This window comes from Megascapheus bottae, chromosome 22 (genome assembly GCF_031878675.1).
Source record: "Megascapheus bottae isolate mThoBot1 chromosome 22, mThoBot2.hap1, whole genome shotgun sequence".
Lineage (NCBI taxonomy): Eukaryota > Metazoa > Chordata > Mammalia > Rodentia > Geomyidae > Megascapheus > Megascapheus bottae.
The window spans coordinates 12,970,500-13,100,054 of record NC_143530.1 but is presented as its reverse complement, the minus strand read 5'-3'; the positions used below and the strand labels follow the sequence as shown (position 1 = coordinate 13,100,054).

Here is a 129,555-nt window from a genome sequence, read left to right as displayed (position 1 = left end):
AGAGGCCTGGCTAGTGTGGGATCCTCCTGGCTCCCCCTCCCACTGCACTCCTCTCCAGTCCTGGTGTTCTGACGAATCTCAGAGAAGGGCACAGGGCTGGCATGCTGGCACCTCCTGCCTAGGCAGGATGAGGGTGGCATGCTAGGTGGGTGCAGGCACTTCTCAGCCCTGTGGTATCAGGGATGGCTTTGGAGAACAGCCTGGCTTGGGTGGCTGAGACAGGGAGGACCTCATGCAAGAACCAGTGTTGGGGAGGGGATAGGATGAGGGCAGAGGGTCCAGGCAGGCCTGGAGAGAGCCAGGCATCTCTGAAGGGCATGAGGGCTTGTGTGTGTGTGTGTGTGTGTGTGTGTGCGCGCGCGCGCGCGCGCGCGTGCGTGCGCATGTGTGCCTGTAGTGGGCTTGAACTCGGGGCCTTGGCACTGACCCTTTGCTTTTATGCTTAAGACTGACACTCTACTACTTGAGCCACACCTCTAGTTCTGGCTTTTTGCTGATTCATTGGAGGTAAGAGTCTCGGATTTTTCTGCCCTGGCTGATCCTCACATCCCAGCCTCCTGAGTAGCTCGGATGACAGGGGTGGGCCACCAGCACAGCTGGCTCTCTTAAGTGTGTACCCCAGACTCACTGTGGCCAGCCTGGAGGATTTGGGGCATCTGAGAGTTACCCTTCCTGTCAAGAGAGGGACAACAGGGATGGCTGAAAGGTCATAAAGCTGGGAAGCCTCCACTTGCCTCAGCTTACCCAGGAGGGGAGGGCAAAACCACCTGCTTCAATCTCCAGTGGGAGTGGGGGCGAAGGGAGGTCGAGGGAGAGCCGGGTGGAGTGGTACTGCCCCTCCCACAGGCTGGCACAAACTCTGGTGACTGCACACCCGCCCCACACCTCGACAAATCTGCCTTCACATCTGGGAAATGGGAGAGTCCCCGGCTTCTCCCATGGGTGGAATGGAGATGAAACAGACACCAGGAAACTTCTTTGGCTGCAAAGTACGGGGGCCTGCAAATATCCAGACAGTAACTATCAGAGGATGAAAGTTCAAAGCTAGCCCGGGCAGGCAGGAAAGTCTGTGAGATTCTTTGTTTCTTTCTTTGTCATGGGGCTTGAACTCTTCAGCTCAAGGATAGCACTCTACCACTTGAGTCACAGTACCACTTCCAATTTTCCCATGGTTAATTGGAGATAAGAGTTTCATGGACTTTCCTGTCCAGGCTGGCTTTGAACCACGATCCTCAGATCTCCAGCCTCCTGAGTAGCTAGGATTACAGGCATGAGCCATGGGTGCTGGCTCTGTGAGACTCTTATCTACAATGACCCAGCAAAAGCTGGAAGTGGAGCTATGGCTCAATGAGTACAGCAATAGCTGTGAGCAAGAAAGCTAAGCAACAGCACAAGGCCTTGAATTCAAGTTCTTGTACTGGCATGTGCACATGTGCTCTCTCCCTCTCCCCTTCTCCCGCTCCCTTTTACCTCTCTCCCTCCCTCCCCTCTTTCTGTCTCTTTCTCTCCTTCTCTCTCTCCCTCTCCCCTCTCTCTCTCTCTCTCTCTGCCTCCCTCCCTTTTTCTCTCCCCCCCCACATACACACACTCATACAGAGCAGGAGCAATGCTTGGCATTCCTGTTGTCATCTTTTATCTGTCTTTATTTCTCTGAGCTTTTGCCCCCACAGCCATCTTGGGCTTTCAGAAAGTCAGGCCAGGTGGGTGCCAGGTTTGGGAGGTTCAGTAGGGCCTTGCAGGCCAGCCTCTCCCCTGTCCCCTATCCCTGTGTCATAAGTCTGTGGAATCACCTCGATGAACTGACTGCTCTCCTTAAACAACAGAGTGACAACGACTTCTGAACAGATCAAGGGGAGCAGGCCACATTGGGATCCTGGTCTCTTAATTGTGTGATTCTCGCATCCTGGCCCTGGCTCTTCCTCCAAGGGAACCTAAGACTCCTCTTTACATCCCAAAGACTGGATGGCGCTTTCGCCTTTTCCCTCTGTGTATGGAATATACCTCTTTTCTCTGTCCCCTGCATATTGGGGTGCATACTGGAGCTAACATGCAGAAACCCTAGAGCTGGCCCTCTGGTCCAGAACTTAGGTTACAAAGAGCTGTTCAGGGGCTGGGAGTTTGGCCTAGTGGTAGAGTGCTTGCCTAACATGCATGAAGACCTGGGTTCCATTCCTCGGTACCACATACATAGAAAAAAAGCTGGAAGTGGTGCTGTGGCTCAAGTGGTAGAGCTCTAGCCTTGGGAAAAGTCCAAGGACAGTGCCCTGGCCCTGAGTTCAAGCCTCACGACTAGAAAAAAAAAGCCACTCAGACTACACTTCCTAGCTCTAAGGATGAGCTAAACAAAATGAAGCTGCTATGTCCATAGAACATTCTCAAAGCATCCATGGGGTAAATACTCATCAGGGATTGACTACATTCCGGTCTGGTTATCGGCACTGGGGCACAGCAGTGAACGAGACATTCAAAACCTTCAATTTGGGGAAGCTTTGGTTAATGTTATTGGAACAAATAACAAGCAGACAGTATGCCAGAGGGTGACGAGGGAGGAAGAGGAGGCTGGTAACGGCATGGGGCCCTCAGATGCCATTTTAGACAGTGATGGATGAGAAGGGCTCTCTGAGGAGCTTCTATGTAGGCAGGGATCGTAGGGGAGGAGAGCATGGGACTATCAGCTGATACAAATGTCCCGAGGCAGGAGCTGGGCTGGCTTGTGTTTCCAGACAGGAAGAGGTCTGCAAGGCTGGGAGGAAGTGGAGAAGGAATGGAGGAGGGGGAAAGGGGATTGAAATGAGGAAATGGACTTCACTGGTCAGGGAGTGTGTGTGTGTGTGTGTGTGTGTGTGTGTGTGTGTGTGTGTGTATGTGTGCAAACTACAGGAGTGAGGGAAGACCCCGAGCCAGGGCCTGTAGCAGTGGGGCAGGCTGGCATGGGGGGCATTCTCATCACCGATGTTGATAGACACTGCAGACTTGATGATGGCGTCCCCCACCCCTGAAGAGGCAGAGTGAGGGACCTGGGCGTGGAGTCCAGGAAGGGTTGGGCAAGGCCTGTGTGCAGTCAAGTTGTATGTGGGCTGGGGGGTCATGGACATTGACACCAGCAGCAGGGTAGGGCTGGTGACCTCAGAGAGGGCAGCCAGTGCCTGCCAGCCATGGCCCAGGGCTGCCAGGGCTTCAGGACCATTCGTACCTGCACCAGTGCACCTGCATAAGCATGCTCACCAGCTCATGTGGCTGCACTTGCAGCAGCTTACACACCTGCAGGAGTGTGCAGTGGGCACAAGCGTGTCAGCTGCTGGACTGTCAGGAGCTGGAGGCTTCTCAGTTGAGGACAGCAGACCAAGGAGATGGACAATGAACACCAGTAACAACATAGATTTGGGGAGTGCAGAGCAGGGACCCCTGAATTCCAGCAGGGAGGAATCGGGAGGGTGTCCAGGAGGAGGTGCCATGGGGAGGGGCGCCTGTGGGTAACAGCAAAGTGTGCATCTGTGGCCTGAGCCCATTTACATCTTCCTGACCAAGCCCGAGCCACTCTGGACTCCTGTCGTCCCGGGCTTCCTTGTTTAGTCCATGTATCCATTAGCTATCCACGCTGCTTCTCCATCCGCCCTGGCCTCGCTGTCTCTGGGGAGCCCAGAACTGCCCGTGGGCTTGCCAAGCTCCCCGCTGCTGTCTGCTGCCTAAGCTCCATCATGGATGCTGTGCTACAGAGCCTTCCGCACCCCGCTGCCCTCTTGGCGGCTCCCAGCCTAACGCCATCCACAGGGTCATTCTTCGTGATCCACAGCTCACAGCGTGGCCGCAGGTTCCACTACAGGGCTGGCCTGCTTAAGCCCAGGAAGGCTTGAAGGAGGAGGAGGGCCTCCAGGCCAGGGCAGGGATGTGGGCAGGGGCCGATTCCACAGGCTGCCAGTGCCCATCTAAGTGGCTGTGTGGCAGGGGCTGCAGAAGGCCATAGGTTCATGAGAGTGGAGAGGGGCAAGATGGAGGGGAGAGGGTGGGAAGGGCGGGACGGGAGCTGGGACAGACTGGAGGTGCTTCAGGTCGTAGTTGTGGGGGGACATAGCTCCAGAACACCCCTCAGACAGAGGCCAGGAGGCTGTTCGCCACGACCCGCCTCCCCCAACTCAGGCTTCCCTGGCCCAAACCTTGGTAATGCCGAGACCCAGATGCCAGTCAAGCGCCTCGTCATTCCAGCTGCGTCCTCACTTCTCTGACCTACACTGCTGCTTTTGTTTTGTTTTTGTTTTGTTTTGCCAGTCCTGGGGCTGGAACTCAGGGCCTGGGCGCTGCCCCTGAGCTTCTTTTGCTCATGGCTAACACTCTACCACTTGAGCCACAACGCCACTTCTGGCTTTTTCTGTGTCTATGGTACTGAGGAATCAAACCCAGGGCTTCATGCATGCTAGGGGAGCACTCTATCACCAAGCCACATTCCCAGCCCACTGGCCAAACTCCTTTAAAGGACCAACAAGCCCCTGGCAATTTGGCCCTTCCTGCATTTCTGAACCCATTTCCTCCTGTTCTCCTTCTTGTTCTATATTCTCTGGCACACTTACTTCACTGTGGCACTTCATGCTCACTCCTGCCTCTGGGGCTTTACACTTTTTATTCCCTCTCCCTATTCTCTTGGAATCCGTGTGGCCTATGACCTCACTGACATTCAGATCTCTGCTCAGCTGCCACTTTCTTGGGGGTTATTTCTTATCCTTTCTGGGGTGGGGAGACCAGGAACCTGTCCCCTTACTTTATGTTTTATTTAATTTTTTTGTGCTGGTCTTAGGACTTGAACTCAGGGCCTGGGTATTGTCCTTGAGAGTTTATGCTAAAGGCTAATGCTCTACCACTTGTGCCACAGCTCTACTTCCAGTTTTTGGTAGTTAATTGTACTTTCTTGCTGGGTCTGGCTTCAAATATCCATCCTCAAATCCCAGCCTAGGATTACAGGTGTGAACCAAGCAGCTTTGTTTTTTATACGTTGTTTTGCTCTGTTTTATGTCCTCAGATTGCTCTCATCATTAAACACATTGTGTGTTTGTTTATGGGTTGTCACCTGATTCTCTCAACTGGAACACGAGCTTCAAGGTGCAGGCGTTACTTGTTTGGTTTGCTGGCCTCTGAGCCTGGAGAGTCACTTGCACATCTGAGGCACTCCTGTTGCTTGAATGAGTGATGGATGGAGGAGATGAGGGGAGTCAGAGAGACAGGAGGGACATGTACAGATTTCTGGGTACTATCTGTAATTTTAGCTACTCTGGAGGTTGAGATCTGGAGGATGGTGGCATAGGCAGAGAAGTCCCTGAGACTCTATATTCAGTAGGGAGGGAGAAACAGAGAAAACGAGGCAAGGGGTGATACTAGCTACACAGGGAGCTGAGATCTGAGAATCGCAGTTCAAAGTCAGCTCAGGCAGGAAAGTCCATGAGGCTTTTACCTCCAATTATCCATCAGAAAAACAGAAGTGGCGCTGTGGCTCAAAGTGGTAGAGCACTAGCACTGAGTGAAAGAGCACAAGGACAGCATCCAAGCCCTGAGTTCAAGGTCCATAACTGACAAAAAAGAAAAAGAAAGGTACTTTTTAGCTGATTTATAGAAGCGTTACCTGTCTGTATACCACTTTTTGCTGTTGTTGTTGTTTTGGGCCTTGAACTCTGGGCCTGGGAGTTGTCCCTGAGCTGTTCAGCTCCAGGCTACTGCCCTACCCCTGGGCCTGGGGCTTGTCCTTGAGCTCTTTAGCTCAAGGCTACTGCCCTACACCTTGAGCCATAGCACCACTTCTGGTTTTCTAGTGGCTAATTGGAGATAAGAGTCTCTCAGACTTTACTGCCTGGGCTGGCTTTGAACCTCGATCCTCAGATCTCAGCTCCTGAGTAGCTGGGATGACAGATGTGAGCCACGGCACCCGGCTTGTACATCACTTTTATAATAACAATTTAAAAAGTCATGTCTGGAAAAAGAAAATCAAAATACTCAGCAAAAACCTGGGCTAGAAGGCATGGCTCAATTGGTAGAGTGCAAGCAAGGAAGTACAAGGCCTAGCAAGAATGAAAAAAGAAAGAAAGAGACGGAAAGAAAGAAGAAAAGAAAGTACATAGATGCAGAAAGGAAGGAGAGCCTAAGGGGTATATGAGAGGGACTGGGGTCCTGGTGTGGCCTGGGGCAGAGACTTGGCCATCTGCCCTCCCCAGGCCTTTGCGCCCTGGCCTGTTCCTGGGCCCCTGCAGGCCAAGCTCAGCTGTGTAATCCAGAGCCTGGGCATGGCCCTCCCAGCCAGGCAGATGGCCAGGCCTGGACAAAGCGTCCTTTTCCCCTCTGATAAGCTGCCTCCTTTTGGGCTGGAAGGGCAGGATGCATTTTGTTGCTCAGGAAGTGCCAAGGGCCAGCTGGGCTTCTGGGCTGGGTGTGGGGGCTGGGCATTTGCCACCGTGGCGGTGACCCTTCCTAGAGGCTCAGCAGAGGGCATGCGAGCCGGGCTCAGAGCAGACCCCTGCCTACCACCAGCTCTCAACTGTGAACACCAAGCCTCCCTGCCCCAGGGGCTAGTGGAGGGGCAAGAAAAATGGGGGAGGGGAAGGGGAGAGGTGTGGCTGGCTGACTTGGGCTATTCCAAGAAGAGGCTGTGCTGGTGGCTTAGAGCAGCAACAGTGATGCTGGGAACAGACCAGCCACTGGGAAGGGACAGATGAGGTGCCTTTTGGCTCAGGAGAAGGCTGAGAATATGGAGCCCCTGCCTCCTTCTATGTGACCACAGTACTATAAGGAAGTTTTCAGTGTTCCTAATGATTGGCTGCAGCTCAGCTTCTCCAGGGACCCGGCTGGAGTCTTTGCCCCACCCACCTTTGATCAGCCCCGCCTTCCAGAGTCCCTGCCCCACCCACCCTGCCCAGCCCCTCCTCCTTCCCCATGGCCTTCCTGCCCTCAGGCAGACTGGAGCAAGGCCAGGTGCCTGGCCAGGTGCCATCCCTGTATGCTCTGGTTCCCAGTCTTGGAATCTCCGTGGTCACTGGCCTGTGGTCTCTTGGTATGGTCAGGGGCAGCACCTCCACCCCAGTCCCAGTTATTTGGCCAAGACCAAGGTGTCTCTGGGTCTACCCGGAGCTGGCCAAGGGTGCCAGGAATCGGTCCCTTCTCCCGGAGTGTGGCGCTTCAGGAAGCCGAGGCTGACAGTGCAGAGTGTAGGGTGTGGTGGGGGAGACTGGGCAGGGGGATGGTGGAGAAGAAACTACCAGACTGGTAGAGGAAGACATTTCCCTGTCTGCTTTTTGTTCCTTTTGAACTGCCTGAGCATGACCCTCTGTCACTGGGAGACCTATTCCAAACACATGGCCGCCCCTCCGTGACGGCAGGGGTCTAGGGGTGGAGGATGCTGCCATGTCCTGCGGGGGCAACTCCTCTGTTCTTCTCCCCTCACCAAGGCTGCTGGTGTCTTTGGTCTGGCTGCAGGAGGGACACTGGTTGTGGCCTCTGGTTTTGGTGCTAGTGAAGAATGAAGCACTGAAGCAGATCAAGCAGAGGCCCCCTGGGCCAGGAGGCAAAAACAAGCCTCATGGCTGGCTGCCTCGAAGCTCAGCTCACTCCGGGAACTCGAGGCTGCTGTGCCCTGACTCCTGGAATCTCTCCTGGGGGACAGGGCTCTAAAAGCCTTCAGCTTAGACAAGATGTCTGGCTAGTGGCCCCTTTCTCTCCCTGTTCACATTCTGTGCTCTTCTGATGTTCGTGTCACCATCTCCATTGGTGACATATCCTCTGCCCTTGGTGTCATAATCTGCATCCAGAGGAACCCACACGGAGACAGAGAAGAGGAGATGGTTGTTGATAAACTTGGAATCAGGTGAGGTTCTGAGAATAACATGTAAGAATACATGTAATAAGCTGAATGTGCTGGGTGCCAGTAGCTCATAGCCACTCAGGAGACTGACATCTGAGGATAGTGGTTCAAAATCAGCTTGGGCAGCCAGGCACCAGTGACTCATGCCTGTAATCCCAGCTACACAGGAGGCTGAGATCTGAGGATTGTGGTTCAAAGCCAGCCCAGACACAAAAGTCTATGAGACTCTTGTCTCCAATTCACCACTAAAAAGCTGGAAGAGGAGCTGTGGCTCACGTGATAGAGCGCTAGCCTTGAGCTGAAAAGCTCCGGGACAGAGCCCGGGCCCAGAGTGTAAGACCAAGAACAACAACAAAAATTTCATAGGATTGTCTCAACCAGTGGCAACACGAGGAAGCACAAATAGGAGGATGACAGCCTGGGCCAATCCAGGTATAAAACAAGGCTCTGTTATAGAAATAACCAATGCAAAAGGGACCCAGGTGGTAGAGAACTTGCTTAGCAAGTGGGAGGCCCTGAGTGGAATCTTCAGTACAACCCCTTCCTGCTCCCCGACATACATATAGGAAAGCGAGGCACATTCCTGTAATCCCTAATCCCCAAACCAGTTTGCGCTACACAGAGAGACCTTGTTTCAAAAAGTAAAGACAAAGTATATACTAAATGAACAATGGTGATTTATTGCCATTTTTTTCTTTGGGCCCCTGTTCTGTGCCAGAACCACAATTCTCCACACTTGCTGCTTCATTTGACCTACAAGGAAGCTGAGCTTTAGGGAAGTTGCTTGTTGTACCCGTACACAGACTACAAGCTGTACAGCCATAACCAGCCCCCGTAGGTGACTGTGTCCAGCTCCCGCCTGTGGAATGGTCTGGATCTGTTAGTTGTTTGGCAGCCTGCAAGTCCTGGCCAGCTCTGTGAGCCTGAATGTCCTCATCTGTGAAATCAGGCTAGTGCCCAAACACTGCCACAGCGCCACCTAGGGGTCATGGGCCTGGGCTCTGCCTACTTAACCTCTCTTCTCAATCTCGCGCTCCCTGGCCTGGACAGCCACCTCTCTGCTTTGGAAGACACCTGACTCAAACTTGGCGAGTCACTCTTCCAGGATAGTGGGCCTCCAGTGTGATACTGTACTGTAGGACACGTGGCCATGCTGTGTTTGTGAAAACCCACGTGACCACACAGTGAGCAATAACACAAGCTTGGCTTGGGTCCAAATCATTGCGTTCATCAACAGTAGCAAGCAGAGCGCTCCTGCAAGAGGGGAATAATAAGGGAAACTGAGAGTGAGGGTTGGGGGTGGAAAGGTGACATTGTCTCTCTGCTCAGTTTTTCTGTCCACCTGAAACCGTTTTATGAAAGTGAAGTATATTATTGAATAAAAGAGCAGCTCAGGGCAGGGAATTTGGCCTTGTGGTAGAGTGCTTGCCTAGCATGCACCAAGACCTGGGCTCGATTTCTCCGTACCACATACATAGAAACAGCGCAGAATGGTGCTGTGGAGCTCTAGCTTGGAGAAAGTCCTTGGACTTAAGCACTGTCTTAAGTCCTGGCACTGGCAAAAGAAAAAAAAGGACCAGCCTAAGGCTGGAGAGCATGAAGTTGGAACTTGCTTTGGAATTGCTTCCCCAGCCTTCCCACCCTGCGATGAGGTCAGAGCTGAGAGGATGTCAGCCTGCCAGCCACACTCAGCTACGGCTGGACAAGGGACTCTGTCTTGGGCTCAGGATTCCAGAAGGAACCAGCAATGGGGACCCAGAGGAGCTTAAGATCTTCCTGAGAAGCCAGGTGGATGGCCAGACACAGAAGATCACCTTGGGGGTGGGAGGAGGGGGAGCAGGTGTGCCCCCCCACCCATGACACCCTGTCTGGTTCCTTGGGCTGCCATGTTATGACATAGCATTCTACAGTCCCCTAGACTGGGGTTCCTGAGGGCAGAAAAACCACCATTTTCCATAGATTGTAATCTCCAAGGACAGCATTCCTTGCTCTAGACTCTTCCCTCCCTCCCTCCCTCTCTCCCTCTCTCCCTCCCTCCCTCCCTCCCTTCCTGCCCTCTTCCTTCCTTCCTTCTTATTTTTTCTTTCTTTCTTTCCTTCCTTCCTTCCCTTTCTTCCTTCCTTCCTTCCTTTCTTTCTTTCCTTTCTTTCTTCCTTCCTTCCTTCCTTCCTTTCTTTCTTTTTTTCCTTCCTTTCTTTCTTTCTTTCTTTCTTTCTTTCTTTCTTTCTTTCTTTCTTTCTTTCTTTCTTTCTTTCTTTCTTTCTGTGAGTCATGGGGCTTCAACTCTGGGCCTGGGTGCTGTCTCTGAGCTCTTCAGCTGAAGGCTATCACCCTACCCTTGAGCCACAGCCCCACTTCCCGTTTTCTAGTGATTAATTGGAGACAAGAGTCTCGTGTTCTCTAATGCTTGGGCTGGCTTTGAACCTTGATCTTCAGATCTCAGCCTCTTGAGTAGCTAGGATTACAGGTGTGAGCCTCTGTGACCTTAAGCCCTGCCTGATGCCCCAGTCTTGTGACATTGCTTTCTTTCATCGTGCTCCTTCCTGCCACTGGGCCTTTGCACCTATGATTTCCTATGCCTGAATGGCAGTTAAACTATCGCTTTCTCAGGGAGGTCCTCCATTTCCCCTGCCCACTCCCCACTTTCCCATGCTCCCCGGTTGACCTCCAATCCTGTGTCCACATCCCCGCTCTTCCATAGCACAAGGTCAAGTTGGAATATACTTCAGGTAAGTGATTCACAGCCTGCATCTGAACTTGGATTCCAAGAGGGTAGGACTATATCTGGACATTTAGGTGGGGTCTGGATAGGCTCTTTATCCTACACTAGTTACAATGCCTCTGGGCATTAGCAATCTCAGTAGTCCTAGGGCCTGGCTGGGGTTGGGGTTGGGGGAGGGGGCTGTGCTTCCCCCAGACCTCAGCAAGTCTGCCTGTGTTCATCTCATGGGCCTGGGATTGGGTGGGGGCGTGGGAGGAAGAGGCTGACTGCTCATTCCAGACCAGCGGCTCTCCATCTGCTTGGCAGCCTCCCCCACTGCCCCAGGACAAGGGCTCCAGTGTCTGTTCAGCTCCTGGGCAAACAGCAGGTCTTTCTCTCCTTCCCTACTCAGAGCACTTTGGCTATGACCCCTTCCTGCCCCCTGGGAAGGGCACAACACCCCCCTCAAAGATGAACCCTTTCCTTCAAAATGCTCCCCAAGCAGGCTGCCCAGCCTGGCATGGGAGCAGGGCCTGCTTGGTGGGAGAACCCCTATAGTTTTCGTTTTTCTCAGTGCTGGCCAGACAGCGTGGGCAAGGCCTGGCTTGAAGGCCTCAGTCCTGCCAAGGTGGCTGGGGGCCAGGGCTCAGCCCAGGTGGACTTGATGTCTGTCACCTCCTGTCAGACAAGACCTGCTCCTGCCTGGCCCTGCCCGAAGCCATTTTCCTTGCTTTTGTCTTCCTCACCCCCTTAGTCTCAGGCTGATGCTCTTGCATGCGGAGGCACTGAGGCCTGGACACCCTCAACACAGGTTGAGCCACTGTCTTTTGTATGCATGGCCTCCCCAGCCTGGACACAGAGCGCATGGCTGGAAGTCTTCCTCTTCTACGACTTCTGCCTTGCAAGATGTTAGCATCACAGCTCAGTGCTGGTGGCTCATAACTGTTGTCCCAGCTACCCAGGGGCTGAGATCTTAGGATCACAGTTCAAAATCAGCCCGGGCGTGAGACGCGTATTTCAAAGTAAGCAAATCTAGAAGTGGAGCAGTGGCTGAATGCTAGCCTTGAGGAAAAAACTGCTCATGGCTAGCACCCATGCCCTGAGTTCAAGCCCCAGGACTGGCATGCACGCACGTGTGTGCACGTGTACACAGGAGCGCACACACATAGAGTCCCTTCTTTTTTCCTTTCCTTTCTCTTCCTTTCCTTCCTTCCTTCTTTCTTTCCTTCTTTTTTCTTGCCAGTCCTAGGCTTGGGCTCAGGGTCTGAGCACTGCCCTTGAGTTTTCTCAAGGCTAGAGCTCTACCACTTTAGCCACAGCACCACTTCCAGCTTTTTCTGCGTATGTGGTATGAACCCAGGGCTTCGTGCACACTAGGCAAGCAGTTTACCACTAGGCCCTGCTCCTGGCCACAATTCCTTCTTAAATCCTATTCCTACCAGGGTATAACAGGCCCTGGGTAACATGATTCAGTGGGGTGGGGTGTGGACACCTTGATAAAATCTTTTGCTTTGTATAGGCCCATGCCTCGGTTATCCATAGAAACCAAGATTCTGCCGTTAGATTGTCATTACTTAGATCTACAGGCACTTCCCCTTTTTATGAATCTCAGAACTAGGCAAATAATGATGATTACGGAGTGCAGTTATGAACAGGGCTAACTGCCTTGCAAAACAGTTATGCTAGATTTTAAAATTAGTTTATATTAGTTGTATAGTTTCATCATGATATTTCCATACATGGATAAAATATTAATCCTCTCTTACTTTTTCTGTGCTGTGTGAGCTAGTACTGGAGCCTGGGTGCTGTCCCTGATGAAGCACTATATTCAAGTATAGTGCTTTATCACTTGAGCCACAGCTCTACTTCCAGATTTTTTTTTTGCCAGCTCTGGGCTTGATCTCAGGGCCTGAGCACTGTCCTTGGGCTTTCCTCAAGGTTAGTACTCCACCCCTTGAGCCATAGCACCACTTCCAGCTTTTCTATGTATGTGATTCCCAGGAATCGAATCTGGGTCTTCGTGCATGCTAGACAAGCATTCATCACTAGGCCAAACTCCCGGCCCATACTTACAGATTTTTGGATGCTTAATTGAAGATAAGAGTCTTGTGAGCCGGGCACCAGTGGCTCACACCTGTAACCCTAACTACTCAGGAGGCTGAGATCTGAAAACTGGTTTGAAGCCACCCTGGTCATGAGAAAGTCCATGAGCCTCGTTTCTCCAGTTAACCACCTGGAAACCATATGTAGCCCTGTGGCCCTATGGCCACAAAATGGTTGAGTGCTAGTCTGACACAGTGCCCAGGCCCTGAGTTCAAGCTCCATGATCGAAAAAAAAAAAGAAAAGAATTTTTCCTAGGCTGGCTTCAAACTTTGATCCTGAAATCTCAGGATAGCTAGATTTACAGCAGGACCCATCATTTTCTGATTCTGCTTTTAAATTATTTAAACAAATTTCATAATTCCATTGTTCAACTTCCAAATATATACGTACTTATAAACACACACACACGAAATACCTCAGTCATATCCTGCTTCCTTTTCTTCTTTCACCTTCCTTCCCTCCTCCTGCTGGCCCTCACCCACAAACAATTCCCATTTGTGTCATTCTTTTTTTTTTTAATGTTTAGGTTCTTATTTATTTATTTATTTTTATTTTTTTTCCAGTTCTGGGGACTGAATTCAGGGCCTGAACACTGTCCTTGGGCTTTCCTCAAGGCCAATGCTCTACTGCTTGAGCCAAAGCACCACTTCCAGCTTTTTCTATGTATGTGGTACTGAGGAGTGGAACCCAGATCTTTGTGCATGCTAGGCAAGCACTCTACCACTAGGTCAAACTCCCAGCCCCTACGTTCTTTTTTTAAAATTTTGTTTTATTCTATTTTATTGTCTGGGTAATGTATAGGGAGAGGTTACAGTTACATTCATCAGGTAGTGGGTGCATTACTTCTCGAACATTGATACCCCTTCTCGTGTTTTTGTGCCTATTTCCCTCCCTGCAATATGTAGATTCTATATATGAGAGACAACATGTGACACTGGTGTCTCTCAGCCTGGCTTATTTTTCTTAGAATGATGATCTCCAATTCTATCTTTTTTTTTCTACAAATGGTGGAACTTAGTTCTTCTGTATGGCTGAATAACATTCCACTGCATGTACATACCGCTGTTCACCCATTCATGAATGGGCACCTAGACTGATTCCACAGTTTGGTTACCGTAAGTGGTGTTCAGGCTAGACATCCCTGTTCTTTCTCCAGACCCCCTGGGCACTCCTCTGCCCTCGTCTGGGCCCAGGAAGCTGACTCCTGTGTACTGTTACCCAGCTCCAGGCCCTTAGGTGGGCTGTTAGGCTGACTGAGTGCTGGAGGAGAGGTGGAGGCTGTTAGCTCCAGTACTCCCCACCCGTTCCATGCTCAACTTGACAGTGGATGGGCTTTGCTCTCTGGGGGCCCCACCCCTCCTTGGCATCCTTATGCCTGAGTGTGAACAGCTCCCAGTAGTTGCGAGCTCTAGGGCACCAAGCCACCCAGGGGAGCTGCTGAGTCCTGTCCACCACCCTGCGAGCCAGCCATCCCTCACCATTTCTAATCACTCACAAGGGCTGCCTTCCTGCTGGGACCTGCCTGGTATGGCTCTACATTCTTGTGTCTCACAAAGGGAAACTGAGGCCCAGAGAGGTGGCTGCCTCCTGTTCCCATCCTGTGAGTCATGTTCCTCCAGGACTTGCTTTTCATGGTGGAAGAAGTCACAGATCGTGGGCCTGCAGTACAGTCCTGTTGGTTTGGGGACTCTAGACCTGGGGGCTTTGCTCCAAGCAGGTCCAAATTAGAAGGGAGCGAGCACCAGGCTGTCTTCCATGACAACGTGAGTCCCAGAAGCAGAGTGTTTTTTTTTTGTTGTTGTTGTTGTTTTTAATCTCTGGCATTGCCAGACCTGGTACACTTGTCTGGCTACATTTCACCAAAGAGCTCCCCCTGCAAGCCTTGTAGTGATATGGTCAGGAAAAGTGAATAGCTATGGAATTGATGAGAGCTCTGGGCGAGGCTGAAGGAAACACATATTGTGCCTCTTTCCTGTTTCCCAAGAGGCAGAACATGGTCTCCAAGCTTGGGTAAAGGTATTGGCGAAGGCGTGTGTGTGTGGGGGGGGGTTGCTGTGCTCTGGGGTGCCCACCTAGGGCAGCTGATGACATGAGGAAGGAATTCCCTGCCATTCCAGCGGGACTGGGCTGGCACCCACTCACAGTGGTGACCCAGCTGGGTGGCTGCGGCACTGAGTCAGCCCTTCACTGGCCCCACCCCACCTCGTGGCCCTGCTGTCATCTCAGGAGAGGAAACCCTGGAGAATTCATGTCATCTGCCCCAAACCACAAGGCTGTAGCAGCTTAGAATGAGGGGGGGCATGCCTTCCCTTCTCAGTCTCTATCACAGAGGAACAGTGAAAGGCTGAAATGGAGCTATGGGTGAAAGCTGTGATCCCTGATTACCAGGCGGTCCCTGAGATCCAGAGGGCTCTGAGTCTTATGCAATGCTCCAGAGCAGAGCTTGGAGCAAGCAAGACTCGAGGAGGTGATGGCATGAGAGGGGACAGTGGTGGAGGAAGCCTCAGACTCAGAGATAGCTCTGCCCCATGTCCCCACACCCCAGTGTCCTTTTCTGAGTCCAGAGAAGGAGAAGTCTGAGCTCCACCATCCCTCCTTCCTTCCCTGGCCAACCTTGGGTCCGGGGACTGGGCAGCAGAGGAGCTGGTTTTCTTGAGAGCTTCTTGCTGGTTCTTGGAGCCAGAAGGTGATATTTAAATTAATTCCTTTCCTTTCCTTCCTTTCTCTCTTCAGCTCAAGGCTACCACAGTGCCACTTCTGGTTTTCTGGTGGTTAATTGGAGATAAGAGTCTTGCAGATGACTTTTTAGTGCTGGGGCTGGCTTTGAACTACTATCTTCAGATATCTACCTCCTGAGTAGCTAGGATTGCAGGCGTGAGCCACCATACTTGGCTTCTTTCTTTTCTTTTCTTGAAAAGAAAGGGCTTGAGCTCAGGGCCTGAGCACTGTCCTTAGACTTTCTCAAGGCTAGAGCTCTACCACTTGAGCCTCAGCACCACTTCCGGCTTTTTTCTATGTATGTGGTACCGAGGAATCGAACCCAGGTCTTCGTGCATGCTAGGCAAACACTCTAGCACTCTACCACTATGCTAAACTTCGGCCTTTCTTCCTTCCTTCCTTTCTTTCTTTCTTTCTTTCTTTCTTCCTTCCTTCCTTCCTTCCTTCCTTCCTTTCTTCCTTCCTTTCTTTCTTCCTTCCTTTCTTTCTTTCTTCTTCCTCAAGACTGGTGTACCACCACTTGAACCTCACTTCCACTTCTGGCTTTTTGCTGTTAAATGTACCTCAGAGTCTTACCAACTTTTCTGCCCAAGCTGGCTTTGAACCTTGATCCTTAGATCTCAGCCTCCTGAGTAACTAGAATTACAGATGTGAGCTACTAGTTCCTACCTTGAAACTTTTTTTTAAGTAATAAATTTTCTCTAAGCCAACTATTTCAGAACCTAGATATATAAAAAAGAGTTTATGGTGGACTTGAATTGGCAGGAGAAATTGTCTTGGACCCAGAAGGGTAGCTTCTATGGAAAAGGCTAGGCCTCGTGTTCCAGAAAAATTCCCAGAAGTGTGTGCATGCGTGTGTATGTGTGTGTATGTGTGCGTGTGCGTCCGCAGGCTGGCAGCAGCATTCTTCTCTGGACCTCTTCAGTTAAGTGGGGTGGAGAGGCAGGGGTCCTCTCTACCTCTGGTTCTTCTTGATTGGTAGAGACCCAAAGGCTCAGAGCACTCCAACTAAGTATGTGGTATGGAGGAATCGAACCTGGGTCTTCGTGTATGCTAGGCAAGCACTTTACCACTAGGCCAAACTCCCCATCCATGTACCATGAATCTTGATCAACGTCATTTCTTTCTTCATTCTTCCCCAACTGTCCCAACCCCAGCTAATTCCTTCAGTTATCTATGGAACCATCCATTTGAATCTCAGCATGGAGGACAAGGCTGGGGCCAGTGAGCTCGTGAGAGTGGCTACCTGAGAGATGCTTTCAGGTCATCTGTCTTAGTGTTCTTTGTTTGAGGAAGGAGAAAAGGTGATTAGGTCCAGGCTGATACAGCAAATGCTTATGGAATGAGCATTCTTTTCCTTTGTAACCCCGGGAAAGAGGGGAGGCAGGAGAAAGTGCTCCACCAGCGGGGCCTACCCAATGGGGCTACCATGACTAGGATGGACCGTGGTGCCCAGGCAGGTACTAGACAGTGGGGAGTGCTGGGCTAAGTCAGACGCTTGGCTTCTGCCTCCTGTCGCCAGGGACTTGCTGTGTGACCTCTGTGTTTGTGGTGTTCCTTTTCTGCTTCGGTCATCTCTTTCTGACAGAGTGGATTGGATAAAGTTGTTGACTCTTCAAGCTGGGGGTTGGTAGCTCACTCCTCTATCCTAGCTACACAGAGGGTGGAGATCTGAGGACCGAGTTTGAAGCCAGTCTGGGCAAGAAAGTCTGTGAGACTTATCTCCAATGAATCACCAAAACAAAGCCAGAACTGGAGCTGTGGCTCAAGTGATAGTGTTAGCCTTGAGCAAACAAATGCTGCAGGACTGCACCCAGGACCTGAGTTCAATCCCAGTCCCCTGTCCTCCCTCCCACTCCCCCCCCCACCAGCCAGAAGTGGAGGGGAGGCCCAGATGGCAGAACACCAGCCTTGAGTGGAAAAGGCCAAGTGAGAGTGCAAGCTTCTGTTCAAAACCCTTCTCCCCCCAAAAAGTTTTGAAACTTCAGTGTGAAACTCACAGAATACATTAAGAAAAAAAATTATAACGAGTAACAGAAACATGAAAACAACACAACTGAAATCGGGTAGGAAATAAGAGCACAGGGCAGGTCAGAGGGTGGGCATTGTCTGGGAAACAATTGATTCACATGCGTATAGGTGGAGGTGTGGACTGCTATAAAGCTTATTTGTGACGGTGGCTTCTGAACAACTGTTTAGCACTAGTTTCAGTGACTCTCTCTGTGTTCTAGGGGGTTTTGATTTTTTAAAATAAAAGCCAACAGGGGTCTTTCCCTTCTTGGTCAGCTGCTGTCTCCTAGCTCTCTGCTGTGTCCACCTCTTCAGGGTCTCTTCTTCCGGCTTCCGTCTCCCAGTCCCCCCTGGCAATCTCCCAGGGACCATGGCCTTCCACCCTCAGGAAGTGTGAGCGTGGGAGCCTGGGAGCGTGACTGAAGGGGGTGGCATGGCCACTCTCTCCCATGAGTTGAAATGAAAGCAGTAGGAGGAAAACACCCCAGCACCCTAGAACACAACAGAAAGCAGACAGGCCTGTGAGCCCGGGCCTGGCACGGGCCTCTGCGGTCCCTCCCAGAGGGCTGGCACCAGACTTGTCATTGTCGGCGCTTGGGCGCGCTGTTAACTAGTGGAGGTAACTTTCTCCTCCTCCTCACCCTACCTTTTTTAAAAAAAGGTTTTTAAGGAAAGACAGAGGCCAGGGGTTTGGGAGCCAGCTCCCGGAGAAGGAGCGGCTGAAGTGATTCGGAAGTTGGATTTCTTTGTACACAGGAATGCAGAGCGAAAAAAACAAAACCCACCCCATTGCTTCATTTCCCCTCCAAGCACTTTCATATTATGCAATGAAAAGTTTTGTTTTTCTTTTCCCCTTCAACTTTAGAGAAAAATGAATCCCGATCTGCGCTGCACAGGCACGGGCGCGCCTCCGGGAGCGGGATGGCTCTCAGCTGGGAGCGGAGACGGCGCGGTGGCCGCGGGGTGACCGTGGGTCGCGGCCGGGACGCTCCGCAGCGCGGCTTCCGTGCGCAGCCCGCGGCGGCTCCGGATCCCGCTCCGTGGGCCGCGGCGCTGGGTCTCCGTGACGCGGGGCAGGACGGCAGGCAGCCTGGGGATGTCCCGCGGCGAGATCTCCGGGGAGCGGCAGCTCGGGGCGGTGGGGGGCCAGGCTGGAGCCCCGGGCTCTTCCTCCCGGCCCCGCAGTGGCGCAGGGCGTTTTGGGGGGCCGGGGCGGGCAGGCGGGGCGTGGGGCGTCCGGGAGGCCGGGCCGGAGCGCGCGGGGCGGCGGGCGCGGGGAGGCGGGCCGGTGCACATGGGGCCGGCGGGGGCGCGCGGGGTGTGGCCTCCCCGCCTCCCGGGCGGGATTTGCATGTGAGAGCGGCGGCCCCACACTTCCTGCTCCTTCTCCGGGCAGGTACGCGCGGGCCGCGCCGGGCGGGCGGGCGGCAGGCGCGCCGAGACGCGGGCACCTCCTCACCCGGACCCCGGGCCGCGCCGCGCCTCCTCCCGCGATCGTGGCCGCCAGCCCGCCCCGGCCTCCCCGATCACCGGGTTCGGAGGTGGGAGGGCGCCCCTCCTTGATCCCGATCGCCACCGCCCTCGCCCCCCAGGCGGCCCGCACGCCCCTGGGGACCCCCCGCCGCCCCGGAGGGCCGAAGCCATGAACGAAATGTCCAGCTTTCTCCACATCGGGGACATCGTCTCCCTGTACGCCGAAGGCTCCGTCAATGGCTTCATCAGCACTTTGGGGTAAGTGGGCTGAACTCAAGGAGCAGGGGCGGGAGAGGGTCCCGGGGGGGGGGCCGGGTGCCAGCTGCGCCCGCCCTGCCCTCGCGGCCCGCCGCCCTCGACCGGGAACCTGGACGCCGCAGCCTCGCGGGGCGCGGGCAGGGCTCGCCTCCTGCCTTCGGAGAAAGGAAGTCAAACGTTTGCTCAGGTAGGAGCTGGGCTGTCTTGCGGGAGTTGCGGGGGGCGCCCGCCCGCGTCCCCTCGCCGCCCTGGGGCGCGCGCCCTTCTTCCGAGGGCGCAGCGGGGCTGAGACTTCCCCCGCAGGTGGTCGGGGGCAGCAGGTGGTGGGTGGCCGGGCCGAGTGGAAGGCCAGGCCTCGCTCGGTCTTGGCTGGGCGGCGCTGTGCGCGGGGGGCTGGCTCCGCGGGGCGCCCCGTGGCTCTCTGGAGGGGTCGCACCTTCTCGGCGCGGCCGTCCTGCTGAGCCGCCCGCCCCCTCCGGTAGGAGTGTCTTCTCCACCGCTCTCCTCTCCAGGCGTCCCGAGTCCTGGCAGGCTGCCCCCCTTTTTCTCCGCCTCTCCCCCGTCAATTTCCTGTGCTGCTCAGTCTGGCGCCCTTGGGTCCCTGGTCCCAGGTTCTCTAGAGCACTTTACAAACATTAATTAATTCTGGCTGCCACCCCCCAGGGTCTGGGCTGGTTAAACAGGGGAATCGATTCCTGTCTCTGGCAAGGAAGGACCGGGAGAGGTCCTGAGCGCAGGTCTCTCTAGAGCAGCCTCGGTGCCTGGGTGTTTTCAGTCTGGGGACCTGGGTTCGAGGTCCTGTCCTCCCAGCTGCCCACGCTGCCCTTTAGGGTCAGCCTGCTCTCCTTCATAGCCCAGAGAGGCTGGACACCTTTCAGCCTCGTGGTGCCTCCTCTGGTGGTGGTGGGGGGCATGTTGCAGGTCGGCAGCTGGCACTCTACTGGCCCCCATCTCCAGCCTTGGGGGGGGGGTCCGTCACCTGTTGGCTGCTCCCAGGCTTGTTGGGAGTTTGGAATTAGTTCTGCTGTAGAGTCAGTCAATCTCTGCCAGCAGGGAATTATGTCTGGGGATTCCAGCATATCCTGCTTCCTTATCTCCAGTGCTATCCTGTCACCTCCCGTCAGAAGTACAGACCCATTCTGCACTCTCCCTCTCCAAGTCTGAGTTCTCTGTTTTTCAGGGAGCTGAGCCACATCTGGTCAACATCTTATAGTACTCCCCAGAGAGCGATGGCCAAACCCCACACCTCAGATAATGCGGAGGGGAGGGAAATGAGTGGGGGCTGTGGGGAAAAATGGAGGGTAGAGGTGGAAGGCGTCCCCACAAAGCTCTGTTGCCTAGTGCCTGGCTCAGAGCTGAGCACACTCTGTGTGTGTGTGTGTGTGTGTGTGTGTGTGTGTGTGTGAGAGAGAGAGAGAGAGAGAGAGAGAGAGAGAGAGAGCGAGAGCCCGTCTGTCATCTGTCCATTTGTCCCTCCATTCGTCCATCCTGGGGCTTGAACTCAGGTATTGGATACTGTACCTGAGGGTTTTTTTTTTTTTTTTTTTTTTTGTGTAGTTTAGTGGAGACAAGAGCGTCACAGACTTTCCTGTTCAGGCTGGCTTCAAACTATCCTCAGATCTCAGCCTCTTGAGTAGGTGACATTACAGGCATGAGCCACCAGTGCTTGGCTCAGTGGATGTTTTCTTAGGCACTTGTGGCGTTTAACAGAGCCGAGAGGTAGCTTTATTTCCAGTTCCTCTTTCTTCAGGCAGCCTCATTCCTTCCCACAAGATTCCCTTTGTTGCCTCCTAATATAATGCCCCCTACCTTGACCCTTTCTGCCCCAGGTACTGCTTTCCAGTCCACCTTGGTCCCAAGGCAGGTTGGTGACCGCTGACAGCCCTTCTGGCCGGGGCGGCCCCTCCCTCTGCAAACACCGCCAGCATGGATGGCACCTGCGCTCCCAGCCCAGCATCCTAGCAGCGGCAACCCCAGCCTAATCTTCTGGGTTTACCTCACCTCCCTCTTTGCACACCTGAAATTCCAGGTGCAGTTCCTGGAACCTGTCCCCCACTCCATCTGTACCTTTGCTCCCGAGCTGCTCCTGCTCGCCAGAGTAAATCTGTCCCACCCTCTAAGACCTAGGGCACAGAGGCCTCTTTCAATAGATCACCTCCCCTCCTTCTCAGGGCATAGTTAACTCTTTCCTCTGGTCCACACTGCTTTGTGGCAGTCTTAATCAGATTTCCTCGGAGGCTTTTTCCCTGCAGACTCACCCACTGCCAGACACTTGGCCAGAATTAACTATGCCATTCAGATATTCAGCAGCAGTTGTGGAACACTCACCATGGTGGGGACAGTGAGGGAGTGGGGGGGGGGGCATGGTTCAAGGGTAGAATGCAAGGCCCACTTCAATCCAGGGTACCATCACCACCCCCTAAAATAAATAAATAAAAATAAAAGAGGAATTATCCTAAGCGTCACTTCCCTAAAATGTAGTCCTCAATCAAGTAGCTCCTGCAACACCTAGAAGCTTGATGAAAATACAGAATCTCAGACTCGGTACCAAGTCCTACCAAATAAAAATCTCTGCTTATTTATTTATTTATTTATTTAGTGGTGCTGGGGACAGAACCTAGGACCTCCAGTGGGCCAGGGGGTCTGTCCTAGGTGAGTTCAAGCTCTCTGCCACCGAGCTACTCCTGTAAATGTCAGTCTAAAAATTTAAAAAGACCCCAGGAGACTGGAGTGGTGGAGCCATGAGCGAGAGGCCTTGCTGAGCGACACTCTGCATCATACTCTTCAGAATCTGCTTCCAATCTTAGAGGGATCCTGCTGCTTTTTTTTGTGCAATGATACTGGGACTTGAACTTCTAGCCAAGGCATTTATCAAACTCAATGCTGGCACTCTACCACTTGAGCCCCGCCTCCACTTCCAACTTATTGCCGATTAGTTGAAGATAGGAAGTGGAGAGACTTTCTACCTGGGGTGGATTGAAACCTCTATCCTCATATCTCTGCCTTCTGATGAACTAGGATTACAGGTGTGAACCACCAGTGCCTGGCCCTGAAGCCTTTTTGGGGCTGTTGGTACCTTGGTATTGAATTTTAGAGGCTGATGTGTCTGAGACCTGGGGTTGTGCTCAGTATCTAGTTAGGGATGCTTCTTGGTGAGCAGAGAAGCTGGGTCAGCTGGGGAGATGTCAGGGGGCTGTGGTGGAGCAGGGAAGCTGGGACAGCCTTGGGCTTGGGCCAGAGCTGTTTGGGAGATGGCCAATTAGAGCCTCCTGGATAATTAGAGGTCTGGTGAAGATTGTATATTAACTTTGGGTTGGGAGGATGGGAGGGGTCAGGGGAGTGGATACTGGAGCTGGTTGGGACTGCCTGCTGGCAGGGGAAGCAGGCCCACACCTGTTCTTGGCAGGAAAGTGTGGTCAGGGCCCTGCCTTTGCCCCTCACCCAGGTAGAGGCAGTGGAGGCCAGAGCCAGAGTTGGCTAATCAGGGCCAGTAAGAGGTGGAAGATTTGATAAGGACCCTGGCCAGGGGCTAGGAAGAGCTGGCTTTGGGATTGCAGATGGACCTTTAGGATCTCAATGACCAGTCCCAGAAGGGTGAAACCCACAGGGGGAGGTTCAGGTGAACTGTGCCTTGAACTGAGCTCCCAGTAGTTGTCCAGGTACCTCTGCCAACCTACAGCTGGCCTAGACCCTCGGTGTGGGGGGGCTTCCTCAGGGTCTCTGGGCCTTGATCATCCATGTTGGGTGATCAGTAAGGGTCCTTGGGACAGGAGCATCAGGGGCACAGCTCTTGGGAGGGGTCTCATGCTTACTACTAGTTCCTAGATAGGTTTGGTGAGGTGGTGCCTTCTTAGATGGTGTTTCTGTCAGCCCCTGTCTTCTCTAAGGTGCTCTAGATGTACCTGAGATCTCATGGGGGAATTTTTAAAGATTTTCAGCTTTTGCTGGGTGCTGATGGCTCATGCTTGTAGTCCTAGTTACTCAGGGGGCTGAGATCTGAGGCTCATGGTTCAAAGCCAGCCTGGGCAGGAAAGCCTGTAAGACTCTTATCTCCATCCAGTTAACCACCAAAAAGTTGGAAATAGAGTTGTGGTTCAAGTGATAGAGTGCTAACTATTATCAATAAAGTTTAGGGATAACGCATAGGTCCTGAGTGCAAGGACTGGCACACACACATACACACAAATTTCCAGCTTCAAAGACCTGTGCCAGATTTGTAGTAGCATCTCTAAGGGTGGATACTGGATGTTGGATTCTTTGCAGGAATGTGTTCAGATCCCTGAACTTGTTCCTCTCCCCACTGTCTAGGTTGACTGTGAGGAAGCTTGCTCGCTGGATTTCTCTGCAATCTGGGCTCATTAGATCAACAAATATTGTATGTTTACTATGTGCCAAATGCTTGTTTTAGGCACTGGGGAATTTGTAATCAAGGCTGAGTTTCAGGTTCACCACAGTAGCACATGACTGTATTATCAGCTACAAGGAAGGCAAAGATCTTGGCCAGTTGAGTCAGAAGTATGAGATCGAGCCAGGAGCAGTGGATGAGCCTGTCATCCTAGCAGCTTGGGAGGCAGAGATCGCTGTTCAGAGCATTTGTCTGTTATCCCAAGTTATAAAGAAAACACAAATAGGAGGATTAAAGTTCAAACCCATCCTGGCATAAAGAGATCTCAAAAATAACACACAAAAAGGGTTGGCAGAGTGGCTCAAGTGGTAGTGCTTGCCTAGCAGATGAGATGCCTTGAGTTCAAATGATAGTATCACCCCCCCCCACACACACACAAAAAAAAATCATGAAAGAAAGTAATCAAAGAGAGAGCAAGGGAAGGGACGACATTACCCCAAAACAAATCTCCTCTTTATCTGACTTAGGTAACTGTAACTCCTCTGTATATCACCTTTATAATAACAATACATTAAAACAAAAAGTAACCAAAGCAAAAAGGGCTGGGGTGTGACTCAAGTGGTAGAACACCCACCTAGCAAGCATAATGGCCTAAGTTCAAACCTCAGAAACATCGGGGGGGGGGGGGGGGAGACTTCATTCTAGCTTGTTCTGGCCTGTGCAGTGGGGAACTATCGAGATGATCCCTAAGGCCCTTTGAGCCTTAAGTCTCTGAGATACATGTAATCCCTGAGTAGGGACGTTCCCTCTCAAGCTGACTAAAATCCCCAGACCTGCCTTGGCTGTCGTTTTAATTGTGATTTCATTGGAAGGAAATGTTAGACTTCTGTTCTGTAGCTCAAGGTAGGGGTGTCGGCCTCAGCTAGTCTGATCCATGGGATTCATTTTTGAAAACACCCATTTTTTTTTTTTTTTTTTCTGATTAAGACATAATTGTTAGCCTGGCGCCAGTGGCTCACGCCTGTTATCCTAGCTACTCAGGAGGCTGAGATCTTAGGATCAGGGCTCAAAGCCAGTCCAGGCAGGAAAGTCTGTGAGACTCTTCTCTTCAATTAAGCACCAGAAAACCTGAAGTGGCTCTGTGGCTCCAAGTGGTAGAATGCTAGCCTTGAGCACAAAACCTCAGGGTAACACTCAATCCCTGGGACTGGCACACACATACATACACACACAAAAAGGTCTGTAAACCAGAAGTCAGAGAGGTTGTAATCCTATCTACTTGGGAGGCAGAGATCAGGAGTGTCTTATATTAAAGTCAGCTGGGGGAGAGGGGGCGCATGTAAAGGTCGAGCATCTGCCGAGCATGTGCAAAACCCAGAGTTCAAATCCTTGGTTCTGCCTCCTTCCCTCTATCTGTAATAGTGCCTTGTACAGACACTCTCTAGGAATAAACATTTCTAGATGCATCACACTGCACTTAGGGTCTTGAATCCTGTCCTTCTTGGATATAGTAACCTGTCTTTTCAGTGCCAAGCCACCATGGTTTGGCCACATAGCATCGTAAGTTATGATGGATGCTCCCTAACTGATTTAAGTCATTCTTTTTTTTTTTTTTTTTTTTTTTTTTTTGCCAGTCCTGAGCTTGAGCTCTGTCCTTGGATTTTCTCAAGGCTAGAGCTCTACCACTTGAGCCTCAGCACCACTTCCGGCTTTTTTCTATGTATGTGGTTCGGAGGAATCGAACCCGGATCTTCATGCATGCTAGGCAAGCACTTTAACCACTAGGCCAAACTCCCGGCCCTTAAGTCATTCTTGTACTGGGCATCCTGGCTGTTGGTAAGACTTTGCTGGTACAAGCAGTTTATTCCACACATGCCTGGGCACTCCTCAGTTATCCTCTCAGGATAACGTCCTGGAGTGGAGATCAAAGACGAGGCACGCCTCTTGGCGATGCAGGCTCCCTAGGCGTGTTTTTCTGGTGGTGGAGGGGAGCGGAGGTGTGACTCTGAGCCGCAGAGGTCCTGACCCACTTCATGTCACGGTTGTGAGTGTTGCACTGGGAGTGAGAGTGAGAGCAGCCCCCGCCTTGACTGTGGGGTGTGGTGGAGATTCGGGCATGGCAGGGTGTGAGGAAGGGGGTAGAGAGCTGTGCTCTGGGGGTCTGCCTGGGGTAGAGCCAGCCTCACGCCTCCACTTTGTGATTCTAGGGTTTCCAGCTGCAGTCAGCAGCTTGGTCTTGAAGAATCCTGTGGTTGTTATGTGCCCACATTCTGCCCTGCCCTGCATTCCTGACCCCATGTCCCCTCCCTATCTTGGCCTGTGGGGCAGTGGCTTGGGCTGGGGGTGGGGAGATGTGCTGGATTGTAGGGTGGGGACACACCAGCTGTCTGCTCTCAGCTTGTGTGGGGGAGAAGTTTCTGGGTTTCTATGATCCTGCTTGTCTGCACTCCAGATTTTACCCCGTGGAGGCTCCCTGGGAACAGGGGTTTGGGGTGGGAGTGAGGAGGGCTGGAGTCCTAGAGGGAGGAAGGCAGAGCCAAGCCTCAGGTCTGTGAGTTAGTTCTGAGGCCCCCCTCAGCCTGACAGGCTGGTGGAACCTGGCATCAGTGATTTGCAGCATTGGTACCTGGGGTCACAATCCCTGCAGTCCTCTTGGCTTACATAGCAGGGGGAGTCCGAGGCAACGAGGTTGTAGGGCCTGGGGTAGAGAACAGAGGGAGAACTGGTAGGGATAAGATGAGGCTGGAGGTTCCCACAGTGAGCCCCAAGGGTGGGTGTGGGAGGTGGCATGGAGGGGGCTACATTTCAGACAGAGTGGGAGGGACTCTCTTACAGAGCCTTCAGCACCTGTGTGGATACAGAACAGTGTGTATTTTTGGCTGGCAGGTGGGCAGAGCCTGAAGAGGGAGGGGGGCAACAAACACAAATCTCAGCTCTAGGGCAGCTGCAGGTGCGGGAGGCAGACACCTGTGCATATTTGGTTAGCAAATTCCTTTCCTCATCTTTCGTTCAGCCAGCCTGCAGGACAGCCAGTCTCCAAATGTCCAGTAAGAGTCTAGACCTTGATGATAGGGGTGATGTGGTTTCGGGAAAGAATTAAGTCTGTCTCCCAGACAACGCCAATGATGGTGATGATGGTGATGGTGGTGATGGTGGTGTGCCGAGATGGCTGGGGCAGGGTTTTACAGATCATTTAGAGTGGTGGCTTTGCCATTCGTCTGTGCAGTCCCCGTGACCCCTCACCATTAGCCGAGGCCTCCCTCTATTTCAGGAAACAGACAGAGAACATTTAGCACACCCATCTGCTCACCACCTGGACTTAATAATTGTCCCAATTTCCACATATTTGTGACTTTCTTTTTAAAATTTTAGGTTTAAACTTGTGTTCTCTGTTGCTAGAACCAACTGGCCTTAGGTTCAGACCTTGAAGCTACGAAAGAATACCCGTAGCCTACCATACAAAATAAAAGAATAGTTTTGTTATTCACTGTGTCCGTAGTCACCTTATTATGTATCTATTGCTACAGAGTCAGTTAGTGACAACTAGTTTTTGCTAATGCATTTTTATGGTAAATTACATACCTGGATCCGTTCACCTCTAAATACTAAATTATATGTCCCCAGGAGAGACATGCTCCCTAGCCTGTGACTACAGCAACCAATGACTTGCTAATTGCATCCGATGCTTAAATCTGTCCCCGCTCTGAGTTTTCAAGTGGCAGGGTCAGGCCTGGGCTGTCTGGGTGTCTAGCTCTGTTTCCCAGATAGCTCTGTGAGGTCTGGAGAAGGTGGGCTGGGCTAATGGTTTGCCCTGCTGGCACTCCCCAGGCTTCAGTACTCTGTCAACTGGGGCAAGCTAGTGTCCGGTTTGGGGTGATGGAGCACAGGAGAGAAGTTCAGGCCGTAGGCAAGGGCGGTGGGATGGACTGTAGACCCTTCTTCCTTCTCTTCTCAGCTCCCTTTCTGCCTTCTGCTCCCTGCTTCTCTTCTCCGTGGCTCTGATGGGTATTTTCCCAGCACCTGTGGAGACTCTAAGGCTTGCCATAAATCCTGAACCAGAAACCCAGGCCTGTGGGCAGAGGACCTGCGCTGAAGGCTGGCACATTTACTGGGAAGCTTGCTTCCACTAGTTCAAGCTCAGCCTTCTTTGCTCACCTTCTGGGGAGTCTCTTAGTGTTCTGAACAAGGAGCTTCTGGGCTCTGAGCTCTCTGAAGACAAGAAGAGATTCCACAAGTTCTACCTGGTCTCTTTGTGGCCTCGGAGTGGCTCCTTGGTAGAGGTGTGTGTAGGTGAAGGAGGTTACTTTTGAAGGGCTGCAGGAAGAAAAACAGAAGAAATTAGTATCTCTGGGTTTGAAATAGATTGTCCCATTAATTTATGGGGCTGGGGCTGGTCGGATTCCCTTTTATGTACCAGTTTTTACAGCTGGATGGGGAGGATTCCCCCCCATACCTTGGGGATTCCCCCTTCCCTGGCTCTGTGGTTCCCCCTCCCCTGACTGCTGTAATGACAGCCAAGCTGGTAGGTGTAGGTTTGAGTCAGGCTTCCTGATAGACACCTGTCCCACTTGTCTTATGTAATCCTGCATGCAGCACCGATGCACCGATGCCTTTCCCATAACTTGCACCCCGGTCTCAAAGTCCACCCCAGATGGAATGGGCCACCTGGCTCCTGAGACGCAGGTTGTCTTCCTTCCCTTTCTCATACCCAGGTTTTGGGGTGTTGGCTTTGAGGAAGTTTCAGGGTCAGTATCCTCCACCTCATCCTTCTAGAACGTGTTATCAGTTGATTCCACTTTTAGGATTCAGGCTGGCCCTGCTCACAGGCCTTCTGCCGGGACCTCAGGGACCCCGTCTCACCCCTCCCCTACACTTTATTGGGAAGTACATCATGCTGACCGCAAATGGCTGGTGCTCCCCACTAGAGGAAGGCTTACAAGGACTGTCTCCAGGGCCATTGTCCCCAGTAGAGATAGGGTGATACACAGGTATGGTCACGTAGCTTCCGTCCCTGGGGCTTCCCAGGGAGGATCACACTCCCACACAATGGACTCCTTGCAGAAGGGCTTTGTGGGTGGGAAGGATTCTGGATGGTGTGTGAACCATCGTCAGCTGATGAGCTGGGTGGACCTGGCGGTTCTGTCCTCTTCCCGGTCTCCAGGCTGGACTGTCAGATAGAATGAGATCTTGGCTGTAAAGTGATTTATGAATTGTAGGGGGTCCTTGCATGAGAGCTTTAGTTTTTGGAAGTGGTCTGCCAGATGAGGGCTGGGCCTGGTAGATGTGGACAAGGACTCTGCAGGACTCAGTGTGGCCTTGAAGATGGCCTGACTCACTGGGGGGCCTCCAGGGGTGAGACAGGCTTTTCAGGGGACAGTGCTTAGGGAGGAATCACTCAGTAGAGCTCTGATCTGGTTACAGCACCAGGTGTTACCTGTGTCCGGGGTTATTTAATAAACACAGATGTCCCTTAAGAAGATAGTGGTGGGGCCGGGAGTGTGGATTAGTGGTAGATGGTAGAGTGTTTGCCTAGCATGCACAAAGACCCACGTTCAATTCCTCAGTACATAGAAAAAAGCCAGAAGTGGTGCTGTGGCTTAAGTGGTAGAGCTCTAGTCTTGAGAAAAGCCCAAGGCCAGTGCTCAGGCCCTGAGTTCAAGCCCTAGAACTGGCAAACAAACAAACAAACAAAAAGGAAGTGGTGGTGGAGTATGGGACTGGAGAGAAGGAAAGCATGGGTGCCAGCTTTCTAGCCATGGCACTGACAGTCTGAGGAGGCTGGGTGAGGCTCTGGTAGCTACACATAGGGTGGCAAGTTTCTCCCCAAAGCAGGCAAGTTAGGCCTGGTAAGCCGAGATGCTGGCCAGGATTGGTTGGTCCCAGGGTGCCAACAGGAGGACTGGGGGGAGAGGGCTTGAGTGGCAGCTGATGGCAAATCATGGCTTTGGCCTCTGGGAGTCCTCTTCTACCAGAACTCACCTGTCCTTTGTTCCTGGGGCCTCCTCGTAGCCCCAGATCTCCTGGTAGCAGCCCATCTGATAAGGGCTTTTTGCATATCTGATAAATGGCTTCAAGAGATACTTGTACCCCTTTCTGCCAGGTAGTACCCCGATACCTCAGTGCTAAAGCTTGCATATGGGAATGGTGACTGGGTTTGGAATCTTGTGAACATCTCTCAACTAGTCTTTGACAGGCAAGGGTCTTGCTAAGTACTGGGGGAATAAAGAGAAAAGAGCGGGTATGGAGGGGATACAGATGGAGGCGAGTGTGGCTGGCTAGTACTGGCCTTCCTCCCGCAGAGGCCTCTGAGAAAGGCCCTTCTGCCTCCCTGAGATCTCTGCACTCTACCCCAGTCCACATATCACTGCCCCTCTCCTCTTCCTCCAGGCTAGCTGCTTGCCTTTGGCCTCCTTCCCTCCCACAGCCATCCCTGCCTGCCCAGCGGCAGGTCAGGTTGCCTTCCTCACCATTGTGTGGGAATTTCTGCCGGAGGCTGGGCCGGTTCCCTCCCCATCCCTCCCTCCCCTCTGAATGGCTCCAGGTTCTCACCTAGCTTTGAAACCCACTGGGTATTGATGGTGGTGGTGGTGGGGGGGAGTGCTTCAGAATCTGTACAAACAGGGACAGGGACAGATGGACAGCTACTGAAGAACCAGGCCCAGCTAATTAGGAAAAGCACAGGCTATGCTCATTTGCATGTTTTTCACCTGTAGGAGTGACCCGGCAAAGGGGTTTCCAGGGGACTCAGGGAGGGGTCCTGGATGAGGATGGGTTTTCCTCACACTGGGAGTCTCTGAGAAGAGAATTCTGACCACTCTCCCCGCTCCCCAATACAAGGCCTAGACTCTCACACTATCCTGTGGCTCCAGCATCCCTGGTGCCCCCCTGTCCAGACGCAGGTCAATGCTTCTCTCTTCCTACCCAGAAGTAACAGTGTTCCCTCCCGGCTAGCTTTTCTAAGCGATGGTCACTTGTGTCTTACAAAAGATTCTATGCATTATTCAAGACCACCTTCCTCCACCTCCCCTCCCCCTCCCTCCAGAAGCTCTTGGCTTCTTTCTTCACACCTTGTCGGATTGGCCATGCTCTGACCTTTCCCATCCTTGAGTCCAGACAGAGCCCCCAGCAGTCCTGCCAGTTGACACCAATACATATTCCCTCTATCATTATTCTTCTGAGTATGTGACTTGTCTTCCCAATGAGATTTTAAACTCCCAGAGGCAAGGACCATATCTTTTGTTTCTCATGTATTTCCCTCCACAGCTAGTAAAACAAATTAGTTCATTCATTCAATCTGCTCCACACCAGGCAGTGGTCTGGGTGCTGGGGAGGCAGCAGGGAGTGAAGCACACATCCTTGTCTTGTGGAACATACAGCATGAGGAGGCAGCGAAGGACAGTGGCCAAAAAGGCCCATACGATGGAGCTGGCCAGATGGTGACAGATGCTATGGATAATTGAAGGCAGGGGACGCACAGGATCCTGGGAAGAAAGAATGCATCGTTTTTAGAAAGGATGGAAGTTGGGCTTTGGTGGTTCACGTCTTTAATCCCAGCTACTCAGGAGGCTGAGATCTGAGGATCACGGTTCAGACAGCTTGGGCAGAAAAGTTCTGGAGCTGTGGCTCGAAGTGGTAGAGTGCTACCCTTGAATGAAAAAGCCCAGGGACAGTGTCCAGACTCTGGCCCCGAGTACACACACACACACACACACACACACACACACACACACACACACACACACACAGATGGAGAGGGTGGAGAAGGAGGGTCTGTGAATTGGGTCAATGGAGAGGAGATCTGCAGGAAGTGAGTGTCTGGAGACAGAGGACTCTGCTGGAGGAAAGAGCCAGTGCCAAGACCCCCGGGAGGTTTGCAGAGTCTGGACAGAGCATGGGGAAGGAAGGTGGTAAGGATCAGGCTTACTCTAGAGAAGTGGAGGGGAGGGGAGAGTTCTAGGACTCTGATTTGGCTTGCCTTTTCTTTTTGTTTGTTTTTCTGGTGCTGGGAATGACACCCAGGCCCTCACAAGTACTTGACAAACATTCTACCACTGACTCAGTCTTGATTTGAACCACAGCACCGCTTCTGGATTTTTCTATGTATGTGATACTGAGGAATCGAACCCAGGTCTTTGTGTATGCTAGGCAAGCAATCTATCGCTAGGCCAAACTCCCAGCCTTGATTTACCTTTTATTTGTTCATTTATTTGCTGGGCCTGGGGCTTGAACTCAGGGCCTGGGCACTGTCCTTGAGCTTCTTTTGCTCAAGGCTAGCACTCTGTCACTTGCACCATGGCACCATTTCTTCCTTTTTGAATTTAGTTTATTATTATTTTAGTTTATTAGAGATAGGTGTCCCATGGACTTTTCTGCCTGGGCTGGCTTTGAATTGCCGTCCTTAGATCTCAGCCTCCTTAGTAGCTAGGAGCACCCACCTTTGACTTTCTCTCTTTCTCTCTCTTTCTTTTTTTTTTTTTTTGGCCAGTCCTGGGGTTTGAATTCAGGGCCTGAGCACTATCCTTGGGCTCTCATTTCTTAAGGCCAGCACTCTTTACCACTTGAGCCACAGTACCACTTTCAGCTTTTTCCGTGTATGTGGTGCTGAGGAATCGAATCCAGGGCTTCGTGCATGATAGGCAAGCAGTCTACCAGTAGGCCATGCTCCCTGCCTCTGACTTACCTTGTAAAAGGATCCCTGTGTTGCTCTAGGGACCAGGTGTGGGGGCAGGGGCAAAGGGAAGCAGTTACTGAAATCCAGGGGTGTGTGTGTGTGTGTGTGTGTGTGTGTGGCGTGTGGCGTGTGTGTTTAGGGACTGTGCTAGATTGGCAGTGGAAATGATGAGAAGAAGCCAGATTCTGAATATTTTTTTGTGCCAGTACTGGGGCTTGGACTCAGCCCCAGGCACTGTTCCTTAGCATTTTAGCTCAGGCTGGCGCTTTATCATTTGAGCCACAACTTCACTTCCTCCTTTTTGGTTGAGAATTAGAGATAAGAGTCTCATGGACTTCCTGCTGGGTGTGGGAATCACCAGTGAGCCCAGAATGAGCAGCAAAGAGCCTAGAAAGGGAAGTGTGCAGACCTAGAAGTACAGGAAGCCGGGGGCCCTTTCCCCCTCTTGTCACAAAGATGTCTGACACGACACCTACATGGCCTGGCTTCAAAGCCCAGTCCTGAGATCATTTAACAAAAATAGCTTTAACATTTAATCATTTAGCAAAAATAGACTTTGAGCATTAAATAGCAATATATGAAAACATTAGGCAACTCTCGGAGTCCCTTCAGATATTTGCTGGATATCTGTCCTACAATCTAGTTCAATTCTGACATTGCCTGGAGTTAAGGTCAGATCCTATAAGACTGCTCCCCATAGATGGGCCATTCACAAATCTAGGTCTCTGGTTCTTCAGACTGACCAGCTCTGAATATTTGGTAACAGGTTAGAATGGCTCAGGAAAATAGTTTACTCCATTACTGGTTTGTTATACAAGGTTACAACTAAGATTAGCCAGACGTCGAGCTTTATGCCTTCCTGGGCCACACCATCCCCCTACTTCCAGATGGTCACCGGCTGTGAAGCTCTCTGAGCCCTGTCCTGAGGGATTTTATGAAGCCTCAGTATTCAGGTGTGATCGATCACATCATTGGCCATTGGTGATGGTGCCAACCACCAATCAACCTCCAGCCCCTCCTCTCTCCATGGAGGGTGGGGCTGTGGTTTCTACCTCTCTAACCACACAGTTGTTCTCCAGGCAACCAATATCCTCCTGCCTCCCCATCCTCAGGCTGCTTTCCAAAAAGTCATCGCATTAGCATAAATTCTAGTGGGGTTGAAAGGAACTTGACAGGAATAAAATTCATACCATTTCCCCTTTATTGCTCTGGAGCTATTTCAGGGACTGGGAACAAAAATCCAGGTATTTTAATAACGGATGCTCTTATCACTTAGGAAGTTACAAAGGTTTTGGGGACTGAGGTGACCCATACATCTCTTTTATATGATGTCATTATATCACAGGAGGGCACAGTGCAGAGATTCCACATGGAAAAACCCTAAGGTCCCAGCCACAAGGAGCCTCGTGGTGTAAACACAGCAAGGGGCAGAAGTAGGAAGAGAGGTGGGCCCAGGTGCTGTGTGAAGGACTGAGGAAGCCTTTACTAAGTGGGGGCAGAGGAGCCTAATAGAGACACCCAGGGTAGAAGAATGCAGGTGTACGAGGCCTAGGACCATGGCGGGGTGTGTGGTGGGGGAGATGAGAGCTGCTTTGAGATCAACTGAAGATTTAGGACAATTGGATAGAGATCCAGAGCTTTACAGCTCTAGTGTGATGTCTCAGATCATGAAAGAGCTCAGCCAATCCAAGGAGGATGCTATCAGCTACCAGTGCAGTTACGTTAGGCAAGTCATTTAATACTCAGTTTCCTCTTCTTTTAAAGGATACTGGTGGCTACTCTCACGTAGGGAAGGAGGTGAGAATTCAGAGGTGGTAGGTCTGAGGTGCTGAGATGAGTTGGCCTTGGAAATGGTGGTTATTTTTATTTATTCTTAGGACTGAATGATGGCAGTAAGGAATTGAAAAGTAGCAGTGGGGTAGATGGATGAATAGTCAGGAGATAGGCAGATAAGTGACTGGCCAGATGGCTGGGTAGGTCCATGGGTACATGGACAGTGGTGCATGGTGGGTGATTGGGGCATGGGCGGGTGAATGGATGCATTAGATTAGATGGATAAACCCTAGCTATGGCTCTAAAAGGGGATTTTTATGCCCTAGAATAGGCCGGAGAGGAGACCATGGAATGGGGCCTGACTGAGCCTTGGGAAGGCTTTGAAGATTTATCGTTCTGTCAGCTTTAGTGTCATGTCTCAGAAGCTTCTTTTTCGTTGATTGCAGGGCTTGAAGTCAGGACCTGGGTGCTTGATCCAGAGCTATTTTTGCTCAAAACTAACGCTCTACCACTTTGAGCCACAGCACTACTTCTGGTATATGAGTTGTTAATTGGAGATAAGAATCTCCTGGGGACTTTTCTGCCCCAGCTGGCTTGGAACCACAGTGTTCTGATCTCAGCTTCCTGAGTAGCTAGGATTACAGATGCAATCTACCGGCATTGGATTCATAAGCTTCTCTCATCTGTTTGTTTCCAGTCTCCTTTCTGTTTCTTCATTTTTTATATTTGATTTTTTTTTTTGCCTCTCTCTTTCTTGCTCACCCCTCCCCCATCACCTTTTGCCTCTGTCTCTCCATTTCTTTTCCTCTGTCTATCCTTTCTGCCCTAGGAGTTACTTCTGCGTGTGTGATATAGCTCAGATGGAGACAGTAAGATCCCCCCCCACTCCCTGCCCCCAGCTCCATTGAGGCTGGGGCTGGTTGTGTCTCTAGTTTTAGGACAGCCCAGAGTTTGACCTAGTGATAAAGTGCTTGCTTAGGGGGGCCGGGAGTTTGGCCTAGTGGTAGAGTGCTTGCCTAGCATGCACGAAGACCTGGGTTCAATTCCTCAGTACCCCACATACATAGCAAAAAGCCAGAAGTGGTGCTGAGGCTCAAGTGGTAGAGCTCTAGCCTTGAGAAAGTCCAAGGACAGTGCTTAAAAAACCCTGAGCTCAAGCCCAGGACTGGCAAAAAAAAAAAAAAAAAAAAAAAAAGTGCTTGCTTAGCATGTACGAAGACTTGGGTTCGATTCCTTGGTACCACATACATAGAAAAAGCTGGAAGTGGTGCTGTGGCTCAAGTGGTAGAGCTCTAGCCTTGAGAAAGCCTAAGGACAGTGCTCAGGCCCTGAGTTCAAGCTCAGGACTGACAAAAAAAAAAAAAAGGACAATACAATGGTGGTGGTGGTGGTGGTGGTGGAAGGAGCTTTAGGGGCCTTACCAGGGCCCTTGTGTCCCCTGCACAAGAGCAGGGTGCTACGGAAAGATGATTCTCTTCTCTTCCACTGACTAAGCTACCTTGTCCCCCAGGTTGGTGGACGACCGCTGTGTGGTGGAGCCTGCAGCTGGGGACCTAGACAACCCCCCCAAGAAGTTCCGAGGTAAGACCTCCGTCCCTTCCCTCCTGCCAGCGCTCCTCCCAGTCTGAATCTAACCCATCCCACCGGGTCCAGACTGCCAGATTAGAGTGGGTGCCGCCCAGCAGCCTGCCCTCTGCTGTCAGTGAATCCCTTTTGACCTGCGCTGTGCCATCTTGGCAGGGCACATCAATCCCTTTTCTTCAGCCACGCCCCCTTCCCTTCCATAGCCACGCCCCCTCCCAGACACACCCACTTGAAGGGCAGGGAAGGGAGGAAGGGAGGGAGGGACTCTCCAGGCTGTGCCTAGCAGGCCACAGGGCTTTCTTTGTGTGAGGGAATCAAGATAGAAAGAATTAGCTCATGCCTTCTTTAGGTCCCTGGGGAGAGTTCCTTCCAGTCCCTCAGTTTCCCTGTTTGTGTGGTAAAGGGGTAAAGACATTCAGATCCTTGTCTCTGTGCTTGTAGGGAGGAGTTTTGTCAGAGGGGAGCCCAGAGTGCTGTGCCCTGTGTCCTGGCCCAGAGCCTTTCCCCTTAGCGCCTCTGTGTTGGTGTGTTTGGCCACTTAGCAGACTGAGGGCCTTCGAGGATGATGTGATGTCCTGGCTCTCCTCACATGAGGTGTTACCGCCGCCGCCGTGTCTCCCTGTGGGGCTGAGGCCCTAGACAGACAGATCCTAGGCGTGGTGGACAGGGTAGGAGCAGGCAGGAACATGCCAGCCTCGCTGCCACGGTGTCTGTGCCATGAGGTTGTTCCTCTGGGAAAGATTAGCTGGGATTGCCCTCACAAGGGTGCTGGGAGGGATCGGGGCCAAGATAGTCCAGCCACATCCTTCTCCGCTATGTGGCAGGTTGCTGGGGATCTTGTTTCTCTGTTGGGAAGTAAAGAAAGATGGAGGGCGCTCCTCCCCGCCTGCAGAGGGTCCCCTGAATGTACTTCTCTTCCTGTTTCTGTTGTGAGGGCGTCTAGTGGTGATGTCTGGGTTGGGGAAGGTGGAAGGCAAGGACGTGCCTGGACTTGGTCTCTGGGAATTGTCTGTGGCCCCAACATGCCTCCCCGTTTTAGCCCCCTCTGCACTCCATCTCTGGCTCCCAACTTCACCTCCTCCCCTACACCTGGCCTTCAGCACTTCCCAGCAGCCTTGCCAGCCTCCGTTCCATTCCCTAGTTGTGGGCCACACTCCTACCTCTGCACCTTGGCCCTGTGTCTAGAATGTTCTTACCCACATACCTGGGTGACTTGCAATCTCAGTGGCCCAGAGCTCACGGCCTCCCCAAGGCCTTCCCCGACCCTCCCCATAGGACTTCAAACTTGTACCCCTCCCCTGTCTCAACCCTCCATGCTTTGTTTTCTCAGTTCTTGAGTCTGATGAGCCAATGTATTTTACTCATTCTCAGATTGCTTTTTGTCTCCCTAGCGATTAGACAAGAATATCGACTCCATCAGGACAGATCTCAGCTGGCTTTTTTAAAATCCAGTTTTATCTGCTTTGTCTGCCTTGTTCTTTCTGAGGGTGATGTGGGGGGAGGGCTCTGAGGGTCCCCAGGGACTTCTTGTCTGGGCACAGGGGAGGGGACTAGAATGAAGGTGGTATGGGAGCTGAGGTTTGGAGTCAGCTCTGTGAGTAAGTGACAGGATGGCGACAGGGCGGCGGGTGTGGCAGGGGAAGATTTGCCCCAGGCTTCCAGGGGGATGGAGTTTGAGGCCAATTCCTGACAATAAAAAAGCCACTTAGAACAAATGCGCCTTTGACTTCTTGCTTTCCTCCACCATTGCTCCTTCCCACACTCATCTCTTCCTCTCCATGTTTCCCAAAGCCTGTGTGCAATCCCCTGGGCCATTTTGAAGTTGCTTCTGAAGTTTGCCAGCAAAATGGGATGGAAGAGAAGGGTCCTTGTCCGTTTTTCTCTCTCTTCCGTCTCCCTGGCTCTAGTGTCTTGGTGGGGTGTTCTTGCCTCGCAAGTACAAGGCCCTGAGTTCAAATGTTGATAGTGAACAAAGTAAAAACAAGTTGGGATGGAGACCTAGATTACAACATCCTCAATTTTGAGAACGAAGCTCAGAGCTAGAGCTTGGTGTTACCCTGGGAGATGCCATTTTCCTTGTTCCCACCTTTCCTGTAAATATGCTGGCTGTAGGGAGGACTGCCTCTCCTCTAGCTTAGCTCTCCACTCCCTGTGAGCCCTGGGGTTCTACAGGTTGGATGGACAAAGCCGGGTGAAGCTTCCATGGCTTCCTACTGGGATCCTTGTTTGTAGTTTCAGCTCCTTTCACCTTCTGAAGCCACCCCAAGCCCAAGCATGTTCCAGGAACTCTTTTTTAAATTGGCAAGGCCCTGGGAGGCCCAGGCTGCTGGGGTTTCAGTGTGTGTGGCCCCAGTGCTGGCCTGGTGTCTCTTTTTTTTTTTTTTTTTGCCAGTCCTGGGGCTTGAACTTAGATCTGAGCACCCTCCTTGGTCTTTCCCAAGGACAGAGTCTACCACTTGAGCCCAGCACCATTTCTGGCTTTTTCTATGTATGTGGTACCGAGGAATCGAACCTGGTCTTCATGCATGTTAGGCACTCCACCACTAGGCCACTCTCCTGGCCCTAGCCTGGTCTCTTGATCTGTGCTTTGCTATGGGTTTGGGATAAACCCTGAGCTGGCTAGGACTGGCATGTTCTTGTCATAGGCTCTGTGTCTCTGTTTTTTTTTTTTTGTAGTGTTGGGAATGGAACCCAGGATCTTTCACATGCAAAAGTGTAATCCTGGCTTGCCTTGAACTTAAGACATTCTCGCCTTTTATTTTACTTCCTTGATGGTTGGTGGGCGTTCCCATGCTGTCCTCATTCTCTTTCTCCTCACATGGGTGAGGGGAGATCTGGTATGGGGGGGGAAATCTCAGGGAAACTTTGAGCTCATACACCAGACACAGAGACCCCAGGACATATGTTGGGGTCACCTCCCCAGTCAGACTAGTTGTGGGGGGGGGGCGGGTGGCAGGGAGGAAGATAGTGACAGTCCTCTGTGCATGCTGCCATATCCCATCTTCCACGTTCGCTCTGCCAAAGTACCCTCCAAGCCCTGTTCCTGGCTGGTTTTATGATTATTAACGCATTTCAACTTTAACAAAAGAGAAGAATAGCACCCTATGGGCGAGCCGCTGAGCTTGGTTAAATCCTTTGGTTGTGTTTCAGATCTTTTCACTTTTCAAGAGGTGACTTAGCAGTAGTGAAGCCCTCTGAATCTTCCTCTCGCCCTTTTCCTCTTGTGTCCTCTCCAAAGGTTATAAACCGCTCAGAAGTTGGCATGCGCCATGCATGGGCCATTTTAATGTGTTTTAAGAATACATTCACAGACTATCCTGGGCGCTTTGACCTTGTGTATTAAAAGGCAGCTTTCTGTATAGGCTTCCTGTACATTTTTTTCTTCTGTCTTTTTTTTTTTTTTTTGAGTCGACACACGTGTCTCCAGGCCACTGTTTAATTGCTCTGCAGCATTCCGTTGGGTGAATAAACTTCAATGCATTTATTGGTGTTGATGGATAGATTCTGAGTTTATTTCCAGATTTTGGCAAGTGCCTGTGTTGTGCCTGTGCACATTCAGAAACTTGTGCAAGGGTTTCCAGCGTGGGTTTTTAAGGGGATTCTGCTGAGTGGCAGGAATGGATCTCCACCTCCTGAAAAATGACCCTGCAACTTTTACTAGGACTGTGGCTTTCACACCCTAAGTGTCACGCCCTTTACTCTCTGTCCCTGCCCCACTTGATTTTGTGTGTGTGTGTGTGTGCGTGTGTGCGTGTGTGTGTGTGTGTGTGTGTGTGTGCTGGTCCTGGGGCTTCTCAGGGCCCAGGCACTATTTGTGAGCTTTCTTTTTTTTTTTTTCTTTTGTTGTTCAAGGCTGTCACTACTTGGACTTTTTGTGGGTTAATTGGAGATAAGAATCTCATGAACTTTCCCTCTTCAAACCCTGATCCTCAGATCTCAGCCAGCCCATTTTCTGGGATTAAAGGTGTGAGCCACTGGCACCCAGGTTACTTCCAGCTTTTTGTTGGTTAATTGGAGATAAGAGTCTTCAAGAAAAGAAAATACTGCCTGTGTTCTTCTATCAAGTGCTCCCTGTTCTGAACTCATGCCTCTTGTTTCTCATTTTCCCCAATCCATCCTGCCTTAGTTCTAGGTAGAGCTTTCAGGCCAAGGAGAGTGGAAGTGGGAGGCAGTTCTGGCTTCCTCTTGCCTTGCACACAAGGTGATTCATGCAAACACAGGCTCTGACTTTTTAGTGGTGTGTAAATCCTTTTCCTGGGCCTCAGCCAGCCCTGAAAAAATGTATAGGATCAAGGAAAGGAAGAGGCTGTTAATGTTTTACTCATTCTTTCTTTAACTCCCACTCTCTATTGAATATGTCCAGTGCTTTTTTTCCCTCCTTTTCTTCCAGTTTCTTGTCTGCAGGGCTCTTCAAGCTTTTCTTTTATTGATCAGTGGGGAGGTGCATCTATTCTACAGGCTGTGTGAAGTCTCTGCACGTCTCTGGGGTCTCCCATGCCAGCTCGGTCCACCCTGGAATCTGCTTCTCAGGGCTCTCTGGGGCCTGTGTAGACTGGTCACTACATTTCAAATCTGTTATGAGGGTGGTGGATCAGGGTAAAGGGACCCTACTCAAGAGAGGCCTGCCTAGCCCATTGTCACACTGCAGGGGCTTGACCTGTCCAAGCTCACCTAAAGGCCAGTTTCATTCAGGGTTTCTGGAACCATCCAGGTGATTTCATTGGGTTCTAGTTCTATTTTCAGCCTTGCCTGAAAGTGTGGGATTAGACTCCAGCCTTTCTACCTAGAAGCTGTCCAAATTAAAGTGCCTCTTCTCTGGAACCAGCAAATACCTTCAGAGTACCCCCCCCCCATACTGAGGGTAGAACACTCCACAACTTGAGCCCTCCATTCCTCTTTGCTATAGTGTTTTTCAGATAGTCTTGTATTTTTGCCCTGGCTGACCTGGGATCATGATTCTTCTACTTCTGTTATCTGAGCAGCTTACATTATGGACGTGTACCACCTTGCCTGGTGTGATTTATTTTATTTTATTTTATTGTCTGAGACTGGGTCTCAAACTTGGTATCTGATACTTTTACTCCACCTGACCCATGCTTCCAAACCCTGTTTGATTCTGAGACAAGATCTCACTAACTTTTGCCCAGTCCACTTCAAATCATTCCCTCCCTCCTTCCCTGCCTCCTTTCCTTCCCTCTTTCTTTTTTCTTTCTTTCTTTCAGTTGTAGAGTTTGGACTCAAGGCCTAAATGCTCTCTCTGAGCTTTTTTGCTCAAAGTTAGTGCTCTACCACATTGAGTCATAGCTCCACTTCTGGTTTTCTTGTGGTGAATTGAAGATAAGAGTCTTATAGACTTCCCTTCAAGGGCTAGCTCTGAACCATGATCCTCAGATCTCAGCCTCCTATAGCTAGGATTATTGGTGTAGCTACCAGCACCTGGCATGTTCTTCCTATTTCTAACTCCATAAATTGCTGGGATTACAGGTATGTACCACTATGCCAGGCCTTTGTTTTTCTTTCAGTGTCTATTCTTCATTTTCCTGTCAGTTCTTATTAGTCTTAAAATAATACTTGTTTAGAAGAGGTCATAGTCTTGACTCTTGGTCCTATCAGACTTGGAGCAAACCTTTTTTTGGAAATGGGGTCCGTGTGTTGCTTTAGGACTGCTGATCGGCATTTTGTGTCTTAGTGGGTCAAGGTGGAAGAGCTTGCCACGCTGCTGTGGGACAACTGAGCCAGTGGTTATCTCTGATCCTGCCACACTCTGGATTAGGTGTGGTGAAGGGGGCAGTGGGATTAAGTCACTGAGAAGTGCTGGTTGAGATCTGCTGAGGTCATACAGGCAGTGTTTGTGGTTTTGAGTATCACTGGGGGCCCGGAGCTCTGCCCATAAGGTGGAGCCTACCAGCCTGGGTCAAAACATTCCCAGTCAGGCATCACCAGGGCAGTCTGTGGAGCAGGCATCCAGCAACCCTGCCTCTGACTGTGATTGGGATAATCAATCTCCTTCTCCTTCTACAACACCTCCCATCGTGGTCTAGTTTTCTACCACTCTGTTGGAAGCCATGTTTTGTAAGGAGACAGTGAGAACTGCTGGGTGATGGTGGGGGTGGGGCGGGGTTAGGGGATCTGGTGAGGAACTGCCTGGAGGAGCAGGATGTCAGCTCTGCCCTGGCCAGTGCACAGCCTGCAGTGACACATTCCCTCCATCCCACTTGAGTGCCCATTTCTAGACCAGGCTCATACTGTGGGGACAAGGAGGACTAGGTGGGGAGCCTTGGTGGCTCTGCCCACTCAAGGGTTGCCATTTCCTCTCCCTTCGTGGAAGCGGTGCCTTCCCTGACCTTCTGCTCTCAGTAGCACCTGGGGGCCTCTGTTACCTCTTGGCAGGAGGGAAGTTTAGTGGTGCACTGGTGTGGGGCCTCATGGCCGACTTTGGCCACAGGAGGGGCATAGCCTTCTTGGAAGAAACATTAAAGGTTCTCAAGGAGGGGTTCCTGCCTCTGTAACCCCTGAGGGCTCCTTCCAGTCTCCCAGCATGCCCCTCTTCCTTGTGTGCCACATGCCACTGGAATGCTGCAGTTGTCCATTTCTAGCAGCAGCAGGAGAGGAGGCTCAGGACCCCCGAGGCCAGCTCCATGGCCCAGCTATGCACCGCTGTGAGTTCTGTGATGAGGAACTCAGCCCTCACAGCCTAGGCAGGTCACACTGACCCGTGGCCTGTGCCAACATCACACCATCCTCTCCTCCTGCCACCTGGTAGACGAGGCTTTTCCAAATTGTGATTCCCTTTGAGGAGTCAAATATCAGCCACCTTCTGGCGTTTGGGCTTGTGAAAACGATAGCTATTTTTGTCTCCTTGCCGAAATGAAAATGCAATATTGAGTATGTTTCTGGAATTTCGATTTGCCCTGACTTGGTCACCAGCATGGGTGACTTAGTGTGGGAGAGGATCCGGAGACCGGGGTGAGGAAGGTTTTTAGCCTCTAATGTAGGGCAGGGGAAGAGCCTGGCTAGGGTGTGGGGTCAGGAGGAGGGGACAGCTTCCCACATGACTGAGGTCAGTGAACCAAAGAACAATGCAGATAGGTGCTGTTAGCCATAGAGGCCCGCAAAAGTTGGCACAAACAGGGTAGAGTGGAGGTTCCAGGGGCCAAAAGCTAGCATGTCCTTCCTGCTGCCATTAGGTGAGACGCCCTGCTCTCATATCTGCTTTTGGAACTTTCCGTTGCACTCGGCACAATCCCAGAAGCCCCATAATCAGTGGAATTTTAAGCCGAGAGCAGTGGCTCACACCTGTAATCCTAGCTACTCAGGAGGCTGAGATATGAGGATCGAGGTTCAAAGCCAGCCCAGGCACTAAAGTCCTTGGGACTCTTATCTCCAGTCAACCGCTATAAAACCTGAAGTGGTGCTGTGGCTCCAGTGGTAGGGTGGTAGCCTTGAGCTGAAGAGCTTGGGGACAGCGCCTGGGCCCAGAGTTCAAGCCCCACGACCGACAAAAAGCAAGCAAAACAAAACAAACCCCAAAATAAAAACCAAAACCAGTCAGTGGAATTCTTCCAGCCGCTTCCTCTCTAGCCCCAGTGGGCAGGAGGGGAGGAAGGGCTGCGAGAACAGGTTGCAGGGCCTGAGCCCTGGATGAGCCCTTGTTCCTCTTCCATCCACCACAGACTGCCTCTTCAAGGTGTGCCCCATGAACCGCTACTCAGCCCAGAAGCAGTACTGGAAGGCCAAGCAGACCAAGCAGGACAAGGAGAAGATTGCCGATGTGGTGCTGCTGCAGAAGCTGCAGGTGTGTGTGCATTTGTCTATGGGTGCCAGGAACCTGGGGGCACACAGGGGGAAAAAAACCAAAGCAAGGGACTAGTGTGAGTTGCTAGGAATGAGATCCTCAGCTCTCTGTCCTCTGAGGGCTAGAATTATAGGTGTGAGACCACGATGTAGCTGGGACCTGTTCTAGAAGAGGTGCTCCTTATGAGAGGCAGATCAAATCCTGGAGGCCGCGAGGTGCAGCAGTGGAGGTGAAGATCAGTGAGCCATGGGCCAGGTGTTCGTGCAGATCTGGGCAGGAGGTTTCGTAGGCGTGTGGTGGAGAGCGGAGCAGGAAGTGGCACCAGCCTTGTCCTGTCTGGGGCAGAGGCCTCGTGCAGGGCGTCAGGTTGAGCGCATGCGTGCACATGCCTGTGGTGGGGTGGGGGGAATGTCTCCCTTCAGAAGCAGCTTCTGAGCCTCCTTCTTTCTCTGTGCATATGCAGCATGCTGCCCAGATGGAGCAGAAACAGAACGACACGGAGAACAAGAAGGTGCACGGGGACGTGGTGAAGTACGGCAGTGTGATTCAGGTGTGACCGGCCGGCCTCTCCCTCCCTGCTCCCTTCCCAGCGGGCTGGGCAGGTGTGGGGAGACCGCTGCCAGCAGGCATCGCTCTTAGCTGTGTGTGGCCTCGTGGGTGGCTTTGGACTGTTTCTGTGCCTGTGCATCTGGCACTGTGTGTGGCCCAAGCCTTGCCCAGGGCTGTGTTCATTCATGGTGGCTCGCAGCAGATCTGGAGCCTTTAGCGGTGTGTTTTCAGATCCACCACTCCTTCCATGGTGTGATCTCGGGCAAGTTACTTCTCTTCCTTGTGCCTTGATTTTCCCAATTTGTAAAAGCAGGCTAATGACAGTGTGTTCTCAAGATTATTGTAACATTTTATGTGCTAATACATGCCAACCATTTTTTGTATGTGTGCCAGTCCTGAAGTGCTCAGGGACTGAGCACTGCCCTTTAGCTTCTTGGTTCAAGGTTGGTGCTCCTCTACTTGACCTATATCTCCATTTCTAGCTTTTGACTGACTAATTGGAGATTAGAGTCTCATGGATTTTTCTGCTTGAGCTGGCTTTGAACTGTGATCCTCAGATGTCATCCTCTTAAGTAGCCAGAATTATAGGTGTGAGCCACAGGTGCCTGGCCCAAGTTTTTATTTATTTATTGTAATGCTAGGATTGGCACTCAGGGCCTGTATGCTCGGCAAATTTGCTACCCTGGGGCCACAGCTGCTCCCCCGCTGTCCCAGCATGCACAGCTTTCACAGCAGCTGTTTTCCCATGATTTCTTGGCTGTCAGCAGGGCCTGGTTCACATTTGTGTGTGATTGTGTTTGTGGTTCAGTGTATTCGTCTGTTCATTGTGTGACAGTATAGCTGACACCGCTATATATTAAGGTTATGGTGTGTCCCTCTCCTGAGGGGCTGGCCTCCTGGGAATGGTGGACTCATGCTTGTCACACCTATCTCCCAGCTTCTGCATATGAAGAGTAACAAATACCTGACAGTGAACAAACGGCTGCCAGCCCTGTTGGAGAAAAATGCCATGCGGGTGACCTTGGATGCCACAGGCAACGAGGGCTCCTGGCTTTTCATCCAGCCCTTCTGGAAGCTGCGGAGCAATGGGGACAATGTGAGCACAGGGCTGGGTGGGAGGAGCCTGGGGGGGTGTCACACTCCAGGGGGATTTCTGGAGCATCTTCAGTGTGGGGACCAGATGAGGTCATGCCCCTTTCTTCCTCCTCCTCTTCCTTCTCCTCCTTCTTTTTCTCCTCTTCCTCCTCTTCTCTTTCCCCTCCTCCCCCTCCTCCTCCCTTCTCCTCCCTCCCCCTTTTCCTCCCTCCTCTCTCTTCCTTCTTTTTTTGTGCTTGTCTTAAGCTTGAACTCAGGGCCTGGGCACTATCCCTGAGATTTTTTTTGCTCAAGGCTAGCACTCTACTATTTGAGCCACAGCTCCATTCCCAGCTTTTTTTCTTTTTTAACCCCCATCTTAAAAGAAAGATTGAGGTGTACAGAGGCCTAGCCAGCTGTGGGATGTGCCCCTGCCCTTTCTGCCCTCACTCTGCTCGTCCCCCAAAGGTGGTCGTGGGGGACAAGGTGATCCTGAATCCTGTCAACGCTGGCCAGCCTCTGCATGCCAGCAATTATGAGCTCAGTGACAATGCGGGCTGCAAGGAGGTGAGTGGGCTGGACTGGGTGAGTGGATGGGCACCCCTTCTCAGCATCGTCTTTGTCTCCAGCCTTGCCTGGCGCACTGGTTGCTCTGGGTCTTGCTGCTTCCTGCTCTGTCTCCTAATGCTCAGCCCCATATTCCATCCACACCGTGGAGCCAGGCTGGGTGTGGACCCTGGCTGGGAACAGTGCCCTGCTGCCGAGGGGACTGGGTCCACGTCCCCTCCTCTTCTTCCTTGGCCCTCAGCATGGCCACTCCTGGCATGTACATGTGCCCATTTTCCATTGCACAGGTCAATTCTGTGAACTGCAATACCAGCTGGAAGATCAACCTGTTCATGCAGTTCCGGGACCACCTGGAGGAGGTGTTGAAGGGGGTAAGATGGGGCGCCCCAGTGCCTGCCCAGTGGCTGCTTAGCCCTTCCTTGTGGGTCCCTCCTCTTCCTATCTCCTCTCACACCAGCCTCTACCTGTCCCTTCCCCCCAGGCTTACGCCCAACTGACTGCTCTTTCCTGCCTTTTGGCTATACACCTGTCTAGCTAATCTCTCCTGGGCCGGCCTCAGTTTTTCTCTTTCTGAGAGTGTCCCATTTGCCAGTAGGAATGTGACTTTTGGCATGACACCTACCTTCTCTGCCCAAGTTTGCCCATCCATTAAGGGTTAGTGCACCAGCAGGTGAGAGACCTCGTAAAGGGTTCACCCAGCAAGTGGCATGTGCAAAGAGTGTAGTATTACCTCATTAAACACAACAAATCCAAGCGTGCCCCTTTTATGCAAGAGCCAACTGAGATGTTATGTATGTCTCTGAGTTTCATGCAGTTCATAGAAGCAGGGCCAGGATCCAAACTTGGTCTTCAGGTTCAGAGTCATGGAAATGAACAGGCCTCAGCTCCTGCTCTCTAACCTTTCCAGGGAGTAAAGAAATGAGCTTAACTCCAGCTAGCCAGGCAGGAAGGGCCAGGGAGAGCCAGGAGCGGAGATCCCTCTGCCTTTGTGGAGGTGACTGTAGTTAGTCCGTTAGCGGTACAAGGAGAAGAGGGAAGTAAGTGGTCAAGGGCAGGTTTGAACGTGAAGGTCATGGTGGTGGCTATAGCTGCGCCTCTGGTCTGGGTTGCTCTCTTTAATTTCGGCCCTAGAAAGAGCAAGAGGGACCCAGCGGAGGGGTTTGGGGTGGCTTGGGGGAACTGGACCATGCTGAGCGTTCACCCCGCTGCAGGGCGACGTGGTGCGACTGTTCCATGCCGAGCAGGAGAAGTTCCTGACATGTGACGAGTACAAGGGCCGGCTGCAGGTGTTCCTGCGTACCACGCTGCGCCAGTCCGCCACCTCGGCCACCAGCTCCAACGCCCTGTGGGAGGTGGAGGTCAGCTGAGCACCTGGACTCGCCTGCGGCCCCCCAGGATTCCCCTAGGACTGGCTTCCAGCTCCTCAGACCCCCCACCTTCCCAGGGAGCTCCAGATCACCCAGGGGGAGGGGCCTGGGCTCCCTCTTCTCCCCCCCCTCAACCTGCCTCACCCCTGCACACCCCCAGGTGGTCCACCATGACCCCTGCCGAGGAGGAGCCGGCCACTGGAATGGCCTGTATCGCTTCAAGCATCTGGCCACAGGCAACTACCTGGCTGCCGAGGTGAGGGGGCAGGCAGAGGTGGGCTGGGGGCTCACTTGCACCTGTGCCTCTGTGGGTTAAATAGTAGTAAACAATTGCTGTGAGCGGATGCACACCTGCTGTGGGCCAGGTGTCTCTAGGGGCTATGGCTGGGCAGGAGGCAGGCGTGCAGGTGTGCGCACGTCTGTGCCTGTGGAGAGGGAGATGAAGGGCTCCCGCAGGCATGACATGGGGCTGGGGTTGGGATGAGGTTTTCTTCTCGGGTAGGCCTTCTGGGGCTGGCGCCTCTTGAGGAAGGCTCCGCTGGGTGAAGCTAGATGTTCAGCAGCCTTTTCCCCCCACCTTATATCTTTGTCCAGGAAAACCCCAGCTACAAAGGCGACGTCTCAGATCCCAAGGCAGCAGGAATAGTGAGGCCCAGAGCTCCCAGGCCTGGGGGAGGGGTGACTGTGGCTCTCCCTGGGGGCTGGATGGGGACCCGTGGATGGAGGCCATTAAGCCTGGGAGGTGGGCTGGAGGGAGACAGCCCTTTCAGTGGGTTCTCCAGGTGTTCCGGGGACCTGAAAGGGAGGAAGGGCCCCTGACTGGCTGGGGCCCCATCCCTAGGGCCGTACAGGGCGCAGAAATGCCGGTGAGAAGATTAAGTACCGCCTCGTGGCTGTGCCGCATGGCAACGACATCGCCTCTCTCTTTGAGCTGGACCCCACCACACTGCAGAAAACCGACTCCTTCGTGCCCCGGTGGGTGTGGGACACATGCCTGCGGGCTGGCCGAGGCAGTCCTGTGTCAGAGCCCCTCTGAACCCCACACTTTTCTGTCCTGAGGTCCATTGGCCTTTGGGTATTGCACATCCGCTCCCTTGCAAGATTCAGTCCTCCGTCTTGTCAGTAGTTGAACTGTGTGCCCCGCTCTACGTGCTGCGTGCGTGGCTGTGGTCCTGGCCTTACTATGACATCAATGCTTTTTCATGGTGCTTGGCAGCTGCCTCCCCAGCTGAGCTGGGTGACCACACATGGTCCAGGGCTCAGGAGTCTGGGGAGGTGCCCTGGCCTGCAAGATCCTGCCAACTCTGAGACTAAAGAAACTCAGTGTCAATCAACCAGGCCTTAAACTTTATTAACATCTGTCTTCTCATCTGTAGAGAATCTGCAGTCCCCCTATCACTAGCGCTGTTGAAAGAATGAGTAGTCACCGAATGGGATGCCCCTCCCCCCGTCCCTTACAATCGAGGTCAGCTGTACTCTGAGAGTCAGATTATTTTTCATTTCACAATCAAACACAGGATTTCTGTGGATTGCATGCTTCTTGACATTAACTGGGGCGCACTGTTTATTGAATTGTGGCCTTGTGTTTACCGACAGATGATGGCTTGCGGGTGCAGTGATAGGCAGAACTTAGTCATTCTGCCCTGGTCCCAGACTGTCCCCACACTGTGGAGGTGGACGGTTGTGTAAGGCTGACCAGAGATGGGCCAGGTCTGGAGCTTTACTCCCCGCCTCCTCCCTCCCTGCAGGAACTCGTATGTGCGGCTGCGCCATCTCTGCACCAATACGTGGATCCAGAGCACGAATGTGCCCATCGACATCGAGGAGGAGCGGCCCATCCGGCTCATGGTGTGGCCCGTGTGGGGGCGGGGCGGTGGGGGAGGGGCCCTATCCCCAGGGGCCCTGCTCACCTGTGTCTTTGCAGCTGGGCACCTGCCCCACCAAGGAGGACAAGGAGGCCTTTGCCATCGTGTCAGTGCCCGTGTCTGAGATTCGTGATCTGGACTTTGCCAATGATGCCAGCTCTATGCTGGCCAGTGCAGTGGAGAAACTCAACGAGGGCTTCATCAGCCAGAATGACCGCAGGTGGGCTTTGGGGGGGCACTTGGAGCTGCAGGGTCTGGAGGTACAGGCTTTTTGAAGAATTTTTAAAAATATTGTCAGCCTGCCCCTGCCACCATCCCGGGAACCCTGAGCCCCTCTCACCTGACCCAAAGCCCCCCATGTCGTTCACCCTGAGCTGACTCTCAGGGCTTGAGCACTGTCCCTGAGCAACGTGCTCTACCACAGAACCACTTCCAGTTTTCTAGCGGTTAATTCCTGCCCGGGCTGGCTTTGAACCACAGTTCTCAGCTCTCAGCCTCCTAAGCAGCTAGGATTACAGATGTGAGCTGAAATAACCTAGCAAGCTTAGCCATCAAAGTCTGCGTTTGTAAAAAAGTACTTAACCTGCTTAACCACCTGTGTGTGGTTTCATCCTTGTGGTTTTTGACCTAGGGCATCTTACGGTGCCGACCACCTATGTGAAGTCAGGAAGGTGGATAGTCGTTGTTGGGCAGCTATTAAAACGACGCCTGCTGCGATTCACTGAGTGTTGGTGACTTCAGTGCTGTGGGTTCAAGTCCCATCGGAGTGGCTAGGATACAACATGAGCCCTCAGTGCCTAGTTTCTGAAGGAGTTTGACTCTGGGCTCACCATCAAAGGAATCTCGAAGCAGAAACGAGGCAGCTGGGATGAGGGCTGGGAAACAGGCAGGATTCAGTCCCCAAGGAGCCTTGGCTGAACCTGGGCCCCTAAAATCCAGAATCTGCCTTATGGCTCACTAACCTCATGATGGAGCTACTGCTACCCCTGTGTGATCTGTAAGTGGGACTGCAGCTCAGGGGGGTTAAGACACTTGCCCAGAGGCACACAGTTAATCAGTGGCAGTCAGGATGTGAATGCCAGTCATACAAAACACTCTGCCCGGTGCCCTGCGCTTACCACTCCAGACTAGAGTGCTCTCAGATTCCTTATCTTGGGGGCAGTTAGGAATCTGGGGTGGGTAGGGAGTGGGATGTTTTGAGAGAAGTTTAGGATACAGGCAAGCAGAGTAAGTTAAGGGTCAGCCGGGCATGGTGGCTCACACCTGTAAGCCTAGCTACTCAGGAGGCTGAGATCTGAGGATCAAGGTTCAAAGCCAGCCCGGGCACTAAAAAAGTCCTGGATCTCTTGTCTCCAATTAACCAACAGAAAACCAGAAGTGGCACCGTGGTTCAAGGAGTAAGGTGGTAGCCTTGAGTTGAACTTTGCGGCAACACCAGGCCCAGAGTTCAAGTCCCATGACCAAAAACAACAACAAAAGGAAGTTAAGGATAATAAGGCACTTGGTGGTGAAGACAGCAGAGCTAGAGGGACTTCAGGAATACCATGCTTTGGGAAGGGCTGGGTATCAGAGAGGACCGTGTACTCGGTAAGCCCTGGGGTTGCTGCCAGGGCTCAGCAGGTCACACTTGTCATCCCTGGTCTCCGCTTGCCTAGGTTCGTTATCCAGCTACTGGAGGACCTGGTGTTTTTTGTCAGCGATGTCCCCAACAATGGACAGAATGTCCTGGACATCATGGTCACCAAGCCCAACCGGGAGCGGCAGAAGCTGATGAGGGAACAGAACATCCTCAAACAGGTGCCTGTGTGGCGACAGGAGGGGCCAGGACGCCTGCTGAGCTTCGTGCTTGCCTCCTCCTGCCCTCCTGTGGTTTCTTATCACCCCCTTTTACAAAATGAGTAAGGGGCTGCAGCTGACAGCGGTCCTGCCCTTGAGCCCTCACTAGCATGAACAGGGCTCTGGGTTCCATCCCCAGCACTGAAGACAAACAAAAAGCATCTGTGGGTCTGGGCCGGTGCCAGGTGCCTCCCTAGGTTCCCTACAGGACTGCTGTACTTGATGCTCCCCCTCCCAGGAGGGACAGTTTTTATTCTCTTTCCCTTTACTGGTGAGCAGACTGAAGTCCACAGAGGCCGGGGTGGGTGGCTGGGTCTCGGCTGGATCTCTGCCCGCCAGGGGCACAGTGTAGAGCTGGGGTAAGGGCTGGACCAATAATCGATTGGTTGACTTTTCTTCTTTGTCTTGGTGATTTTTTGAGGTAGGGTCTCTGTAGCCTGCACTGGCTTCCAAGTAGACATCTTCCTCACACTTCTGGTATGACAGGTGTGTGCCACTGCACATGGCATACTTTTTATTTTTGCTGGTTCTGAGGTTTGTCTCGAGTTTGCTCCATTTGCTTGTTTAACTGGTGCTCCGCCACTTGAGCCATACCACCAATCTAGCTTTTTTTTTGCTGGTTAATTTGGAGATGAAATCTCTTGTACTTTTCTTGGCTTGATTGGCTTCAAACTTCTATCCTCTGGCCTCTCGAGTAGCCAGGATCATAGGCCTGATCCACAGGCACCTGGCTTAACTATACTTTTATTTATTTGCTTACTTACAAAGAAAAGTTTGCCTTGAGAGAATTTCAAATGTTAAGGAATTGGGATCTACAGGTTTATCTCAGTAATATCATGCGTACATAGCACGCTAAGGATTGATTTGATTTACACACACATACACACAAGCCCCTTCAAAATCAATTGCTCTTCACCCAAACTCCTCCTCATCATGGCATCTAGCGAGAACTGTCCTGCCTGACCACAGTGCCATGGTCTCACTGAAGAAAATCAGTCCACAGTGGGGTTCTGACCCACAGCCGGAGAGTTAGGGTGAACTTAGGGGGTGATGGCCAGCAGTCAGCTCAAGGTTAATGTCATGGGGGGCTTCTGGTCAGCTGAGTGGGGCTCAGCGTTCCTGGGATGATGGCGGGGCAGACAGGGTAGACAGAGCCCCTTCTCACCCTCCGTGTCCTCCAGATCTTTGGCATTCTGAAGGCCCCGTTTCGAGACAAGGGGGGCGAGGGCCCGCTGGTGCGGCTGGAGGAGCTGTCAGATCAGAAGAATGCGCCCTATCAGCACATGTTCCGCCTCTGCTACCGAGTGCTGCGCCACTCGCAGGAGGACTACCGCAAGAACCAGGTGGGTGCCCGCCGCCCTCCTGTCCCTGCTCACTCCTGCCTTCTCAGGTGGGCAACAGGAGGGTCCCAGACAGGGACGGTTCAGGAGCAGTGCTCTGCTACTGCCATCTTGAAATTCCCCCTCTTCTCTTCTTTTGGATGGCACTGGTGTTTGAACCCACAGTGTCTGCTTGTCAAGCAGCTGCTGTAGCCCCTCTTTCGGCCATGCTTCCGGCCTTTTTTCCTCTGGTTATTTTTAAGAGAGGGTCTGGACCTTTGTTTGCACCAGCCTAGACCACTATCCTACTTATGCTTCCAACTACAGCTGGGATGACAAACTCCACGACAGCTTGCTTTTTCTGTTAAGATGGAGTGAGTGTGCGTATGCATGTGCCAGTCCAGGAGCTTGCACTCAGAGCCTGGGTATTGTCCCTGAGCTTTTTTTTTTCCTCTCTCAAGGCTAGCAGTGCTTCGTTACTTGAGGAATGGCTCCACTTTTGGCATTTTTGGTGGTTAATCAGACTTTCCCGCCCTGGCTGGCTTCAAACTCAGATCTCAGCCTCATGAATAGGCATGAGCCATTGGCACTGGCTGGTATAGTGGACTTTCATGCCCAATTTGGCTTAGAACTGTGATCTTACCCATCTTAGCCTCCCAAGTACTTAGAATTACAGATATGAGTCACTTGAGCCTGGTTTTGAAATTCTCAGGTTTCATTTATTATTATTTTTTTTTAATTTTGGGCTAGTCTTGGGGCTTGAAATCAGGAGCTAGGATAAGATTAGCTTTCTACCACTTGAGTCATAGCTCCAGTTCTGGCTTAACAAAAGAAAAAAAGTAGTCTGGGCGCAGTGGCTCACACCTGTAATCCTAGCTACTCTGGAGACTGAGACCTGAGGATCAGAGGCACCAAAGGACCTGAGACTCTTATCGCCAATTAACTTATAGAAAAAAAACGGGGTGTGGGGCTTGGCTCAAGGATAGGGTGGTAGCCTTGAGCTGAAGAGCTCAGGGATAGCACCCAGTTCAAGTTCAAGCCCCATGACCCACCAAAAAAAAAAAAAAAGGTGTAAGCCACTGATGCCTGGCTTGAAATTCTTAGTCTTTGCACACACAAAGAGTCTTCTGTTTCACTTTGCACTGGACCCCACACATGCTGTATCTGGTCTTGGTAGACAGACAAGCCCCTGCTCATAAAGGTGGCACTGTGGAGGGAGATAGCTTATGAGTTCACAGCTGTGGATTGCCTGCCCGCCCCTTCTCCATATCTGGCTTCCTCTTCCACTCTTGCTCCTTCCCAGCATGGAGTCTCTGTCTTGGGATCCAGAAGAAAGCTGGACCCTGCGCTTTGTCCATGGCTCCTGTGACCCCCTCTGTCTGTCCGCAGGAGCACATTGCCAAGCAGTTTGGAATGATGCAGTCCCAGATTGGCTATGACATCCTGGCTGAAGATACCATCACCGCCCTGCTGCATAACAACCGAAAACTGCTGGAGAAACACATCACCAAGACTGAGGTGGAGACCTTCGTCAGCCTCGTGCGGAAGAACCGGGAGCCCAGGTGGGCCTCCGCCACCCTGCCCGGTCCCCACCCTGCCCGGTGCCCGCCCTTCCCACTGCCGCCCTCTTGGCGGAAAGTTTGTCCCACCCAGATGGTGAGGCCTGGGGAGAGCAGGAGCCATCTTGTGGCTGGGGATGGGCTGGGAAGGAGGTAGTTCTCCTCGCTGCAGAGCAGCCTCCAAGCCCCTCCCGGCCTGCTCTTCCACCTCAGGTTCCTGGACTACCTCTCTGACCTGTGTGTGTCCAACCACGTGGCCATCCCTGTCACCCAGGAGCTCATCTGCAAGTGTGTGTTGGACCCCAAGAACAGCGACATTCTCATCCAGACTGAGTAAGTCCACCTCAGAACCTTTCCTTTAGGGCCCCCCGACCTGTTGTGGTTCAGTAGATAGGAGCCCAGTGCCTCCTGTGGGCAGCCTTGGGTCCAGCACTGAGCAGAGGGATGGGACCCAGAGGCAAAACAGCCACAGGCGTGCCTTGTAGATGCTCAGGGCCGCATTCCACATGGAGGACATGGCCGCCTGGGGTTTTGACAGGAGCCCAGCATGGCTGGGTGATTTGCGCTTTTGTCTGCAGGTTGCGGCCCCTGAAGGAGATGGCCCAGTCCCACGAGTACCTGAGCATCGAGTACTCCGAGGAGGAAGTGTGGCTCACCTGGACCGACAAGAACAATGAACACCACGAGAAGAGCGTGAGGCAGCTGGCTCAGGAAGCACGGGCTGGCAATGCCCATGACGAGAACGTGCTCAGCTACTACAGGTGCCTCTCCCCCACCGCAGCGGCCTCCACGGCGGGTTGATCCCTGTGTACACTGAGCCCCAGCAACTCCAGGGGCTCCCGCTCTGGCTGTGGCCATGTCGCTGTCCTGCACAAAACTGCCCTCAGGACAGCATCAGGACTCAAGCCTCATCTATCTCCAAAGACGTCTTACGATACCGATATCAGACAGGCATGGGCGGGTGGCTCAGGCCTGTAATCCTAGCTACTCAGGAGGCTGAGATCTGAGGCTTGTGGTTCAAAGCCAGCCCAGGCAGAAAAGTCCCCGTGAGACTCTTATCTCCAAGTAACCACTCAAAAACTGGAAGTGGTACTGTGGCTCAAAGTGGTAGAGTACTAGCCCTGAGCAAAAGAGCTCAGGGACAGCACCCAGGCCCTGAGTTTAAGCCCCACAACTGCCCCTCCCCCCTCCCCCCAATTACCACAGGGCCTTTACATTGCACATTGTATCATTGTATACCAGGCGCTCTTGTGAGCACCTCACTGCCGGTTCATTTATGCCTTACGAGAACCATAGGAATGCTGGGTTCTGGGGTGCATGCCTAGCTACCTAGCAGGCCGAGATCAAGGGTCACAGTTAGAAGCTAGCTCAGCCAGAAAAATCCGAGGCTCTAATCGCCAGTTAAGCACCAAAAAGCTGGAAATGGAAGTGTGGCTTGCATTAGGCTAAGTTCAAGGCCTCGTACTGGCCACACATACACGCACACCCGAGAAGCGGAAGCACAGAGAGGTGATGAAACTTTCCTGGAATAACACAGCCAGAGTTGTGAGCCATGGTTCACATTCAGACTGTTTTGGTTCCAGAGCTGGTAATGAGGTGGGAGGAGACAGAGGACAAGACATTACTCAGTGACGACACATTTGACTCTTGTGCTCTTTTTTTTTTTTTGCCAATTCTGGGCTTGAGCTCAGAGCCTGAGCACTGTCCTTGGACTTTCTCAAGGTTAGAGCTCTACCACTTGAGCCTCAACACCATTTCTGGCTTTCTTCTATGTATGTGGTACCGAGGAATCGAACCTGGGTCTTCGTGCATGCTAGGCAAGCACTCTACCACTAGGCCAAACTCCCGGTCTCTTGTGCTCCTTTTTATGTCTCATTCATATAAGTCATACACCTTTACCAGCCAGGGCTTTCTTCTTGATTCTTCCTCCCTGCCCTCTCCCAGCCTCCCCTCATCTCTTAGCTGCCTGCTTCCTTCCGGTAAGGATCGATCCTGTTGGGCCATAGGGTCTTCCCTCTCTCCCTTTTCCCCCTGCTTCTTCTTTCTTCTTTCTTCTTCTTCTTCTCCTCCTCCTCCTCCTTCTTCTTTCTTCCTTCTTCCTTCTTTCTTCTTCTGTCCTGGGGCTTGAACTCAGGGCCTGGGCATTGTCTCTGAGCTTCTTTTAATCAAGTCTAGTGCTCTACCGCTTGGGTCACAGCACCACTCTTGGCATTTTCTGTTCATGTGGTACTGAGGAATCGAACCCAGGGCTTCCTGTGTGCTAGGCAAGCACTCTCTCACTAAGCCACATTCCCCACATGTTTCCCCCACCATTCCTGAGGCTTAAACTCAGAGCCTCAGTGCTGTCCCTAAACTTTCTCAAGGATGGCACTTTATCACTTGAGCTACAGCTTCACTTCTGGCTTTTTGGTGGTTAATTGGAGATAAGCCTCACAGACTTCCCAGGCTGGTTTTGAACCTCAGTCCTCAGCCTCTTGAGTAGCTAGGAATACAGACGTGAACTACCCTTGTCCAGCAGGGCTTTTGCTTTTTCCAGACAGGAGAATGGCAAATACTCATCACAGACCCCCGGGGCTCTCCATCTTTAGATTGTGTCTCTTCCGCTAGTGTGGCTAATGCATGGATTTACCGGTGACCCTCTGCCATCTGTGGGGTCCTTACCCAGCCCGGACCAAACTAGCAGAACCCTGTGTTCTCACGGGCCTCCTTGCCGCCCAGGTACCAGCTGAAGCTCTTCGCCCGCATGTGCCTGGACCGCCAGTACCTGGCCATCGATGAGATCTCCCAGCAGCTGGGCGTGGACCTTATCTTCCTGTGCATGGCCGATGAGATGCTGCCCTTTGACCTGCGTGCCTCCTTCTGCCACCTGATGCTGCACGTGCACGTGGACCGCGACCCCCAGGAGCTGGTCACACCGGTCAAGTTTGCCCGGCTCTGGACTGAGATTCCCACTGCCATCACCATCAAGGAGTGAGAGGGAGGAAGGGAGGGCGAGTCGGGGGCAGAGCCGGGGCAGAGGCCGGGCTGGGTGGGTCACAGGGGTCCTCACCCATCCTGGCTTCTACCCCCAGCTACGACTCGAATCTCAACACTTCCCGAGATGACAAGAAGAACAAGTTTGCCAGCACCATGGAGTTCGTGGAGGACTACCTCAGCAACGTGGTGGGCGAGGCTGTGCCCTTTGCCAACGAGGAGAAGAACAAGCTCACCTATGAGGTGGGCAGAGGGGGGTGCGTGCTGGGGTTAGAGGGTCTGTGCATCTCTGGATCGCCACTAATGGGGTCTCAGTGTGCGCCTAGGGTGCCCTTGTGGGAACCATGACCCCTCTTTCCTCCAGCCTTCACCTGGGGACACAGAAGGCTGGAACCTGCCCAGAAATTCAATGCTTGGAGGAGGGCTGCTGGGCTCTTCCTCTCCACTCACCGCATCAGCCAGGGCCCCCCTCTCCCAGGGGTCCACTGTCCTGAGAACCCTGTACTCATTAGTTCCCTTCACGTTGATTTCTGGGTCCTGGCCCCACCCCTCAGGTGTTGGCCCCGCCCATCCTCACATCAGTCCCGCCCTTCCGCAGGTGGTCAGCCTGGCTCACAATCTCATCTACTTCGGCTTCTACAGCTTTAGCGAGCTTCTGCGGCTCACCCGCACGCTGCTGGGTATCATCGACTGCGTGCAGGGGCCGCCAGCCATGCTGCAGGTGTTCGAGGACCCAGGCGGTGAGGCTGGCCAACCCACTGCCCCCTGGTCCCTTCACCTCCTCCAGGCACCCAGAGCCCCCTGAGCATCCCTCTGGGTCACCTGCCTTCCTGGCTGTGCTGCAAGGTGGCCTCTTGGGTCCCCAATCTCTTCAACTGGGGATGGGGAAGAGGGCTCCATGGGCAGCTGTTGTGAAGACCCCAGGGGACTGTCTGGCTGCATTGCTGACTATCAGTGTTCAGTCTTGAGGGGAGACAGCCCAGCCATGCTGGAACCGACCAGTGAGAGTGGACCCAGCCCTGCCATCGGGGAGTGTGCTCAAGCTTCCTGCACTCAGGCACACTGGAGGCCACACCAGAGGCCAGAGATTCACCCGAGCAGAGCATGTTAGGGTCCATCGCCTGTCTGTACTCCTGGGGTAGTGTCCCCTCGGTCAGTTTCCTCCAGAGAGCTCATTTCCCCATGCAGTTTATCTTTGGCCTTCCCTTTTCCCAGACTTGGCCAAAAGCTGCCCTCCCCCAGGAAGTCTTCCTGGGTTAGTTGGGTTAGTCCCCACCCTTCTTCAACAAGGCTTTACCCCGAGCCCACACCCTGTCTCCAGCCCCCTGCCTGTCTCACTGGGGACCCGTGCTGTGCCCTCTGACCCACAGGCAAGAACGTGCGGCGGTCCATCCAGGGCGTGGGACACATGATGTCTACCATGATGCTGAGCCGCAAGCAGTCTGTGTTTGGTGCCCCCAGTCTGCCTTCGGGCGCCGGGCCTGCTGAGCCCCTGGACAGAAGCAAGTTCGAGGACAATGAAGACATTGTGGTGATGGAGACCAAGCTGAAGATCCTGGAGATCCTGCAGGTGGCTGGGCAGGACCGTGGTCCTCAGGGTGTGGACCTCAGACCCCGGGGGTCAGCACGCCTAGGACTTGGTAGAGATGCACGTTCTCCGCCCCACCCGGGCCTCCAGGCTCAGGAGGACACTTTTTATGGGGGGCACAGTCTGTCACGATGAGCCCTCAGGTGACCTAACGTGGTGAGGTCTCCCTCAGTTCCTCTCTTTTACAGGTAGGAAAGTGAGGGAGAAGGAAACTTCCCAAAGTCCCAGAGAGGTGTGAGAACCCTGTTCTGTGTCTCAGCCTCTCCAGCACCGCCTCCGGAAGGGGTGTGTGGGGTTGAGAGGAGGGATGAGACCCTGTGGTTCACCAGAGGGCTTGAGGATGTCTGAGCAGAGCATCAGAGGAGGGATTTCTGACCAGGTCTGGTGTGGGTTGAGGCGGGGCGGTGTTGGCCACAGGCTCTGACTTTCATGAAGATATAGGCCAGTCATGGGTCTGCAAACCCGGATTCTTTCAGCCTCATTTTTCCCTTCCCCTGAGAGCCTTAGGGCAGCTTCGCAGAGTAGGATAAGAACTTCTGCCGCCCTGGTGGAGCACAGTGTCTCCTGCCTCTTGATCGCAGACCTGTCTTCCCCACCCCTCTGTCTGTCTCCAGTTCATCCTCAACGTGCGGCTGGATTACCGCATCTCCTACCTCCTGTCTGTCTTCAAGAAGGAGTTTGTTGAGGTGTTCCCCATGCAGGACAGCGGGGCTGATGGCACGGCCCCCGCCTTCGACTCTACCAGTGAGCACCAGGACGCAGGGAGGGACAGCCCCCTGCCCTGCCCCTTTCAGTCTGCAAAGGCCCTTCCTCCTGTTGGAGGGCCACAGTGGGGAGAAGGGGCAGGGACCCTCCTCCAGCTCCTAAGTGGGGGAAACTGAGGGCCCCAGTAAGGACTTGTCCCAGATCACAGCCAATCCTAGGCTGACCTGCACCCATGTCTCCTGACTCACAGGCCCCTGCTTCTCCTTGCTCCATCCCAGAAGCTCTGCTCCTGTCCAGGAGAGCAATGCAACCTGGTGGTTTGGGATGAATTCTCTTGAATGTCTGTTTTCTCCTTTTCTACAGCAGCCAACATGAATCTGGACCGCATTGGAGAGCAGGCAGAGGCCATGTTTGGAGTCGGGTGAGGCCAGGGTTGAGGTGGGGTTGGGAGGTGATGCTGATACTGGCTTGTGACCTCTAATGGGGTGGCTGGGTTTTCCTGAGAATGGGGCCTGACTCTGGGCCCCCCACCGTCACTGGGCTGGATACTCGGAAGCTCCTTGCTGGCCAGCTTCAGTGATTTTGAGCCTTAGTCATCTTATTTGGGTCTTAGTCATCTTACTTCTCTGCTTGGGTCATGTGGCTAGCCAAATGTCCTCCTGTCCCATAGCAAGAAGGAAGTGTGGGGCTTGTAGCCTGGCACCCCCCCTTTGATAGACTGGGCAGGGGTGTAGCCCACAATTCCCACTGGCTGTTTCTGTTTTTTTTCCTTAGTGTTAAGCACAGCTGGTAGACCCCTTCTCCAAGTGATGCTTTAAATCCATAAAATAAATCCCATTAAATCACAAGGGAAACCCATGGCCTTGATGCAGTTATCAAAATATTGAAGAAAACAGATCAGAAGTGACAGTTCTATATGTGCTCTTTATTAGCACGTTAAATAGCCAGACACATGGGTGGGTGTAATTAGCAAGTAGTGAACGAAAACAGTGTTTCACAATTTCCATTAGCAGCTCAGAGGTGAGGTGAAAACCTCTGCGATTTTTCTTTTCTTTTTTTTTAAACTGGTGACGAACTCACAAGGTACAGTTAATGGTTCCTTGTTGAAGGAAATGCTTTCACTTCGGTTAGAGAGCAGTAAAATGAAAGATGTTAGTGGGTGCTGGATGGGTGCTGGTGGCTCTTGCCTGTAACCTTAGCTACTCAGGCTGAGATGTGAGGACTGTGGTTTGAAGCCAGCCGAGGCAGGAAAGTTGGTGAGACTTGGATCTCCCAATGAACCAAAATTAACTGGAGATGTGACTCAAGTGGTAGAGCACTAGCTTGAAGCAAAAAAGCTCAGGGACAGTGCCCAGACCCCAATACCAGCATAAACGTAAAACAATAAAAGAAGTCATGCGTTCTCATCCCCCTTGCTAGTGATGGGGCTGGCAGTCCCCTGTGGAGGGTCCCTGGAGGGACTCAGGATGGTGGCTGTTGACCCACTGGTGGGACAAGTCAGTATTTTGAACAGCTGTTGCACTGGTATTGCTTTGGGTGGCAGAGCGCCCAGCCCCCTGGCAGGTTGGCAGAGATGACTAGCCTGCTCATACCCGCACCCCTGCCCGCAGGAAGACCAGCAGCATGCTGGAGGTGGACGACGAGGGCGGCCGCATGTTTCTGCGAGTGCTCATCCATCTGACCATGCACGACTACGCGCCGCTCGTTTCAGGCGCCCTGCAGCTGCTCTTCAAGCATTTCAGCCAGCGCCAGGAGGCCATGCACACCTTTAAGCAGGTGATGGCGGCCGCCTGGCTTCCACCTGGGCCTTAGGCTTGTGCTGGACCCTGGGTGAAGGTGATGAAGTTGCTCACAGCTTGGGGGAGGGGGTAGTGGGCTCAGGGACTTCCAGCCTTGCTGAGCTCCTTAAAGGTGAGAATGGAATCATGGCTGCCTTGGGCTTCTCTCAGCTTGGCTCAAGGCTTGCTGTTTCTTACACTGTGGGCAGCACTTGAGAGCTTGCAAGTCTTATACACGCCTGTGCTAAGGGCTTCAACTCATGCCAGGCCCCCAGGCAGTCCTGTGTGTGTCACTGTGACGTCCTGTCCCCTCCACAGCTCCCTGTGAGCTGTCTGCTATCTAGGCTGGCATTTAGCAAGTACTTACCGTGTAGCAGGCACTGCACACTGGTTTGAATTCTCTCCTGGAATTGTCCCAGTAGCTCATTCCCATGAGAGAGGAAATTGAGGTTTAAGCTTTTCCTTTTTGCCATTTGGCCTAGACTGAGGAAGGTAGGTCCAGCTCACATCCTGAACTTAGGGTTTAGGACCCTCTTTCGGTCATGCTTAGTGACATCGATGTGTTTTTCCCTCTGGAGTATGAGGAAGCAAGTGACACTCCACAGTGGCATGTGACATGACTCAGATTAACTGAAGCCAGATGATGGCCACTCAGGGCAAGGGAGGAAAGGAGGTTTTTGGTCATCAAGGAAAACAACCTGGAGGTGGTGAACTTTGGGGCAAGGCCATAAACATTGAGAAATAGATGGAGATGTTTGGGGGGCACTGGGTGGCACAGGGAAGGGTGTCTGGGTGGCACAGGGAAGGTGCTAGAGTTCTTTTAAGGTACATAGCCCCACAAGTCAGATTGTGTTCCACCTTCAGGTACAACTGCTGATCTCAGCCCAAGACGTGGAGAACTACAAAGTGATCAAGTCAGAGCTGGACCGGCTGCGGACCATGGTGGAGAAGTCAGAGCTGTGGGTGGACAAGAAGGGCAGTGGCAAGGGTGAGGAGGGAGAGGCAGGCACCGCCAAGGACAAGAAGGAGGTGAGTTATAGAGGGCTGGATGGGGTCTCATGAGGGCTGGGCCTGGCTGACTCTATCCTGTCTGTGTCCCCAGAGGCCCACAGATGAGGAGAGCTTCCTGCCGCCGTCTGGGGAGAAGAGCAGCGAGAACTACCAGATCGTTAAGGGAGTGAGTGGTCCCTGCATCTCCAGGGTCAGGGCCCTGCAGCAGGCCCGGCTTCCTCTGCCTCCTCCCCTTTGCTCCAGATAGCTTCCGGCTTTCCTGGCATGTGAAAAACAGCCCTGCCAGGGTCCAGATGGAATTATTTTAAAGCTGAAGGAATGGAACCAAGTTCCATTTCACAGTCATATTGTTCTATTTACTTTTATGGGTGGAATTGGGTTTTTAGTGTTTCTCTGGCTCCAGGCCACGGTCTGGCTTCAGCAGCTCTGACCTCCTTCCTGCTTCCTGTCCCACTGTTGGTTAGTGGGCAGAGAGGGCCTGAAGAGTGGGGCACAGGCTCTGGGCTCATCCTTCCCTTTCCCCAGATCCTGGAGCGGCTGAACAAGATGTGCGGAGTCGGGGAGCAGATGAGGAAGAAGCAGCAGCGGCTGCTCAAGAACATGGATGCCCACAAGGTCATGCTAGACCTCCTACAGATCCCCTATGACAAGGTGACCTGACATTGACCTTGGACTCCCCTCTGCGGCTCCGCTCAAACCCCAACCCAGCCCACACTGTACAGTACTGCCTAAGGCACCCAACCCAGCTTCACCATGACCTTGTGCTCCAGCCCGCACCGAGCCATCAGGAGTTTAATCTCAAACATTAACCCGCTTCTCTTCCCTCAAATTCACCTTGACTTGGATTTGACTCGGCCGCATCCTACTTCTTAACTCTGCCCTTTCCTCCTCTAGTCTAAGCTCCGTCTCAGTCCCCTCCCTTGACCTGTTCTCATCCCAGCCTCTATTTGACTCATGCAATCAGCGCTGGCCTTGTCTCAGCCCCTGGCTTCGATTCCTTACCTAGATATCACTCCCAAACCTGTCCTCAGGTCTGCTTGGCTCTATTCAAATCTTAGCCTTGCTTTGACCCTCAGCCCTTCAGGGTCCTGAGCTGGTCTTTCTGTCTGTCTGTCTGTCTGTCTGTCTGTCTGTAAGTTCTCTGCCAACTGACTTGAGCAGAGAAAAATCTCTTTTTTAAAAGATTTTATATTAGCATATATTTGTATACCAGGGGGTTTCGGTGTCATTTTCATACATGTATACAATATACCCAGATAGAGCACACCCCTTTCATGTGTCTCCCCCCGATTCCCTTTCCACTTCTTAAGGAGTTTCAACAGACCTCAGTTTTCTATTTTCATACATGCATACAAAGTCTTTTGACAAGATTTACCCTCATTCACCCTTAGGGATTTTTTTCCCCTATTTTTTTCCCCCAGCTTTCAATTGGACCTTCATTTTCTCTTGGGTCCCCTCCATGCTGTGATGACCCCACGCTTGCCTAGTCTGGAGCTCAGACTCCTCTCTCTCCCCTTCTCCCCTTCTCCCCTTCACACACAGGGCGATGCCAAGATGCTGGAGATTCTGCGCTACACACACCAGTTCCTGCAGAAGTTCTGTGCAGGAAACCCCGGCAACCAGGCCCTGTTACACAAGCACCTGCACCTCTTCCTCACGCCAGGGGTGAGGGCCCCTGGGGCAGGTGGGCAGTGGTGGTGGTAGGGGTGGCTCTCGGACTTCTTCTCTGATCAACCTCTGGCCACTGGCAGCTCCTGGAGGCAGAGAGCATGCAGCACATCTTCCTCAACAACTACCAGCTGTGCTCTGAGATCAGCGAGCCCGTGCTGCAGCATTTCGTGCACCTGCTGGCCACACACGGGCGCCATGTGCAATACTTGGACTTCCTGCACACAGTCATCAAGGCGGAGGGCAAGTACGTCAAGAAGTGCCAGGACATGATCATGACCGAGGTGAGGGCAGGCAGGGACATGTGGGGAACTGGGCGGTGGGTGTGGCCAGCAGCCTTAGAGGAGTCCACGGGGGGACTTGTGGAGGGGCCCCAGAGGGAGACTTAGGCTGAGAGGACTCAAGCAGAGCCCAGGAGAATACATAGTACTGAATGCATACTAGCTAGCGCAAGGCGGGAAGGATGGAGGGCTGAGCTCAAATCTGGATATTTTCCACTGAGGGGCAATGAGCTGAGGACATCATAATGAGACAGGAGGGGCTAGAAGTGCTTTGCCATGTTAATTACTAATCTTTGTCATTACTTCTCTGTGCACGATGTAATTGCTGCCACCAGCCGTATCCTGGGCTCTGCAAGGGTTAAATTACACACTGTGGGAGCCCAGGGGAGAAGTGCTGAGGGCCCAGAGGGCCTCCTGGAGGAGGGGGCTACTTTCTGAGTCCAGGGATATTTGATGCCTGAGGGCCAGAGACATCAGTTAGGAGCCCCCCCTAAAACCCAGGCAAGGAAAGACCTTCCTATGTGCTAACACTCTCCGGTTAGGGCAGGAAGGGGACAGGAGTTGAGAGCTGGCTGGATTGAGGGGTCTGATGCTTCCCCCCCACCCCCCTGCAGCTGACCAACGCGGGTGAGGACGTGGTCGTGTTCTACAATGACAAGGCCTCGCTGGCTCACCTGCTGGACATGATGCAGGCCGCGCGAGACGGCGTGGAGGAACACAGCCCCCTCATGTATCACATCTCCCTGGTGGACCTGCTGGCCGCCTGCGCAGAGGGCAAGAACGTCTACACTGAGATCAAGTGCACGTCCCTGCTGCCGCTGGAGGACGTGGTGACGGTGGTGACACACGAGGACTGTATCACGGAGGCAAGGACTCTGGGGGCTGGAGGGGCCCGCAGGGTGGGTAGAAGACGGTGGCAGAGCTGGGTGGAGGAGGGAAGCAGGGACAGGCATCGGATGGGGAGTCACCGCCCGACCTCCCCCTCCGCTGCCCAGGTGAAGATGGCCTATGTGAACTTTGTGAACCACTGCTACGTGGACACGGAGGTGGAGATGAAGGAGATCTACACCAGCAACCACATCTGGACGCTCTTCGAGAACTTCACCTTGGACATGGCTCGGGTTTGTCCCTGGGGGTTCTGGAGAGGGGCTGGAGCTGGCGGTCTGGTGGGACGGAGGGTTCACGAGCCTCTCCTCTAGGTCTGCAACAAGCGCGAGAAGCGCCTGGCGGACCCCACCCTGGAGAAGTACGTCCTGACCGTGGTGCTCGACACCGTCAGCGCCTTCTTCAGCTCCCCGTTCTCGGAGAACAGCACCTCGCTGCAGGTGGGCTTTTGGCCGAGCCTGGGTCCTTGGCTGGCTGTGGGTGGGACTGGGAGAATAGGAATGGAGAGCCACGCTTGCCCTGGTTTAGTTTAGAAACAGATATTTACAGTCTCATGGTTCTGTGGGTCGAGAATTACCCACAGTGCTGGGAGTTTGGCCTAGTGGTAGAATGCTTGCCTAGCATGCGTGAAGACCTGGGTTCGATTCCTCGGTACCACATAGACAGATAAAGCTGGAAGTGGTACCGTGTCTCAAGTAGTAGAGCTCTAGCTTTGAGAAAGCCCACGGACAATGCTCAGACTCTGAGTTCAAGCCCCATGACTGGTACACACACACACACACACACACACACACACACAAAGAATTACCCACAGTGAGGACAGTACTGTCAAGCACCTTAGTTCTGGGGGGTATGGAGAGTGTTGAGAGGTGAGCCACACGAGCAGTGGTTGTCTTGCCTCTTGCAGACACACCAGACGATCGTGGTACAGCTGCTGCAGTCTACCACGCGGCTGCTGGAGTGCCCATGGCTGCAGCAGCAGCATAAGAGCTCTGTGGAGGCTTGTGTCCGAACCCTTGCCATGGTGGGTGAGTGCCAGGGCTGGCCAGGCTCTCCCCATCACCCCCTGGCCTCCAGGGACTCACAGAGACCACTTGGCCTAAAACCCCCACCATGCACCTGCTCCAGGTCACTCTCTGTAAGCCCTGGGTATCTACCTGGAATCAACAATCAAGAGAAGCTGCGCTCTCTCTTTTGAGCTGGCTTCCTGGAGGAGGCCATGAGCGACACTCCCCAACTAGTTTCCTCTTGGGTGCTTGGGCTTGCAGCTAATGGCAGCCTGTAGATTGAAAGGGGGCAAAGAGGGAGTAGAGGGGTGGGTGGGATCAGAGGCTCGCCACATAAATGGGAAGGGGGCTGCACCTCTGCCCTTGCCCCTGGCTCCCTGTCTTCTCACATGACATCCTTAAGCCTGGCCAAGCCTCCACCACCCACTCTGACCTCCAGCATCCCATCCCTCCAGCCAAGGGCCGGTCCATCTCGCTGCCCATGGATCTGGACGCCCATATCAGCGTGCTGCTCAGCAGTGGGTCCAGCAGTGCAGTGGCCGCCCAGCGCAATGCTGCCAGCTACAAGACGGCCACCCGGACTTTCCCTCGCCTCACCCCCACTGCCAACCAGTGGGACTACAAGAACATCATTGAGAAGCTGCAGGTGGGGGGGCTGCTGGCAGTAGCCAGAAAAGGGCAGGTTCTAGGAGATGAGTGCCTTCCTGTGTGGCCTGCATTTCCCAGAAGGGGCTGGTCAGCGTGTCCTCTCCTCTCGAGCTGCTGCGGAGGTGGGAGCTCCTGGAAGTGGCAAGGCCAGGCCTCCTCCAGGTGGCACATTCTGCTTTGGCCATTTGTTTTTGCCTGCTGTTATCCCCTCGCCACCCTTCCACAGTGGGAGACCGAGACTCAGAGAGGGCAAGGAATTTGCCCAGGGTCACACAGAGTTAGAGGAAGGACTTGGAGCAAAGCCAGATTTTGTTCAGGCCTTGTCTAGGTTCCCTTAGGCAGGTACTGTGCTGTCTGTGGAGCTGTTTGAGGATGGGGAAGGTGGCCTTAGACCTGGCGCTGACCCTGCTCTACCCCCGCCCCAGGACATCATCACAGCGCTGGAGGAGAGGCTGAAGCCCCTGGTGCAGGCTGAGCTGTCAGTGCTGGTGGATGTCCTGCACTGGCCCGAGCTGCTTTTCCTGGAGGGCAGTGAGGCCTACCAGCGCTGCGAGAGCGGGGGCTTCCTGTGCAAGTGAGCCGGTGCTGGCTGCTGTGGGGGAAGCTGGGCTGTTGCTGTGTGGATCAGGGGTGGGTCTGGTGGGGACACTCGACCCCCTGTGGGCTGTGTCTGGAGGACGGCAGTGTGGCTGCCCTGAGCTGCCACCCCCCACCCCCACCCAGGCTGATCCAGCACACCAAGGACCTCATGGAGTCGGAGGAGAAGCTGTGCATCAAGGTGCTGCGGACACTGCAGCAGATGCTGCTCAAGAAGACCAAGTATGGGGACCGGGTGAGTGCCGGGGTGGCAGGGGCGCTGTGGACTGAGCCAGGGGGCGCGGGGCGGGGGGGGGGTTGCTAAGAGCCCTACTCCCCGTCCTCCCCCAGGGCAACCAGCTGCGTAAGATGCTGCTACAAAACTACCTCCAGAACCGGAAGTCCAGCTCTCGGGGGGACCACCCCGACCCCATGGGCACCGGTCAGTGCCGTCTGTGGTTACCCACCTCCGGGTGGCCTGTCTCCTCCCCTACTCCCGCCCATGCCCCTGCTGCACTGCCCTCTCTCAAGTGGGTCCTCCCTGCAGGCCTGGACCAAGATTGGTCAGCAATTGCAGCCACGCAGTGCCGGCTTGACAAGGAGGGGGCCACCAAGCTGGTGTGCGACCTCATCACCAGCACCAAGAACGAGAAGATCTTCCATGAGAGCATTGGCTTGGCCATCCGCCTGCTGGATGGGGGCAACACTGAGATCCAGGTGTGGGGGGGGGCGGTGGGCCTTCTCCTGAGGGTGGCCCTTTTACCTGGGGGGGTGGAACAGGGAGCACAGGTGGCTGGAGTTGCAGGGCCTTGGCTGCAGGCCTGGGGGCTGGCAGCCTCTCAAGGTGGCCCCATATCCCACATCTGTACCTGCATCATGTGGCCACTTCATCCCTTCCCTATGTTGTCTCTTCCTCCTCCTCCCCCCCTCCTCCTCTTCCTCCTGCTCCCCCTCCTCCTCCTCCTCCTCCTCCTCCTCCTCCTCATCTTCTTCTTCCTGCTTCCATTCATGTCCATCCATTCTGGCCTCTCAGCTTCTGCTCAGCCCTCCTCCTCCCTCCCTTTCCCATCCCCTCCCCAGCCTTTGATGCCCAATGCTAGCAAAACCTCAACTGCTTTCATTCATTCAGCATTTGGCAAGTCAGCATTGAGTCCCATCGGTGTTCCTGGCAATGTTTTAGGCACTGAGGGTTCAGCAGTGAAAAGAGCCAAACCCATGTTTGTTGGTGCTTCAGTCCTAGAGGGGACTTGGGGTCAAATGTCAGTATAAGCAACTTGGAGAGCATGGTTTGGGCCAGGGACTCTGGAGTACAATGCACGGGATTCTGCCAAAGGGAATGACAGGGAAGACCCCAGAGGGGAGCAGAGATGGAGACTGAGCATCATAGGAAAAAGGCAGTGGAGGAGCAGGATTTAGATTTCCTGTGTGTGTGGAGCCACTATAGAAGGCACAGGAAGTCCCGGGAGCTGGGATGGGGGTTCTATGGACTCTAGGTATCACAGTTGTGGTAGTCTGGCCTTGAAGGTTACAACCTGTTTACTTCAGGTGGTCCTGGCCCCTCCCATCGCCTTAGCTGGAGAGCACGCAGGTCTTGGTCCCCCAGGCTCAGAGCACCCTTAGCCTTGGTGATAAGGCTCATGTATGTCTGTGTCCTCTATTTTCTGTCACCTATGGGTGTGTTAGGGGCTCCACTTTGTTCCTGTAGCCTATTAGGGTGAGATTTTTGAGCCTTGGTCCAGGGCCAGTCAGAGGCCCAGCGCTGAAGTTGCTCCCACCCCTCCCTGCCCACCTCCAGAAGTCCTTCTACAACCTGATGACAAGTGACAAAAAGTCAGAGCGATTCTTCAAGGTGCTGCATGACCGCATGAAGCGGGCCCAGCAGGAGACCAAGTCCACGGTGGCTGTCAACATGAATGACCTGGGCAGCCAGCCTCACGAGGATCGAGAGCCCGCAGACCCCACCACCAAAGGTCAGAGGTGGCAAGGCTTGGAGAACAGTATGTGTGAGGCAGGGGACTGGGGAGGAGACCCAGGAAAGGGTGAGGGGCTGGGCAGCTCCCTCCCAGCAGCTCCAGCCTCACGGGGTGTCGTCTTGCAGGCCGAGTGGCCTCTTTCTCCCTACCTGGCTCCTCATCCCGCTACTCGCTGGGCCCCAGCCTGCACCGGGGGCACGAGGTGGGCGAGCGCGTGCAGAGCAATGAGATGGGCATGTCTGTGCTCATCATGCAGCCCATCCTGCGCTTCCTGCAGCTGCTGTGTGAGAACCACAACCGTGACCTCCAGGTGAACACCTCGCCTGTCCCTTCTCGTCCATCTCTCCCCTGGCACTGCGGCCATTGTGGCTGCGTCTGGCTAGCCTGGGGTGATGGCCATAGGATTGGGGGGGTCCCCAGGCTGCCTCCCCCTCTTGTGTGGCACCCCGCCATGCCCACCCGTCTGTGCTCGGCAGAACTTCTTGCGCTGTCAGAACAACAAGACCAACTACAACCTGGTGTGTGAGACGCTGCAGTTCCTGGACATTATGTGCGGGAGCACCACGGGGGGCCTGGGGCTGCTGGGGCTCTACATCAACGAGGACAACGTGGGCCTCGTCATCCAGACCCTGGAGACCCTCACCGAGTACTGCCAGGGCCCCTGCCATGAGAACCAGGTGAGGGACAGCGGCTGTGCAGGTGGGTGGAGCGAGGTGGGGCAGGGAGAGAGGCTGAGGCCTTTCGTTAACTCAGAGGGGTCTGGGCTCCGTGTCCTCCCCCCCACCATCGCCCCTGCCAGACTTGCATTGTGACACACGAGTCCAATGGCATCGACATCATCACCGCGCTGATCCTCAATGACATCAGCCCCCTGTGCAAGTACCGCATGGACCTGGTGCTGCAGCTGAAGGTGGGGGCCTGGCCCGCGCGTGACGTGTGTGCATGCGCACGTGACCTGCTGTCCAGGGTGCAGGACGGTGTGTGTGACGCGCGGAGTGTGTGAGATGTGGGCGTCTTGTGTATGTGCCGGTCTGCGTGCAGGGTGCTGTGGATAATATATGCATAGTTAGGTTACATAAGGGTGCATATGCGAGCAGACGCGCTGGCATCTATTTATTCTAGAGCAAGGCTGTTGTCTGGGGGGTTTGCCTTTGCTGCAGGGAGGAGTGAGGCAGGCCTATGGCTGTGTTATACTGGGTCCTTCTCAGCAAGCTGGGGGCTGGGGCTTGGGACGGTCGTGGCACATCTTGGGGGCTGGGAGTGGTTGAGGAAGTTATAAGGGCTATGGTGGGGCCCCTCAGATTTGGCCCTGCTTCTTTGCGTCCCTTCCCTCCAGGACAATGCCTCTAAGCTGCTCCTGGCTCTGATGGAGAGCCGGCATGACAGTGAAAATGCAGAGCGAATTCTCATCAGCCTGAGGCCCCAGGAGCTGGTGAGGCGGGGCTACAGAGCCAGTGGGAAGGTGGAGCTGAGTCCAGCGGGTAAGGGTGGGCATTAGAGTCAGGAAGAGGGCATTCGAGCAGGCCCTGCCCCCTCCAGGTGGATGTCATCAAGAAGGCCTACCTGCAGGAGGAGGAGCGAGAGAACTCCGAGGTGAGCCCACGTGAAGTGGGCCATAATATCTACATCCTGGCACTGCAGGTACCAGGCTCACTGGTGGTCCCACCCCCAATGGCCACACCCCATGCCCATACTTATAATGCCCTGTGCTCTTCCTCAGCTTTCCAGGCACAATAAACAGCTGCAGCATCTGCTGAAGCCTGTGAAGCGTATCCAAGAGGAGGAGGCTGAGGGCATCTCTTCCATGGTGGGTGCCAGGGAGGGTAGGAGCTGGGTAAGTTTGGGAATGAAACCAGGACTGATGGAAATTCAATGGGTCAGGAATTAGGGGTGGGACTGTGACCTGAGGGTGGAAAGGCTGAGCCCTGAATGGCCAATGGGAACCTGGGATGGAAGGGAACGTGGGGGAGGAGCTGCCACCTAAGGCTGGCCTGGAACTGAGTGAGAACTTGGATCTAAAGGCAAGTTAGAGGGTGAGGCTTGGGGCAGGAGCTGGACAGGACAGGGGTGAAACCTGGACTGACCGGTGGAAGCAAGACCTGGGTGGATCTCGGCACGTCTGGAAGCTTCCAGCAGGATGATCGACCCCTGGGATTGTCTGGCCACGGCTATCCCACTCTCCTCCCCCTGGCCCCATTCTCTCCTGTCTGGGGTATAGTTGGGGCAGGGCTCTGGCCTGGCTGCGGACATCTGGGCCTGACCAGGCGCCCTCCCTGTCTTCAGCTCAGCCTCAACAACAAGCAGCTCTCACAGATGCTCAAATCCTCGGTGCCCGCCCAGGAGGAGGAGGAAGACCCCCTGGCTTACTATGAGAATCACACGTCACAGATTGAGGTGGGGCCTGAGGGTGTGGGGTCGGGGTGCGGGAGGACCTCTTGTCCGGGAGTGACCGTGCACCCCTGCTCGCAGATCGTACGGCAGGACCGCAGCATGGAGCAGATTGTGTTCCCGGTGCCTGGCATCTGCCAGTTCTTGACGGAGGAGACAAAGCACCGGCTCTTCACCACCACGGAACAGGACGAACAGGGCAGCAAAGTGAGCGACTTCTTCGACCAGTCCTCCTTCCTGCACAACGAAATGGAGTGGCAGCGCAAGCTCCGCAGTAAGGACCTGGGGTGGAGGAGGACGGGGTTCCATGCCCCTCACTGATACCCCTTGGGTCTTCCTGGCCTGCAAGTGAGTGCCCAAGTGGGGGGCTTTTCTAGTTGCATCTTACTCAGGACCGTGGCTGAGCCTGGGCAGGCAGTGGCCCTGCATGGGTCAGGCGTGGGGGTCAGTCAGTGAGGTTACACCTGGCCCATTGTGGCTGCCTCCCCCTCCCCCAGGCATGCCACTCATTTACTGGTTCTCCCGTCGTATGACGCTGTGGGGCAGCATCTCCTTCAACCTGGCGGTGTTTATCAACATCATCATCGCCTTCTTCTACCCTTATGTGGAGGGTGCATCCACAGGTGAGGGCATGGGGCTGGAGGTTGGGGCCTGGGAACCCCACCTGCTCTTATCTGGGTGAGGGCAGAGCTTTGGGGACAGATGTGGGGAAGGGAGAAGCCCCCTCCACTGGACCCTGTGGGCATGGGGGGAGGACAGGTCTGGCCAAGGACAGCAGGATCTTTGGCCTCATGGGAGATAATGTGTGTGTGTGTGCATGCGCGCATGCATGAGTAATGGTATCCAGGTGATCAGGAGCAATGGAGGAAGGTACATCCAGTCACTGGGAACTGAAGTAGGGAAGACTTGTCAGGAAGGCCGGTGGTCCTGGGGTCCTCTGCCTCAGAGTTGTAGTGGCCTGAGTGCTCCCCGTTTACCACTGTTTGCTGGCCCCCAGGTGTGCTGGGCTCCCCACTCATCTCGCTGCTCTTCTGGATTCTCATCTGCTTCTCCATCGCGGCCTTGTTCACCAAGCGCTACAGCATCCGCCCCCTCATCGTGGCACTCATCTTGCGCTCCATCTACTATCTGGGCATCGGGCCCACTCTCAACATCCTGGGAGCCCTCAATGTGAGTGTCGGAGGCAGCCCCTCCTTAGGCCACCCCTGCTGGTCCTGCGCCTGGCCCTGGGGCTAGCCTGCCGTTGCTAGCCACTGCTCTGCCCTGTCACCTTTCTCTCTGATTGGAGTCCGAAGCTTGTTATAGACCGGTGGTCTGGACTGCCATGTGCCCCATTCTTTCTCGTCGACTGAGAGCACCTCGCTCTTAGAGACAGATAGATTGGGGCCATTGGGGCAGCAGCCTTGTTACTTGTTTACTTGTAGGTTGTACAAAGTGTTTGCATGAAGTTTTTATATATTAGACCATCTCATGATGGAAAGAGAGTTTTTCAAGCAAGGAAGTGCCTTTCCTTCTATCCCAGTCACTGTGAAGACCAGGCGAGGTCTTCTCTTGGACTCCACTTTCCTTTGCCTGAGCCCCAGTGTTTTTCCTAGAGCCAGTGGACCCCAGGGGTTTCTCTGCTCTGAGTCTCTGGCTGGAACAATTTCATTCATGCCATGCCTCCAATGCTGAACTGAACCAGCTCTGATTCATCCCTACTGGGGCCCTGGCCTCTGCGATGGCCACAGAGTGGGCCTGGCGGTGAAGGGAAGAGTCAGGGTGAGTGGTGAGGTGCTGATCCCATGTCCTGCTCTTGTGCCCAGCTGACCAACAAGATCGTGTTCGTGGTGAGCTTCGTGGGCAACCGTGGCACGTTCATCCGGGGTTATAAGGCCATGGTGATGGATGTGGAATTCCTCTACCATGTGGGCTACATTCTGACCAGTGTTCTGGGCCTGTTTGCTCATGAGCTCTTCTACAGCATCCTGGTGAGCCACTTGCTGAGTGGGCTGGACTGGGGAGGGGTGGGGCAGACAGCTGGGGCTTCCTATAAGCTGCTCTGGGTTCCCGGGCCAGGCCCTCTGTCAGCCCATTTGCTGCTGGGCTGGAGAGGAGAGGATTTTCTGAATCCCTTACCTGAGCAGTCAGGGCTCTGCTTGTCCCTCATGGACCCATCATCTCCATCTCCTTGGTTTGGACAGGGGGCAAGACTGGACTCTGAGCCAGACCATGGGTTTGCACCCCAGCTTGGCTACTCCTCCTATCTGTGTTCTGGACAAGTTTTCTAACTTCCTGATGCCTTGGCATAGCCTCTACTTTCTAGAATAGTTATGGGAATGAAATGAGCTAATGTTATGGTGTTTTTTTTTTTTTTTTTTTTTTTTTTTTTTTTTCCACTGAGAAGCCAGGCGCCTGTAGCTCACACCTGTAATCCCAGCTACTTGGGAGGCTAAGATCTGAGGATCATGGTTCAAAAGCAGCCCAAGCAGGAAAGTCCATGAGACTCATTTCTCCCGTTAACCACAAAAAAAGCCATAGTGGAGCTGTGGCTGAAGTGGTCGAGTGCGCCAGCCTTTGAGCAAAAAAGCTCAGTGACAGCGCCCAGGCCCTGAGTTCAAGCCCTAGTACACGCACAAACGGGCATTGCCATCCTCCCTGGGTACCTGCTGTCCTCCCACTTCCACTAGGCCACCCTGTGTCTGTGGCATGAGGACTGCAGCTCCTCTGGGAAGCTTCCATTATCAGGTCCATGGGCTTCCCTTGCTTGAGGGAATTTTCCCCAACAGGGACCTTCTGGGGCTCAGGCAGGGTCCCCAGGAGGAATGGCGGGCCCGGCCCTTCAAGGCCCCATCTCTGTCTTGCAGCTCTTTGACCTAATCTACCGTGAGGAGACACTGTTCAACGTCATCAAGAGCGTGACCCGCAATGGCCGCTCCATCCTGCTGACAGCCCTGCTGGCCCTCATCCTCGTCTACCTCTTCTCCATTGTGGGCTTCCTCTTCCTCAAGGATGACTTCATTCTCGAAGTGGACCGGCTGCCTGGCAACCACTCCAGAGGTCTTGGGAACTTCTTCTCTGGGGCTAGCGGGGGTGGGATGGGGCGACGCTGGGCCTGCACAGATGACTTGTGTCAGGGTCAGACATGGCATGCTTCTCTGGCCAGGCTCCTTGTCTGGATCTGCTGTTGGATGCTGGGAAAGTCTAACTCGTTGCAGTCTGCATCAAAGGATCTAGTTCATTGCCATCTGGCTGGCAAAGGCTGGGGGGGGGGGGCGGGTAGCAGGCGGGATCCTGGGAGATCTCCTGGGGATTCGATGCTGGAAGCAGATCCAGGAGGTTGGAGCCAGAAATGTCCAACTGATAACCTTGTCCCTGTCCCTTCCAGCCAGCCCCCTAGGGATGCCACACGGAGCCGCCACGTTTGTGGGCACGTGTAGTGGGGACAAGATGGATTGTATTGCGGGGGTCGCCGTGCCCGAGGTCCTGGAAGGTGAAGCTGGGGTGTCTGGGAAGGCAGCAGTGGGCGGGGCGGGGAGATGGAAGTAGGTGGCCCGTGTCTGACCTGTCTCCGCTCACAGAGGACGAGGAGATGGACAGCACAGAGCGGGCCTGTGACACCCTGCTGATGTGCATCGTCACTGTCATGAACCATGGGCTGCGAAATGGTGGCGGCGTGGGGGACATTCTCCGCAAGCCCTCCAAAGACGTGAGCACCCTCCTCCCCTCCCCTCCCCTCCCCCATTCACCCAGCCCCATCCAGATCAGTAGATGGATGGAGTCCTGACCTCTGGTCACAGCTGGCCAGCAGCCTGGCTCCTTGCGGTGCTCCAGTGATGACCACCCCTGCTCATCTGGGTGCCTGGATTCCCACCTCCAGCCAGCGTCCAGCGCCACCTTCTCTCTTCCCTCCCCCCCCCTCCCCTGCACACCCTCCAAGTCCAGGAAAGAAAGTTTACACTCACACCATGCCCTTGGGCTGGGGAAGGTGTGAGTCAGGCAGCGGAGGGATGCAGGGCAGGGCTGGGCAGGGCCGGGCAGGGCCGGAAGCTGAGTCTGCTGCCTGCGGAAGGAGCCTCCAGCATCCCCAGTGTCGTCCACCCCCAGTAGCTTGTGAGTGAGTGGGAAGCCTCCTCCTTAGCCAGACAGAAGTTTCTGGAAAGTGTGAGGCTAAGCGTCCTGAGGGCGGGGCAGAGAACTCAGAGCTGGCTCTTTCTCTAAATAATAGTCAGGGGCAGAAGCAAACCCTGACTTGCAAGCCCCAGCTGCTCATTCCTTCCAGGTACCTTGTCTGAGTTCGCCCTTTCTCAATGTCCGCTCAGGGCCTTTGATTGCAGTTCTTGCTCCATGAGATCAGGCTCATGGTCCCAGAAGCCCAGGCCTTCATTTCCTTCTGCTGGGGCCTGCACCCAGTGACCATAACCCGGACCCCTGCTTGAGTCCTGTCCTGTGTGCTTAGCCCAGCTTCACGGTCTCCCGCTGCAGGAATCCCTCTTCCCCGCCCGGGTGGTGTACGACCTCCTGTTCTTCTTCATTGTCATCATCATTGTGCTGAACCTCATCTTTGGGGTGATCATTGACACCTTTGCTGACCTGCGCAGTGAGAAGCAGAAGAAGGAGGAGATTCTCAAGACGACCTGCTTCATCTGTGGTAAGGCCCTCACAGCTGAGCATCTCCTGAGGCCAGCAACAGCCCCACCCTAGCGGCCTTCTCCCACCCTACCAGAGGAGAGCTTGACCTTGCGTGCCCTTGGAGAGACAGAAGGGAGGGGCAGCCCTCACAAACTCATGCTTAAAACCCACTTGGGTTACAAATGAGGAAGCTGTGGTGGTTTGTGGCCTGGAGCTCCTGTCCAGTGTTCTTCCCATCCAATAGCGTCCCCACCAGCCACCCGAGGCCGCGGGGCGGGAGTCACCTGTAGGACACAACTCTTGTCTAGCTCATCCTGCTTTCCTGGGCTTGGGTATTCTGGCATTTGATCTCAGAGTCCCTGGCTGCAGCAGGCAGGGCAGGAGTTACCTGGTTTGAGTGGCTGGTGCTTTAAATAGAGTGACCTATATAGCCCGGAGTGGGCTGTCACCATGAGAACAGATGTCCCCTCCACCAGTGGAGGCCATCGCTTCTTTCTTGTCCTCACCCCTTAGGCCTAGAGAGGGACAAGTTTGACAACAAGACGGTGTCCTTTGAAGAGCACATCAAGCTGGAGCATAACATGTGGAACTACCTGTACTTCATCGTGCTGGTGCGTGTGAAGAACAAGACAGACTACACAGGGCCCGAGAGCTACGTGGCCCAGATGATCAAGGTGAGGGCCAAGCGAGGGCCTGGAGTCCAACCATACACCCTCTTAGTCACAGCGTCCCATGTCCCCTTGGGTCTGGAGTGGCCACATCTGCCTGCACCTTCCTGGAAAGCCAGGGGATACAGTTCCAGACACTTATAGGAAAGCCAGCAAGGGTGAGAGGAGAGGCTGGTGCCAGCCTTTGGCTGCACAGAGCCTTGCCACCTGTCCACTGCCTCTGAGTGGTGTTAGGAACAGAGGGAGTCCATGGCATTCCCATCAGCCCTAAAGGACAAGTTAATCTAGACCCAAGACACAGCTGTGGGAGCTGTGGAACGAGGAGGCCTTGTCCCTGCTCGGGGCTGCTGCTCTGGTTACTCTGAGAGGAATCCTATCTCAAACCCTCTTCAAAGCACAAAGACTAAGCATGAGGCTGGAGTGATAAAATACCTGGTCCTGAGTGAAGCCCCAGCACTTTAAAATAAAATCAGACTTGGAGGAATCACATATAATTTATCCAACTGGAATAGTTACAAAGGCAGTAGGGAAAGTTTTGTCCTTTACACCTTTATTTTGAGCTGCTCTTTGAAGAGGTTTATCTACTGGTCTGCGAATTCACAGCTTGGACTAAAGAAGCAGAAAATTGCTTGGTAATGTCCCTCTCCCTCACTCCACCTGTCTCGAGGAATGTGCTTCCGCCCCTGACACAGGACACATGCCAGTCCTCCTCACTACGGCTGCCCGCTCCCTTAGGTTGCCACCTCTGACTCCACCTCTTCCTGAGGCGTGGAGTGTGGGGTACGTGTGTCAGGGAGGGAGGTAGAGGCCTTCTCCACACCCAGCGATGTCAAAATAAACAGATGACGCCGATGGCAGGACTCAAGCCCAGTGGACCAGACCAGGAAAGGGAAGGCAGCCTGTCATGATGGCAGAGGGTCACTGCTGGCTGGGTCCTCCCAAGGCCAATGCAGACTTTCCTATGACACACTCTAGCGAGTCATCTGGTCAAGGGTGTGGCCGAGGCCTCCTTAGTTTCCTAAGCACCAGCCCCACATGCCTGCTCGCTCCACTGCCGGTCTCTTTCAGAACAAGAACCTGGACTGGTTCCCTCGGATGCGGGCCATGTCGCTGGTAAGCAACGAGGGCGAGGGTGAGCAGAATGAGATCCGGATCCTCCAGGACAAGCTGAGCTCCACCATGAAGCTGGTGTCTCACCTCACTGCCCAGCTCAATGAGCTCAAAGAGCAGGTGTGTCTCCCGACCTGGCCCAGTCCCAACTTGGGTCCCACAGGCCGACTCAGCTGCCACATGGGTAGAAGGGAGATTCGAGGGCCTCAGGTCAAACACACTTCCCTCTGGACAGCTAAGCAGAGTGGGCAGGCCCTGCCACTGATGAGTCCCCTTTCTTTGTAACTCAAAGTCAGGCCCTCCAAGGGCTCACTTAAGGGGGACACAGAGGCATCCTGTGCTCCTCTTGCTAGAGCACCCTCCTCTACATCTGGCAGTGATTGAATGACGGGGAAGCCTGTCTTGGAGTTGTGGCCTCCACTGCACTGAGTTAGAGATTTGAAGCTGGTCTGTGCAGCACCCTGAGGCTCTCGCTGTCATCAGGGCTGAAGCACAGCTGGGCCCCTAAGGGGAGGGGGCAGCTTTACCATAGTATTGGGGAGGGGTGCTAGGTGACCTAACCGGTCCATTTCATTTAGATGACGGAACAGCGGAAACGCAGGCAACGACTGGGCTTTGTGGATGTCCAAAACTGCATGAGCCGCTGAGGGGAGTCACCGAAGCCCCAATAGGGGTTGTCACTGAAGACTGCAACAAAGCTGCCCACTTCCTCAGGCCAGTGGCCTAGCCAGCTCACCAGCCTCTCCAGGCCAGGTGCCCACCAGCTTTCCTCTTCCCAGCCCAGGCTTTGCCCGGGAGGAGGTGCCTCAGAGCAGACAGTCCTGCTTGGAGTCCTACAGGAGAGACTCCACTAGGACTCAGTTTACCGTAGTGCCTTAGAGGATGGTAGGTCCTCGAGACCTTTGTTCCTCTACCAATAACTGACATTCCTCTGTAGCAAGGTAGTTAGGGGTGAGGCCACCTCTTTATGTCCCAAGCACTACATTTTGGTTGCTGCCTGCCCCTGGGGGAAATAGCAATAATGCTGTTACTAGCAGTTAGGGCTTTAACTTATTCCAAGGGTGATGTTCAGCCCTGTGGTGGCGACATAGCTCCCTTTGTGCCTCTGCCTGCTGAAGACAGTGTGCAGTCCTCATTGCTCTGTCCAAGAGGCCTACTGACTCAAGGGTGGACAGCCCTGCTCCCTGGACTGCCTCTTCCCCTGGACTCCTGGAGCAGAGCCCTCTGCCCAGGGAACAGGGACTGAGCCAGGAGTGATGGATTTTTTTTTTTTTGGACTGCTTGTTTTTCTCCTTGTGGTGTAATGTTTTACAAATCGTGTGTCCCCCAAACTAATGTTAATTGCCTTAAATAAATTAATAGAAATCTAGTCTATTAAGCAGGCCTGTGTCTGCTGTACTCCCTGGGGGCTGTCATTACCCGGCAGAGGACAAAACACGAGTGTTTCCCCCAGCTGAGCTCTTCTGAGCTCTCAAGAGAGGATGAGTGACACCTGTCCTGCTATGAGTCTTAACTGGGCTCCCAGCATAGAGCTGTTGCCACGTAGTGGGGTGCCATTGTGATCTCTTGTGTTTCATTCCCTTTTCAAAACATCCTGAGGCCCTAGAACTCAACTCTGCTGCTGTATCAAGAGTGCAGTTGGTTCTGCCCTGCCCCTTCCCAGCGGGAGCTGGGATGCTCCGTGTGGAATGTGAGGAATGTGGATACCAGCCAGCAGGGTTACTGTCCTGCGGCCTTTCATAGAATCCACTGAGTGCCACCTGAGACCCCTCTTGCTCCAGGATGGGCTGGAGCTCAAACCAACAGGACACACAGGGTTTGACTCAGCTGGGGAAGAGGTTTGAGCTCTGCCCTGAGTCGGGGTCAAAGGAAAACAGGAGTTTTATGCCCTTGGACCTCTCCACCTCCTGCTGCATGTGGCAACAGGATGCCCTCCTAGACACTCAGTTCTGCTCCCTGCTTCCTCCCACAGCTCCGGGAACAGGGAGCCCAGGAATCTCACAGGGCTTCCTGACACCATGCAGGAAGTACTTTGAGCAAGTGGGGCCCTGGTCCAGAGGTAACCCCCAATTTCTTCTGTGGGAGATTCCCCAGTTGGTCTGCTGGTCTTGGTGGATGCTCAGGCATCCCTGCTCAAGCCAAGCTCTGTAGAGCAGCCAAGTTTCCTCTTGGGAGGACAAAAGAGTGCATCTTAGACTGTGGGTGGGGAGAGCCAGTGGTTTTATTGATGAAAGCAACCTACAAGAGTCCACTCAGGTATGTGGACGAGACAAAACCCGAGCCCAGGCTTTATGCTTCTCCTCAGGCCCCTTGGGGGCAAGCTTCTCCTGCAGCTTCTTCCACGTGCCTTTATTCATGTCCTTTATCTCTGCCAAGGTGTCTGCACAGGGAAACAGAAACACAAGCTGAGGTCTAACACATGATTGGACTTTAGTGGCCCGTAAGGCTTTTCCAACACAAACATGCCTTGCTTTTTATACTGTGCCCAGAAACCCCCAGAGCTGGGAGCTGAGCCCGGCAGTATAGGCTCACTGTGGGTGTATGGCTGGGCAAGCACTGGAGAGGTGGACTAGGCCTGTTATCTACCCAACATTCCTCCCAGGACCCTTCAAGCAAATCATAACCACCGAGCCATGGGTTCCTCATCTGGACAATGAGCACAAAAAACACCAGCCTCCACAGCTGTGGGGAAACATGCATGGCCCTCCGTGCCAGGCAGCCATGGTCACCGCTGTGGAGGTGGAGGGCTGTGGGGGTGGGAGAGGCGGCTGTCTGAGAATACCCACCAGCTACCAGATACTCATAAGCTAAATCGGGGCTTCTCGGTTCACGTCGCTGACATCTGGAGCCAGGTACTTTTTCTGTCCTGTCTCTGGAGGCTTGCAGCTGTACATGTCAGAAGCACCTCGGCCCTACCAGTTGTGATGGCTAAACCTGTGTCCAGACATGGACACGACAGCCTTGGGGGGCAGAATGCTCCCCAACAACAACAAAAAAAACACTTGCCTCAAATTTCCAGGAATAAAGTTCTGTGGTCTCTGGTATTGGGATTTGAAGTTGGCCTTGCACTTGCTTGGCTTTGCTTGTTAGGCTGGTGTTCTAATACTGAGCCATACTTCCAGTTTGGTGTTTTTGCTGATTATTTTGGGGATGGAGCCAGATTTTTCTGCCTGGTCTGGCTTTGAAACTTCTGTCTTCCAGAATAGCTAGGATGACAGAAATGAGCCACCAACATCTGGCTAAATCTATTTTCTTTGGATGGGGCCCAGAGGGTTGTGCATTCGAGGCCAAGTACTCTAGCAGGGAGCTACATCCCCAGCCTGTGGTTTTCGTCGTCGTCGTCTTTTTTTTTTTGTAGCTCGTAGGGCTTCAACTCTGCACCTGGCGCTGTTCCTGAGCTCTTTCAGCTCAAGGCTAGTGCTCTACCCCATGAGTCACAGTGCCACTTCTGGTTTTCTGGTGGGTAAGTGAATATGAGAGTCTCATGGACTTTGAACTGCGATCCTCACATCTTGAGTAGCTAGGATTATAGGAATGAGGCAGTGGCACCCAGCTTTTTTTTTTTTTTTTGAGGCAGGGTCTGTTATGTAGTTCAGTCTGGCCTTAACCTCATAATTCTCCTGCCTTCACCTCCCAAGTGCAGGGATTATAGATATGCCCGTTACACCTGGCTCCAAGATGTCTAATTTTACCTGTATTTTAAATTTAGATAGTCTCATAATAATGTTTAGCTTTCAAAGCCTGAATTTCCATCTGTTAACAAAACTTCTGGAGAAAAAGAATAGCTTTTTTGAAGAAATGAGGTAATTGTTTATGGTCAGGGAGCTCTTGACTAGATTGGGACACACACGACTTCAGACATACGCAGAGGCTCAGGGTCTCCCAATGGGGAACGAAATGTGCTGCTGCTGATCCCTGCCCACGTCCATGCCACTCACTGTCCTTTAGCATTCCCAGGACTCCAGGCCAGGGTGGATCCTCATGAGGCAGACCACGGCTACCCCCAAGTTCCTGACCCTCGGCCCTCTCAATACATGGTGCTCTGGGTCTTTTCCTCCCTTCAGAGGTAACACCTGGTCAGCTTACTTACTCCTAACAATTCCAACAAAAATATGAGACCTGCTGTGAAAACAAGTTACCAGTCAGCTTTCTGGGGCAGAACTGCCAGCTACAGCAGGGCCACGGGCTGGGAACAGCCCTCTAGGCTTCCTTGCTGCCTGCTGCCCTGGCTTACAGGGGCTTTAACCACAGGGGCAGAGACAGCGCCTACGAACTCATTTGAATTCTCATCCCAAGCTTAAACTTTGCTCAGACTCTTTGGGCCCCTCACTATGCATCAATGCTGGTAATCACAAGACCCACTGACACTGGAATAAATTTATACATTAGCAGGGAACGGCCGCAGAGTATTTCTGCCTAACCAGAGTATCTTTAACCCTATTTCCTGAAAACAGTGGGGGACACCACACACTGTAATCTGCTCAGAAGGGCAAGAGTTTCCTACAAGGTCAAACCCCCAAAATGATGTTGCTGAAGGCTGCCAGAAGGAGAGCAAAAAAACTTCTAGAGAACCAGATGGCAAATACGTCAAGGCCATGCCCTCCTAGAAAAGGTTGGCCTATTTTTGTATACAATATCCTTGGCAATAAAAATAGTAATTTTCCAATATCTGCCTACTTGGACCCTGGCTCCCCTGCCTCCCTGTACTTGCAGTGACAATGGAGATGGGGAAGTAGGGAGGGGTTGGCTGGGCAGGGGTTTTTCCTCTTCTGTTAACTAAGGTCTAGCCATGACTCCAAAACATACCTAGGTAGACCCCTATCTCATCCACAGGCCATGTCCCCTGGGTCAGATAACTCATAGGCGGATATCCCCATACTTGTTTACTGAATAGTTTTTTGTTTTAATGAAAACCTTTATTGTTTATAAAGCCCCCTTGGGACCATAAAAATAAAATTATTTTCCTTCTATCCTCATTTCAATGACTTCCATTTGGCAAATCTGTATTCCCTGGTTCCCTGTTGCCCAGTCCTGAATTTAAATGGATTGTTCTTTTGTAAATAATGCCTTTGACCTTCTCTGCACTCTTTGGCCCCAAAGCATAAACCCTGCAGCTTCAGAATTTCCTCTGGGCTACTGCACAAGGCTTCCCATCATTCAGAACTGTCTTATTAGATAATTCTCCCTGGCCTTTCAAACTCAACTCATTATTTGCAAGCCAAGCACACAGGGCAGCTATGTTTTCCAATACCTGAAGAGAGGATCAGCTTGTACTCTTCCACGGACAGGCCACTGAAGCTGGTTTCTCTGGGGCGAGGGTACTGGCACAGGGACAGGGGAGAAGGTAGAGCACATTAGTTCTATAGCACACCAGCCTTGTTATCCTGCCTAAACTCATCTGGGCCCTGGGCATCCCTAAGCCAGGAGAACTAACAAGATAGCGCCACCTGGAGGTCACGATGACACCCTACAAGACCCAGGACAATTGAACAGGCAGCTCCAATTATTTTTAAGGCACAAAGACACGGGGAAATAATGGCTGATTCAAAAGTGGGCCCTGACTCTGCACTGATAACCAGCAACCAAGTTTTTCCCACACTGATGCTGAGGGACCACACTTTGAATATAAGGCCTTTAGAAGAAATCTCTTTTTACGTGTAGGATTTTGTATTTGGCCACATCTATTTTTCAAGTCTGGGCAAAGCAACACTACATGGAATTTGACAGCAGTCATGCCAGGGATGAGGAAAAGCACAGCTTGTGTGGCAGCACTTCCCATCACCCTGTCCTCATTCCAGTGTGATTTTTTTAGTTCCATTAGAATAGATGGGAAAATAGGCAGAAGACCCAGGACTGTCAGATACTCTCAGGATCACATGCTAGCACATAAAATACATGGCTTTTATTCATAATTTGAAATAGCTTTTATTTAGATGAACTCCAAGCCTCTGCCAGCCACCAACGTTGCCTTGGTTGAAATTGCTAGTTACATTTGAAAAGTAGCAAAGCCATAATTCTTTACAAAACACTGCATAATTAGATCTTCAGCCATTCTTATTGGCCCCCTATTAGAAGCTGGGATTCAAGACTGCGGCCCACTCACCTTGTGTTTGTAGTAGTTTGCATGGAGTCGTGCTAAGCTCTCATACATTTGATCACAGGCCTCAGGCTCTGCAACCTGAAAGACAAAGCATCCCCAGAGTAGTGAGCAGGGGGATTCAGTCCCACTGCTTCTGTACCTTGAGGAGGGGTGAGCGGAATGTAATAAAGCACTCACAGGGAGCACTGGTGTCTTTGCTCTGCAGGAATCAAACCTGACCTGCTGCTCCTGCTTTGAGAAGGCCCCCCCCTTTTTTTTTGGTAAGAAAAAAAACCTCATGCCAGGCACAGATGGCTCATGCCTGCAATCCTAGCTACTCAGGAGGCTGAGATATGAGGATTATGGTTCAAAGCCAGCCTGGGTAGGAAAGTCCTCATGTGACTCCTATCTCCAATTAGTCAAAAATTGGAAGCGGCACTGTGGTTCAAGTGGTAGAGTGCTAGCCTTGAGCACAAGGAGCTCAGAGACAGTGTCCAGACCCTGTGTTCAAGCCCCACAACGCAACAAAACAAAACAATATTCCAATATCCCAACCTACAGAAAACTCTTATCAACCAGAATCCAGTTACCATTTGAGAAAGGCTATCACAGATTTTGACCCTGCTGTCTTTGAACTGAGAGCATCCCATTTTTAGCTCCCCAAGTAGCTAGGATTTGGGGTATGAACCACTGGCATTCGACTCATACCTCTTTTCAATCTTCCCTTTCTTCTGCCCTTGCCATTATTTATCTTTGTAGTTCTTTACATTTTTTTTTCTGTCAAGATTCTAGAAGCTACCCAGAACCAGACTTTCTCTTATACATTTTCCCAGAATTCAAATGATGGGTTTTTCTAACTTACATCTTTTCTTGAAGGCCAAACATATAAATAAATCAGGAGTTAAGTGTTTTAATAAGGCAGCCCTGCTTCTACCTTTGTGTGTCAGTCAAATGAGGTCTCTACTTTCAGCAAACAGCCCAGAATTTCATTTTGTTGGGTCCACTGTGGGTTCAGGCTGTTGAGAATGACCAGAGTACAGGAAGGATTTCAGGTTGATGAATGGCTGGAGTATACTGAGAAGTGATACAAGGCACCATCGAGTGTACAGAACAGCGAAGCGTGAGGCTAGCGTCTCCCTGGGTCTCCCCAGGAAGGGCCAGCGGGACAGAGGTCAGCAGCCATGCCTTGGAGTACATGTGACATATTGCTTCTCCAGGAGGCACATGCAACCAAGGGATACAACCAGGAGCCACTACTGAAGTCAGAATCACACAAGCACATGCCACAAGAGAAGAGAAAATAACACAGGCACAAAGGCTTAAAAAAATGTGGATCATCAAAAGATAAGGGCACACTCTTTATCTTTCACTTGGTCTCTTTCTACCTGTGCAGAATATTTACTGCAAACTCCACACTCATGAAGTATGTGTGGCCTAAATGTGAGTAGGGGTTGCTCAGATGATGCCTTTGGTTACCAACAGACACTAGCCCCTTCTCAGCTACCTCCTCTTGGTTGAGGAAAGTGGAGGGCAACTGCCTGTGGGGGATTCTGGCCTAAAGGCTCAGCAGCTATGGATGTCAGCATCACCTGACCTCCCATACTTAAATCTTCACATTCCTTTCACCATCCCCTACAGCATTACTTTTCTTCTGATTCTTTTGAGTGGAAGAGAATAAAGGTCTCTCACCCCACAATTCAGTGTATGTTTCTGAGGACAAGGATATTCTCTTGTGACCACAGTGAAACTGATGGCATTCAGAACATCTAACACTGATGTAACACTCTTATCTAATCCACAGTTCACACTCCAGTTGTGGCCATCGGCTCAGTACGGCCCTGACAGAACAGAGGACCGCCTGCTGCATTCCCCTGTTGTGCACCTTGGTCTCCTTTAATCCACAATAGTCCCTTGGCCTGTCTTTGTCTTTCTGTATTGCCAAATTTAAGGCATATGACCAACTTAGCCTTTCTTTGGAAAGAAAGATAATAATAGCCCCTAGGTCTGAGGGTGATGTGAGGATTAGTGAGGTAATGCCTGAACTGTTTTGAATTTTGCCTGGAACACTGATAAATTGAATCAGAGCTTGTTTTGAGTCTTAGCAAGTAAGTAGCCACAGTGACAAACTAAAAGGAAAGACGGAGAGTTCAGGACAACCCTTGGAACTGCGGTGCAAAGGGGCATGCACAGGATACCACAGGACCGTGGAAGGGGTCTGTGGGGAAGCCAAGAATGAGTGCTGGACAAAAACCAGCTGAGCTCCAGGCAGGGACCAACTGAAGCACGAGCTTGTGAAACTCAACCAACCAAAAGCTGGGCACTGTGGCTTATGACTGTCATTGCAGCTATTCAGAAAGCGTAAATATGAGGATCCTAGACAAAAATCATGATTTTTATCTAGGGAATAAGCAAAGTGAAAAAGGCTAGAGGGATGGCTCAAATGAAAGAGCACTTTCCCAGCCCTAAGTTCAAACCCCAGTATTGATCTCAAATAGTCATGTTTACTATTTAGAAGGATATCAACAGAGATATGTCAAATTCTGGAGCCTCAACACACACCTACATCTTACACTTATTTAGACTTCAGGATATTCCTGAATTTAAAAACATGTATAGTTTTTCTGGGGCTGGGAGTTTGGCCTTGTAGTAGAGTGCTTACCTAGCATGCACGAAGACCCAGGTATCACTCCTTGGCACCACATACATAGAAAAAGCCAGAAGTGGTGCTGTAGCTCAAGTGGTAGAGCTCTAGCCTTGAGAAAGCCCAAGGATGTGCTCAGGCCCCGAGTTCAAACCCTGGGACTGACAAAAAAAAAAATAGTTTTTCTGAAAAAACTATTGTACATTTTTAGGAAGAGTCTTACATGAGAGCTTTAAATTACCTGATTTCACATTCACACCTAATGAGATTACAGACATTTTGGGACTAATAGCAGTGCTGGGTCTGAATGAGAAAGCAGTAGGGACATTATGAAAAATTCAGCACTGCTCCCTAAATGTGAATAAAATAGATGTTCAACTGACAAAGTGTCCTTTATAGCTCTATTTTTGCTCCTTTTGCATTTCCCCTGCTCAGTCGTCAGTAAATTTCTCTTTACCATATTAAACTTTTATACATACAAATCTACATCAGTGCCGCAGGCACTGATTTCGATTTTCAAAATTGAATTTTGGGTGGTGACAGCAATTGGTACAGGGCCTCGATGTGAACCACATAAAGGGATGTATAAGCACTTTGAGGAGAGGGTGCTGCAAACTGCTTTGCTAATTAAGGTAGAGCTGGATCCGGTCCAGGAAGATCTGTAACAAAGGTCTTCATGACTTGGTAATGAACTTCTGAAATGATTTCATTCTATTATGAAGCATTCTCCTTTCGAGCCAACTGCTTATTTCTTGAGCACCTACTATGGAGAGTGCTCTGATAGGGGATTGGACATAAAGGAAATCTAGTCTGGCTCTAGAGACGCTGGCAGTCAAGTGGAGAAGTTGCACATGAAATGAAAAATAGCCCTGTCTCAGACTGAGAGGCATAGTAGCTAGTGCTGTAGAGGTAGGGTGGGTATTGTTGCCAGGCTGGGCAGAAGTGGCAGGAAGGATGGCACTTACTGCAGTGAAGGTGCACAGGCACAAAGGAGCCACTGCCTGTAAGCCTGGACCAGAGCATGGGACTCAGGGAATTAACTGGCATGTGAAGGCTTAGGAAAAGATGACGTACCATAGTCTTGACATGGGCTCTCAGTGCGTATGGTGCCTCTGGTGTTTCAAAGGTTAAGAACCACTTGGGCTGGTCTGGAGGCAATGAGGCCACTTGCTGAGGTTGTGCTGGTTAGTGAGAATGAAGACTGGAAACATAGGCTGGGTCTTGGACTTGAAGCCTAGTAAACTACTGACCCCTGGACAGTAACTGACCTCATGAGAAGCAGCACCTACACCTAAAATATGCCCAGATCAATGTGGCTCCTGAACTACTTTCTCTCTCAAAACTGTAATTAGAATACCACAGTCTAGTCAAACTTCAAGGTCCAAGTACAGGGATCACAAAACTTGAGATGGCCACAAGGAGGTCAATGTGCCAGGCAGGTCCCTGACTACAGCAAGGAGCCAGAGCTCGGCCTTGACTGGATGGCTCTAGACCTCTGAATTCTCCTCTGAGAAGGTGGCAGTACACTTACATTGCTAGGAACCCAAGACGAAGTAGACTTAATTCAAAGTAGGCCAATTAGTTAACCCTGGATATCCCTGTAACCTGGCAGGTGGGCGGGCAGGCCCAACCTGGGGAGCATTTCCAGGTCCTTCTTAGAATTGGCTCATGCTGGATAAACGGAGCTGGTGTACAGGGAACGCTGCTTGAGAAGCTGCTTATGCACCTAATGAGCTCATTAGAAGAATCTGCTCCTTCCCTGTAGTGAAGTCAACAATCACAGTTGTTTTTGCCACCTTCCCCCATGTTGTGACTCTTTTATGACGCTCCCAATGCTGCAGGGAACATGTGTTCTTTTAAGGAGACATTCAAAGAAGGCCGAGACCCACGAACAGAAACTTTCAAAACTGCACAATAGGACAGAGGGTGGAAGCGGTGTTACTTGTGTTCCCATTTTCCACAACTGCCCTGCTGGGGGTTACGGGGTGGGGACATGAGACTCCCCAAAGGGCAAGCTGAGGTGGGACAAATGGAAGCAGTAGGTTTTGTGCCCTGGTTTAGAGTGTGAATTATTAATTTGCCTTTTAGTGAGCCTGGCTTTTCTTCACTTGTGTCCACTGAGGACTATTTTTCTTCCCATCTACAATGGGAGGCAGTGGCTGGGGCAGAGAGAAACAGGTAAGCAAACAGAGGGAAATGTTTCATTTTTGTCCCAAACACCCGGGGTCTAAAAAGGTTTGAGAACAAGGGGAGTGGACGCTGCTTATGGAACAAGAGATCAGTAAGAAACAATCCAGGGGCGCGCTGGCCCACGCCTGTAATCCTAGCTACTCAGAGGGCTGAGATCTGAGGATTGAGGTTCAAAACCAGCCTGGGCACTAAAGTCCCTGGAGACTCTTATCTCCAATTAACCACCAGAAAACCTGAAGTGACACTATGGCTCATGTGGTAGAGCGTTAGCTGAAGACCCGAAGAGCTCAGGGACATTGCTCAGCCCAGAGTTTAAGCCCCACCACCAACTCCCCCTCCCCCCCCCCCCAAAAAGGAGGAATGGTAGCTGAAGAAAAGCCAGCATGTAGGAGACAAAATCAGACCTGGGCCAGGATGGCTGGGTCTGTTTTCTTTCTGTCTCTTACTGCCAGGGGAACCAGAGCAAGTTGTTTTACTCTTCTTGTTTGTTTTCCCCCCCTGAGAAATGGGATGGCTACTCCCTTGACTACACTGAGCATAAAATGAAATGAGATCATTCACCAAGTGTGCTATGTACCCTAGCCTTGTCCTTTCAAGGATAAAGAAGGCACAGAGGAGGCCTATCTGTCTGCCACTCTTCAACAAGATGGATTCATCAGACCTGCTTCCCTTTGCAACCTGCTCTGGTAAGTGGCATACCAAAGGGGATGGAGTGGGTGATACTAATCGGCCTACTGAGTCTCACCCCCCACCTCCTGCTGCCAGTTTAATGGAGTCTACCACTACTAGAACCCACCTTTCTTCCCCAAAGTCTTTATAAATGACTCAGGGGTGTCAGTGGGAATGAGTCACAGTGCTGTTTTCCATTCCAGCAATGGGGCTTCTCCCTCCAAAAGCTATCACCAAGATTTACTAAGCCCAGGCTCAATTTCAGGTGACATCAGGATAAGGTACTGTGACAGTGGTCCTGAGTAATGTGCTTGTTGCTATCCTGATGTACCAGTTCACTCTCCCCAGAACACATCCATCAGCTGTGACAGAACCATCGGCGGTGCCATGACTTGTCCCTGCAGCTATGACTCAAGCCTGTGTAGGCCCTTGGCTGACCAAGAACTCTCTAGATGATGACAAAAGATGCAAACACCCAAAGGGAAAGTGCTATCCTTCATGCTGGCTATCAAACACTAACGACAGAGAAGGTGAGTACATTTGGCCCTTCTTGGGGGTGAGGACTAGGCTGTGTTACTGCAGTTCTGCAAACACAGAAGACTCCATATCACTTCTCACCATGTAGGACACAAGAATAGTCCCTTCTCACTCTTCATTTCATTTCTCCATCTAGATATGCTACATCAGCAACTGTACTCAAATGACCTGACTCATGAGCCATAAATACAATCACTTACTTATATACTCATTCAACATTTGCATTTTTTTTCCTTCCATGTGGCAAGTGATACATTAGATGTTGAGTGGAGGGGTTTTATCCCTATTCTCAGGAAGCATCTATTAAAAATAAAGAGGGAGGGGCCGGGAGTTTGGCCTAGTGGTTAAAGTGCTTGCCTAGCATGCATGAAGACCCGGGTTCGATTCTTTGGTACCACATACATAGACAAAAGCCGGAAATGGTGCTGAGGCTCAAGCGGTAGAGTGCTAGCCTTGAGAAAGTCCAAGGACAGGGCTCAGGCCCTGAGCTCAAGCCCAGGACTGGCAAATAAATAAATAAATAAATAAAAATAAAAATAAAGAGGGAGCATAGCTCTAGGGTTGATGGGGTTGGAAGAGTTAGGACTAGTTACAATTCTTGTCTCAAGATCTTTATACTGTGGTCCCATGAAGATCACATGAAGATCATATGAGTACGGAGTGATTTCCTCTCATTTCCAGAAATCCTGGGCCAGAATTTCCACTAATACCACCATCCAATTAGCAAGCTGGTCACAAGAATGTTACTGGAGCAGGGCCAGAAACATAGTGGTAGAGTGCTCTCCTAGCATGCATGAAGCCCTGGGTTTGATTCCTCAGTACCAAATACTCAGAAAAAGCTGGAAGTGGCAATGTGGCTCACGTGGCAGAACGCTAGTGCTCAGGCCCTGGGTTCAGGCCCCGGGAAGGAAAAAATAAAAAATAAAAAGTCACTGGAGCATGCTTTTGCTCTGTTAGGTGGACTGATCTGGCTCTGGTTTTGAGCTACGCTGAAAATAAACAAAAACCAAAACAAAAAGAACACCCAAAATGAAATTTTAAAACATCAGAGAGAAATAAAAATCATGTTCTTGCTACGCATGCTACATATCACTTCATACCTCTGACCTCTTGCCTAAACCCCAGGCTCGAATAACCAACGGTCTACTTGACATTTCCACTTGGAATTCTATCAGTCCTCTTGGCAACTCAAGTTTCAAGTGTCAAACACCAAACTTAGGATGTTTGTCCTAAGTTCCTATCTAGTCTTGCCTCTCTCAGTATATGGCACCTAATTTCTCAGGCCAAAAATAACCATCTAGTGCAAATCTGGGTTCCATTCTTTCCTTTACTCCACGTCCAATATTTCCACATCCTGTTAACTTGATTTGCAGTATTACAACCTGAATCCAGTTGCTGCCATCCCAGGTGCTGCCAACCTCACCTATACCACCAACAATCTCCTGCCTAAACTATGACATCGGTCTTCTCCTCAGCCTCCTTGTTTGTTCTTGCCTTTATAGTCCATTGCCACACATAAGCAGAGTGACGAGTGACCTTTTAAAACTAGGTCACACCAGTCTCCAGACTACAATGTCCCCAGGGAGTTCTCATTGACCTTACAGGAAGTTCAGATTCCTAATCAGAGCTACTAAGACTCTGGTTCCTGCCCTTCTTGGGCCTCAAATCTCAGCAAACTCCACCTCACTTACTACCCTGCCATTACTCCGGCTTTCTGGCCTCTACTGACAGTTTAACTTCCTCTGCAGTATCTTGTCCCCTCAAGTGCCCTCACCTATAATTATGCCTCAGAAAAGCCTATGTTAAGTGAACTGCAGTACTTACTTGGGCCGCTTTACAATGTCCTCAACCAGGATGTAAAGGCACACGGGCAGGCTGTCTATAGGGATAGTCTATGTTAGTTGCTGACACATAAGAGATGCTCAGTAGGTACATGCATAGGGTTTTGGGGGGGGGGGATGGGAAGAATGCAAAGGCTTAGAGGCTTAGCTGGGGGGCTCTGAAGAGGTTCTTGGGGATCAATTCGGTCGACACACGCTACATGACGAGGCACTAGCACCAAGTTAGGCACCATGCCCCCGGCTGAACCTACCTGTGACCTCCGGAAGTGCCCTGGACCGCCTGGACCGCCAGGCAGGAGAGCAGAGGTCTCACCCCAGCCATCCTGGTTTACTAAAAGCATTTGCAGGGTTTTGTTTGGTTTTTTTTCAAGCTCCTTTGGCAAATTCCAAGGAACAACCACGTGAGAACGGCGGGAAGGGGGCGTCGCACGCGCCCGGCTCTGGGGCGGCCGGGGATACGGCGCGCACGTGAAGGACCGGCCGCGCATGCGCAGCCCCCCTCCCCCTCCCCCGCCGGCCCGCTCTTTGGCCCGGCCCCTGCGTCGTCCTTTCCTACCCTCACCCCGACCGTGTCCCCTCCAGTCACCTGCGTGTTCTCTCCCTCCCGAAAGGCCTGTGCTACCCGCTGACGCAGGTAAGTCCCCAAGTCCCGGCCCTGTTTGGTCTTGTCCACGGGCCATTCCTCACAGAGCTTAAGGAAGCGCCGGTACCGGCTGGCCGCCATTTTAGGCCCCGCTTGCCCCGCCCCCGGGAAGGAGAGGTAGCGACGCAGGCGAGTTGGCGCGTGCGCAGTGTGGCTCTCAACACCCCCAAAAGAACACCCCTCCCGCTCCAGCTGGGCATGCGCAGTTCCCGGCGCGCCCGCGGTGCTCCGAGCAGTGGCGCTGCTCGCCTGTGTTCGCAGGCCCCGGCAGCTCAGTCTGCTGGCGTCTGGAACCCGCCCAGCCTCCAGGGGCAGGGCCGAGGTCGAGTGCTCCAGGGACGGCTTTGCTTAGCTTTTCTCAAAGTCTGCACAAAGGAAAACAAACAAGGAAAAGGAATCAAAGAAAAAAGGAATGCCCCCGCCCCCAGACCTCTCCTGTTTTGCATGTAAATAGAGGTGGCTGTCGGATAAAGACGCGTTTGAACCGAATCTCTGGGAGACTACAGGGCGTTCCCTACCCCCTGCTCCCCATTGCCCCCCTGTATCTGTCACAGTTCTTGCTTTGGCCTCCTCAGCTCTTGTCCTCTCTCCAGCCTCTGAGGTACAGCTTCTTTCCCTTTCGTGTCCCCCCCGCCCCACCCCGCAATGCACAGGTTTCTTAACTGAGCAAGGTTGATAGCTGGGTGGCTTCAGCCTGGAAACACTTTTTCAAAAATAGTTTTTTCCATTGTGGTAAAATTCATCACATGAAATGTACCGTCTTTTAAAATTAAAAAAAGAAAGTTGTTACTATAAAGGTGATATACAGAGGGGTTACAGTTACTTAAGTCAGGTAATGAGTAATGAGTACATATTTTTTTTTAGAAAATTTACCATCTAAGTAATATATATATATATATTTATATATATATATATTTATTTTCTGTTGAGACCAGGTCTCACTTATGTAGTTCAAGCTGGGCTCTATGGCCTCTCCTTGTGATCCTCCTCTTTCAGTTTCCCAAGTGCTGGGATTACAAACATGGGTCACTATACATGGTTTATTTTAAGCACTGGAAATGTGCGGTTCAAAGGTATTAAATACATTCATAATGTATGACTATCCTGTAAAATTGAAACTGTATCTATTAAACACAGCCCTGTGTTCTTTATATGAACGAAGTCATACAGTATTTCTCTTTTTGTGATTGGATTATTTCATTTGGCATAATGTCCTCAAGATTTATCTGTGCAGTAATATATGTCAGAATTTCCTTTTCTTTTATTTCAATATGGAGTTTGAAGTTAGGGCACTGCACTCGCTAGGCAGATATTCTGCTACTTGAGCCATGACACCCTTTTTGCTCTAGTTATATTTTTAGGTAGGGTCTCGCTTTTTGCCTGGGATGCCCTGGACTGTGGTTCTCTTGTGTATGCTTTTCAGTAGTTTTTGATATGACAAGTGTGAGCCATCACACACCCTTTTATTGGGGAGAAAATATTTTTGTCTAGCTTGGCTTACAACTGAGATTTCTACAATTACAGACATGAGCCACTGTCTTGCTTCTTTCTTTTTAAGGCTGAATCATGTACCATTGTATATATGTATATATCACATATTGTGCATCCATCATTTGTTTATAGATACCTGGCTTGCTTCTATATTTTAGCTATTGTGAATAATGCTGCTATGAAGATAGATGCCCTACTTTCATTTCTTTCATCCTTGTCAGTTCCCCACAAAGGAGATTGAAGTCAGACTCTTGACGTGGTAGCCAAGAGAGCTACCACAACTTACACTCCAGCCTCTGCTTCTTTTGAAGTATACACACAAAATGAATTACCAGATCATATGGTAATTCTACTTTTAATGTTTTGGGGAGTCTCAGTACTGTGCTCTGTAGCCAGTGCAGAGAATTCCAGTTTCTCTGTGTCCTTTTGTTGTCTATTGTAGTGGTTGTGCAAATCACTGTGAGGTGGTATCTCATGTGGTTTTGATTCTCATTTCTCTAATGATTTGTGAGGTTGATCATGATTTCAGGTGCTTATTGACCATTTGTAAATATTTCTTGGAGAAATGTCTATTCAAGTTTTTGAATTGGGTTGGTTGTTCTTGAATTTTAGAAGTTCTCTTGTTGGAAAAGTGACTTTCTAAGCCGGCACAGTGGCCTCACGCCTGTAATCCTAGCTACTCAGGAGGCCAAGATCTGAGGATCTTGGTTCAAAGCCAGCCAATCACTAAAGTCTGGGAGACTCCTATCTCCAATTAATCACTAGAAAATCAGAAGTAGTGGGTGGGGAGTTTGGCCTAGTGGTAGAGTGCTTCCTAGCATGCACCCAGAATGGGGTTCAATTCCTCAGTACCATATACATAGAAAAAGCAGGAAGTGGTGCTGTGGTTCAAGTGGTAGAGCTCTAGCCTTGAGAAAGCCCAAGGATAGCACTCAGGCCCTGAATTCAAGCCTTAAGACTGGCCAAAAAAAAAAAAAAAAGGAAAGAAAAAAGAAAATCAGAAATAGGGCTGTGGCTCAAGGGGTTAGGACAGTAGCCTTGAGCTGAAGAGCTGAGGGACAACATTCAGGCCCAGGGGTAGAGCAGTAGCCTTGAGCCGAATTGCTCAGGGACAATACCCAGGCCCACAGTCTAAGCCCTATGACCAACCAAAAATAATGATTTTCTAGTATTTTTCTCCCATTAAGATTTGTTTTTCAATTGTTCTCGTCCACATACCTGGCAATATCATTAATGTGGACTGATTTTCATTTTCAAATGATTGCTCCACTGTCCATATTTTCCTTAGAAAGCCTGTACTCACTCTCCACATTCACAGTCTTGTGCTGAGCCTCAGCCATGGGTACAGTAATTGTTTTCCCTAAACTTCTTCTTATTTTGGCCCCACTGACTTTGTATGGTAAATCCAGGAAGCTCCCACCTTCCAGGTTTTGAGTCTGGGAGTGTACATACAACCAAAACAAAATTAATCAGGTGGGGCCGGGAGTTTGGCCTAGTGGTTAAGGTGCTTGCCCAGCATGCATGAAGACCTGGGTTCGATTCCTTGGTACCACATACATAGAAAAAAGCCGGAAGTGGTTTTCAGTCTCAAGAGCTCTAGCCTTGAGAAAGTCCAAAGACAGTGCTCAGGCCCTCAGCTCAAGCCCAGGACTGGCAAAAAGAAAGAAAGAAAGAAAGAAAGAAAGAAAGAAAGAAAGAAAGAAAGAAAGAAAGAAAGAAAGAAAGAAAGAAAGCCAACGCCAGAAGTGATACTGTGGTTCAGGTAGTAGAGCTCTAACTTTGAGAAAGCCCAAGGACAGTGCTCAGAACCTGTGTTGAAGCCCCAGGACTGGCAAAAAAAAGAAAAAAAATAACTAGGACATGGCCTTGAAGTACAGTCAGTCTATACAGTATTTTATACACATATAAAAGGGTGGGCTCATGAGATTATATCGTTCATTGATGTGTGGGCACCCTAGTTTGTATAAGTCCTTTGTGATAGTGACAAGGTAAAATCTCCTAATGGTATACTTCATACATATGAGTGTATTAGACAGCACTGTAGAATTCAAAGAAAGAAATATTACTCTAGCTGTTCAGGGAAAAGAAAGGAAGAAGATCTTGGCGGCTGCAAGAGGCAGGCCTGGGGCCAGAGAAGATGAGGGAAGAATTTAATTTGGAAGGATTTTTAATAGGGAATAGCTTCTCCAAAGATGCTTAGAATGAATCTCTGGACCCGGGGTGAATGATGAATGGGGCCCATCTGAGGTGGGGTGGGTTCTTGGAGTAGAAAAGCTTTTCTTGTCACCCACCATGTTTCCAGCCCAGCTTATATCCGATGTACGTATAACCCCAAAGGTTTTTGTTAAGTTATTTTGTTGGTGCTACTGGGTACTGGACTTTGAGCTCATAGGGCCTTATACTTGCTAGGTTTGTGCTCTACTGCTGAACCTCACCTCCAGTCCTGGGTTTTTGTTTTTGTTTTTTTTTTTTTTGCCAGTCCTGGGCTAGAGCTCAGGGCCTGAGCACTGTCCTTGGACTTTTCTCAAGGCTAGAGCTCTACCACTTGAGCCTCAGCACCACTTCCGGCTTTTTTCTATGTATGTGGTACCGAGGAATCGAACCCGGGTCTTCGTGCATGCTAGGCAAGCACTTTAACCACTAAGCCAAACTCCCGGCTAAGTTTTTGGGTTTTTTTTTTAAATAGAGACTGGCTACATGCCCAAGCCATGGTCTGCCTATGCCAGACTCCCTGCCCTTACTAGGAACTGAGGCACACACCACTATAACCACCTTCCCTTGGTGGAGATGGAGTTTTTAGGTTTTTCTGCCATATTGGCTTGGTATCCTGATCCTACCAATCTCAGCCTCCTAAGTAGCTAGGATTATAGGTTGGAGCCACCAGTACCTCGACTGAAGCCTCAAAGTTATGATGGCTGCCCTGATTCTCAAAGAACAAGGATTTATCTATTTAGCTTCAGGCACCTAGGGTTCTGCTAGAGACCCAAGCCATAGAACTCTGCCTAAAGCCTCATCACAGCTGTGGCTGGAGCCGTGGCTGGAAAGAGCACCTGGCTAGCCCACAGCTGTCTTGGGATGTAGGGATTGAGGTCTCTCTGTTTTAGGCACCAGGAAGAGTAACATGAGATGGTAGCAGATGGTTTTCCCTCCACTTAGGGTCTAAGTGAGAGGAGAGGTTGAGAAGAATGACTGGATGCCAGGGGAAGCCCAGGGAAAAATCTCCTTCTCATGAACTGGCCCCTGGCTGCGGTCATTTTGTCCTTGCTTATGACTGCCCTGTCCACTTCTCATCCTCCATCAGAAGGCTTGTTTGGCACCGAGTCACTAGTGAGGCTAAGGAGTCTGACAGACCTGGGATAGAATGAAGGCTCATTTATTCATTTAGTCAGTCATCTGGTACTGTCGATATAATTTCTCGGACTCCAGTGCAAAATGAAAATATGAAGTCTCTTATTCAAAATGAAGAAGCTGGGTTCTGGTGCCTCATGCCTCTGATTCTAGCTACTCAGGAGGCCCACGCAAAGGAAAGTCTATGGGACTGTTCTGTTGTTGTCAATTAACCACCAAGCGTGCACATACACACACACACACACACACACGTAGAGAGAGAAAAAGGGGGGGAGAGAGAGAGAGGAGGAGGAGGAGGAAGAAGAAGAAGAAGAAGAAGAGGAGGAGGAGGAGGAGGAGGAGGAGGAGGAGGAGGAGGAAACAGCAGCAGCAGAAGCAGCAGCCAGAAGCAAAATTGTGGCTCAAGTAATAGATTGCTAGCCTTGAGCAAAAAAGCTCAGGGAGAGCACCTAGGCCTTGAGTTCAATCTCTAGGACACACACACACACACTGAAGAATTTGAAGACATTGCCAGACATGGTGGCTCACACATGTAATCTTCGATGCTGAGGTGGCTGAGATCTGGGAATCTTGGTTCAAAGCCAGCCCAGGCACTAAAGACTGAGAGACTTTTATCTCCAATTAACCACTAGAAAACTGGAAGTGGCACTATGGCTCAAGGGTTAGGATGGTAGCCTTGAACTGAAGAGCTCAGGGACAGCTCCCAGGCCCAGAGTTCAAGCCCCATGAAGAAGGAGGAGGAGGAGGAGGAGGAAGAAGAGGAGGAGGAGGAGGAGGAGGGGAGTTTGAAGACAGTGACGGGAGAGCATTAAGTCAAGTGTGACCCAGTGCTGGTGACTTTACATTATTGTGGGACAGACAGGAAGATGCAGGCTTCTCGTGTGGATTTTACATGGATGTATTAAGGAGACAGACAACCATCAAAAAACATACAATATGATGGGGCCGGGAGTTTGGCCTTGTGGTTAAAGTGCTTGCCTAGCATGCACGAAGACCCGAGTTCGATTCCTCGGTACCACATACATAGAAAAAAGCCAGAAGTGGTGCTGAGGCTCAAGTGGTAGAGCTCTAGCCTTGAGAAAGTCCAAGGACAGTGCTCAGGCCCTGAGTTCAAGCCCAGGACTGGCAAAAAAACAAAAAAACAAAAAAAACAAAAAAACCCCCCATACAATATGAATAACAGTGCTGTGTGTATTAACTTGTTTACTAAATGAACGAGGTAATTTCAGATGTGATAAGGTCTAGAGAGAGATCATGACAGGGTGTAGGTCTATATAGATGTGGCCAGGTGGTGCCTGAGGAGCTTGAGATTGACAGGGACTTGAGTCACTAAGGTCCCTACCACATGAAGGTGGGCAAGGAAGAAGACTTCCAGGCAGAGGGAACACAAAGGCTCTCACAGAAGCTGACCTCAGTGGTGTTTTAGTTCCTCTGAGCTCTGGTTTCTTCATTTCAAAATAGGAATTATATTAGCCGGAAGTTTGGTGTAGTGGTTAAAGTGCTTGCCTAGCATGCACAAAGACCCGGGTTCGATTCTTCGGTACCACATACATAGAAAAAAGCCGGAAGTGGTGCTGAGGCTCAAGTAGTAGAGCTCTAGCCATGAGAAAGTCCAAGGACAGGGTTCATGCCCTGAGCTCAAGCCCAGGACTGGCAAAAAAAAAAAACAAAAAAACAAAATAGGAATTATAGTCGGGTGCTGATGGTTTGTGCTTGTAATCTTAGCTACTCAGAAGGCAGAGATCTGAGGAAGCTGTCCTGGCCAGAAAACTCCCTCAAAAACTGGAAGTGGCACTATAGCTCAAGTGGTAGAGTGCTAGCTGTCAGCACAAAGAGGCTCAGAGACAGTGCCCAGGCCCTGAGTTCAAGCCCCACAACTGACAAAATGAAATAAAATAAAATGGGAATTATAATAACAAATGAAAACATTGTTTACCTCATGCCAGTCACTGTTCTAAATGCCTTATTCACATGAACTCGTTTAGTTTCCTGATGACTCAAGTACCACTGAAGTCTCCTTTTGAACAAGAGTGGGAACAGAGACATAGAGAAGATGGGTCACTAGGTGGCAGGGTGGGAGGAGGGGGAGGGGAGATTTGGGATTTGAGGCCCTTGGTTCCTTGTGATATCCTGGCAGTAAACCACTCATGATGCTTCTATATCCACATTATAATAAGATTTACCATGTGGAGGCAGAATGGGCCAACAAACAGTAACAGCTCTTACTTATCGTTTTTCAAGGGGCCCTAGGTCCTCTTGTTCTTGTTTTACCTAGGCCCCTTTCCACTCCCAGCATGGGAGAGAAGTCTGGGCTCACTAGCTTGTCAATCACCCAGTGCCATTCTGGGCACATTAACGGGCGCTGCCTGGAAGGCAGCTCAGTGGTGCCAGCCCCTCTGGGAGTTGATGACCATTTCAACACCCACCTGCTACCTGTCACTCACTCCACACTCAATGCAACCTCCTTTGGCTAAGTGAAAACCCCCACTGGGGCTGCCCCTCCCCAGCCATTTGGAACGGGTATTTGGGCTTTGTGGAGCCTTGGTAGCTCTTTATAGAAACCAGGCATTAGCAGGGGAGGAGAAAGAAGGAAGGGAGCTCTGCTTCAGTTTTTAAGTTATAATGATCCCAGTAATCTAGACACCAAATTGCACATTTAAATGGCTTGAAAGTAAAAATATCATTTTGTAATGCTGATGTTAATAATGTAAACATTAAAAAGGAATTAAATACTTAGTTTCATTGTGGGACACAATTGCCTGATTTTTCTTCTTTTAACTTATTCAGCTGGAGGAAAGAATTGGCTACAATACCTAGATATGTTACAGAAAAAAAATGGGGGACTGTACTTGCATCAGAATGGCCATTTAATGCCCTAAGGGTCAAGGTAATTGCAAGGGTCTCATTGGCCATGGACTGCCACCTTATTCTGAAGGTGAGGTTTTATTTTATTTATTTATTTATTTATTTATTTATTTATTTATTTATTTTGCCAGTTCTGGGCTTGAGCTCAGGGCTTGAGCACTGCCCTTGGACTTTCTCAGGGTTAGCACTCTACCACTTGAGCCTCAGCACCACTTCCGGCTTTTTGCTATGTATGTGGGATACCGAGGAATCGAACCCAGGTTTTCGTGCATGCTAGGCAAGCACTCTACCACTAGGCTAAACTCCCAGCCCCTTTTATTTATTTATTTATTTATTTTTTGCCAGTGCTGGGCTTGAGCTCAGGGCCTGAGCACTGTCCTTGGACTTTCTCAAGGCTAGAGCTCTACCACTTGAGCCTCAGCACCACTTCCGGCTTTTTGCTATGTATGTGGTACCCAGGAATCAAACCCGGATCTTTGTGCATGCTAGGCAAGCACTCTACCACTAGGCTAAACTCCCGGCCCCTGAAGGTGAGTTTTTTATAAAAGACACATCAGTGCTCAAGTGAGCAGAATAGGCCTCTGTGGGGCTCAGGACAACAGCCTGGTGTGCCCAAAGCCCTCAGCTCTGCCAAGGCATCCTGTCATTTGCCTCCTCTGGGACCTGCCACCCTTCCTGCTGTGCTGTCCCAGCAGCAGCCTGCCAGGCATGGGTGGCACATACCTGTTATTGCAGAACCCAGGAGGCTGAGGCAGAAAGATCCATGAGTTGGAGGCTAGCCTGGTCTAAAGGAGACCCTGTTAGAATAACTGACTGACTGACTGACTGACTGAAGCCATTCCATCCCTTGACTCCTTTGGATTAAAGCATTAGTCAATATCAGACAGCAGCAACTTGCACACTGAAGTCTCACTAAATGTTTGTTGAATAAATGAATCTAAAGAGAAAGACATTAGACTATAAATCCAGATCTTCTTAATCCCCTCCTCCCCAATTCCCTTCCTGATCCGTTTGTCTGGGAGGGCTGAGGGAGAAAGTCCAAGACAAATCAGGACCAGGTAGCTTTTGGAGTTTGTTCTTGGATGAGCTCTCTGTGTGGCCTAGAGACAGTGCGGGAGGAAAGGGCTGGGAAATTCAGGATAAGTGGGATGAGACTGGAAACCAGGCTGGAAGTTAGCCTGGTTGGCCAGTGCCGGGCTCGCACCAAGACTGCTCCTCCCCTTCTTCCCTCCCCTCTACTTCTTGGCACCAACACTTTCATTTCAGCTCTCTCCTTTATCGTCTGGTTTATGTTTTTGGCCACAGAGGATGCAGATTTAAATCAAAAGTCAGAAGTTTAGATCATTTTGAAGAGCTGCTGATGCGCGGTCTCGCCTTGCCATTTGTTTTATTAGACTGTTGCCTGTTTCCTGCTTGGTCTAGAAGCTCTGTGCGGCTGGGAAAGAGTGATGGGACTGCCAGGGTGCTGCCCAGAGGCCCAGGGCTTGCTGATGACATTGCATTATTGAAAAGCTGTAATAACATTCCACTCTTTAGCCTCATCTTTAATCACCCAGAGGACACCAGAGGGCCTGGCTAGGGGATGATTGGTCTCCCAGGCTGGCTGTGGTAGAGAGAGAAGAGCTTGCTGCTCCCCTGGGATGATGAGAGTCCAAGTTTGCTCTTTCGTGCCACCTGTCTGTGAGGATCAAGGTGGCATTCCCATGGGATGATGAGGAGACTGAAGAAAGAGGTGCTAAGCAAATCTCCTAGCATTTCTCAGCAAAATAAGGGTAGAGGACATGCCTAAAGAAGGATGTGCAGAACCTGAAGCCATGGCATGGCTAGACCCCTGCCATTCCTCATATACTCATATACCTGCTTGCGCTCTCCCTCTCCCCCCCCCGTCAGATATCAGATTGTCATGAGGAACATGAAGAGACATTGTGATAGAGATTGGCTAGGGTGCCATCAAACTTACATCCTCTTTCCAGACTCAGCATTCAGCTCAAATTCAATGCCTTGGCTTCTGGGGAGGGCCACATGACTAATTCTTGCCTACCGGGTATGACTGCGTCTTCTCTGTGCTATCTAATTTTCCCCTGCCAACAGCAGCTGTCTGGACTGTGTGGAAGACAGTGGTTTCTCAGGCTGGAAGGAGCCTGGATCTTGGATGACAGTGTGGAGTAGAGGCACTCTGCTGACCACAATAGATTACAATGCTGCATTACTGATTCTTGGAAACTGTTTATTACAGCAGTTAGCCTATGCTGATTTATGTGTGTGTATTAGATAGAAGAAAGCCACTCTGTATGGGTAAGGGAGGCCAAGGGACTCATGCACCTCCTAGGCAAGACGTAGAAGACTTAGAGGGCCTTTCTAGTTCCCTTGTTCATCTTAGTCTCTCTCCATGTCTCTGTATGTCAATTCTCTGTGGCCAACACAGCTCACAGGGAGCTTGATACCCTGTCCCAGCTACAGGCAAGTCTCACAACACCCAGAACTGAGAATGAGTAGAGAAAAGAGAAGCTAAGTGATTGAGCTTTAAACTTTGTTAATGTGGTACCAGGTTCTCAAGAGATGCCCAGAAGAGCTGCTGCTCTATCTGATCACTGATGAGTATTCAATTACAGACTTCCTCCTTTCTGCCACTCACTATACTTCAGCAGTACTCTTTTGTCATGATCAATGACATTATTACCTTGGTTAGATATAATGTAGGATGTTAACCTGCTTTTTTCTTTTTCTCTTTTGTCGGTCCTGGGGCTTGAACTCAGGTGCTGATGCTGTCCCTGAACTTTTTTTTATTGCCCAAGGCTAGCACTCTATCGCTTGAGCCACCGCTCTACTTCTGGATTTTTCTGAGTAGTTCTTTCAGTTCATAAAGATAAGAGTCTCTTGGACTTTCTTACCCAGGCTGACTTTGAACTGTGATACTTAGATCCCAGCTTCCTGAGTAGCTAGAATTTGAGATGTGAGCCACAGCTCCCAGCTTGCTTCTAAATCCAGTTCATGTATTCCTAAATTAAACAATATACATGTATATATACATATGTGTGTGTGTGTGTGTGTGTGTGTGTATGTGTGTTTGTAGGGTTTTTTTTTACCATCAAGACCATTTTTTCCTCGTATTGATCTGAATGTTAGAAAATTAATGACAAAAATCCATTAGAATGCACCAAAAACTTAATTTTCCATTGTATGAGGTTCACATGAAAAGATCCCTTCTCTGACCTGGTACCTGCCTTGCAGAGAAATGCAAATATTTCATTAGCCATCACTTCTATCCAGGCTCCCTGAAGAGTTGCAGGAATTCTGCAAACTATTCTTGCTTTATACTCTAGTCACTCATAAGTTGGAACTTCCATGCAGTGTGACAATCAGAATAAACAAACAGGAAGGGTAATAAGGCACACCAATAATCACTGGTGACCTCAGCAATTTTATTAACAAATTTATTTCCTTAATTGGGAACCATATCTCAGTGCTGGACTCAAGGGCATTGTAATAGGTTTCCACACTGCAAAGGAAGGAATTAATTAGAACTGTTTGCCCTCATTTTGTATTTACACTTGTCCACCAACCTTGTAAACATTGTCCCTGATTTCTTGGGTCTTTGCTTTCAACCCCCCAAGTCCCCTCCCCAGTAAATAAGTAGAAAGCAGAGAATATGGCTTAACACCAGTGCTCCTTCCTGGTGTGTACCCCACTCCCACTGGAATCTGCATTTCATAGTCAGAATCATTTTATGGTCAAAATGTGGTAGAGTCATTAGTTCTAATAGGCCCTGAGGAATCTGTAAAGAGACGCTCTTGTCCACAGGCAAATATGGAGAATCAGGTTGTTGTTTTGGTTTATTAGTGTTCATGCCTTGGCCTGTCCATAACCCATTTTATTTGTTTATTATTTTTATTTTTATTTTTATTTTTTGCAGGTCCTGGGCTTGAGCTCAGGGCCTGAGCACTGTCCTTGGGCTTTCTCAAGGCTAGAGCTCTAACGCTTGAGCCACAGCGCCACTTCTGGCTTTTTCTATGTATGTGGTACCAAGGAATTGAACCCAGGTCTTTGTGTATGTTGGGCAAGCACTTTACCACTAGGCCAAACTCCCAGCCCCTGGTTGTTATTATTATTATTATTTTGGAATATTGCAATAATAATAATAATACACATATATGGCACATTCTCTGCCGGTGAGCTACTTGCCCAGCCCATATCCTTGTCCCTTAGAACCTGGATACAAAGCATATGAGGTGGGCAAATATGATCCACCTCCTCCTGTACCTCCTACAGTTTCTTGTAGGAAGAGAAGAGGCAGTCACTAGTGCTGTCTGTCTGTGGAGCAGGCAACCCACACAAGCAGAAAGTCCATGAACTTGGGAACTCATTCTTCAAGGTTTCTTCCAGGAGAGGTTTTTGCTTTGTGACTTGTGAGGACCGCAGCATGATAAGAATGCATTTGTATGCCAGAAGTGCTGTGGTGCTGGCTTCTGACATGCTGTGTCTCTCCTGTATCCCACAATGATGCCACTTTATATGGACTGTCCATCCTCTGACAGACAGCATTACAGAGATGCCATGATACATAAGATTGCCTCCAGAGTGGACTTTCTGATTATTACAAAGGCACCTAAAGAGAATCTCAACAACCACAACTTCTAATGGGTCCCTTTTCAAACTCTATAGCCTAGAAAATTCCAGATAGTCCTAACAAATTTCAGTCTCCTTCTTGGATATCCTGCAGGATCCCAATAAGGTTTTCTAGGCCAAAAATATAGCCAGGATCTGGTCCATCGTAGGTGGTTTGCTCTTTCCAGGAGCCCTTGTAGGTCGTGTGAGCAAAGTCGATCATCCGGATATCAACTTTGGCCAAACCTTCAGAAGCCCTTCTATGGGCCAACTGCAGGGCTTCCTGGGGATGCATGTGGCCTGGGGTTCTTTCTGCTGGTTCCTGGCCATCATAGATGAGGAGGAGGGAGCTAGAGTAGAAGCGGTAGGAGCTCTGGCTCCGGATGACTGAGAGCAGTGCGTGGAGCCGGCACAGGAGGGGCTCCAGGAGCTCTATCCGAAGGCGGGTCCCGTCATGCAGGAACTGATGGAGAGCTTGTCTGAACCCATCCACTGAGAGCTTCCTCCCATAGTACTTGTCTTTGCAGAGAAAGTGCTTCTTATCAGTTTGATAAACCTTACGTGGAAAAAGGAGAAAGAGAAAGTGTGAAGAATTGTCACCGTTACAATTGCAACATCACATCATAATGTATGAGTCGATTTCTAGGAGATGCAGGGTAAGAGCAGCTGGAACAAGCCGAGGGTGATCGTCCATCATGCCCCAGTGTGGCTGTACATTGTAAAGCATACTCTGTGTGGATCTTTAAAAGTAATCCAAGGTCCAAAGACTCTTTGCTTTATAAAAGTAAACCTCTGCTCTGCAGAGGTGACCTGCAATCCTAAGGCAGAGATTCGAATCTCCTCTCTTACGGATCCCCAGTGTCAACTCCCAAGATCACAATTTAAGTTCCAGTTTCTGGCCCTTTTCAATTCAGATATTAGCAAACTCAAGCTAGAAGGCATTCATAGGATTCTGAACCTACAACCAAAGGCTTTAGATAACGAGCTAGATTTACCTTTTTTTTCCCAATAAAGTTTATAAAGTCCTTTCTTGGCAGATTTGAGGGCAGCAGCAGTGGTCTTGGGGTGGAGGGTGTGTGTGAATTGTTTGGAGTTAAGAAGTCTGGCAGGATGAGATGTGGATAGTGTTTGTAGGTAGCCAGTGCAGTTGTGGGGAGTGGTGGTGGGAGGGAGGTCCTCAGCTTCTCTGAAGGAAGGAAGGTGGCTCCTCTCCTTGGCAATGTCTCTCTTCCCCACCCCTGTCATGTCTTGGCCACCAGAAGGGAACAGATGGAAGAGAGATCCTGATGGGGGGGTGGGGAGGGCATAGCAGCTGTCTCATGCCTTTAAGTTGGCAGAAACAGAGTTTGAACTAAGGCCGTTGGCTGGCGTGGCCTAGGGGAAGGTGAATTAACTGGACAGGGCCACACACCTGGCCAGTACTTTCTCTGCTCTTTCATTACCTTTACATTACATGCTATGTTTATTGAAAAGCAGAGTTCAAAAAAATCAGAAAGTTATGATAGGTTTAGTGTTGCCTTTGCAGGGTTGGAGATCGGCTGCTGAATTAGCCATCATGAATATATGACAGGCATCACTCTCTAAATAAATCAGATCAATTTCCAAAGAGTTGAGGTCCAGAGAGAGATTCCATTTACACCACAAATCATCACACTCCATTCTCTTGAGGACTGCATTCCAACCCTTCCCAGAGACATCTGTGCGATGAATTTATAGACTCAACTTCCAGCTTCAAGGGGTGGCAGTTTCAATTAAGGAAAGCTATAACGCTTACCATCAAAGCAGACAGACGGTAAGAGGGAAGGAGTGGAGGAAGTGCGCTCCCCCTCCGTTCCCCTGCAGCCCTGCCATAGCCTCCTAAGTACAGCAGTAAAGAAGCATGGAAGCTGGGTGCTGGTGGCTCATGCCTATAATCTTAGTTACTCGGGAGGCTGAGATCTGAGGACTGTGGTTTGAAGTCAGCCTAGGCAGTAAAGTCTGTGAGACATTTATCTCCAATAAACTACTTAGAAAAAGCTGGAGGTGGCATTGTGGCTCAAGTGGTAGGGCACTAGCCTTGAACACAGAGAGGTTTGGGGACAGCACCCAGGCCCTGAGTTTAAGCCCCAGAACTAGCAAAAGCAAAACAAAACAAAACATGGGATCTGAGGCAGTAAGGAAATGAACTCCCTTTGCCTAGATTCAGCAAAGAGCAGTGAAAAACCAGGCCCTGGTGGCTCACACCTGTAATCCTAGCTACCTAGTGACCTGAGGACCATAGTTCAAAGCCAGCAAGAGTAGGGAAGTCCGTGAGATTCTAATCACCAGTTAACCACTAAAAAGCCAGAAGCAGAGATGTGGCTCAAATAGTAGAATGCTAACCTTGAGCAATAAAAGCTAAGGGAACCTGAGTTCAAGCCCCAGTATTGGCATCAAAAGGGAAAAATAAGAAGTAGCAGAAAAGCTGAATGAAGAGGAAAGTGCTCATAGGAATTCAAGGAGTTGGCTGATATATAGCATCTGAGAACAGCTTCATCATACAAGACACAGAACTAGGAGGGCATGGAGTGTACCTTCTCTTAGTTCTTTCTCCAGCCCCTGCCCACATACTGTCTTCAAAGGTCTCTTGCAACATGGGCAGGAAAGTTTCTGCTGCCAAAGACCGTGAGGCTGAGTTAAAAAAAAAAAAGGCACGGGGGGGGGGGGTTTGACACCATTATCCTGAAGCAAGCACTTAAAAATAAAAACAACAACCCAGCATGTAGACTATAGTAGCTCAGTGGTGGAACACTTGCCTAGCATACACAAGACTCTGGGTTCTGTTCCCAGCACTGCAGAAACAAAAACAAAAAGCAAAACTTCCAGTGTGTGAAAAATGGAAAGATGCAGTTCATTGTTTAAAAAGTCAGGAGGCTGAGATCTGAGGATCGTTGCTCAATGCTAGCCTGAGCAGGAAAATCCATGAGGCTCTTCTATTCAATTAACCATTAAAAAGCTGGAAATAGAGGGAAATACAGCTGTAGCTCAAGTGGTAGAGCACTAGCCTAGAGGGACAGTGCCCAAGGCCAAGACTTTAGTCCCTAGGACTGGTACACACACACACACACACACACACACACACACACACACAGTTATCTTGCTGCCTCTGCTGATCTCTGCAGAGAAGGAGGGGTTGGGAGACCTGCTTGCCCCACACAGGATGTGCCAGGACCTTTATCCCTGCCGTGGGCCCCTTGCACCTACCTGCATACCACAGATGCGCACGCCCAGGCAGGCTGAGGTGCTCTGTGCACACTTCCTCATGTGGCGAGCCTTCTTCTCCTCTGACACATCATCCCCGTGCTGCCGGGTCCCCATCTTCAGGTCCAGAATGCAGGGATGTGTGTACTGTGACACCACATTTTCCAGTAGCAAGAACCCTTGTCACACCAAGTTAAGGAAGGCTCTGAGGACAGCAGGGCCGTTACCCCTCGGGAGGGAGTTAGCAGCCTCCAGGACTGCCCAGAGGCTCCCAGCCAGGGCTTCTTCCTTCCCTCTCCTTCCTTACAGATGCGCCCTGGTTATTAAGAATACAAGATAGTAGCTTGCAGACTGCTTTGATAAGTCCATTTATTTAGGGGGAGTTTATGAGTCTGAGCTTTTCTGCCTTTCCCATTTTGCTCTGAGGTTGAAATTTAAATGCAGGCGTGAAATCCCTGGCAGGCCATGCTCAATTTACATTTTATGACAAAAAATCAGAAGGCTAAAATCTCCAGTCACTGAATGGGCAATACCTTTTGGGAGAAGCAGGTTGATGTTCGCTTTGGAAATGAATTGCAGGAATATTAATTTCAGCAGAGTAATTATCTTGCAAAAGCTTCTTAGGGATTAGGGTTGTACATGTATCTCAGTCAGTACTGTGGCGCCAGCCTCCACTTTGTAGAAAGGAGCCTGGCAGTGGCAACGGGGGTATTACAAACTTGAATTTTGCTCACTGAGGACAAGATGATCTCTATGTGTGTGTGCGTGTGTGCGTGCGTGCGCGCGCGCGTGTGTGTGTGTGTGTGTGTCTGTCTGTCTGTCTCCTTTCCCATCCTTTCCCTGTCTGATCTGACTGTCTCTGCCCCACACTGCTCCTGCTAGGCAGCCTTCCTGCCCTTCAGTATGTGGCGGGGAAGACAAGGATACGGTGCCACTCATCCTCTGGGTGCTCAGAGCGTAGGCGAGTCAGGTGGGCCTTGTGGCAGTGCAGCCCCCATGGGTTAAAGCTCCTCTTCTCAACCTGGTTATCATTAGAGTCTTCCACCATGGAGGAGACTTGGGTGTTGGAGTGGAACTCGGACTTCAGGAGCATGTTGGTCGGGCTGTGGGCAAAGGAAGTGCAGGTGGCAGTCAGCGAAGGACTTGTGTGCTGCCGGCCCCTGCTCTCTGGACCACTTTCTGAGAAGGCTGTCCCAGAGGCTATGCCGGCAGCTCTTACCAGGCCACACGAGACACTGCAGGGGCCCACATGCCCCCCTGCCTTTACAGCAGCCCTCTCTGGGGGGCTCTCCAAGACCCAGATAACTCCTTAGGCATGCCACCCCGCAGAGGAGTGGAGCGATATAAGTCCACTTGTGAACGTTCTGGGTTGTTAACAATCCTGCTATTGTGGTGATGAAATAGAAAGAGGGGGGTACCTGGAATCTGTCATTATGTCCAGAGCTTTTGAAATGCCCCATCCTTGACTTGCCCTCATTTTCCTCCCCTTTCTGCATCTTTCACCCCCCCCCCCAAATACAGATGGAAGCAGGGTGCTACTGTTGAATGCTGAGCCAAGAACTTAATTAGGCTTGTGTTCCTTAGGGAAGGGTGATATTGTCGTCTTAGCTCTTTTTGGTTTCCTATAAATGCTTTAAAAGTCCCCAGAGATCTCTTCCTTTGAGAAAGATCAGCTACCATTCTAGTGGGCTATGGAGACTTCTCCAAGGACCTTAGGCATCCAAGGTCTCCTGTGTCTCCAGGGACCCACCAAATGTCACATGGGCATCTCTCCTTGTCCCTCTGTACCACTAAGCAAGAGCTGACTTCCAAGAGAAATTAGCCGTACTTCCTTTCTAAAAAACCGATTCTAGGTACATTATCCCCCAGAGACACTACCTGGTTTCAGTGAAACAGGTATTTAATTAAACAAATAAGTACCAAATACCTGTTCTGTATAGCACTTGGTATCTGCATCAGCTTTTGAGATAAATACATAGTAATCCCTGCCTAGAAGCCTGTGAGAGAAAAGTGTTCCTTTCCTTGGCCACATCAGTTATTTTAGGCTGTGCCTTTGTCTGAGTTTCTCATTTTCTCCACGCCATTGCTGATGTGGACCCATTGACCTTGGGTACAGGTGGGGACAGCATTAATCCCTGCTGAGGGCCTGTGCCCAGCTTCCTGTCCCCCTCAAAGTGGTCCTCACCTCTCCTTGAGGGACTGTGCTAGCTGGGCCAGGGGGCGGGCACTGCTACTGCTGGTGGTCTGCTGAAGTGTCTGCCAGATGGCCACTGCTGCAGACTCTGGGGAAACCTTGAAGGACTCCTCGGTGACCTTGAAGCACTCCTGGGTCTCCTTCAGAGGGGGGGCCACCAGGCTGAGGTGGCCCCTGCTGTCTCTCCGGAGATGGACTGTGATGGTACCTGCAGGACACACAGGGAGGGCAGGAGAAAGCACATGAGTGTCTTCTCAGTGGACATGGGCCAGAGATGACCTTCCTTTTTCCCAGAGTCCTCCCTCAAGGTAGAGCTGGGGGACCAGCCCAGTATTATCTGAACCCCCTTCTATTCCTAAATGTGCCCTGAGCCATGGAGCCTGCAGAAAAGAGCCTGAGGATGGCCTTAACCCATTCTTGTGGCTGTTCCCATTTTTCTGCTTTTTCCGACTTTAAACAAAGTAATTCTGAGCCTTTAGTCCTCTCTAAGCAGACACCCAACTCGCCACAGCTGGTTCTCTGTAAAGGCACCTCCCCACCTCCAGGGGTCAGTGAATTCGGGGAGTTTCCTGCCCCCCACCCCCACCTTTCGTCCTCTACTTGCTCACCTGAGGCCTTCCTCCAGGACTGTCTGTCCCCCTCCATCTGCTCTCCCTGTCTTTGCCTTTCACACTGGTGCCTGTCTTTGGTTAGACACATAGGCATATGAAGCTTTTTGGTGGTCATGATTCTTTGAGGAAAATAAGATTTGGGGTGTGTCCTCAATTTGTGGTTCCCTCATACCACCGCCATTGATAGTCAAGTCAGAGGAGCTTTGGCCATGTGGGTGAAGAGCGCGGGAAACAGATTTAACCTGTGTGCTGCCTGGTGTTCTCTTGGCTGTGGCAGTACATTGGTGCTGTGGCAGCACATTTGTACTGTGCCATTCCCCGACCCCCTCAAGTGGAGCCTTCTCTTGGAGGAGCTCTAAAGGGAGAACCTGCGGCTGTTCTGTAGGGAGGGAAGAACTCTGCCTGCCCCCTGCACCACCATCCCTGCCTGCGTTATGTGGCAGGGCTGACTCTAGGCCATGCAGCTTTCCCAGTGGCTGGTTTGCCCTGTAAGGGTGGGAGGGGAAGAGGAAGGCTGGGTACTTATTCCACAGTTCCTCCCTAGGTCATCATGGTGGGCCTGTGTCATGCACCTAGGGCATTCTCTCATATTAGGCTCATGACCCTGTTCCCTCCCTCTGGCCCTCTGGGCCCAGTTTCTAATGCTGTCCTCCTTGCATGTGTTGTTCCTGGCCCCAGCCTATAGACACTTCTGCAAATAGATTGTTGGAGAAATTCTCTTGAATGAACTGTTCATTAATGCTGGGACTCTGGCTGGGGTAAGGGGTGCTCCGTGCTCTTCATTTCCTCCCCTGGCCACTTGGCTTCCTGCCCAGCCTGAGTGGTGCTTTGTGCCGAGCAGGCAGGAAAGGCTGTTGATTGCCCTGCCTGGTTGCCGAGCTGCTTCATGCAGACCCTCATTTCCAGGGCTGCTCTGCAATTCAGCATGATGCTTAATCCAGAGCGGTCTCCCCTGTCCAGTCCTGTCCTCTCTGATTCCCTAATTTTGCAGCCTGGGAGGTACAGTCAGTTCACTCTGTTTTTCCTCAACTCATCCCATGCTCCTGTGTCCTGTGAAGTAACTGTGACAGGAGCATGAATTGTCTCCTGGCTTTGGAGCAGAATTGTGCAGCAGACATGACAATGGTCTTCATCCTGGGCCAAGCCTACCTTGGTGTTCTGTATATGAGAACAAGAGGCTGCCGGCAGGCTGGGACATCACCACAACAGCCATCACATCCAGGCACACCTGAAATCCTAGATACTCAGGAGGCTGAGTTCTAAGGATCTCAGAAGTCAGCCCAGGTGGAAAAATGTCACAAGACTCATCACCAGGTAACCTAGCAAACAAGCTGGAAGTGGTAAAACACTAGCCTGGAGCAAAACAGCTAAAGGACAATGCTCAGGCCCTAGTACCAGCACAAAAACAAAAGCAAACCAGTGAGCACAATGATCACCATGCCTTCCCACCCACCATGTGTGACCCTGTGCAGGCCACATGCTGGTATGGCATGGTACACTTGAGTCCCCGGGAGACTGAAGAGCCAAGGTTGAACACCAGATAAAGGATGCACGTCCACGGGGTCCACACCAAATGCAGGCATGGAACCGGGAACAAGCTGTTGTTACACAGAGCTGAGGACTGGGTCAGTATTGACCCATCTATGCATGAAGACCATTCCTGCAGTGTTCCCAGTCATATTGGTTGTGGTCATTCTGTTCCATAGAAGGTGTAAGGAAGTCAGCATTCTACCCTCTTTTCCCCCAGGAGAGGGCTGTCAGGTGCTGTCTCTGTGAGTAGAAAGGTCATTGTGCTTATTCTCAGGAAAACTGACCTTCTTGAAGCCAACACTAGATGCCCAGAGCCCCTCCCTCCCTGTGTGACAGGGCCTAGAAGCCCCGTGTCCTTAAGGGAGGTTGGGGCCTTCCAACTGCCTGGGAGGATGTGTGGGGCAGAAAGGTGAACCAGTCAAGAGCCGAGTCCTTGGGGGTCTTATAAAGTTCATGCTACCATCTAGCACCCCCTGGCCTTTTCCATTTGAGGGGTTATGGTGACAGGCCTGCCAGAATATGGTCCTGGGGAGTTCAGGACCCAGGAGGCCTCCTAAGAGGGACAAGAAATGTGACCTTCACCAGTTCCTGCAGGCCCCAGCTCCTGTCTGATCACATCAGTTCTGAGTGCCTGCATACATGGAGATGAGCAGAGGTGCAAACAACTCAAACCAATAAAATTCAAAAGTCATTTTCACTGATCATATTGTCAGAGCCACACTGCTAGCTCTGTGTCACAACATCTCCTCTCTCCATGTTTCTGCATACTTCCATCTCCTAGCTGTCTCTCTCTCTCCATCTTCCCTTACCTCCTCTGTCTCACCCCTCTGGCCTCTGGGGCTCAGCTCAGTCCTCTCCAAATCCACTCCACTGGATGGGATCACAGCAGAAATTCCCCTTGCAAACAGTCCTGAGCTGCCTGCCCTTGAGAGAATGGCACACCTGAAGATCCCAGACTCATTGTTGCTTGGGTAGGCCTGCCTGCCTACCCAGCCTCAGCTCACCCTGTGTCAGTGGAGATTAAGCCTTCGAGACCCACAGGTCTCAGGACCAGCCAGAGCCCCCTGTCTGACTGCTTACCAGCTCTCTCCATACACCTCTGCTTGAGTCCATGCCAGCTGGGCAGACAAGAATGCTTACTGCCACCATTGGCATGCCCACAGCATCTCAGCAATTTTGGTTTGGCTGAGGCTTGGTGAATATTCTATCATGTGTTTATTTTTAAGCTTATGAGAACATTTACTAGCCACTGCCTGTAATATTAATCTGGCCGAACCATCGGCCAACTGGACCTGAGTATATGTCCTCACTCACCCAAGGTCCCCAGCAGCTCGGGAGATGAAAGATGTGGCCCTAACACAGCGAAGCCTGAGTGTCTATACAGGAGGCCACCCTTTGGGACACCTACCTGCCAAGGCTTTCCCCAATCACTGCTGTGGTATCCAACTGTGAGAAGTGAGAGAATGTGCCCTGTGGCAGGCCATAGCCACCTCAGAAAACAGCCTTCCCTCTGAGGGGCGTTACTATCAAGAAGGAAAAGAATGATTCCTGTAACAGCCACATGTTCAAGTTCCCCAACAGAAGGTTCATTGGCTGAGTGACCCTGGACAAGTCATGTCCCCTTTCTCATGCTGGAGGATTCCCCCTGAACCCACACTTGGGCTCCACTCTGTTAGGAACAGTAGCTAGGTGGAGTGGGCCTCTGTGGTCAAGAGCCCACTCTTGAGAGCCAGACCTTGGGGCTTCAAATCCTAGTTCTGCCTCTCAGTGCTGTATGTCCCCAGGCGAGCCAGGCAACCTCTCTGGTGCCTTGGGTTATCACCTAGGAGGGATAATAAACCTGCTTGCCAGGTTTGTGAGGGTGTTGTGAGAAGGGTGTGGGAGCCATTGAGCCTGGGAGCCCTGAGACCCTTCTCATCCTCATCCTGTCCTTAGCTCCCAGCCCTCTCGACTCCAGACACTGGAGAACCAACACAAGGGTCCTTCTTGGTTCTAGGTGGTTTTTTCTAGCATTTCCTTACAAATGTATATGTTGTTAGTTGCTGCCTGGACCCTGTGGCTGCATGGGTGATGTCCCAGTTAGTGAGGGGACCAGCGTTTCTGCTTCATCAAGCCCCATGTCTGAGCGTTGCCTAGCACAGTGGGAAGTCAGTCCTCGGTCTCCTCCCTTGGCCTGGCCCCTCCTCCATGTGTTTAGAAACCACCTGCATCCCTTTGGCTCTGACTCTAGACTCAAGGTACAGGCAGTCCTTGACAGAGGCTGGGTGGACTTGTGATTTCTCCCCATCATGGGAAAGCAGTAAGCACACAGCAGAAGATGTCCTTTGATTTTTCCATTTTGACCTTTTCTGGGGCCAGTGCTATGCGCTTTGTCCCCTCTTGGGATGCTGGGTATAAACAACCCAGATGCTACAGTGCATTGCTTTCCTAGGCTAGGATGCTTGCTGGGCCAGAGATGTTTAGTGCATCTGACTGAACAATTCTTGAAGTTGGAGAATTCTAAAGGTATTGAATTAGCAGAGCCCCAGAGGTATTTTTCCAGAATGGCTGATCTAAAGAGGGACACCAGAGAGAGACAGGTGATGATTGATCAGTGCCCAGGGTGTCCTGTCATCCCACCAGAGGATTGGTTTGGGGCACAGGTGAGATCTTCTGCACACCTCTGTGGCCTCTCTCCCTTCCCTGCTTTGCCTGTGGCAGTTTTGGGGGTCTTTCTTAGCTCTGGAGCTGTGCCAGAGAAGCGTGAAATGCTTCTAGCAGTGATCCTCCCCCATGCCAGGTCTGCCACCCCTTTGCTGCATTGAGTTTGGTTATGACAGGACAGACATTAATTCAAGTAAGTGCTCTGAGCAAATGAGCACTGACCTGAAACCAGTCGGGCCTCACTGGCCTGAGGCCTTGACACACCGAGAAGGCCAGGCCAGGCGAGAGGAGCCTGTGCAGGTGGCGGTGGACTGTCCTGTGGGAAATGGTACTTGGAAGTGATTCTGGGCCTCAAGGTCCTAGTCACCCCCGAGCTTTGCTTCTCAGTCGGGACACCTGAGCCCCAGTCCTGAGATACTTCTGGACCTTGATTAGCGTGTCTGGAATGGGCCTGGGAACCTGAAAGCTGGTTCACCCCAGATTGGAGAGATGCTAATGTGCATGCGTGCTGCCACACTCGGCTTGTTGGTTGAAAATGGAGTTCTTGCTAACTTTTCTCCTAACCTGGCCTCACGCCCCATCCTCCAGATCTCCACCTCTGGGATTGCAGGTCGGAGGCCCCTCTTGTGACTTCCCAGTTAGTAATCTTCCCAGTTGTCACTGGAATGCAAGTAGGCGCGTAAGTGTGTGTCATTATTGCCTCTTGACCTCTTCCCCTTAGACAGCAATGCAGTAGCAGCCCACATTCATGAAACCAAAGACCCTGTAAGGAGGCCTTTTCTGAGCATGAGCCCAGCTGGGCTGGCTGCCCAGCCATCAGCTCTGTGACCACAGGCTCCATGTGGACAAGACAGAGCCCTGTCCTGGGGTACAGCTCGGCCCTCTTTCTCCCCAGACCCAGCTCATGTTCAGCTCCAGGATGTACTCTACCTGTGCCAAGTTTTCCAGCTACATACTAGGCAGTGACAGCCAGCCCCTGGGCATGCAAATAAGTCACGTCCAGCTTCTTGGTGCCCTGTTCTAGCCCAAGCCTCCATCACTACCTGGGCCTCTAGAGAGGGGGTTTGGAGGCCTCAATCTGGCCTATTTTTAATCACAGTCCCACAACCAGCCGTGACACCACCCAAGGTCCAGACCAGAATGGCCTAAGTCAAGACCAAGTGCCACTGAGTGTCATTTTGTGTGTGTGTGTGTGTTTGCCAGTCCTAGGGCTTGAACTCAGGGCCTGAGCGCAGTCCTTGGGTTTTCTCAAGGCTAGAGAGCTCTACCACTTGAGCCACAGCACCATTTCTGGCTTTTCTCTATGTATGTGGTACCAAAGAATTGAAGGTCTTCATGCATGCTAGGCAAGCACTCTACCACTAGGCTAAACTCCCAGCCCGCTGAGTGTCATTTTTTTTGCTGTTTTTATTTTTATTTTTTTCATATATTTTTATTGTAATTAATAGAAGGGTTACATGATATTTGCCAGATAGATGGTGCATTAATTCCCATACATTGATACCCTTTTACATGTCTTGGTCCCCATTTCCCTCCCCCCACCCCCACCCCTCCGAGTGTCATTTTTATCCCTTCTCAATTCTGGGAAGCCTGGTGGCTTGAGCTAATGGGAAGGGAAGCAGATAGAGTAGCCCTGCAGACTTGGGTAGGGCCTTGTGTCCTAAGCAACCCTCTTGCTTCCTTAGGAGGGGAGGAGGTAGGGCCAGCAGCCCTATAGCTGCACTTACCCTTGTACTGTGGGGTGAAGCGCTTCATGGCCAGTGGAAGGGATTCGTAGAACCTCTGCTCCCGGGAGATGAGGGGCTTGCACACTGTGTGCTCATCATACTTCATCAAACTCACGTGCCCCCCAACCTGGTGCAGGAAGGGCTCCAGTTGCACGCCCACCCTGGCATCCCTAGCATCCATGTTGTCCTGTAAGACCATGGTGCTTCAGAGCGCTCGAGTGGAAGGAGGGGGCTGGAAGTGGTGGCAGCCAGACAGTCCTAGCTGGCTGGGATCCTCCGTCTTCTCTTTCTTGGCCTTCTCTATTGTCCCAGCACAAGTGTCTCTCGGTGGCTGGCTTTCTAGAGAGTGGGGGAAAAAATGACGTGAGGAAGAAAGGCTACTATGCAGGCATGGTGGTGCATACCTGCAATCCCAGCTACATGGGAGGTAGAAATGGGAGGATCTCAGTTCCGGGGCAACTGAGGCAAAAAATCAAGTCCATTTTCTCCTTGAAAATAGACTACAAGCAAAAACTAGCAAGTGTGAAGCTCCAAGTTATAACTCCAGTAGTGCCCCAAACTTTTTTTTTTTTAAGAAAGAATAAGGAGCGGGTGCTATGGAGACTTTGTTCTCAAGGATCCACTTAGTCCCCAGCTCCAACTGAAGCTAAAATAGGACCATAAATATGCATCAGTCTCTTCTGGAATTATTAGTCATGAGAAACTGGCCACAGTATTTGTCTCCATGAAGCAGGAGTGAGAAGAATTTAAAGATTTTTTTTATCTTTGGATTTAAATATTGAAATATTTTCAATATATACACACATAACCGCATGTGTCTAGAGTTCGGAGCCTGTGTCCTAACTCCTTTCTTCTTGGCACATCAATCCCAGATTCGGACAAGAAGCCAGCAGAACCTCTGCTGCTGGGGACACTCATTTTCTTACAGGATCTTACACTTATATGTCACGACTGTACCATCTTGTTCCCATCCTTGCTGTGTGACCTTGAGCAAGTCATTAACTCTCTCTGGATCTTGGTTTCCCCTTCTGTAGAACAGGATAATAATGATGCCCATCTCATGGAGTTAGGGACAGGACTGAGATAAGGCCATAGTGCCAGGAGCAAAGCCCTGGTAAATATTACTCCATTGTCCAGTGTTGCACACTTCCTCTACAGCTCTGGTTTGTGAGAAAGGCAGGTTTTATTGCTGGAACTTGCAAAGTGGTCCTGTCGCCACTCTGCTGCTCCTTTACCCCCCAAAGGTGAGCTTGCCTTATCTTAGCTGAATGCTGGAACACTGGGTAGGGGCAGGGTGAAGCCTTAAGGTTGTTCTGTCTTGGTCTCAAGGAGGACCAAGGGGACACCGCAGGGAAGCTCTTGCCTCCAGGTTTGTCCTGAGAGGACATTCCCACAGTGGTGCCATCACTGCCAAGTTATTAATACCCTCTCCCTCCACTGGACTCCTGACCACACTGCACCGCCGGGCTGGGCAGCGCTCGGCATGATTAACCCTCTAATTGACCCTTAGTCCTTCCCTGGGCATGGTTGGCTGGCTCCATCTATTTGCACAGGCCCCCGACTTGGAGCTGCTCAGCCAGCTGCTTGGCTTTGAAAGCTTCAGCCTAGCCTGTTCAGTCTCTCATACGGGGCTTCTTATCAGCTCCTGTCTTGCAGGCCACAGAGTGCCCTATGAGTTGTGAGGGTCTGCCTGGTGCCTGTGCACCTCCTCTCAAGGTACAGAGTAGGATTTCAAAAGCCTGCATGGAGCAGATGGGTATGGCTGAAGGGAGGATGGAGGAAAGGGGAGGCCTGAGGCTGAGGAGGTGAGTTGAGCTTCAGAGGCTTTTCCATAGTTCTGCCCCAAGGAGTCCCAAAGCTAGTTCCAGGGGCTGTTTCAGAAGCTAAGAGAAGCTGAGAAGACTATAGACAGAGAGGAGAGGAGTCTTGAGGCAGTGGAGAAGGAGGGGAGGGGTTCTCACAGCCCTCAGCCAGCAGTGACTTCAGTCTGACCATCCTCCCATACAATTGCATGGCAAACCTGAGCCTACTTGCAAATTTAGAGAAAGCAGGAAAGAGAGAAGAGAAAAGCCAGGCACTGGTGGCTCACGCCTATAATCCCAGTTACTCAAGAAATTGAGATCTGAGGATTATGCTTCAAAGCCAGCCTTGGCAGGAAAGTCTATGAGAATCTTACCTTCAGTTAGCTGGTGAAAAGCCAGAAGTGGCGACATGATTCATGTGGTAGAGTGTCAGCCTTGAACAAAACACTAAGGGGCAGTGCCCAGTCTCCTCTGCAGTGTGGTGGAGGGTAGGGAAGAAAAGTTGAGGTCTGTGTCTCAGTGACTCTCTGGCATTGTTGACCTTTGCCAGATGACCTGTCCCCAGGCAGATGCCTTTGTGGTAACTAGAGGGACAGCCATAGCCAGTCAGAAATATCCATTTATAGCCACTTCTGGAAGGAGCCAAGGCTCCTGTCCCTCGGGCCTAGCCCTGCACAACCCTGGTCTGGCCTCAGATGCCAGGACGGGGGCCTGCCACTGCATTCCAGCCATGCCCCACAAAGGCCCTTAGGCCTCCGCACTGGGCAGACTACTGCTTCTCCCTCGGAGTTCATGGCTGTCATCTTGAGGTGGTGGCCCGGGGAGGAAATGGAAGCACTACAGGGTCATGCTCATGGGGCTTGCAGCCTGTCACACAGTCCTCATGGGCCTTAACCCACAGAAGGCTTTCCCACTATCCTACCAGCCCATTTTCCATGTGTGGAAACTGAGACAAAGTTTATATACTCAGCTAGTAGGGAAAGAGAGAATTTGAACCCAGGTTATTATTGGCCAACCAAGCACACTTATCAAACATATTGCACAGGGCAGAGGGTTGTGGTCTGTCTACTCTAAGTCAGAAAGCTGAGTCCTAAAGAGATCCCAATCAAAGCCACCAGCAAGGCACTGGCAGTTCTAGGACAGTTGTCTTGTCCCCTCAGCCTGGTCTTCACCCTACTTCATGCCATTAAGTGCATATCCTGGTAAGCAATAGGGTAGACAGGGGAAAGACATCACGGGGGCATGTTTTAGAACTTTCTGGCCAGGTTAGTTAGCCAGATTCAAGAAGGGCTAGCACTAGGGGCCGGGAGTTTGGCCTAGTGGTTAAAGTGCTTGCCTAGCATGCACCAAGACCCAGGTTCAATTCCTCGGTACCACATACATAGAAAAATGCCAGAAGTGGTGCTGAGGCTCAAGTGGTAGAGCGCTAGCCTTGAGAAAGTCTAAGGGCAGTGCTCAGGCCTTGAGCTCAAGCCTAGGACTGGCAAAAAATATATAAATAAAAATGCAGCAATTAAAAAAAAAGAGGGCTAGCACTAGTTCTTTTTCGTGTGTGTGTGTGTGTGTGTGTGTGTGTGTGTGTGTGTGTGTGTGTGTTCGCATGTGCCAGTACTGGGGCTTGAACTCAGTGCCTGGGCATTGCTTCTTAGCTTTTTCACTCAAGACTCTGTCACTTAAGCCACAGTTCTACTTCTGGCTTTGTAGTGATTAATTGGAGACAAGAATCTCATGACTTGACTACCTGAACTGGCTTCAAACTGTGATCCTCAGATTTCAGCCTCCTGAGTAGCTAGGATTACAGGATTACTAGCTTGGTTCTTGCCATGGCTCTGTCATGCTTTCCTATCCACCAAGGGCAGGCACTGGCCAGCAGGGTCGTGCTGTGTCTTCTCAGAGAGCACAGGTGGCAGGAAGACCTGCTCCTGCCTGGCAGTGCAGCCTTCCCTTCCCTGTGCTGGGGGTAGTGATTGGCCAGCCTGTACTTTACAGCTAGAGAAATTGAGGCCCTTGCTGTTGCAGATCACCTTAGGGAATAGATAGGGTGGTGTGAGGAAACTGAGGCACTGCATCTTGCAGGTCACCTTAGGGAATAGGTAGGGTGGCGTCTGAGGTCCTCCTACTCCTGAGCTCTGCAGCGGCCTATGGGACTGGCACAGTCTGGAGGGAGGGAGGGATGGAGAGGGAGAGAAGCAGGAGCCGTCAGGGGCTTCGTAAGGTTGTCTGATGCTGACCATGGATTCACAAGGAAGTCTCAAGCTTGCTCTCTGTTTCTGCCTTCAACGTTGAAAGGCTGAGCCAGGGCAGCCGCCATCCTTCCCATTCTTCTTCTGGAAGCCCCAAATCCGTGACTCTGACTGACAGGGCCCTTCCTTAGCCCAGAGCTTTCATTGGTTTTGCAGCCCTTCTGCCATGGCATTGGACCATTGCCTGTGGGCCCTACTGTTTTCCACCCACATGGGGTGAGAAACGAGGAGCCCAGGCTTGCTGAGAACCAGGAGGAGCTGGGTAGCTGCTCCACCCTGGTTTCCACCCACTGCCACAGCCTCCTCATGAGACTCAGATGACAGGACACACAGGCCTCCTCTGAAGATCCCTCTCTTTATGCGTCTTCACCACTCAAGATTGTCACTGCGTGGGTTCTTCTCAGGAGGACTGTGAGTCAGCAGGGGGTGCTGGGAAAGCAGGTGGGGCGCTTGCCCGATGAGGGCCTCCACCCCCGTTCTGACACACTTGCTACACACCCTGAGCTCCCTTACTGCTTCAAAGGGAAACAAATGTCCCTCGCTCCAGCCTATGCCTCTCTCCACAGACCCATAACCTGGACCCCTTGCCTAGCACCCTTCTTTAGAGGTAGGCCTGAGAGGGAGCAAGTATAAGACAGAGGAAAATGAGGAGATGCCCCTAGCCAGAAGAGCTCAACTAAAGGTTGGTCCTCACTCTCAGGAAGTGGGCAGATGGCCTCAGGTTCCAGGACCCTCTTCCTTTCTCATTGTTTACATCCTGAATGTGACAACTCTGGGTCTCACTCCAGGAGACTCAGGGACTGTGGGGTGCAGCCAACTGAGCTGATGTTGAGCAAGGACTAGGTCTGGCTGTGCAGGACAAGCCCTGCCGTCCAGTCCCATGGGGCCCAGGAGCCAGCTTGCCACCGGATTGCACTGTTCCCTGGCCATTGCTGTACTTGGTTTCAGCACAAGGACAAATGGTGATATCCAGCACTTGTAAGACGTAAGTTCTCAGGATCCATTCACTAAGCTGAGGGGGTCTAGGAGTCCCTGGCTTGATCTCTACCCACATACCAAGGATGAGCTTGTTGAAAATGACAAGGTGGCATATCAAGCCATATACCACACATTTAAGGGCTCAGACATGGAGCAAGCTGATCATGGACTGTATCTTATGAAAGCTGGAGATAATTAGCTGGCCCTGGTCACTTCCAGGGATGGGCAGATGGCTTGATGGCAGCATTGAAGGAAATTGTGGACACATGATATGCATTGGCTAACAGAACATGGAGGAGAATGCCACATAGCAGTTCTCCGTGAAAACTTGAAGGCCATTTCCCCATATTTTCTTGGGAGCATGTGATCTGCCCACCTGAATCTCTGAGCAACTACTCATATTAGAGTTATAACATGACAAGGGAAGGGAACCTCTGCTATATTGAGCCACTCTCATTTGGGAATGTTTGTTATATAGCAAAACCTGGAGTTCATCCTGGTTAATTCACCAACTCATGGCCAGTACCCAGTGTGGGACTCTTAAGTTGAAAGTCCCTCAACCGTGAAGATTCAGGTGCTAACATATTTCATTGCACGAATTTATCTTATGTAACAGCCACCCCTGTGAGGCATCTACTGTGGACTACTGGTTTTAGGGTCACACTTCTGAAGGTATCATTTTCAGGGGGAACAGCATCATTATTGAGCTTCCCCAGGCACCAAAGCGTGGGTGAGCCAAAACTGAGATTCAGACTCAGGGTTCATCACCCTAAAGTTCAATGTCCTGCCAAGCTACGCTCCTGAGGATCAAGTCAGGCTCTCCATGCCATGTGCCTATGAGACCCGTGTCAGGAACGGGAGCTTCCAGATGCTGTCCTGGCAGATAGCAAGAACTCCACCCACCAGTCAGATGGCAGTATAGGCCCACAGGGCCATGGCTGAGGTGTCCCACCAGTGGCCTGACCAGGACTCCATTCAAATCCACAGCAGCACAACATGATCTACAGACAAGAAATACAACACCCAGGGAGCATGACGATTTCTCAAGTGTAGGTACATATTCTGGTGATTACCAAATACAAATTCATTTTAAAGGCATTATTGAATTCCTAGAGGTTTTTGTCATCATCTGTTTTCTCAATCAACAGACACTCCAAGTATAATGAATGTCACATGGGGACTGGTAGAGAAAATTGTGTTGAAAAATGAGTCCTAGGGGTTGAGGGGTGGAGCTTGCACTTGTCTAGCATGTGCAAGGCCCTAAGTTCCATCCTCAGTACTGCAAACAAACTTGCCGACAAAGACACCAGCAGCTACTTCTAGCTACTTGGGATTTGAGGATTTTGGTTCAAAGCTAGCCTGAGCAAGAAAGCCCATGGGACTCTTATCTTCAATTAACTGGCAAAAGCTGGAGGTGGAGCCGTGGCTTAAGTGGTAGAGCACCAACTTGGAGTAAAAAAAGCTATAGGACAGAGCCCAGGCCTTGAGTTCAAACCTCAGGATCAGCACAAAACCAAAACCAAATACTCTGTAGAAGAAATGGCCAAGCGAGGCAAAGGTAGAAGAAAAGAAGGTAGATATAATCAATGCATGCTATATTCAGGTATGAAATAATCACTATGAATACCACCACCAGTCTGTACAATCAGTATGAATTAATAATAACAAAAATCAGTGCCAAGGTCAGGGGAGTTACTCTTCTCAGTTAGGAAGGGGTTCAAGAGCAGGGAAGACATGGATTTGGCCTTGGGGAATTTGGGGAAGACTCCCATCAAGAGTGTACATGCATAAGAAGTGCTAGAACTGGACTGGACAGGGCAGGGTGGGTGACTGGAGGCAAGGTGTGGAGCAGGAAGGATGGGGAGTTGGGGGCTGGGTTTGCCTAGTTACATACCTGCCACTAGTAGCTGCAGCAGGCAGTGGAAGGGGCCAGAGAGGGAGCTTAGCCCAGCTGGTAGAGGACACATTCTGGACCCCTGCTTCTCCTGGGGAGGAGACGATCCCCTGAAATCTCCAAAGTGTTAAACCTGTATCCCCATTTTTAACCACACCCTGATATATCTTAGGTGACTGAGGGAGGACAGAGGGAGGGCATGCTGGGAAGAGGATAATTAAGAAAGAGCTTGTAAGGGAAGAAGACTGCAATAGGAACCATGACAGGTTGCACAATCTGAAAGCAGCATGCTTTATGGCTTGACCTCCGGCCTCTGAAGTCCTCCTGTACATTTCACAGGGCTCTCAGAGCCAGAGGTTCGGGACAAGTACCATTCAATGTCCTTGTGATTGCCCAAGGGAACCGTTTTTAATCTATTAGAGATGAAAGAGCCCAAAAACCATTTAAAACCACTTAGGTGGTAATGGGTAAGGGAATTTTGGAGTTTCTCACGTGGCTTGAGAGCTGTATATCATCTGGAACCATCCAGGCTGGGAAGACACAGGCTTATTTTTCCAGAGAAGGGAAAATGGCATTTAAAAATCCATCGTAAAAACAATTCAAGGGTTATAGGACTGGGTGGCGTTCCCTGCATGGCTCCCCAGCTTTGTAGGATCGATACTGAGGACTGGGAGGTTGGGGGCGGAGGGGGCACCTCACATATCACGGTGCCGGCTATGATTGAAGTATGTGCTTTCAGAGACCGTCTATTTCCTAGGGAAGGCAGGAGTCCCAGAATCACAGAGCAATACTTCATATTCCTCAGTCACAGAAACTTATTTTATCCTTTGAAAGAGGATTTTTTGCCTCTTAGACCTTTCTCTTAACATTTAAAATCTCCCAACGTTTCTCTAGCTTGAAGACCAAATACGATTTTAATATAGTGATGATTAGTTTAGAAGCCCTTCAGCCACTGACAAATGTACTTAGCAGCACTAGCAATGTTCTGATCTTGCCGTCCAGGCAGGAGAAACATGACAGAAAGATGATCCAGAAGCCAAGTGCCTTAGAAGGATTTTTCTGGGAGAGGTCCAGGCAGAAGGCTGCTTTCCTTTCTTTCCTCCTGCCCTGCTGTAGATCCTGGCCTCTGGGCAGCCCTGGTTCCTGGGGAATGGACAGCAATACCCTCCCAGCAGGCTTTGCCGCTCCAACCTTGCTTTCTGAGGTTACAGCCAAAATCTCGGATGTTGACTAAACATCCAGATATATCTGAACATTTTCCAGCTCCCAACCCTGCCCCCCCAAGCCTGCTGCCTTTCTCTGCCTTGTGCAAGATACTTATAAGCCAAGGACACAGATTGTGCTAGTGGTTAGCCTGACAATTATATAGTCATCAGATGGCTATTAAAGATCAGCATACAATAGTGGGGTGGAGGGTAGGGTTGGTGGCAGAAGTGTGTGTGTGTGGGGGGGTGCTTTGTTTCTTTATATCAGATCTCTGTCAAGAACCAGTCTCAAGGGAGAATAAAACAAGGCCCCTCTCCAGCAGAGGGCAGCTGCAGACACAAAGAGGCCAGGGTTGCCCCATGAGGGATTAACACTGTCTGAAAAACTAAAGCTACCCCAGGCCCAGCCACCAGGGGATATGTTCTCACAACTGTCCACTTTTACCCAGGCCTGTCCCTGAGCTCACAGACACCAGTTGAGATGGTCTCACCCCTGCCAGGCCAATGTCTTAAAAGCTCCAGTCAGATCAAGTTTGAATTCTCCATCACAACCTATGCTCTATCTCCTCTTACCACTCCTCACATCCCTGTTCCAGCAGAAGTGGCTTAAACCTGGGTGCCTGTGGCTCACATCTGTAATCCTAGTTATTCAGGACCCTGAGATCTGACAGTCAATCACAATTTAGAGCCAATTAACCATCAAAAAGCCAGATGGCTCAGTGGAAGAGCACTAGCCTTGAACAAAATAGCTCATGAACAGTGGCCAGAGTTCTAGCCACAGAATGTGTGTGTGTGTGTGTGTGTGTGTGTGTGTGAGAGAGAGAGAGAGAGAGAGAGAGAGAGAGAGAGAGAGAGAGAGAGAGAGAGAGAGAGAGAGAGAGAGCGCGCCACACCAGGCAGGCAAGGCCCACACTCTATTCTGCTGCGAGCCAGGCCATTCCCACCCCAATGAAGAAGAATAACAAGTATAAGGAAAGCTGGCAAATGTGGCACCCCTGCAAGCCCCATCCCTGGCACTCTGCCCAGCTCTGATCCTGCTAGGCCCCTCCCTTTCTCAGCTCCCTCAGCCAGTACACAGGTTTCCTTGCCCCAAACAACTGATGCTCATAAAGTTTATTGCTGCTCCCTGCAGCTGCTAGTGAACAAGACAGCCACTGTCCAGAGTTCTGCCCGGTATGGATTTATTCAAGTGCTTGGCTCCAAGTAGGAGGGAGTGGCTGATGAAGTCAGGGTAGTAGGGGAAGAGAGCATGTGGTATGAAGGTGGCAAGGTCTTCTGGCAAGTTCTCTCTAGATTGGAAGAGACTTAAGAGATATGCTGACCAAACACATCTTGATTGGATTTTGGTCTAACAAAGCATGAATTAGGCAAATAAGAAGATGGGCTGAGGGGGGGAGGGAAATGGGGACCAAGACATGTGAAAGGGTATCAATGTATGTGAATTAATGCACCTTCTATCTGGTAAATATCATGTAACCCTTCTATTAATTACAATAAAAAATATATGAAAAAAAAAGAAGATGGGCTGGATGCCCATGTTTGGGGGGAGGAGTTACTTATTCTGTTAGTGGGACAATGGTTCGAGAGAGAGTGTTGTGATGTCCATAAATCACTGCAAAATCCTTTAGCTCAAGGGTATTTGGAAGCAAATACAGCAAAACTCAAGACAGCCATTTAGGTCCAGGTGCAGGCTGAGCCAGTGCTTATGACATCATCCTTTCTATTTTTCCCTGCAGGGGTTTTCATAATAAAAAGGTTAAACAACTGATAGCTATAAAGATTGAAATTAAAATAAAGTAGAAAAGCCTAGCTCTCACTCCATAGGCCTCTAATCTCTGGGGAAGAAGCCTGGCTGGGTAGTTTTATGGCCCTCAAAGATCCAAGGACCCCCAGGGCTGGTTCAAGTTCAGGTGTCAGGTTCCCTGCAGGGCCTACAAAACCATGGGAAGTCCCTCCTGCCCCCCTCCACACCCACGATCCAGACGTGGTCCAGGACAGTGAAAATCACCAGGCTGGTGGTGACATGCCTTTGAGGTCCCAGTATCCCCACCACCATCTGCTCCAGGGAATTCCCTGCCCCCAGTGGACTGCCCACTGACACTTATGTCAACCCACCATCCTAGCTTTTTGTTTTTTCCCCCTCATCATGGGGTTTGAATTCTGAGCCTAGGCACTGTCCCTGAACTCTTCAGCTCAAGGCTAGTACTCTACCACTTTTAGACACAGTACCACTTCAATTGTTTCTAGTTTTGTTTTGTTTTCCACCCTCCTACCTCAGACTCCTATGGGGCGGAAGGGTGGGGCTGCCTGAACGGGATGTGCTGATCCTGGGACTCAGAGGGTGTGGGGAAATTTTCCTGGATGCCTGCCTCTGGGAAGGGTTAACTCAGTATGGAGCAGTAATGGTTGGCTCCAATTCCCTGCACCTCTTGCCTACAGCCTCATTGCAGTCCTGGCTTACCTGGCCTCCCTGCCTCCCTGTGGGGCCAGGCAGAGGGCTCCAGGATGCCAAACTCCTGGCCCCTAGATTTTTTATATTGCCAAATGGTCCAGCTCTCCAGCACAAACACACACACATACAGACATGCAAAGACTTAAGGTCTTCCACAGGCAACTCCCAGCCAGCCCTGCATAGAGGTGAAACCTCATGGAGGGACTAGGACAGCCTCTCTCCCTTACTTAGCATCAGCAAGATTGCCTTTGCCCATCTCTCCACCTCTACCCCCAGCAGTACTTACCAAAGCCTCCTTCCAAGGGGGCGTGTAGGGAGCAGGAAGAAAGGAATCTTCTTGTTTCTCAGTGTCTGTGGTCTGGCTGTCTGAGCTCAGAGCACTCCTGTCCACTGGAGCCTGGCTGGAAAGGTCTGTCCAGGAGGTCTGGGCTGCCAGTGGCATGGAGAGGGAGGGTCAGATAACCTCTGGAGAGGGACTGACTGGGGCTGGCCTGTCCAGCTGTCAGCTGAGTGTTCTGCTGCTCTGGGGCATGGCCAGGGGTCTGGAAGGGAGGAGGGAGGAGGAGGAGGAGTCTGCAGGGGAGGAGAGTTCAGCTCAGCAGGCTAGGTGGGTGGCAAGGACCTGGACACCAAGCACCAGTTGCCACAGGGCCCCTGTTATTTGTGTATTTGCTTGATGCTGGGGCTGGAATCCAGGGCCTGGATGTGCCAAGCACTTGCTCCCCCTGAGCCCCAGCCCTCCAAGGTTATGTGCTGATTCTTGTTCTGAAGGAAAGGTCCAGGCTAGGGTAGGGGCTTTGCCCTGAAGAGGCCTAGCGCCCTTCCTCCTCCCGTGTTCCATTCCCAATTAGCTTACTGTAGTTCGTTCATGCAGCAAGAGCTTCGGTGGGCAGACAGTTCATCAGCAGACAGTCTGTCCATAAGCCCTACCGGAGATCCTTGAGGGTGTCAAGACCTTTTTGCTGGGGTTGATGAGCCAATCGATAGATCCCTGCTGTCAGGGGTTTCACCTGGGGGACTCAGCAAGCCAGTGGCAACTCCAGAACATAGGACTCAGGAAGGACCCCTTGCCCAACTTGGAGCAAGCAAGGAAGGCAACCTGGAGGAAGTAACTGTCAGAGAGCTCTGGAAAAATGGGGTCACAAGGCTTGTGGGGAGTGGTGAGGGGGTGCTAGCCAAGTGATGAGCACAGACCCAGACCCTGGGGTGGGAGTTGGGGGTGGAAGCTGGGTGACTAGGGAGAAATGAGGGGTGAGTAGGAAATAGCCCCAGGGAGCCTTCCCTACCTTCTCACCTTAGGCAGGAAGGCAGGCTCAGGAAGGTTGGCTCTGCTTTGAAGAGAGAAAATGAGGATGGATCAAAGGTGGGGGGAGTGGTATCTTCCAGCTGGGCCCTACTTGGTGGAAGGGAATGAGATGGGTTTGCTGGGGTATGGTGAAAAGGAAAACCAGAACAGATAGGCTGAGGGTAGGACCGGTTTCAGGTCTAGGTGACCCTCAACCAGTATTGGAATGGCTCAAGAACTCCAGACCTGTAGCCAAAGCTCCTCTGACCACTGGGCTGGTGCCATTCCTGTTCCGTCATGGCCTCTGAGGCTCAGTCACAGCCCCATGGACTCAGCCTCTCCTCGGGCAGAGCTTCTGCCTGCCATCATAGGCCTTGCTTGCTCCTGGTTCCCAGGGTCCTGTCCCCATTGTGTGTGTTCTCCAGAGCTGCAGGTGCAGCGCCAGCTTGCCCTTGCTTACTTCTGCACATGCCCACAGGGCAGTCACTCCATATGGCCTCTTCCTCCTCACTGCCCTGCCAGGCAAAAGGGCAGGATGAGAATCCAAATCTCCTGGCTTTTGCCTGGGGCATTGTCTACTCAGACAATGCCTCCTGGGCCTCGCCTGGCAGGAGCTGCTCAACAGATGTGTGAGCAAGAGCCCAGGTGTGCAGGGAAGCTGTAGTGTGGGGGCCACCTGCACCCCATCTCCATTTCTGTCTCCACAAGGTGCTGACTTGTGTGCTGTGAACTGACACAGCCCTCCCCACACCCAGGCAGAGCACCACCTGCCCCATGACAGGAATTCTCTGGGTGAAAGTGAGCTGGGGTCCTACGCATGTCCCCCTCCCTGTTCTCAGCTCAGATTCCAGTCACATTTAGCAAGGTGAATGCTCAGGCTAACTACTTTGGAGACTTCATGAGCTCTTGTGACCTGGCCTGGAAGAGGGGGTGACCTGCTTTCCCCTGCCTGCCCCCCTCCCATTTGGCTGGACTCAGAGGCCTGGTTCCGGAGCTTGAGAGCCACCCAGGGCTGAGAGGGAGGCCACTTGAGCCTCCCTCTGGGAGGGCAGAGTCAGTGCCTCCTCCCTGTTAGTTTCTGTTGTTTATGAAGCGTCTGTGTCCATTTGGCTTCTTTCTCATCTACTTATTTCATAATAGTTTTGAGCCCCTGGGACATGCCAGACACATGGCAGTAACCAAGCACACCACAGCCTCCCCTTACTAAATCATCCAGGAGCTTTATTTCTGTCCCCACGCAGCCACGTTCTCTCACTTCTACGATGCCAAGCCTCTCTCTGCAGCCACATCTAGGACCCCCACCTCTGGCCCCACCCCCCTCCAGCCTGGCTCTCATCTCCCCTGCACTGGGAAGCCTGCCCTGGCCCTCACTCTTTTGTGGACCAGAGTGCTCATCTCTGGTTTCTTGCTGCCACTGTTCACCGAAAGGCAGGCTCGCACACACGTGGAGGTGGTCACTTCGAGGCACCAGCTCTCCTCCCCTCCGCCCCTTCACGGGGGCCTTCCTCAGACTGGACCCCCAGGGCCCAAACACTTCTGGAAATGTTTCTTCCCCCCCTTGAAGCTCACCCTGGCCCCATTCCTCAAGGCC

At 51.6% G+C, this 129,555-nt stretch overlaps 3 protein-coding genes across 4 annotated transcripts; 1 reads left to right on the top strand and 2 right to left on the bottom strand.

Annotated features, from left to right (window-relative positions):
* The first annotated feature begins 18,768 nt into the window (after positions 1 to 18,768).
* Itpr3 (inositol 1,4,5-trisphosphate receptor type 3) lies at positions 18,769 to 78,650 on the top strand. 2 transcript variants are annotated; one of them, XM_090355873.1, is made up of 58 exons: positions 18,769 to 19,098; positions 35,398 to 35,468; positions 43,145 to 43,266; positions 43,730 to 43,816; positions 44,753 to 44,911; positions 45,358 to 45,456; positions 45,744 to 45,827; positions 46,668 to 46,814; positions 46,984 to 47,079; positions 47,418 to 47,468; positions 47,665 to 47,798; positions 48,572 to 48,671; positions 48,748 to 48,908; positions 50,344 to 50,485; positions 51,706 to 51,867; positions 53,233 to 53,405; positions 53,616 to 53,735; positions 53,981 to 54,163; positions 56,121 to 56,372; positions 56,474 to 56,618; positions 56,974 to 57,115; positions 57,746 to 57,945; positions 58,578 to 58,707; positions 59,032 to 59,089; positions 60,279 to 60,444; positions 61,311 to 61,475; positions 61,549 to 61,623; positions 61,983 to 62,108; positions 63,000 to 63,122; positions 63,209 to 63,409; positions 64,021 to 64,272; positions 64,402 to 64,527; positions 64,606 to 64,731; positions 65,199 to 65,319; positions 65,754 to 65,944; positions 66,372 to 66,520; positions 66,670 to 66,778; positions 66,874 to 66,964; positions 67,070 to 67,239; positions 68,318 to 68,492; positions 68,621 to 68,805; positions 68,972 to 69,172; positions 69,295 to 69,405; positions 69,832 to 69,927; positions 70,035 to 70,136; positions 70,216 to 70,329; positions 70,779 to 70,889; positions 70,965 to 71,157; positions 71,381 to 71,506; positions 71,881 to 72,053; positions 72,689 to 72,853; positions 73,730 to 73,922; positions 74,251 to 74,355; positions 74,444 to 74,571; positions 75,348 to 75,513; positions 76,008 to 76,168; positions 77,231 to 77,392; positions 77,851 to 78,650. In XM_090355873.1, the coding sequence occupies exons 1-58, from the start codon at positions 19,010 to 19,012 to the stop codon at positions 77,917 to 77,919; spliced, it is 8,034 nt and encodes a 2,677-aa protein (XP_090211999.1). In that variant the 5' UTR covers positions 18,769 to 19,009; the 3' UTR covers positions 77,920 to 78,650. The 2 variants fall into 2 exon arrangements, with proteins under 2 accessions (XP_090211999.1, XP_090211998.1); XM_090355872.1 differs by having other exon boundaries at positions 47,418 to 47,501; positions 70,216 to 70,302.
* An 825-nt stretch (positions 78,651 to 79,475) lies between these two features.
* Positions 79,476 to 91,988, bottom strand: Uqcc2 (ubiquinol-cytochrome c reductase complex assembly factor 2). The gene is made up of 4 exons (XM_090355871.1): positions 91,816 to 91,988; positions 83,376 to 83,450; positions 82,524 to 82,593; positions 79,476 to 79,652 (listed from the first exon to the last, which is right to left on the bottom strand). The coding sequence occupies exons 1-4, from the start codon at positions 91,951 to 91,953 to the stop codon at positions 79,525 to 79,527; spliced, it is 411 nt and encodes a 136-aa protein (XP_090211997.1). The 5' UTR covers positions 91,954 to 91,988; the 3' UTR covers positions 79,476 to 79,524.
* A 12,281-nt stretch (positions 91,989 to 104,269) lies between these two features.
* Ip6k3 (inositol hexakisphosphate kinase 3) lies at positions 104,270 to 118,664 on the bottom strand. The gene is made up of 6 exons (XM_090355324.1): positions 118,282 to 118,664; positions 116,106 to 116,444; positions 109,586 to 109,802; positions 108,328 to 108,503; positions 107,404 to 107,579; positions 104,270 to 104,737 (listed from the first exon to the last, which is right to left on the bottom strand). Exons 2-6 carry the CDS (start codon positions 116,302 to 116,304, stop codon positions 104,270 to 104,272), a joined length of 1,236 nt encoding a protein of 411 aa, XP_090211450.1. The 5' UTR covers positions 116,305 to 116,444; positions 118,282 to 118,664.
* Between the last annotated feature and the right edge of the window lie 10,891 nt (positions 118,665 to 129,555).

What these genes read in the sequence shown, in the direction of transcription:
- Uqcc2 (XM_090355871.1), bottom strand. Translation starts at nt 91,953, where the DNA reads ATGGCGGCCAGCCGGTACCGGCGCTTCCTTAAGCTCTGTGAGGAATGG. An exon ending in GGGAGGGAGAGAACACGCAG is followed by an intron (nt 83,451 to 91,815) that starts GTGACTGGAGGG and finishes TTTGTCTTTCAG; the next exon opens with GTTGCAGAGCCTGAGGCCTG. An exon ending in CAAGCTGATCCTCTCTTCAG is followed by an intron (nt 79,653 to 82,523) that starts GTATTGGAAAAC and finishes TTCCCTGTGCAG; the next exon opens with ACACCTTGGCAGAGATAAAG.
- Ip6k3 (XM_090355324.1), bottom strand. Translation starts at nt 116,304, where the DNA reads ATGGTCTTACAGGACAACATGGATGCTAGGGATGCCAGGGTGGGCGTG. An exon ending in CTTCACCCCACAGTACAAGG is followed by an intron (nt 109,803 to 116,105) that starts GTAAGTGCAGCT and finishes TGTGTCCTGCAG; the next exon opens with GTACCATCACAGTCCATCTC. An exon ending in CCCAGAGGATGAGTGGCACC is followed by an intron (nt 107,580 to 108,327) that starts GTATCCTTGTCT and finishes TGGTGTGACAAG; the next exon opens with GGTTCTTGCTACTGGAAAAT.
- Itpr3 (XM_090355872.1), top strand. Translation starts at nt 19,010, where the DNA reads ATGAACGAAATGTCCAGCTTTCTCCACATCGGGGACATCGTCTCCCTG. An exon ending in AACGTGCTCAGCTACTACAG is followed by an intron (nt 54,164 to 56,120) that starts GTGCCTCTCCCC and finishes CTTGCCGCCCAG; the next exon opens with GTACCAGCTGAAGCTCTTCG. An exon ending in GCCTGGCAACCACTCCAGAG is followed by an intron (nt 73,923 to 74,250) that starts GTCTTGGGAACT and finishes TGTCCCTTCCAG; the next exon opens with CCAGCCCCCTAGGGATGCCA.